The 142,610-nt window shown below is 44.3% G+C and overlaps 1 protein-coding gene and 3 long non-coding RNA genes across 10 annotated transcripts in view, besides 14 other annotated features; 2 read left to right on the top strand and 2 right to left on the bottom strand.

The window, feature by feature from the left end:
- Positions 12,622 to 16,193: an enhancer, noted in NCBI's record as "VISTA enhancer hs1858". NCBI's record gives its function as "enhancer in: heart[4/7] | liver[4/7]" and the evidence as "EXISTENCE:transgenic organism evidence [ECO:0001131][PMID:17130149]".
- Positions 13,674 to 14,297: a transcriptional cis regulatory region, noted in NCBI's record as "candidate enhancer chr11.1735 targeted for multiplex CRISPR interference". NCBI's record gives its function as "positively regulates APIP, CAT, LMO2 and NAT10 gene expression with high confidence in K562 cells {active_cell/tissue: K562}" and the evidence as "EXISTENCE:mutant phenotype evidence [ECO:0000015][PMID:30612741]".
- Positions 16,790 to 17,387: a transcriptional cis regulatory region, noted in NCBI's record as "candidate enhancer chr11.1734 targeted for multiplex CRISPR interference". NCBI's record gives its function as "positively regulates CAT and LMO2 gene expression with high confidence in K562 cells {active_cell/tissue: K562}" and the evidence as "EXISTENCE:mutant phenotype evidence [ECO:0000015][PMID:30612741]".
- Positions 21,214 to 21,961: a transcriptional cis regulatory region, noted in NCBI's record as "candidate enhancer chr11.1733 targeted for multiplex CRISPR interference". NCBI's record gives its function as "positively regulates LMO2 gene expression with high confidence in K562 cells {active_cell/tissue: K562}" and the evidence as "EXISTENCE:mutant phenotype evidence [ECO:0000015][PMID:30612741]".
- Positions 25,898 to 26,047: a transcriptional cis regulatory region, noted in NCBI's record as "candidate enhancer chr11.1732 targeted for multiplex CRISPR interference". NCBI's record gives its function as "positively regulates LMO2 gene expression with high confidence in K562 cells {active_cell/tissue: K562}" and the evidence as "EXISTENCE:mutant phenotype evidence [ECO:0000015][PMID:30612741]".
- Positions 31,496 to 31,790: a silencer, noted in NCBI's record as "tiled region #4704; K562 Repressive DNase matched - State 5:Enh". NCBI's record gives its function as "represses a minimal TATA promoter and a strong SV40 promoter by Sharpr-MPRA in K562 cells {active_cell/tissue: K562}" and the evidence as "EXISTENCE:reporter gene assay evidence [ECO:0000049][PMID:27701403]".
- On the bottom strand, positions 44,809 to 45,835 carry LOC124902659 (uncharacterized). Its single transcript, XR_007062648.1, has 2 exons — positions 45,797 to 45,835; positions 44,809 to 45,018 (listed from the first exon to the last, which is right to left on the bottom strand). It is a non-coding gene; the product is annotated as an uncharacterized LOC124902659 (long non-coding RNA).
- A 1,458-nt stretch (positions 45,836 to 47,293) lies between these two features.
- LOC105376621 (uncharacterized) lies at positions 47,294 to 64,986 on the bottom strand. Its single transcript, XR_931176.3, has 3 exons — positions 64,897 to 64,986; positions 52,097 to 52,323; positions 47,294 to 48,199 (listed from the first exon to the last, which is right to left on the bottom strand). It is a non-coding gene; the product is annotated as an uncharacterized LOC105376621 (long non-coding RNA).
- Positions 64,744 to 64,913: an enhancer, noted in NCBI's record as "active region_4587". NCBI's record gives its function as "activates an Ori minimal core promoter by ATAC-STARR-seq in GM12878 lymphoblastoid cells {active_cell/tissue: GM12878}" and the evidence as "EXISTENCE:reporter gene assay evidence [ECO:0000049][PMID:35858748]".
- On the top strand, positions 66,856 to 100,356 carry LMO2 (LIM domain only 2). Of its 7 annotated transcripts, XM_047426944.1 has the most exons (7): positions 66,856 to 67,137; positions 76,656 to 76,748; positions 77,045 to 77,113; positions 88,945 to 89,222; positions 89,346 to 89,586; positions 94,115 to 94,330; positions 99,357 to 100,356. In XM_047426944.1, the coding sequence occupies exons 4-7, from the start codon at positions 89,216 to 89,218 to the stop codon at positions 99,574 to 99,576; spliced, it is 684 nt and encodes a 227-aa protein (XP_047282900.1). In that variant the 5' UTR covers positions 66,856 to 67,137; positions 76,656 to 76,748; positions 77,045 to 77,113; positions 88,945 to 89,215; the 3' UTR covers positions 99,577 to 100,356. The 7 variants fall into 7 exon arrangements, with proteins under 7 accessions (XP_047282900.1, NP_005565.2, XP_016873222.1 ...); NM_005574.4 differs by lacking the exon at positions 76,656 to 76,748 and having other exon boundaries at positions 77,045 to 77,108; XM_017017733.2 differs by lacking the exons at positions 76,656 to 76,748; positions 88,945 to 89,222 and having other exon boundaries at positions 77,045 to 77,108.
- Positions 67,291 to 67,400: an enhancer, noted in NCBI's record as "active region_4586". NCBI's record gives its function as "activates an Ori minimal core promoter by ATAC-STARR-seq in GM12878 lymphoblastoid cells {active_cell/tissue: GM12878}" and the evidence as "EXISTENCE:reporter gene assay evidence [ECO:0000049][PMID:35858748]".
- Positions 88,310 to 88,549: a silencer, noted in NCBI's record as "silent region_3248". NCBI's record gives its function as "represses an Ori minimal core promoter by ATAC-STARR-seq in GM12878 lymphoblastoid cells {active_cell/tissue: GM12878}" and the evidence as "EXISTENCE:reporter gene assay evidence [ECO:0000049][PMID:35858748]".
- Positions 88,980 to 89,399: a silencer, noted in NCBI's record as "silent region_3247". NCBI's record gives its function as "represses an Ori minimal core promoter by ATAC-STARR-seq in GM12878 lymphoblastoid cells {active_cell/tissue: GM12878}" and the evidence as "EXISTENCE:reporter gene assay evidence [ECO:0000049][PMID:35858748]".
- Positions 89,420 to 89,499: a silencer, noted in NCBI's record as "silent region_3246". NCBI's record gives its function as "represses an Ori minimal core promoter by ATAC-STARR-seq in GM12878 lymphoblastoid cells {active_cell/tissue: GM12878}" and the evidence as "EXISTENCE:reporter gene assay evidence [ECO:0000049][PMID:35858748]".
- Positions 89,690 to 89,769: a silencer, noted in NCBI's record as "silent region_3245". NCBI's record gives its function as "represses an Ori minimal core promoter by ATAC-STARR-seq in GM12878 lymphoblastoid cells {active_cell/tissue: GM12878}" and the evidence as "EXISTENCE:reporter gene assay evidence [ECO:0000049][PMID:35858748]".
- Positions 100,780 to 100,953: a silencer, noted in NCBI's record as "fragment chr11:33879525-33879698 (GRCh37/hg19 assembly coordinates)". NCBI's record gives its function as "represses an EF-1alpha promoter that drives an FKBP-Casp9 reporter gene in an ReSE screen in K562 erythroleukemia cells {active_cell/tissue: K562}" and the evidence as "EXISTENCE:reporter gene assay evidence [ECO:0000049][PMID:32094911]".
- Positions 129,146 to 129,235: a silencer, noted in NCBI's record as "silent region_3244". NCBI's record gives its function as "represses an Ori minimal core promoter by ATAC-STARR-seq in GM12878 lymphoblastoid cells {active_cell/tissue: GM12878}" and the evidence as "EXISTENCE:reporter gene assay evidence [ECO:0000049][PMID:35858748]".
- The window catches only part of LINC02721 (long intergenic non-protein coding RNA 2721), an 8,234-nt gene continuing 2,181 nt past the window's right edge, over positions 136,558 to 142,610 (top strand). The window contains exons 1-2 of the long non-coding RNA NR_183773.1: positions 136,558 to 136,938; positions 139,028 to 139,142. This is a non-coding gene — a long non-coding RNA (long intergenic non-protein coding RNA 2721). The remainder of the gene's footprint in view (positions 136,939 to 139,027; positions 139,143 to 142,610) is intronic.

Genomic DNA, 142,610 nt, shown 5'->3' with positions numbered 1-142,610 from the left:
GTTGCTCAAGCTGGCCTTGAACTCCTGGACTCAAGTGATCCTCCCCTCTCAGCCTCCCAAGTTACTGGGATTACAGGCATGAGCCACCATGCCCAGCTCTGTGTCTTCATTTTTAACAAAAAAGTTTAAAAAGTAAAAAATTTAAAAATCGAAAAAAGCTTATAGAATAAGAACATAAAGAAAATATTTTTTATACCCATACAAATATTTTTGTAAGCTAAATGTTATTACACAAGAGCCAAAAAGCTTTAAAAATCTAAAAGTTTATAAAGTAAAAGAGGTATAGTAAGCTAAGGTTAATTTATTATTGAAGATAGAAAAGTATTATTATTTTTTATTTTTTTATTTTATTTCTTAGAGATGACATCTCACTATGTTGCCCAGGCTGTTTTCAAATTCCTGAGCTCAAGTGATCCTCCTGCCTTGGTCTCCCAAAATGCTGGGATTACAGGCATGAGCCACCATGACTGGCCTAGAGAACAATATTTTTAATAAATTTAGCCTAAGTGCACAGTGTTTATAAAGGCTGCAGTAGTGTACAGTGATGTCCTAGGCCTTCACATTCACTCACTAACTTACCCAGAGCAACTTCCAGTCCTGCAAGCTCCATTTATCGTCAGTGCCCTATACAGGTATACCATTTTTAATCTTTTTTTTTTTTTTTTTTTTGAGACAGTGTTTCAATCTTATTGCATGGGCCGAGTAACTGTAATCCTGAGTAACTGGGATTACAGGTGTCTGCCACCATGCCCGGCTAATTTTTTGTATTTTTTTTTTTTAAGTGGAGACAGGGTTTCACCGTGTTGGCCAGGCTGGTCTCAAACTCCTGACCTCAGGTGATAAACCCACCTTGGCCTCCTAAAGTGCTGAGATTACAGGCGTGAGCCACCACGCCTGGCCAGAAGGATATCTTAAGCCTGGGAGGCAGAGGTTGCAGTGAGCCAAGATGGCGCTCAGCCTTTAATCTTTTATACCACATTTCTACTGTACCTTTTCTATGTTTAAATGTGTTTAGATACACAAATGCTTACCATTGTGTTACAGTTGCCTACAGTATTCAGTGCAGTAACATGTTCTACAGGTGTGCAGCCTAGGAGCAATGGGCTACAGCATGTAGCCTAGGTGTGTAGTAGGCTATGCCATCTAGGTTTGTATGAGTACATTCTATGCTGTTTAAACAACGATAAAATCGCCTAATGATGCATTTCTTAGAACATATCTCTGTGGTTAAGTGAAGCATGAGTGTACAAGGAACCTCTCTTGACCTCTGAGAGACTCCAGGTATGACAATGAAGCAGCCAGGCTGTATGAGGAGAAGCTGGTTTGGGTGTCCGTTTACAGGAGGAATTATTCTTTGTGGTTGCTACATTTGACCATCTTTACAGTCCTGTAAAGTTGGTACTGTTATCAGCCCCATTGCACAGATGAGGAAACTGAGGTCTTCCTCAAGGTCACATAGCTAGAAAGTAGTGAAGCTGGGGTGCAAATCCAGGTTGTTCTCAGCATCTTTCCATCCTTCCATTATTGACAACACCGTCCATCATTTTACAGCTAACCGTACTTGTTGTGGTGCACTGGGTACCTCAGACCATCTTCCCAGGGGCCCCACCTCCTCCCTGGACCGCTCCCTGGGATGTAATTGCAGGAACTCTCAGGAGCTTAGGCTTATGTCTGAGTTAGGATCCTCTAAAATATGCTCCTGAGCGAGTCCAAGGCATCTGATGCCTTGATTGCCCCCAGTGACATCAAGTTTCAGTTAGTCTGACCAGCCTGAGCAAATTTCTTTGTTCTAGTCACCTCTGCTTCCATCAAAAATAACAGGTTGCTGAGAAGCTGGACTTCAGCCCTCCTGCTCAGATGAGTGAACACTGAATCTGCACTCAGAGCAGGCCCCTAAATTTAAAGAAGCCCTCGTGTTCTATATTTTGACAGGTCGAGAAATCTAATCCATTTATTTTGAAAACCCAGTAAGCCCAGCCAATATGGGATATTTAGAAAGGCCAGAATTTTGCTTTTGGTCAGAAGGTCAGTGCTGTCATAAAATAACGGCTAAAGGAAGTGAAACAAAACAGTTTATCATAGGGCTAGAATTCCCAAACATTCTTTAAAAATACATTTTCAGTTAAAATAAAACAAAACAAAAACACAGCATATTGAATTGGCGGAAATTGCCAGCACTCTACACTCTCTTTGTTCAGAGGACTTATTCAATTTTGTACCCCTACTTCTCAGAGCAGTGACAGGCACATAGTAAATGCTCAATAAATGTTTGATGAGTGAGACTCAAAATAGTTTACTTTGCTATTTAATATTTTTTCCCAGGTAATAGTTTCTCTTGTTCCCAATGGTGGTTAAATCGTCCTTAAGAAAATAACATCTGATTTTAGTGCTCTGGGGTTTTGGAAATGAGTGTCAGGATAAGTAAGTTTGATTCTTCTTGGCACCTTGAATTATGTTATTGATGATACAGATAACAGGGTCGTATGATAAGATTCTCTAAAGATAACGTATTTGACCATTTCAACCTTGTGAAAGGGGCATGGGAGATGTTATTATTCTTATGTCACCCCCAGGAAGGGTGCATAAGTACAGACCATTACTTAATAGAAAATAACACTCCTGATGTTCAGAAGATGGTGCAAGACCTTCTTTTGTTTTCCCTTTAAGTCACTTTTCAGTCTACATATAATGTCCCCTTCTGATGGGTATCCAGGTGTCTCTTTTTGGGTCTTCCCTCCCTCTTTTTTTTTTTTTTTTTTTTTTTTAAACAGAGTCTCACTCTGTCGCCCAGGCTGGAGTGCTGTGGTGCAATCTCAACTCACTGTAACCTCTGCCTCTCGGGTTTAAGTAATTCTCCTGGCTCAGCCTCCTGAGTAGCTGGGACTACAGGTGCCCGCCATCACACTGGGCTAATTTTTGTATTTTTTGTAGAGACACAGTTTCACCATTTCACTCAGGCTGGTCTTAAACTCTTGGACTCAAGAGATCTACCCACCTTGGCCTCCCAAAGTGCTGGGATTACAGGTGTAAGCCACCATGCCCGGCCTCCCCTCCCTCTTCTCCTACCTCCCACTATCTCCTCAATCCTTTCTACCCCCTCCCTCTGAGCTCCATCCTGGAGAATCACCAGAAGACCCTCAGGGTTCTAAGCATGGCTCCTGGCTTTACCATGGTGGGATGATGGCAGGCCCTAATCCTGCATCCAAAGATTTGATTCATATTCAGAGGGAGCAAGTTGATACCTGAGACAAGAGCTGACTCTTGGAGTCTTGAGGGATGCCCAGTTATTAGAGGTTCTTTTCTCTGCCTAAGTTGTGAACCAACTGATAAATAAGAGGAAGAGCCAGCTGATGGAGGCAGGGTTTCACCTTAGTGAGAAAGTGGATATTGGAGAATACAGCTTATAGCTATAGGCAAATAGGGCCCCTAACACAGAATACCAGAATTAGGCATTCTTACCCATGCTGAACTGTGGGAGGCTGCCTTTCATCAGGGCAGAACTTGTGCCCCAAAGAAAAAGGGAGGAAAAGGCACTCTCTTATGAATGCCCAGTTTCTCCCTCCAAACCCATCAGTCATAAGGTACTCTTCCCATCAAGGGAGGAATGAGTGAAGAGTAGGGAGAGGCCAGGAGTGTTACTCTTAGAGATGTCTCTTCCCGTGAGGAATCTTCAAGAAGGGGAGTGAGTATTTCCCTTTAACACATCATGTGACTTAGTAGGTAATGCTTAAAAATAAATAATTTTTTGCATAAAATCATCAGAATTTCTGGCTTTTTTTCACAAAGCCAGAAAGATCTGTCGGCACTGAGCCTGTGCTCCCACGTGGCACCACAATCCTGGAGCCGAGTTGCACCCATCCCTCTCAGCAGGTGTGTGTGATCTCGCTCATCAAGGCCCTATTGTATAGCTCTGGCTCTCTGATTGTGCTTATTTCTATTACCTGTCTGGTCCGTCTCGGCGTTTCAGTTTGCTGCCTCTGCTTTAAGTCTAGAGTGGAGTAGCTACAGGACCAACAGACCTGTCTCTTGCTACTGTTGCCCACTCCTACTGATCATTGTCTCATTTTGATGTGTTATGAGCTTAACAAAGTTTCAACGTTTTTATTCTGTCTTACTAGAGTTCTCTTCTATACCATAGACTTTGTGTTGGAGAAGATTAAGGAGGTGAAGGGAAAAGAAAATCCTGTTCTATTCGCCTATTAAATAAAGGAAGAAATGGGAGCCGGGAGATTAGGGAACTGATCAAGAAGTACTGCAGAAAGAAGACATCCATGCGGTCCTTTGCTGTCCTCTCTCCTACACTGCAGCGGTGGCCATTTTTGCTTCGCTGGGCTCCACGGATCTGGAGGAGCAACAGATCTGCACATCTGAATGTGAGTTTTGGAAGCATACTTTGCCTCCTTAGGGTGACAAATTCATCAGAAGCTCCGGGCTGATTGGACTCACAGCTGAAAAGGAGTGGTAATAACAAGAGGAGGTGTCAAGAACCTGTTTCTATAGCCTTCCTGCCACTCCTCTGTTTCTTCTAGATGGGCAAAGGGGTTAATTCAGGGAAGGAGCAGGGCAGTATGAAGCAAGCGAGACCTCCTTCACACATTTCCCCTGTCACCCCACCCACTATCTGTAGACATACTTGGACTGTCCTCAGAGACTTGGCATAAATCAGAGGGGAAGGTGGTTGCTAGGATAAATGGATGAATGGATAGACGTGTAGACCAATGGACTAATGGTTAATCCCAGAAAGTTTTGCAGCGATACTCTATGTGTTTGCAGCAGAAAACATTTTTTTTTCTTTTTTGAGGTGGAGTCTTGCTTTGTCACCCAGGCTGAAATTCAGCAGCACAATTTCGGCTCACTGCAACCTCCACCTCCCGTGTTCAAGAGATTCTCCTGCCTTAGCCTCCTAAGCAGCTGGGACTATAGGCATGCACCACAATGCCCAGCTAATTTTTGTATTTTTAGTAGAGGCAGGGTTCCATCATGTTGGCCAGGCTGGTCTCGAACTCCTGACCTCAGGTGATCCACCTGCCCAGCCTCCCAAAGTGCTGGGATTACAGGCGTGAGCCACTGCAGCCAGCCCAGAAAACATTTTAATTTGTTCTTAGAGTCCTACTTTTAACACCTGAGGTTCATATATCAAGGCTGGAAAAAACTTTCTGTCTTCAATAAGAAGGAAGTATTAATACAATGGAGATTAACAGTATGGGTTTAGGGAGCTACTTGCTTCTTTTTAAAAATATGTATAGAACAGCTGAAATGTATCATTTGCTTCTTTTTAACATCTCTGAGCTTCCATTTCTTCATGTATAAAATAATAATAGTAACTTTCTCAAAGACGGTTGCTATTAGAATTAACTAAAATACTTTTTGGAAAATACCAATAACTCTGTGCCTGGCAGACAGGAAGCACTCAGGAAATGATAAGTCTAATTCAATAGAAAGAATTTTGTTTTGGCTGGGCGTGGTGGCTCATGCCTGGAGGCCGAGGCGTGTGGATCACTTGAGCTCAGGAGTTTGAGACCAGCCTGGGCAACATGGCAAAACCCTGTCTCTACAAAAAATTAGCCAGGCATGGTGGCTCACATCCCAGCTTCTTAGGGGGCTGAGGCGGAAGGATCATCTGAGCCCCAGAGGTCAAGGCTGCAGTGAGCCGAGATCGCGCCACTGCACTCCAGCCTGAGTGACAGAGTGAGACCTTGTCTCGAAAAATATATAAAAAATAAAAATTAAAAAAATTCTGTTTTACATTAAGCACTCATTACATGCTTAGCTCTATCACGAGAATTAGTGTGTGGTGGTGGGTACTGACAAAATTTGGGGGGAATGGACATCTGCAGGGTATGGTGGTGAGATAAAATACAAGGACATACTGATGTAATCATAATTAAGCACGCTGACGTGCATTCTGGTGGGTGGTTGGAAGAGGAGAGCGCTCCTGTGGCAGGAGCTGTTGAGAAAGGGATTGAGTAGGAGGAAGGAAAGGGGGTGGGGGTGAGGGGATTCCAGGTAAGGAACAACACACCCAAAGGGAGGAAAGCAGGTATGACTGTGCGGTTTGCTGGCCACAGCAAGGGAGGAGATGGATAGAGTTATAGCTGCTTGTCCATTTAAAAAAAAATTTACATTTTTAGTTTTTGTGAGTATATAGTAGGTGTATTTATTTATGGGGCACATGAGATGTTTTGATTCAGGAATGCAGTACATAATAATCACATCATGGAGAATGGGGTATCCATCCCTTTAAGCATTTATCGTTTGTGATACAAACAGTTTAATTAGGTGTTTGTTTGTTTGTTTGTTTGAGATGGAGTCTCGCTAGGTCACCCAGGATGGAGTGTAGTGGTGCAATCTCTGCTCACTGCAAGCTCTGCCTCCCGGGCTCAAGCAATTCTCCTGTCTCAGCCTCCCGAGTAGCTGGGACTACAGGCACATGCCGCTATTCCCGGCTAATTTTTTTGTATTTTTAGTAGACGGGGTTTCACCATATTGGTCAGGCTGGTCTCGAACTCCTGACCTCAGGTGATCTACCCACCTCGGCCTCCCAAAGTGCTGGGATTACAGGCATGAGCCACCGGGCCTGGCCTAATTAGTTATTTTTAAATGTATAATCAAGTTATTATTGACTCTAGTCATCCTACTGTGCTATCAGATAGTAGTTCTTATTCATTCTTTCTAAATAATTTTTTTTTTGTACCCATTAACCATCCCCACCTCTCCCCACCCCCCCTACTATCCTTCTCAGGCTCTGGTAACCATCCTGCTGCCCTCTATGTCCATGAGTTCAATTGCTTTGATTTTTAGATCCCACAAATAAGTGAGAATATATGATGTTTGTTTTATTGTACCTGGGTTATTTCACTTAACTTGATGACCTCCAGTTTCATCCATGTTGTTGCAAATGACAAAATCTCATTCTTCTTTGTTTGTTTGTTTTTGAGACAGTCTCACTCTGTCGCCCAGGCTGGAGTGCAGTGGCACGATCTCGGCTCACTGCAACCTCCGCCTCCCGGGTTCAAGCAAGTCCCCTGCCTCAGCCTCCCGAGTAGCTGGGTTACAGGCATGCACCACTATGCCTGGCTAATTTCTTGTATTTTTAGTAGAGACAGAGTTTCGCCATGTTGCCCAGATTGGTCTCAAACTCCTGGCCTCAAGTGATCCACTCACCTTGGCCTCCCAAAGTTCTGGGATTATAGGTGTGAGCCACCGTGCCCGGCCTATAGTTTTCATTATAGAGATCTTTCACATCTTTGGTGAATTCCTAGATACTTAATTTTATATGTGGCTATTGTAAATGGGTTACTTTTAAAATTTCTTTTTCAGATTGTTCATTGTTGGCAGACAGAAATGTTACTGATTTTTGTATGTTGGTTTTGTATCCTGCAACTGTACTGAATTTGTTTATCAGTTCTAATTGATTTTTGGTGGAGTCTTTAGGCTTTCAGACTAAAGACTCCACCAAAAATCATATAGCATATCATTCTGTTGATATGATGTATCACTAATTGATTTGTGTATGATGAACCATCCTTGCATCCCAGGGATAAATCCCACTTGGTCATGATGAATGATGTTTCTAATGTATTGCTGAATTTAGTTTGCTAGTATTTTGTTGAGGATTTTTGCATGAATGTTCATCAGAGATATTGGGCTGTCATTTTCTTTTTTTGACATGTCTTTGTTTTGGTATCAGAGTAATACTGGCCTTGTAGAATGAGTTTGGAAGTAGTCCCTCCTCCTGTATTTTTCAGAATAGTTGGGTAGAACTGGTATTAGTTCTTCTTTAAATGGTAGAATTCAGCAGTGAAGTTATTGTAGGCTTTTTTATGGCTTTGATCTCGTTACTTGTTATTGGTCTGTTCAGGCTTTTTTTTTTTTTTTTTTTTTTTGAGGTGAAGTCACACTCTGTCATCCAGGCTGGTTGCAGTGGTCAATCTTGGCTCACTGCAACCTCTACCTCTCGGGTTCAAGTGATTCTCCCGCCTCAGCCTCCCAGGAAGCTGGTATTACAGGCTCACACCACCATGCCTGGCTAATTTTTGTATTTTTAGTAGAGATGGGGTTTCACTATGTTGGGCAGGCTGGTCTTGAACTCCTGAGCTCAAGTAATCTGCCCACCTTGGCCTCCCAAAGGGCTGGGATTACAGGCATGAGCCTCTGTGCCTGGTCTGTTCAGGCTTTTTATTTATTCCTGGTTTAAATCTTGGTAGGTTGTATATGTCTAGGAATTTGTCCATTTCTTCTAGATTTTTCTATTCATTTCTTTTTAACCCATATGCAGGAAACTTTTCCTAAGAAGCTGCCTCCTCACTAGGTGCTTCTGATTGAGTCCTGCCACCTGCTGACATTTTATCTGGCTTAATTACTTAAACCTCTCTGAGCCTCAGTTTCTGCTCTGTAAAATAGGAAGAATTCTATCCATTTCATTTGATATTGTGATGTTAATGTGATTGCAAACATGGAGGTCTGTGTAAATCGTAAAGCACTGTACAAATGCAGGTTCCAGTTGTTGATGGCTTCTCACCTAGCAGTGGCAGGGAATTGTTTAAAACATGAAGCAAATTATTCCCCTGCTGAAAATCCAGGCCTCTTACTATGGCTTACTAGACCTTATACAACCTGGCCCCAGGCGCCTACTCCAGCCTCATACTTCTCTCTCCTTTGTTCACCATCTTCCAGTCACACTGGCCTTTCTGTTCTACCAAGGGCTAAGCCATTCCTACTTCAATGCCTTTGCATTGTCTGTTACCTCTCCCGGGAGTCCATGGCTGGCTCCCTGTTTTAATTTAGGCCTCATCTGTGATGCCATCTTCTTAAAGAGCCAGTCCTGGGCCATCTGATCTAAGGTACTGTCTACCCCATCCCAGCCCCGGCTCAGCTTGTTTCATTTTCCGCATGGAGTTGATCACTGTCTGAATGTGCCTTGATCATTTGTCATTTACTTGCTCATTAGCCGTTTCCCTCTCCCCCCAACATAAGTTCCTTCTAAAGGATTTGGTGAGTCTTGGTCACTACTCTACCAGTATATCAAATAGTGCCTATCACCAAGAGGTGATCCAGAAATATTTTTTGGGCAAGTTTAACTACAGCCCCCGTCACCTCCCAACACTTTTCAACAAAAGCTAACAAAGTTTCATTCATGCAAAAAATGTTTACAAGTCACCACAGACTTCTAAAATGGGAGCGTTTTGAATTATGTCACACTCATTTAACTCCTGCTACATTTAAGAATCAGGAATCCTGAGTCAGAATATGACCAAGAAGGAGCCAACAGAATAAGTTGGCCTGTCCATGGTAGCACCAATCAAAGCAAAATGCCTCAAGCTTACCGATGCAGGGGCAGACAAGGATGGGGCCGTTGGCATTTAAGAGGAAAATGGTGGGCGGCAAGTGGGATTCTTAGGGCAACAAAGCCAAGGGGGTCCAAGGAGGCCTTTGCTGGAATTGGCAGGCAGTGACTGTTTAGTGAGGTAATTTGTGCCTGGCTGGCTCTGCCCACAGAGATGTCTGTCGGAGGGAGGTGTTGGCAGATCCACGATGTCCCATGGCTCAGCAAACTGCTGCCACTGCTTAATGAGCCAATCAGCCATTAAAGGGCCTCCCGTACAATGGCAGCATTTGCAAAGTGAGCAGCTGAAGGAACATTCTGGAGAGCAGAGGAGTTGAGTGTTGACCAAAACCCTCCATGTCCTGCCCACTCCCCCCAGCTCTTTGCCCTTAGCTCCTAATACTCTCCCCTTGTTCACTCTGGCTCCAGCAGGGCTGGCGTCCTTACCTTCCCTCCAACCCACTAAGCCCATACCTATCTCAGGGCCTCTGCACTGAACGTTTCCTCTGCCTGGAACTCTCTCCCTCAGATGCTTGCCCGGCTGACTTCTTGACTTAATTTATGTTTTTGCTTCAATCTGACCTCCACAGAGAGGCCTTTTTAGCCTGTTTAAAAAGAGCCTGTCTAAAAAGAGTAACTTCCCTCCAGCCACACTCAAGTTTCTTTCCCTCATTTATTTCTCTTCAAATAAACCTGACAGTTTATTGTAATCTATTTGCTTATTTGCTTATAGGTGATCTCCAATCCACCTGCCACTCTGCTACTTCCCACAGTCTAGTTAGTGTAAGTTTCTGGAGGGTGGGGACCAGGTTTGTTTGTCCTGCTTAGTGCTGTATGCCCTGAGAACCATGCCTAACTCAGAATATCAATCGCAAGTATCTGTTGAATTTGTTGAACAAATGAATGAATGAATGAATGAATGAATGAATGAGATAAAGTGCAGAGCACGATGGGCTGGGTAATGGGGGGCACTGAATACCATAAATGGGTACAAATGGGCAAGGGGTTTTAAGAATTTGTTAGGACCCAGGCACAGCCACATCCCACACTAAATATATATATATACACACACATATATGTATGTGTATATATATATATATGTATATACTTTCCCTTTAGAAAAAGTAGACAAGATTTTGATAATTGTCATCTTTAAAATTATTTATTACACAAATACTGCATGTTCTCACTTATAAGTGGCAGCTAAATAATGAGAACACATGGACACGAAGAGGGGAACAACAGACACTGGAGCCTACGTGAGGGTGGAAAGTGGGAGAAGAGAGAGATCAGAAAAAAAAAAATCTATTGGGTGTAGGTCTAGTACCTGGGTGATAAAATAATCTGTACAACAAACCCCCATGACATGAGCTTACCTATATAACAAACCTGCACATGTACCCCTGAACCTAAAATAAAGGTTAAAAAATTACTTGCTTACAAATACATTTATTTTACAATTGGCTGGAATGATGCAACAGTCACCATGCACATTCAGAAATTATTTCAAAGTGATTTAAAAAACCCTAAAATTGCCGGGTGCAGTGGCTCCCTCCTGTAATCCCACCACTTTGGGAGGCCGAGGTGGGCGGATCATGAGGTCAGGGGTTCGAGACCAGCCTGACCAACATGGTGAAACCCCGTCTCAATTAAAAATACAAAAATTAGCTGGGCATGATGGCATGTGCCTGTAATCCCAGCTACTCAGGAGGCTGAGGCAGGGCCTCCGGAGGCGGAGGTTGCAGTGAGCCGAGAACGTGCCACTGCACTCCAGCCTGGGCAACAGAGGGAGACTGTCTCAAAAAAAAAAAAAAAAAAACCCTAAAATTATTTTCTACTGAGATGAAATTACAAAGTTTAACAAATTAATTTTTTAAGGCATTGTTGGAATATTTATTAATTTCAATTCTTCTTTTCATATTTTGGTATCAGTTAAAACATATTTTTCAGGCCTAAACTTTATCCTGGGACTTAATCTGAAAGAGCCTGTAAGCCCTGAGCTTTGTGCCTAAAGCCTCTGGTGACTGAAGGGGCCTGGGGAGGGAGGACCTGTGTTTGGGGAAGATCCTGACTGGTGGTCAGGAGGGTCTGCAGCTATGGGAACCCCTCAGGTGATATCACCTCCACCCAGAGGGAGGAAGCTGGGGGTCTGGCAGTGGGTACTGGCAGCTGGAATGAAGGGAGGGAGGTGAATGCAGGAAAGAGTCCAAAGACAGGGACACTTCCAATCCAGGAGATAAAGGAACTCTAGGAGAACAAAAGGATGGTTGGTTTCAAATCCCAGGGGGGTGGGTTTGGGGGAAGAGGATAGGTGGGGTTTGGGATATATTAATCAGAAGGGCTGGGGTGTCATTTTCCTTATCTGTAAAGGGGACATATGAGGGCTCTCTGGAGAAACAGAACTAATAGAAGATCTATCTATCTATCTATCTATCTATCTATCTATCTATCTATCTATCTATCTATGTAATGAATGAGATAAAGGCCTGAAAAGAATAAATACAGGTATATATTGAGGCCTGAACAGAATATATATAGATATCTATGCATATTGAAGGCAGACAGGCAAGCGTTCCCTGTTGCTCTCAGGATGGTCCATCTTTTTGTTCTCTTCCGGCCTTCGACTGATTGGATGAGGCACACTCGCACTGGGGAGGGCAATTTGCTTTCCTCAGTCTACCAACTTAAATGTTAATCTCACCTAGAAACACCCTCACAGACACACTCGGAGTAATGTTAGACCAAATATCTGAGTACCCTGTGGCCCAGTCAAGTCGACACATAAAATTTACTCTCGGCCAGGCATGGTGGCTCACGCCTGTAACCCCAGCACTTTGGGAGGCCTAGGCGGGCAGATCATGAGGTCAGGAGATCAAGACCATCCTGGCTAACACGGTAAAACCCCATCTCTACTAAAAATACAAAAAATTAGCCGGGCGTAGTGGCGGGCGCCTGTAGTCCCAGCTACTTGGGAGGCTGAGGCAGGAGAATGGCGTGAACCCGGGAGGCGGAGCTTGCAGTGAGCCGAGATCCCGCCACTGCACTCCAGCCTGGGCGACAGAGCGAGACTCCGTCTCAAAAAAAAAAAAAAAAATTAAGTCTCATGGGTGTTGGGGGTGGGAGAGTAATACCACCTATCATGTAGCATTATGAGAATTAACTATGGGTATTAAATACTTAGCACAGCATCTGGTACATAATGAGGGCTCAACAGTTGGTCACCGTGGTTATTAATTTTATTAAAACAGAAATTTCTGGAAGGTGATTCCCCTACTAAGATATGAAAGCATATTTACAGCAGTGCAGTGCCTTTTCTGTGTAAACACAGAATAAATATTTGTTGGATTGTTGAGTTTACAGAAAGTCTTGTCAAAAGTTGAAAAGCTCACATATTCCTTCCTGGGATACTGACATTGCTCAGATTATTTATTTGTGTGGGCCACGAGCAAGCCCAGTTCTCACAAGGCCCTAAAAAAAGCACAAGATAATCATTACTTTGGGCCCTCTAGTGCAAACTTCAACTCAGGAAAGCACCAGGCCCAGGGAAAAATGTGGCAAAGTTGTTGAACTCCATGTTTGATTACAGGCCTCTCACAGCTGATAAGATGCAGAGCTTATTCCAGGACTATAGGACTCAAAGAGCAAGATTTTACCCACTATACTTCCTTCCTATGACATAAACTTAGTTTTGTCAGTTCTCTCACCCATCCAACTAGGAGAACAATATCCATCTTTTCCACTCCTTTGAGGGCATTCCCAGGACAAAAAAATTATGCACATGAAGCATTATATAAACTCTGGAGAGCTACATAGTTAAGAGATTCCATTCAGGGTATTATTCTAATCAAGGGCAACGTGGTCAACACATGCATACATTCCTGCATTCACATAACTTTATTAAGCACCTACTATGTGCTGAGGACCATGCTAGGCCCCTAGGCAGTGTGGGGTGGGGGCTGGGGAGTAAACGTGACACCCACTCTCTCCTTGGGTGCTTTCTCAGCAACGCCTTCCCTGCTTCCCACAGTCCTGGATGGGATTCTTAGCAAATCACTCCTTCAGAACTTTGCTCCCTTTCTTTGTAACATTTGATTTGGTTTGTTGTTCTGTACCTATTTTAGTAATTCTTTAATTAATGTATGTCTCTACCACTTAGATCTTAAGCTCAGCCAGGGCAGGAATCTGCAATCTGCCTGGTTTTGCTCACCGTGATAGCCCCATGCCTACCACAGTGCCTGGCACACAGTAGGAACTCAGACACAAGTTGTTGAATGAATATATGGATGGATGGATGGATGGATGGATGGATGGATGGATGGATGGATGAATGAATGAACGAACGAATGCTTTCTAAGTGCCCAGGATATAAAAAGCTAGACAAAGTAACTTAAGGCTCAAATATGCGTGATAGTCATGACTGTTCAATATGACTTCGGACCAAGGAATTTGGACTGAAATGCTCATTAGAGAGCAACTAAAAGCCAAAGTCAGCTATTCCCTTTGAACTAGGTATGACAAAGTTGGGACTGGATATTATCTTCTGAAGCAGCTAACTGTTACATGAAGACAAGGGAGTGGGAGGTCTCCTGGGCCCAAATCAAATGCATCAAAGACCATAGTGTCCCTTCCCCAGATCCCAGATGTTCACACAACATGGCCAGAGAGATTAGTACTGGTCTTCCTGTGGCTCCCTGATGCTGCTATCCAGCTGTTATCTGGCCCAACCTGCTGCCAGGCCTTGGGGAGGCTGAGCCACAGCCCTGCCTCAGAGGGGCCCTGTCATCTTTCCATTAAAGCTACCTCCATTACTTCTAGTGACGGAAATGTTCTACCAGCTACAGGGCATTGGGGTGTGCTTAGTCTCCAGAACCACCTCTCATTAATCAGCCACCTCCAACCATTTTGGTGCCATAGGGGCAGAGATTCACCTCCGTAACAAAATATATGAAACTTGGATGGTGTTTCCTGTTAAACGAATGAGTCTTCTGATTTCTTTGATCTCACCCTCCTACCAGACAGAAATTGATAAATGGGGACATGTTCCAATGAGAGTGACCAGCCTCATGGACTGGACTCACAAGCATTCTGGATGGAGACATCTCGGAAGGAATATACCAACTCTTTTGTAATATTTGATGAGTTTCCACACAGAAGCAGTGTTAGACCTAAATTTCCTATGGTTCTGGAGAGCACAGCAAAAACTAAATGATGGCTCCAGAGCAACAGCATTTAATTCAAATAAAAGAAGAAATCTCTATCAACCAGAATGATCTGAAAACGAAATGGACTACCTAGTTGAGTAGTGAGTCTCCTGTCCAAGCCTTACCTGGGTATGAGTTGTATATTTCATTCTATTACACATATAATAAGGGACGTTTCGTAGGTAGGCTATTCCTGAGGAAGGTCTGGACACTGAGAAGTAGGGAAAAGGGATACTCTAATACAAATAAAAATTAAACATCATTAGTAGCTCCCTATGTGGGTAATGAGCACTTCCATGTACCAGCACAACAATCCTGTGCAGTGAGTCCTATAATTACCACCATGATACAGGCAAGGAGACTGAGATGGAGACAGGTGTGTAACTTGTCCAAGGTTGCACAGCGAGGAGGTGCAGAGCTGGGACTCAAATCCTAGCAGCCAAACTACCACCCATTATGCCAGAGTACCCGCTCCATTCCTACTTCCTCTCTACCTCCCCAGTCCCTTCTATTATAGTATAAAACGACTAGAGCTTGAAAAAGAGATTTCTGGACAGGCACGGTGGCTCACGCCTGTAAATCCCAGCACTTTGGCATTTTGGGAGGCCAAGACAAGAGGATTGCTTGAGCCCAAGAGTTCGAGACCAGCTGGGCGACATAGTGAAAACTTGTGTCTACAAAATAATAATAATAATAAAAATGCCGGGCACGGTGGCTCACACCTGTAATCCCAGCTCTCTGGGAGGCCGAGGCAGGTGGATCACTTGAGGTCAGGAGTTCGAGACCAGGCTGGCCAACATGGTGAAACCTTGTCTTTACTGAAAATACAAAAATTAGCTGGGCGTAGTGGCGCACACCTGTCATCCCAGCTACTCAGGAGGCAGAGGCACAAGAATCGCTTGAACCCAGGAGGCGGAGGTTGCAGTGAGCCAAGATCCTGCCACTGCATTCCAGCCTGGGTAACAGAGCGAGAACTTGTCTCAAAAAAAAAAAAAATTCTACCAAGAAAATTCATCAGAATGGGCCCCAAACTCAGAATAGTAACTAACAATTAAAAAAGACCTAAATCAGGGGAAATGACCATGCTTGAGTACAATTTGCAAATCACCTTGAAAGAGAGAGTATGTCTTCCAGAAAATCGAGAGCCAATTTTAAAACACCCACATCCTCTGGGCCTCTCCCTCCTCCCCAAAGTTTCTTCTGGCCTTGCTCAGGCAAAAATCCCTTTGCCTTCATTTGCATTGTTCTTGGGAGGGGGAGAGTGAGCCAGCTCTGAAGTCACTCCTCTGAGAAGAGAGCCAGAATCACACCACAGTCAGTGTGACCAGCGTGACCTCCGTGGGAATTTGGCTGAAGCATCCAAAATGAGTCAAATGAATTAATCAACTCTTCCCCTAGAGAATGCGGACACTTGATCCTTCACAAGAAAATGAGGATGCCCCACCCAGTGGCAAGAAATGAGGGCACTGGTTACCAAAAGGAAAATAGAAAAATGGGAAGAACAGTGTTTTAAAGTGCATCTACCTTGTTTGACCCTGAGCTTGGGTGGCAGACCCAGGTGGGTCTGCCAGGCCACCATCATTTGTCAAACTACATTCACCCTGGACATTCAGGAAGGCCCTAAAACTGAAACAGCATCTCCCAACAGCATCTGGAGGACCACAAAGAATTTCTGTGGGGCTACATCATTTTCCCCAGTGTTTCTCTATGCCTTGCAAAGCAGTTGATTATGAGGATCCTAGGCTCTTTTTTTTTTTTTTTTTTTTTTTAAGGGATGGGGGTCTCACTCTGTCTCCAAGGCTGGAGTGCAGTAATGCAATCATAGCTCACTGCAGCCTCAAAATCCTGGGCTCAGGGGACCTTCCTGCCTCAGTCTTCCAAGTAGCTGGACTACAGGTATGTACCACCATGCCTAGCTATTTAAAAAAATTTTTGGAGAGATGGGGTCTCACTATATTGCCCAGGCTGATCTTGAACTCCTGGCCTTAAGGTATCCTCCCACCTCAGCCTCCCAAAATGCTGGGATTGCAGGTGTGAGCCACCGCCCTCTGCCAAGGATCTGAGGTTCGTGAATATCCCAGAGCCCTGATACAATCTAGAGGTCACATTGTATTAACTTTTTCTAACTCCTTCTTCCTTTGAGCCACCTCATGAAGTGCCTACTTACTTGGGGTTTCCATTCTAGGCTGCAGGGGTCCTACCCATTCCCACATCATCACCTTTCCACCAAGGAATCTGAGGGTGACCTGGATAGTCATGATTTTTATTTAGCAAGACAGTGAAAATAATTTTCATCTCAATGAAATTTTAAGACCAAGCAGATTGTGCATAGCCCTCCTTGGCCTCCTGGGACCCCAGGCCACTGTGGCCCCACTAGCAGGGAGGAGAGGATGACTTTGCAATGTAAGGGCTATTCGTCATTAGAACAACAAGGCCAGCAGCAGCATGGCTCTGGCCTTATCGGAGCAGGAGGCCTCGCTGGATTCTATTAATTGCCGAATGCTGTTGGGTTTGGCAGATACAGGAAGCAGTTTACATGGCTACACAGTGCCCTGGCTCACAGTGTCTCTGAAATGGTATTATTGTAGTGGGATAATTGTGATTAGGGACAGTTCCCCGAGGAAGACCAGGCCTTTGATGATTGAGTCACTTCCTCTCTACTCTACTTCAGTGTGATAGCGTGGCTCGCCCCACAGACACACACACCCTTTGCTGGCCAGAGAGCCCTGAGTCCCACAGCAGGGTTCCCAAACCAAGAGCCAAGAGCTGCATCAGAGCCAGGATCATTGGAGAAATGGAAGCAGGCTAGAGACCACCCCCCACCATTTTTTTTCTTTTTTAGGTCATGATGACAAGCAACCTGGTTAATGATTTCAGTTGTAAATGTGTCCCTAACTCCTACGACAGCATGTGCTTTGGAGCTGGAGGAACCAGGCTCTATGTTTACTGGCTGTGTGACTTTGAGAAGTCCATTCTTTGAGCCTCAGTTTCCCCATTTGTAAAGTGAGGATGATAAGAGAATCTACCTCAAATGATCATTGTGGGGGTTAAATGGGATTACTTTAACGTTTGTAAGCACCTGATAAATGGTAACTATATTATTATTATTGCCATTGTTGTTATTGCCACTAAGTACTGCCCCCAACCCCAAGCAATAATTTCCTGAAGGCTGGATCGGGGTGCCTCTGCTTGGTGGAAATGCAGCCACCTCAGAGATGAAGGCTGAGGAGGGATGAAGCTGGCCTGATGAGAAGGCCTGGAGTAGAGCCACATCCCAGTCTCAGCTGCCTTAGGGGCCATTCCCCAGGCCTGAGCTCCCCGGGAATCAGAACCCACGTCTCTCTCTGTGCACTTGGCAGGCAGTCTCTAATCCTGCTGGGTGCTGCCGTATCACCCACTCTGCCCAAGGGCTTTTTGTTTGTTTATTTGTTTGTTTGTTGAGACAGTTTCACTCTGTCACCCAGGCTGGAGTACAGTGGTGCGATCTTGGCTCACTGCAACCTCCACGTCCGGGGTTCAAGCGATTCTTGTGCCTCAGCCTCCCTAGTAGCTGGGATTACAGGTGTGTGCTACCATGCCCGGCTAATTTTTGTATTATTAGTAGAGACAGGGTTTCACCATGTTGGCTGGGCTGGTCTCCAACTCCTGATCTCAAGTGACCCGCCCACCTTGGCCTCTCAAAGTGCTGGGATTATAGGTGTTAGCCACTACACCCGGACTGCCCAAGGGTTTTTATCCAGGACAGCCCCTCATGAGCTTCACTGAATCATGCATATTTCAGCCTCAGTCAGGCTTCTGGGAGGAAAACACCCATCTGTGCTCCTGGGTGGGAATAGCATTTGCCTAGACAAAGGACTCTGCCCTATTACTGGAACCCTTGAGTGGGCCCTGCAACTGCCTTGAGGTGTGAATGGGGCTGGGCTGAAGCAGGGTGGGGTTGGCCTGCCTTGGACCCTGCCTTGCAGAGGTTGGAACCAAAGCAGTGTGGCTGGCAGCATGTGTGAGCTCAGAGTCAGAAGTCTTGGGCTCATACCTGCCACTTACTAGTTGTGTGCTCTTAGGAAAGTCACTTTTCCTCTCAGAGCCTCAGTTTCTTCATCTGGTAAATGGCGATAAAAATACCTCTCTCAGAGCACTGTGGTCAGGATGAAATTAGATCTGTATGCAAAACACTTAGTGTAGTCACTAGCACGTAGAAAATGCTCAATGCTCAATATATGGTAGCAAAAGGAGGTAAGTTTGCCAAAGAGAGCACGAAACCCCACTGACAGGCTCTCAGCCCCAGACAGGGCAGATCTCGCACTGCCCCAGAAATGCTTCTGGGACCCAATGTGTTTCAGGAACTGTCTGCCAGAACCAGAGTCCCCAGACATTGGGAATATTCAGCAAGCTCTGTAAGGGCAGAGACCATGTTGATTTTGTCCTACATCCAGTACCAGTGTATCAGTTTCTTATGGCTGCTATAACAAATCACCACAACCTTAGGAGCTTAAGACTGTGCAAGTTGGCTGGGCACAGTGGCTCACGCCTGTAATCCCAGCACTTTGGGAGGCCGAGGCAGGTGGATCACCTGAGGTCAGGAGTTCGAGACCAGCCTGACCAACATGGTGAAACTCTGTCTCTACAAAAAACACAAAAATTAGCTGGGCATGGTAGCGGGTGCCTGTAATCCCAGCTACTTGGGAGGCTGAGGCAAGAGAATCACTTGAACCCCAGAGGCAGAGGTTGCAGTGGGCAGAGATTGCGCCATTGCTCTCCAGCCTGGGCAACAAGAGTGAAACTAAGTCTCAAACAAACAAACAAACAAACAAACAAAAACCCAGTGCAAATGTATTATGTTAAGTTCTGCAGGTCAGAGCCTAAAATGGGTGTCATGGGGCTAAAATCAAGGTGTTGATGGGCTGCATTTATCTGGAGTCTCTGGGAGAGAATCTGGAGGTTATCTGAACTCCTTGGGTCCTTGCTATTGTATAACATAGCATATCCACAGGTTCTGCGGATTGGAATATGAACGTTTTGGGGGAGCCATTATTTTGCCCCTTCCTCCAGCTTCAAAGTCAGCAGTATATATCTTCCAACTGGACTCTGATTCTTGTTTATAAGGACGCTTGTGATTGTATTGGGCCCACCTGGATGATCCAGGATGCTCTCCCCATCTCAAGGCCAGCGGATTAGCAACCTGGTTCTATGTGTAAACTTACTTCTCCCTCACTGTTGTATAACATAACATATCCACAGGTTCTGGGGATTGGGATTGGAATTTTGAGGGAACCATTATTTTGCCTGCCACACCTAGTATGAAGGAAAGTAGAGAAAATGCCAGATCAGAACACCGACTGTGCACTTATTTCGGACTGAGCATCCTGCCAAGGAAGGCCAGTGGATCTCACAGTCTACGCCAGGACACAAAGCATTCACTTGTGAGGATAGTCATGAGCACATTACAAGCTGTTACGACTTAGAGAGTGCTGACAGTTACAAAAGTCCTTAGGATGCAAAGAATCTCTGGTCAGTGCTCAACAAATTATTATATTTATTCAGCAAATATTCTGAGCATCAGTTAGGTGCAAAGTGCCAAGGAGGCAGAGATGAGTAAGATTACTATCCCTGCTCTCGAGGAACTTGTAGGCTCAGGAAAACCTCCTGGAAGAGGTAAGGATGGAGCCAGGATTGAATACAGGAGAAGGTTCAGGTGAGGGGAGAGCATGATGGTTGTGTGAGGTAGTACACATGGTGGTTTCGAGGGGAGAATCTGCAGCCAGGACTGCCTGGGTCTGGAGTCTGGCTGTGCGGTACACTGTGTGACCTTTGGCGAGTTTCTTAACTCCCTTATGCCTCAGTTGTCTCATTGAAAAGTGGTAATAATAATAGTAGTATTGTCACAGGGTCATTTTGAGGATTACAGGATTTAATATACGTGAAGTGCTTAGAGCAGTGCCTGGCACATTGCAAGCACCATGTAAGTGTTAACTAATATGATTATCTCCCTTTTATCCTTTTCTTAGTCTTACAATAGCAAGGAAGGAGTGAGGGATATTTCAGCAGGTCCTGGAAAGGAGACAGTTATGACAACTCATGGTCTCTGGTAAGAATGTTGGGGGTAGAATTTTCTGTTTTGAAATCTCCCAGCCAGGTGCCGTGGCTCATGCCTGTAATCAAGCACTTTGGGAGACCGAGGTAGATGGATCACTTGAGCCCAGGAGTTCGAGAGCAGCTTGGGCAACATGGTGAAGCCCCATCTCTATTAAAAACACAAAAAATTAGCTGGGCATGGTGGCATGTACCTGTAGTCCCAGCTACCTGGGAGGCTGAGATGGGAAGAGAGCTTAAATCCAGGAGAGAGAGGTTGCAGTGAGACTTGATCACACAACTGCATTCTGGCCTGGGTGATGGAGTGAGACCCTGTATAAAACAACAAAAACAACAACAACAAAAACCTAAAGTGAGAAGAAAAAAAAAGTTTTAACTTTTGGCTGCTGGGTAACAAATTGTCTTCATGCAGATTTCCTTATGATCTTCTCATATAAATGGACCAAGAGACACCGAGTTTGATCTGAGCAGCTACAACTTGCCCCAAGTAGGCCAACCTTAGGGTTGTGATGTGTGGGGGTTGTTGTGGGTTGGGGAGAATCAGGAGAGCCAGGAGCTCCAAGCCCAGGCTGGAGCAGGGGGCCCAGATTCCCTGGGAATACATCCCCTTCGGCCACTGGAATCTTTTACCAAACAGATCTGGAAACATCATCCTGGTCCTAAGTACTCACTCTTCCTTAAGCTCAGGGCTAATGGTTGATGAGTGAGCAAACGTCTCCGTTATCACAGAGGGCTAAAACTGGATTTGTTTAAAGCGTTTTCTCTTTGGAGGTGCAGTAATTGCTCTCCGATCAGACAGGAAGTCCTATTGCTCGAAAGGAGCCAGTGTTATCAAGAGAAAACACATCAGCGCCCGTCCTCTCGGGAAGGGAATTGTGAGTAATCAACAAGGCTCCTCTCCAGCTGGCCGTGGGGCCTTTGTTCAGACGCGACAGGTCAGGGAAAGTTTGAGCAGGCAGTGCTTTTAAGGGGTGGTGGCAATTCCAGTTCTTTCTCTTCATATTTTCCTCCCCAGGGGACAGGCTTTCCCCAGGGAAAGGGACTAACCTGGTACATTGTTCTGAAGCCATCAGACAAATCTGATTACATCACTCTCCCACTTGAAACTCTTCAAGGGCACCCTCGTTGCCTTCAGGATCAAGTCCAATTCCTTAATCTGGTCTATGAGGCCCTTTATCACCGGGGCTTGAGGGCACACCTCTCCCTCCTGCTGTATCTATCATCACTCCCAACCAGCTCTCTTCCTGGCCCCCAGTCCGCTCAGTGCCTGGAATGTACTCTCATCATGCCTGGAGCACCATCTCTACATGCTGTGGTGTGCTGGGTCTAAGACACTGCCCATCCATTCAGAACACACATGCAGACATGAGAGGGAAGTCTTGTGAAAGTGGAAAAATGAATGAGACAGACCTGACTGTGACAAACTTCTGCAAACCAGCCTCCAAAACCCTAGTAGCTGATCTCAGCAAGGCTTTTTGTGTGTTATTATTCTAGTCTGTGTGCTTCTTGAGGATAGGAGAAACTTCCAAGACCTCCATGTCACTCACCAGAAGATACTACTGATGGTAATAATAAGACTGACAGTAGACGTTTTGTAAGTGCTACAACTAGTAAGTATCATTCACTGAGCATGTACCATAAGCCAAGCTATACTGAAGAACTGAAGACTTCATGTGTGTGCCTTATCTTATTTAATCCTCGCAATGACTCTATAAGGTAGGTTTTTTTTTTGTTGTTGTTTTTTTGTTGTTGTTGTTGTTGTTTTTTGACAGGGTCTTGCTCTGTCACCCAGGCTGGAGTGAAGTGGTGTGATCATGGCTCACTGCAGCCTCAATCTCTCTGACTCAAATGATCCTCCCACCTCAGCCTCCCGAGTTGCTGGGACCACAGGTGCATGCCACCACACACACTCAGCTAATTTTAACTTATTATTATTATATCTTTTAGGGATAAGGTTTCACTCTTTTGCCCATGCTGGTCTTGAACTCCTGGATTCAAGCAATGAGTTAGGCAAATATGCCCATTTTATAGATGAGGAAGTTAAGGCTTACCAAGGTGACCATTTGCTCAGGGTTATGCCGCTAACAGTGGTGGAACAGATACACATATCCAGGTTTGTCTAAGCCCAGACCCACCTAGAAGTTGAATTCCAGACCCATACTGCTTCCTACGTGTAGACACATGCATGGAGGGTCCAGGAGGCAGAGCTGCTGCAGGGCTGGGAGGCCCCAGGAAAGGCAGGACAGACATGATCAGGGTAGGGCGTCTTTTGTTTGGCTTTACTTCAAACAAAGACAACAGCAGGGAAACTGAAGCCCCCAGCTTCCCTTCTCTGAAGACCAAAGCAAGGCCAAAAATAGGAGAGACAGGAAACATTTGATCCCAACGTGTCAAACAAACATAAATATCCTGTCAATTTTGCCATCAGGGAATGTCTGAGAACAGCTGCCACGCAGGGGCTAGGTAAGAGGTCGGCCTGCCGAGCTGTGCCCAGCCAGGCCCTCTCAAGTTGCCATGGGTCTGGGGTCTGTTGTCACATTGGACAGCAGGGCATCCAGGATGCTTTGAGATTGCTGTTGCCAAAAGAATGCACCTTGCTGCCCTCCAACGACAGGAGGCCCCAGCTGCTGGCTCCACAATCCATCACTGTGTGCTCCAAGGCCCGGTCTCCCGCAAGCTGCTTCCAGATGACAGAATGCAGCAGAGAGGCTAAAGCAGGCCTGTTCCTGGAAGACACCGGACTCCTCTGATAGCCAACTTTGGCTCAAGGACTCCGTGATGGCCTTTCTGAGCCTTCCTTAGACTGCAGTACAGTCTAAGTTGCCTCCATTTCACCCTCCTTCTCGCTCTTCCTCACTCAGAGTCAGACCTGCCTCATGGGGCCTCCGAGGCTCTCTTAGCTTTTCCCAGCTCCCTCACCATTTTTCTCACAGGCATTTCTTCTTGTTAAGTCCTCACATGTTCAATCCTTTCCTGGGATCTGCTTCTTGGAGAGCTGCACTAACTCCGAGAACACCTAGTGGTTGCCTCATTTTATAGTTGAGAAAACAGAAGCTCAGAAAGGCAAAGGGGTCTTTGAGATGTCACACAGTAAACTCACGCAGGGCAGGAAATGGGTTTCCCAGCTTGCAGGCTAGACCCACTTCCTTTACATCACCTGTGTCTGGAAAGGGGTAAAGGGTGGGAGAGAAGTGATGAGCCATGTGTGAGCGTTTCTTCAAAGTAAGGCCCCTCACACATTCACTTGTAGCTTCCTCTAGATTGAGGGCCACGGAAGGCAAAGACAGTGTCTGTCTTATTCACCCATTTGTCCCAGACACTTTAGTCTCCAAAGCTTGGGCCCTTGCCCACACTGCTGCCTGACATAATCAATGCGACAGCACCATTCAAATGAGAGGGGTTTTTTATTGCTTTTGCAACTGGGGAAAGGCAAAGTAGATAGACAGACACCCACAAATGAGTGTGTGGAGAGCACATCAGAAGATGGCTAGGAAGGGGTAGGGATCTTCCCAATGGGAGAAAAGCCAGCATCAGCATTTGCCCAGGGACCTCTTCCTGTTGGGGCCTATGCTGACCTGTCAGGAGGCCTCCTACTAATTTCTTCTGCACCTGGCTAGGAGCGGGGGCTGTTTCATGGCTTCCATCATGCTAATTGCCACCATCTCCCCAGTGACACTGAGCTCAGTTCCTGATAAGGTGCTTCCTTAATAGTCTCCCATTTCCCTGCTGATACCAGAAAATAGGCCTGACTTGGCAGTACGTTAACAGCACTGAGCAAGGCAGAGCTGTCACACCCAGCCTCACAGCCTGAACCATTAGTGGACCTAGAATCAATAGTGTTCAGACAACCCTCGTTTCCCTGAAAGCATTCGCTTGGCACGTTTGCTGTTTATCAGGCAGTTCCTTTCTCAAATGTCCCACGGTCTGTGGCCCTGGCACCCAAGACTCTCCAACTTTCAGAAAGTGCTGAGGGGACTTCGCAAATTTCAGGCAGCATCAGCTTTCTCTCTTTGGAACAAAAGGAGAATAATAAGATTTGTGTTTGTCAGCACCAGCTTGTAAGTAATGACAGTTTTGGTTAAGTTTGTTGGTTGCAGGTAACAGAAATAAACTGTGATGGACTTAAGCAAAGTGAGACTTAAAGGAAAGTCTCTTCGGGACTCGGTGGGCTAGATCAGCACCAGCCAAGCTTCTTAAGATTCAAGTTCAAGGGAGTTCAATATCAAGTTCAAGTTCAAATTCAATATCAGTTGGGTCTAGTTTCAGTCATTTGCCTACCTTTTGGTCAAAGGAGGTTGGGGCAACTAGATGGTCTGTATCTAGCAAAGGTGAGTGATGATACCAGAAAGAGAAGAGAACAGATGAGGGTCTGGCCAAAATAATAGAAGCTCACTAGGTAGACAGCTGAGAATGTAGACTCAAAGGAGGTGCTGATGGCCTGGTGTATGAGGTAACTCAGGCCCCTTCTGGCCTTCAGACTTCTCTTCCAGACCTGTGTGAGGAGTAAATGATATACCCTGTGGAATGTGCCCGGCACTGGAAACATGCTCAGTAAGCAATAGCTAGTAGCCTTGGTGCCTGAATTACTGCTTTTGTAGCATAATTTTAAACACTAGACAAAGTTAAAGCACCTGGTGGAAAGCTGGAGGCATGACCTAATTATTGTCTTGAAATCCATGAAGAATTCTGATAAGTGTTGTGACCAGCACTTTAAAAATAAATAAATACATAAATAAAGATTGCTGCTAATATTAACAGGTAATAGGAACAACCTGAGATTTTTGAAGACTTGTGTGAAACACTAACGAAGAACTTGCAGCCTCTGAAAAGAACTATAGAAGAGCATTGTGGGCCCAGATTCTCAGCAGATATTGTTGAACAAAACAGAATTTTATCCACTTGGGATACCTTAGCCCTCTGGCAGCACCATCATACAGAATTTGGACTAACTGCTTGTTTAACAGCCTGGATCACCTTCTAGACGACCAGCTCCTTGAAGACGGAGGGTAGGGGCTGACATCTGCTCATTGCTATATTCTCGGGGTCCCACACAGGGTATGGGACACAGATGTGCTGAGAAAATATTTGCTGAATGAATAACAGAGGGTTGATAACCTTTCAAAATCACTGGTTTTTGCAAAGGGTTACTACAGCCACTGCAACCACATCTACCTGTAGAAACAAAATAAAATCAACATGGTGGCACTTTTGGGGCTGCGGAGCTGACCCCATAAGGTTTTCTTATCTTAAGCCTTGTACTGCTTATTGAAGTGGAGGGGAGAGAGAATGGAGGTGCTATCAGGGCAACTCATGACAGAGGTGGGGCCTGGAGGAGAGGAAATGGAGGGCAGAGGGCGGGGGTGTTAACAGGAAATTCCTGTGGGGACCCAGCGGGTGGGACTATTGCCAGGAACTTCATTTAGTTCTGACCTGGAACTGTGGACCAGGGTCCCTTCCTGACTCAAATGCCCATAGGCTGGAGGGAGGGAGGGAGTCTGACCCTATGCCACCCTCTCCCCCTGCCAAAAACATTCCATAGCAATGCAGGACATGTCAAAAGCCATTCTTGACTAAAGGCCACGCACACGATGAGGGAATAAATGCTATAGGCGTTCAGATGAACAGGAGATCACTGTGGCCGGAAGTGGTCAGAGATGGTAAGAAGTGGGATTCAGGTTGGCCTTATGTGATGGGAGAGATTTGCATATGTGGAGAAAAAGGAGCATAGGCAGGAGATAGAGCCCGAACAAAGCACGAAAGTAGAAAAGTACAGCATGTGCCTCTGAGGCCAGCGGTTCTTGGCAAACTCAGGAAAATGAGTAGTCAGAGAAAAGGTGAGACGGGGAGGCTGGGGTCAAGCCCAAGAGATCCATTAATGTCAAGTTAAATTGTTTTTGATTCATCCGTGTTGGATACAGTGAGTTCTAGATTTCTCTTCGAAGAATCAGTATGTCAGTATGTTCAGTTCTTTGTCCTCCATTTTAAAGTTTAACTTCCTCATAGTTTCAGTAAACAACCTTTTCCACCAGTTTTAATCAGTAGTTCACATCTGTTCCCCTGGTCACCTGCTCCGTCCTGACTCATCCCGGTCACCTGCTTTAACCTGAGTCACTCCTGGTCACCTGCTCTGACCTAAGTCACCTTTAGTTACCTGTTCCGTAACTGTCTTTCCCGCCAAACTGCTCACCCCACCACTCTGGCTCATACGCCTGCTCTCTTTAAAATAGTCAATCGGAATTAGCTTAGACTATGCGGTCCAACCCTAGCCAATAGGGGAGCAACACAGCTGTAGGGGCTACCTGCATCAGAAATAAGAACCCCTTCCCCTCCCTTGTTCAGGTGTGCTTTTGCCATTACTCCATCCGTGAGTCGCACCCTTCTATAGAAGTAAAAATTGCCTTGCTGAGAAAATTAAATTTATGTTCGAGTGCTATTTCTTTGTGGCACCGAGGAACAAGCATTTTGCCTCTAACAATCGTATATTTATAAGTACTACCTACATATGAAGTAATGAACAAATGAATAACTCATTATAAAAAAGAACAGAGGGTGAACAGGAAGGAAGGAGATGGCTCCTCTGCTGTTTGAATAATTCTGTCCAATCCAGCAAGGATAAAAGGCTTTAATAGCCTCCCAGGTGCTCCCCTCAATGCCTCTGGGCTGGCAAGCGCCTGTGAGCTGCCATCCACAACTCTGGCAGAGGAGGTGGCCAAGCTCAGACAAAATGTGCAGTAGCTTCTGGGGCATTGAGTGAAAATCTCTAGAAATCTTCTCTCTCCTATCAGCCAATAAAGGGGTTCAACCAAGTGGGTTATCTTGGTAACTTAAGTAAAATAGGCTTTTTATCTTGGGCTAATTTGGTGGGGGGGAGGCTGAGAAGATCCCTGCCTCCAAACTGCCCACACCATTCCTTGATCCAGTGGGGTAATGCCTGGAATTTCATAATCACAGCTTCATGTCTTAGCTAGAAGCTGTGATTGCTAGCATTGAAAGCTGTCATCAGACTATTCTATTCTACCCTACTGTAAATGAAGAATCTGAAAGCAGGTTTTGACAGGAAGGCTGGAGAGGGAAAGAAAGATGTAATCTGAGTACTTAAGGTGGAAGATTGTCAGGGTCACAGGGAGTGGGAGAGACAGCAATGAGAAGAGCTGGAATCGAGACAAACCTTGCCAAGGGCAATTTTGCTGAGTTCTAGCAAGGAAGGAATCCTAAGACCAGTCAGAGTGTCCAGTTATTAACAAAAATATTTCATATACTCAGTCCGATTATGGCATCAGCCAGATGATTTAAATGACTGCATTAGGCAGCTAAATCCATAATCGTTGGCCCCGCTAACACATAGGGAACTTGGCTAATCTTAACATTAGCAGGTTGCAGCGCCTCGTCAACAGCTGCCTGCTACAGAGTGTGACTGATGCTGTTCTCAAGATCCCAAGGAGGCCCAGGGAGTTCAGGAGGATGGAAGTGTTCATTCTTATTATAAAATCCCCTGAGAACAGCAGGCTGTTTAAAGGATCAGTGTGTGGGCCATTTTTCTTCTGAGGAACTTGCCTTACAGTCTCATGCTGCATATTTCCCGGTCATAATAGTTTGGAGAAAAATATTGCTAAATGGCTGCATAAACAATTTTAATTGGCCTGGGCTCCCAAAATGTGCTATTTTTGTTCTGCTGCCAAGCTTGCTTTTTTACTAGCTAATTATGCCCAGCATTTAACTTTCGGCAAAAAAACAGGAAATAGGGCATTCATTACTCGAGTGACAACTTTTCAACAAGCCCACATTTCAACATCCATTGTGTAATTTCCTCTCCCTAGCTTACAGTTAGTTGTTCCACCAGGCCTTTGGAAACAAACAGCTCCTTCAGTGGGGGCTGGTAGGGGCTTTATTCAAGTCTAAATGCTCTCCTATCTCCAACACAGGCAGAGGGACAGGCTTCCATGAGCCACCAGTGCCTATGGGGTGGGTCTCTTTCCTTGTTTGGGCTCCTCACAGAAATCCCCCAACTGGGGTTTCTGCTGGTCTCAATTTGCTGCCAGATTGGGCTCTATCGTCAGGAGCTGGGCTGTGCTTGTTGTTTATGTGGCACCCAAGGTGCCTGGGGAGTCAGGCAACACTCAGAGGGATGCTCTCTTGTCCCTTGAGGAATCCTAAGAGACAGTGAATCCCAGTTTGTTAGGCATTAACTCCTAGAAAGTGCTGTAAAGCCATGTCTTATTATATGATCCATTTTAAATGTATTATATGATCCATTTTAAATTTATTATATGAAAACATTGTATTGTAAAGTATACAACATACCTAGAAAGTACACAGCTTATTAAGTGTATAGCTCATGAATTTTCTTTCTTTTTTCTTTCTTTTTTTTTGAGAGGTCTCTGTTGCAGGCTGGAGTGCAGTGGCATGATCTCGGCTCACTGTACCTCTGCCTCGGGGGTTCAAATGATTTTCATGCCTTAGCCTCCTGCACAGCTGGGACTACAGGCGCCTGCCACCTTGTCTGGCCAATTTTTGTATTTTTAGTAGAGATGGGGTTTCACCATGCTGGCCAGGCTAGTCTCGAACTCCTGATCTCAAGTGATCCGCCCACCTCGGCCTCTCAAAGTGTTGGGATTACAGGCGTGAGCCACCGTGCCCGGCCTCATGAGTTTTCATAAAGCAAACACCATGCGACTACCATCCAGATCAAGAATAGGTTATTACCAGCACCCCAGAACCTCCAGCACTTCAAGAGTTCCACCTAATCACTGCTTCCTCTCTCCTCCCCAAAGTAACTGCTATCCTGACTTTTAATACTATAGTTTAGTTTTAGGTGTTTAAACTTTATATAAATGAAAGTATATAATACAGTTTATGAGAGGGTATATATTTTAATATTTGGCTTATTTTGTTCCACTTTGTTTTGTTGCTTATAGCTATACTTCATTCATTTTCATTATGACAGAGAATTCTCTGTATGCGTATAACACAAGTTATCAATTTTATTACAAATGGACATTAACGATTTTATTATAAATGGACATATGGATTGTTTCCAGTTTGTGGCTGTTCTGTTTTTTTGTTTTGTTTTGTTTTGTTTTTAAGAGAAAGAGTCTCGCTCTGTGGCCATAATGCAGTGGCAAAATTATAGCTCACTGCAGCCTCCAACTCTTGGGCTCAAGGGATCCTCCCACCTCAGCCTCCCAAGTACCTACCACTACAGGTGTATGCCACCATACCTAGCTAATTTTTTGTGTTTTGTAGAGATCAGGTCTCACTATGTTGCCCAGGCTGGTCTCAATCTCCTGGCCTCAAGCAATCCTTCTGCCTTGGTCTCCCAAAGTGCTGGGATTATAGGTGTGAGCTACCACACCTGGCCCGTGGCTGTTCTAAATAATGCTGCCATAAATATTCCTGTGTGTGTATTTTAGAGTACACGCACACACATTTCTGTCGAGCGTCAACTAAAAGTGGGCTTGTGGGTCATATACACAATGTATAAACACTCAATTTTTACAGCTTCAGCAAAACTAATTTCAAAAGGGTGTATGTGAGTTGCCATTGCTCCACTTCCTAACCAACACTTGGTATTGTCAGTCTTTTAAATTTTAGCCATTTAGGTGGGTGTGTAGTGGTATCTCAGAGTTGTTTTGATTTGCTTGTCCTTGACTATTAATGAGGATGAACACTTCATATGTTTATTAATGATTGGATTTAGAATGTGATAAAGATTGAAGAACCACATGGTTGAAGTCAGAAAAATGATACTTCAATGGAAGAGGAGATTGCCTAAACGTCCACCTTCCTGAAGTTCTGGTATTGACCAATAAGGAATTATAGAACCCTCATGCTGCACTTACAGCTGTGCTAGGCAATGTGGGAGAATCAAAAAAGCCCATTACCCTATGTGCAGTTCCTTGCTGTTCTCTCTAAGCAACATATCATCCGCATCTTTCTATGTAATTAAATATCCTACAACATCATATTTAATAGCTACATTGTATTCAATCATATAAGGTATTATTATTTAGCCAATCTTCTGTGGGTTCCAATTTTTCACCATTATTGGCAATGATATGCTGAAAATTCTTGTGGCTAAATCTTTGGCCACATCTGAGATTATCTGTGAATGCCAGCACACTTCAAAACTATGATACTCTGGGGGCAAACTGGAAAGCACATAGGGACATATACTTAATTAATTACTATAGAGACTGATGCTTTTTTTTTCCTTTTATGAGCCTACCTTTACCAAAACTTGGTGGCATTCCTGAGGGTGAGCTAAATGGATTGAAGGTGATGACAGTATCAGGGTGAATCCAGACACTCCAGTTCCTGCTTTGGCACCTTATTATGAAACTAATAATAATTATCATTGCTATTTATTGAGCACTTATTATGTGGGAAGCCATGTGTTAGGCACTTTATAACAGATATTACCATTTAATCTTCACAACCTTGTCATATAGATGCTATTATTTTTCTCACTTTTTAGGTGAAGAATCTTAGAAAGGTTGAGAACTTGCCCAAGGTCATCTAGGGGTGGTAGAGGAGGAATTGAAATGCAGATGTCTGACACTATAGTCCCAATTCTTAACCAGTATGCTAATGGTTCTCAACCTGTGTACTTTGGCATTCTGGAGTACTGCAAACCTTTTCTGGGCATGCTTCTAAATTTTATGTATCAAATGTATTTTGCTGCTGGGTGGGAAATGCTATGTGGTAGACTGATCTCCAAAGTGGCTCTCCTTCTTTCCTTTCCCCTATTCCCAGGTCTTTTGCAATTTCCTTTGCAGCTCCTCCCATTGAGAGGTGAAGACTATATCCCCACCCCTTGAACCTCATGATTTGTCTTGGCCGATAGAAAGCGGTGTAAATGACAATGGTGCTAGTTCCAAGCCCAGCTGACCTCGTGATTTGTCTTGGCCGATAGAAAGCGGTGTAAATGACAATGGTGCTAGCTCCAAGCCCAGCTGTCTCTTGCTTCTGTCGTGGAGGATGAGACATCAGGAGCAAAGCCAGGTCAAGGCCCCAGATATGTGAGACAGCCCAGAGCAGCCAAGGTCAGCCAAGCTCCCTAAGCAAACTGACAGTTGACTGTAGATGCATATGTGACCACTCTTAAGCCCAGTGAAACTGCCCCGCTGACCTGCAGACTCATGAGCAGAATGTTAACTGTTAGATGTTCCTGAAGTGCTGTGTTATTTGTTTCGCAGCACGATTGTGATGATAGATAATACATACTGCCGTGGCTATGTCCAATGCATGGACTACTAACCTGGTAGGTCATGAAATGCTGGATAGACTCGGGCACAACTTGGCTTCAGCACAGTGAAATGTCATGTTGCCACTTTGGAAAGTGTCTGTTTATGGAAGCACGTGAGACTTATGCTCCACGAGCATATGGGGACACAGTTTTATTCAACAGCCAGACTTGTGCTGTTGGGCCACTCAGGAATAGTGTGATGTCACCATCCCTTGCTAAATAAACTTTAAAGGGGCTGAGAGAAATAAAGTTTCATTTTGGTCACAAGTTACGTGTTGTGTTGTTCGCGTGCTGGTTACACTAGTTGAGTTGGATTTCTGTCCCCTGCAACCCAGAGTCCAGGTTCCACAGGTGGGAGCATTTGAAAGACTTCAGTGGCTCCCTTGCCACTTAATGCTTATGACTCTTCTGTGACTGACATGGGGCTGAGAAAGGACACTCCCAGGGCAGGCTGGTTGTTTCCTATGTCAGCCTCCTCATCTTATATGAGGGCCTCCTCCCGGAGCTGGCCCGAGTGTAGACCAAAAGAGGCAATGTTTCTCTGCAACAGGCCACCTTTGCCAACACCCCTAGGCTCCCAGCCTCTGGAACCTACAGACTGCACCGGCATTCCACTATCCCCCACTGTACACACCAGCTAAACAATGTTCCATACTCTTGGACTTTTTCTTATTCCTTTACACTCTTCTGTTTCAGTTATATGTTATTACCACGTAACAAATTGCCCCAAACTTAGTGACATGAAACAAGCACCATTTTTTTTTCTGTTCTGCAGGTCAGGAATTTGGAGAAGACATGGTGCGACGGCTTGTCGCTGCTCTCAGCTGTCTAGGGCTTCAACTGGGAAGACTTGAATAACAGGGACTGCAATCATCTGGAATCTTCTTCTTCCGCATGTGCCCTGTCCCTGGGCTGGCTTGGGCTCAGCTGGAACTGTTGGCAGGATGTCCACAGCATAGTGGCCTCAGGGTAGTCAGACTTTTTTTTTTTGAGACAGAGTCTTGCTCTGTTGCCCAGGCTGGAGTACGGTGGCATGATCTTGGCTCACTGCAACCTCTGCCTCCTGGGTTCAAGCAATTCTCCTGCCTCCTTAGTAGCTGGGATTACAGGCGCCTGCCATCACGCCCAGCTAATTTTTATATTTTTAGTAGAGACGGGGTTTCACCATGTTGGTCAGGCTGGTCTCAAACTCCTGACCTCAAGTGATCTGCCCACCTTGGCCTCCCAAAGTGTTGGGATTATAGGCCTGTGCCACCGCAGCTGGCCAGACTTGTTATATGGTGTCAAGATGCTCCAAGAATGAGTGTTCTAGCAGTGCAAGGTGAATGCTATGTGGCCTTTTATGTCCTATCCTTGGAACTCATATATTCCTTCACATCTCTTTTACTCTATTCTTTAAGACAGTCACAAACCTGCCCAGTTTCAAGGGGGAGGGATGTAGACCTCATTTCTTGAGCAGACAATTATTAAAGAATTTGCAGCCATGTTTTAAGGCTGCCATATCTTAAATGTATCTATCCATTTTTCCCAGTTGCTAAGATCCTTTATTTTGTGTAAGAATCTTTTCATGGCAAATTAAAAAAACAACTCATGCTAGCCTGGGGGAAAAAAGGCATGGATAATTTATTATAAGGATGCAGTGTTATCTCACAGAACACTCCCAAAAATGTCACTTAAGTCCTAATGTGTGCTCAGCGCCAGTGGGTGCTGAGGGGTTAGTGAGGCCAGGTCTTCCCTGCTGATGCATCAGCACACCTGGGCAGTGATGCTATTGCTCCAGAGGCCCTTAGGTGATGCCACTAATGGGAGGGACTGGAGAACTGTGGCAGGCCTGTCACAGAGCAACTGAAGAGGCCACAGTATGGAGCTGCTTGTGCCGCTCCCAGGTGGGGACTGGAAAGCTGGAGATCTAGGGAGGGCTGTTTGGAGCAGTGTTCTTCCATCCCTACACATTCCATCCCCACAGAAGGAATTCCCATTTCTTTCTAGAGGGTAAGCTTCTCAGATCTTTCTTCCTCTTCTGTCAGGCTGCCTCTGGCCATCCCAGCCTAGTAGATTTAGTCATCCATTGGTTTCTTGAGTGTGCCTTGCATTGTGACAGTGAACAAGACATTCAAGATCCCGAGAAGATGGAAAAATGCTCTGACCTGGGATCCAGCAGCCCTGACCCTGTCTGTTACTCTCCAAGTGACTTTGGACATATAGTCAATCCTCTCCCTCTGGGCCTCAGTTTCCCCATATGTCAAATCAGGGCCTTGACCTTGAAGGATCTCTAAGATCCCTTCAGAACTCCCAGAAGAAAGATGATTCTGGCATATTGAGAACTCCTAAAATTTCAATCCTCGACCTCAAGTTTATTTTCTGTCTTCTGCCTTACTGCTGGCTGGCTTACTCTTGCTGTAATTTATTTAACTGAGCCGTGCTGAGCAGTTTAGAACTGAGTTTGCATGAATCACTGTCCATAAAATCGAGTTAAGTGGATTTCATTCCACACGGCGCACCTGTGTATATACACAGGGAGAAGAAGCTGGATTTTCTTGGCTCTTCCAGCCCACTGTTAGAATTGCTTCTTTACAGATACAGCATTCACCCAGTATTTATAGTCCATTGTTATAACAGCCTCCTTTGGAGAGCTGAAAGTAAAGTGTTGGATGCAATTTTTCCTACAGATCATTTTATATAGCTGTCCTGTTTCTCTTTCTAGCTGGAAAAGCTGACATTGATTTTCTCTATTTTATCGCAGTTGGCAAATATCAGATTCAACTTCATTCAACAAATTTTCAACAAATTTTTATTGAGTGTTTTGTGAAGTCATACTGAGCTAGGTATAGGGGTGGAGGTTAAGGGAAAGTATCATACTCTTCAAAGACCCTACAAGCGGTGTGAAGTGTTAAGTAACAACTCAAATATTAAATAAACAACACAAGAGAATGTAGCTAGGCAGAAAATGGGAAATTTAGTGTGTTTGGTGGAAGGAGAAACCAACCAAAGTGTGTGATCTGGGGAGGATTATGGAGAGTCTGGGAGTGATGTTGAGCTTGTGAGGCTGATTTCTGTTTGCACCACTGCCCACATCTCGCCTCTCCCCATCCCCATCTGATATAACCTGCACAAGAATCATTTCAGTTCACTATTTTGTAAAAGGATATGATCAGAAAAAAAGAGTTGGAGTAAAGATGAGCATTTCTAGGAAGAAATGCCCAAAGGGTCTGCTCTGATGCTTGTGAAAATATATTTTGGAGCCAGAGTGAGGGATTATAAAGGGATTTATTTCATTTTGTAGCCCAGCCAAAAGCTCAGGCAGACTATGACTAAAATGGTGGTTTGAGGGACTGGCTGTATGGATCTTTGTTTTTATTTTCTATCCTGTTAAAAAATGCGCAATCTTTACTCTGCCACAGAAGAAACATTGCATGGTTTTTCTGGCTGTTTTCAAGTGTTTTGAAAATTCTATTCCATTTACCCTTTCTGGGACTCTGGGAGACATACTAGGGGGTCAGGGAGGGGCATGGTGGGGACTCACCCCTCCACTGACGCTATTTTTATGGACATAGGGTCTTTTTGAGAAAATTGAGTTGCTTTAAAAGACTTTAAGTTTTGGATTCAACTGTGTTTGTATCCAGGACACAAGCAAAATTTGATTTGCTTAATAGATTCTGTGGGTTGTGCTGTGTTGGGACAAGATATGCCCACATTTTCCCAGCTACCATTTGGGAAGCTTTAATACCCACATGGTGCTTTAGGCTGGGTGGTCTCTGCCTCTAAAGCCCCTGGATAGCACCACCTCTGCCCTGGAGGAGCAATGATTCAGTAAGCAATGCTGTCCAACAGAAATATAATGTGAGTTACACATGCAATATAAAAACTTCTAGTAGCCAAGTAAAAAAGTAAAAAGAAACAGGCAGGATTAGTTTTAACCATATATTTATTTGACTCGATACATCTAAAATATTATTTCAGTACACAATCAATATAAAATGGTAAATGAGCTATTTTGCATTCTTTTTTTCATATTCGGTCTCCAAAGTCTGATGTGTATTTTACACTATAGCATATCTCAATTCAGACTAGCCACATCTTAAGTGCTTCATGGCTACATGTGGCTAGTGACCACCGTATTAGACAGCACAGGTCTAGAGTTCTCAACCGGTCCTTCCCTATCCCTTGGATCCCTGGATGGTGTCTTGTTTTAACCTTTGTTGGCAACAAAGAGCCCAACCCTTTGGATTTGACTAGAAATAGCTCACAACTTAATCCTCCAGCGATATAATTGTCTTCGTTACTCCCAGTGATGGAGTCTGGTGAATTTCCAGGGCCTTCCATTATGGCACCATCAGTACCCACCCCTGTTTATGCCACATTTACACCTTGTCTGTTCATTCCTCTAGCTCTTGCTAACCATTAATCTGCTTTCTGTCTCTGTGGATTTGCCTGTTCTAGATATTTCATATAAATGGAATCATGCGGTATGTGACATTTTGTCTCTGGCTTGTGAGACTTAGCATAATGTTTTCAAGGTTCATCCATGCCGTGGCACCTATCAGTACTTTATTCCTTTTTATTGAGGAATAATATTTCATTTTACGGACATACCACATTTTGTTTATTCATCTGTGGATGGACATTCAGATTGTTTCTACCTTTGGGCTATTGTGAATAGTGATGCTATGAACACTGGTGTACAAGTTTTGTTTGAATACCTGTTTTAACTTCTTTGGGGCATATACCTGCTAGTAGACTGAGTGGGTCATATGTTAATTCTATGTTTAACTGTTTGAGGACTGGCCAGGCCAATCTGTTTTCCTGAGTGACTGAACCATTTTACATTTCCACCAGCAATGCATGGGGGGTTCAACCAATTTCATCACATCTTTGCTAACTCTTTGGTTTCTATTTCTTGTTTTGTTTTTTTAAGTGTTAATTATAGCTACCCTAGTGAGTATGAATTGGTATCTTATTGTGTGTTTTTTTAATGCTTTTTTAAGTTTTTTATTTTATTTTATTTTATACTTTAAGTTCTGGGATACATTGCAGAACGTGCAGGTTTGTTACATAGGTATACACGTGCCATGGTGGTTTGCTGCACCCATCAACCCATCATCTACATTAGGTATTTCTCCTAATGCTCTCCCTTCCCTTGCCCCCCACGCCCCGCCAGGCCCCCGTGTGTGATGTTCCCCTCCCTGTGTCCATGTGTTCTCATTGTTCAACACCCACTTATGAGTGAGAGAACATATTGTGCTTTTTTTAATTGGTAAACTTAATTTTTTTAGAGCAGTTTTAGTTTTACATAAAAATTGTGTGGAAAGTACAGAGAGTTCCCAAATACCCCGTCCCCACACATGCACAACCTCTCCACTGTTGACATATGCACCAAAAGTGGTACATTTGTTGCACTTGATGAACCTACATTGACACAGCATAATCAACCAAAGCCTATAGTTTACATTCAGGTTCAGTCTTGGTGTGGGATATTCTGTGAGTTTTGACAAATATACAATAACTTGTATCCATCATTGTAGTATCATACAGAATAGTTTCACTGCCTTAAAAATCGTCTGTGCTCTGCATCATTGTGGTTTTGATTTGCATTTCCCTAATGACTAATGGCCTTCAGCATATGTCTAGCGGTTTTTAAATAGTGCCTTGAGAAGCCCCCTGAGGGGCCACTGTGGAAAGGAAGAGACAGCTGAGCGGCAGCAATGGTGTTCAAGACTCCCACCCACTCCCCTACCACAGTCACGCCACTTGCATCCATTTGACATGTTTGACTTCTCATGAAATATTCCATTTGAGCAAACGGTTCTGAGGCTTTCATAAGTTTGGCAGTCACTTCCTTGGGCTTGTGTTTTCCACATCTTCACTTGGCTAGTGAGATTGGAAACTTCCAGCACCAAGAGTGGAACCCTATTTTTCTGACTTCTGGTTCCATTCTCTTCCAACTATACCACCCTGTCAGTAAAAACAACAACAATAATGACAATTACCATGTATTAAATGCTTATCTTATGGCAGGCACTGTGGTAAGCACTGTCATGTAACCCTCTCATAACATTGTGAGGGCCATGCATTTTGAGACACAAATCACATTTAGAAATCTTCACCATAGGCTGAGCACGGTAGCTCACGCCTGTCATCCCAGCACTTTGGGAGGCCGAGGCAGGCAGATTGCTTGAGCTCAGGAGTTCAAGACCACCCTGGGCAACATGGTGAAACCCCATCTCTACAAGAAATACAAAAATTAGCTGGGAATATTGGTATGTGCCTATAGTCCCAGCTACTCTGGAGGCTGAGGTGGGAGGATCACTTAAGCTTGGAAGGTTGAGGCTGCAGTGAGCCAAGATCACACCACTGCACTCCAGCCTGGGTGATAGAGTGAGACCCTGTTTCAAAAAGAAAAATCTTCACCATCACCTGCAAGACCCCTCTCCAACCTCATGCTGCTCCTCTTCCACTCAATGACTCTACCCCAGCTCCACGACATTCCTGCTGTCCCTTGTGAAGACCCGCGTGTTCCCAATCTCGAGACCTTCTCATCACTCGGCTCTCCTGTCCTCCTTCACGATAAACCTTTATTTTGTATAGTTTTCATGGATCTTTCAATAACAGGTTACTGAGTTTTCTCAAAAGCACCTGTAGTAGGAATTTGTACCTTCTTTTGAAATTAAGAATGCCGAGTCTTGGCTAAGTAAAATCAATTGCTCAAGGTCACACATTCCCACATTTATGTGCTCATTCATTTTTTTAAAAAAATGTTTTTAAACCTATATTTTGTGCCAGGAACTTAGATAGGTGTTATGTGGGATAAGAAGATAAAATATTAAACAAACAAACAAACAAAAATACCCTGTCCTCAAGGAACTTACAGATCAATAAGACGGGTGAGATAGGAACATAAATATCTATAATACAAGGTAATAATTTGAAGTGCTACATACAATAATCATGCACATGTGCAAAGATTCCATTAGAAGTAGATTCAGTTGCATACCAAGGAAAATTCCGGTAACAGAGGCTTAAGTAAGAGAGACATCTATTGATCTATTGCTTTGTCACATAAAGGAGGTCCAGGGGTAAACATCCTGACTCTGGGGACATCAGAGATCCAAGCTCTTTCTTTCCTTTGCTCAATCACCTTGAGCAGAAGAAAGTGGAATGTGCAGAATGGAAGTGTGGTTTCCATTTGAATGGTTCAAGATGGCACTGGACCCCTAGCCACTCTGCGTGCATTCCCAGCAGTAGAAAGAGGAAGGGGAGGGCAAAAACAGAGCACTTCCTGGCTGAGTCAGTTATCTCTGAACAGCCTTTCTTGAGGTCCCACTTACATTTCTACTTAGTTTTCACTGGCTGATGTATTCACCTGGCCTCAGTACATTGCAAAAGAAGCTGGGAAATGAAATTTTTTTAGCTTATCTTTTGTCACACCAAGTAAAATTGGGGTCTCATTCCAAAGAATAAGAGGAGAATGGATATTTGAAGACACTGAGCTGTCTATCACAGACATTTATTTGAAGCACTTTTTAATGTTAAAAATGTGGAAATAACATAAATATCTAAAATAATGATCGGCTCCATAAATTAATTGATTTATTAATATCATGCATGCTTAAATATTACATTTTAGAAGAACATTTAATGACATAGGAAATGTTTATGATACTATGTTAAGTGAAAATAATAATTACTACTATTCTAGGAAAACAATTAAGATATTATGTAAGAACCATAAAAAAGGAGCAGCTACATCTTGATATAAAAAATTTATAGTACTGTGGTTATCTTTTTTTTCTTTTTTTTTTCAGACAGAGTCTCACTCTGTTTCCCAGGCTGCAGTGCAGTGGCATGATTTCAGCTCACTGCAACCTCTGCCTCCCAGGCTCAAGTGATTCTCTTGCCTTAGCCTCCCAAGTAGCTGGGATTACAGGCACCTGTCACCACACCCAGCTAATTTTTGTATTTTTAGTAGAGATGGGGTTTCGTCATGTTGGCCAGGCTGGTCTCCAACTCCTGACCTCACGTGATCCACCTGCCTCGGCCTTTCAAAGTGCTGGGATTACAGGCGTGAGCCACTGTGCCCAGCCAGTTGTGGTTATCTTTAAAAAAAGAGTTCTTGGCCGGGCACGGTGGCTCACTCCTGTAATCTCAGAACTTTGGGAGGGAGAGGTGGGCGGATCACCAGGTCAGGAGTTCAAGACCAGCCTGGCCAACATAGTGAAACCCCATCTCTACTAAAAATACCAAAAATTAGCTTGGCATGGTGGCAGGTGCCTGTAATCCTAGCTACTTGGGAGGCTGAGGCAGGAGAATCGCTTGAACTGGGAGGCGGAGGTTGCAGTGAGCTGAGATTGTGCTGCTACACACCAGCACCTGCGACAGTGCGAGACTCCGTCTCAAAAAAAAAAAGAGAGTTTTTATCATTTACAGACATATTTATGGATGAAGTCATATGATGTCTGGAATTTGCTCTATAGTGGAAGAGAAAGAGTGAGGGAGGGGAGTATAGGTGAAACCAGAATGGCCATCTGTAAATAATTATTGAAGCTGTGAATGGATAAATGGAAATTTATGGTCTTATTTTCTTTTCTTTTATACATGTCTGAAAATTTTCATAAGAAAAGATTTTTTAAAAAATGGATTAAGTACCAATCACTCATCCTCTGTCTCATTTTTAAATGGACTAATAACACCTATCACACAGGAAGAGTGAAGATTAAGCAAAAAGATAGGGTATATGAAAATACTTTGAGCTGAATAAAGGTGGTCAGAAATGCCTGTTACTCCCATCAGGAGGAGGCTGGCATAAAGCAAGATTAGGGTGAGAAGCCAGGATCTCTGACTCTTTACTCTGGGGTCTTGCACTCCCCACCTGGCCTTCCCTCCTCATTCCCCCAAGGGTGGCAGGGAGTGCCAGGGTGGCTGGATGCAATGCACAGCCAATGGTGAGGCAGGTTCCATTATCAGGCCTCTCAGGCCTCTGACGCCACCCCTACAGGTACTGACTAGGCTACTGTATGCACACAGGCTGCCTTCACTGCAGCAGGCTGGATCACAGTCAAGATGCTCCATTAACTGGCTATGTGGTCTCAGGCAAGTGAGAGCTTCAGTGCCCCTTCTATTCAAGGAAAGGATTAGATCCATTGGTTTCCAAAGAATCTTTCAACACTGATCTTCTCAAGGAACCCAGTTCTTTGGTTCTAGGACACTCTGCCCTGGATGTTTTTAGAAGATAAATATTAATAATATTAGTAAGAACATCTAGCATTTATTGAGTGCTAACTATTAATAAGGCATAAGACTAAGTACTTTGTAAGCTTTAATTTATTTAATTCTTACAACATTTATGAGGTAGGCTGTATTAGTCTGTTTTCATGCTGCTGATAAAGACATACCTGAGACTGGGCAATTTATAAAAGAAAGAGGTTTAATGGATTCACAGTTCCACGTGGCTGGGGAGGTTTCACAATCATGGAGGAAGGTGAAAGGCAGGTCTCACATGGCAGCAGACAAGAGAAGAGAGCTTGTGCAGGGAAACTCCCCTTTATAAAACAATCAGATCTGATGAGACTTATTCACTATCACAAGAATAGCATGGGAAAGACCCACCCCCATGATTCAATTACTCCCACTGGGTCCCTCCCACAACACATGGGAATTGTGGGAGCTACAATTCAAGACGAGATTTGGTGGGGACACAGCCAAACCATATCACAGGTCTACTATTAGCTCCCATTTACACATGAAAGATAGGCTCAGAAAGGGTAAACTGATCAAGGTCACAGAGCTGGGTTTCAAACTCAAGCAGTCTGGCTCCAGAGTCCAACAGGCAGGAGAAAGTAGTAGACTGCATGGCATAACTGCAGCCCTGTTCAGAAGGCTAGATCCATCCGACTGTTCCCACACTAAATTCTGAAGTCACTGACAAAGCTCTGAGTCTGTGAAACTCAGGAAAGAAGACCCCAGTACTTCTCCCAAGGAAAGAGAAGCCATTCTAGACATTCATTGTGCAGATTAGAAGGAATGGGCTTTCAATGCCCTACTTGAGTTCAGGAGACACTAGACTGATGATCAGTGGCATGGACCAGTTTGGTCTTCTGTGCTCTTTACAGCTGTTCTTTTGATTAGTCCATGCCTGTGGCATGCCAGTCATCAAATATTTCTAATGTCACCCTGGAAAGAAAGAAGAATGCCTTGTTTGTAAGGAGTTAGAAGTGGACAATCTTCTCAGAGGAGGCTGGGGATATTCTTAGAAAACAATAGCTCCCTGGCTTGGGCACATAAACAGGCTATGTGCTTGATGGTCCTTCAAAGTCCTGCATGGACCCCAGGATCTCATAAATACTCATATATTCTGACAAATTGGCTGCTCTCGTTTGGAAAAAAAATAACTCTTAACATCAGAAGTGTTCCTTAGTAGAAACATGTGTTTGCCAGTCCTGCTTCACCACTCCCTTCCTCAGTAACTCCTCACCTTGCTGTTCTTCTCTTCCCACTTACATTCTTGGTGAGACTTTCCATCAGGCACCTTTCCCCTCGGGCCAAGGGAAGGCCATGACTGGAACCCAGTGAGGCTGCTCAGATGTTTACTTGGAATACGAATCTTGAATCAAAAGACACAGAGAAAGCAGCGCAGATACATCCCTAAACAGCACCTATGAGAAAGCAGCCCTGGTTGCTAATATAAGACCCAGCTATTTGCTTTTTTCTTCAATTACACCCTATAGAGTGGAATTATTTTTATTTTCTAAAGTTATCCAGAGTCTATTTCTGTTTTCTGCAATCCAAAACCCCCCAACTCACACAGGGTTCGATATCTAATGTCAGTGTTTTTTTCTTAGAAGCTTTTAATCCTAAAAGACAGATCTTTCCTTCCTGGCCCAGCCTCCTCCAACCCCAGGACCTAAGTCCTTTCTCTTCCATTTCCTTCCAGAGCTTCCTGAGCCAGGGCGGAAAAGGGCTCTTGTCAATGTGCTAAGCTTTACCTTGAGGGATGAGTGAAGACACCCTTTAAATTACCTATAAAACTCTTTGATTCACTCAGCATAGGTTGCCATGGGCAATTTGCTAAGCTTATTGATCATTTTCTGTTTAAATTAAAGTTTGATGTCCCGGAACAGGCTGTGCAGTGCATGGAGTTAATGGAAAAGGTTGAGATCCAGGGGAGAGACACTCACTGTGGAAATGGAGGGTATTCAAGGGGAAAACAGGGAGTCTATGAAGAGGAGATTGTCAGCACCAAGTTGTGGTAAATATGATGGCGATAAAAAAGATAGAGAATGGGATTCTTTTATGGAGAAGGGCAGCTTCCCAGACATTTAAAGCCTCAGGGAGACAGTGGAAAAAAATGTATTCATTCCACAAATATTTGTTGAATGCCTATTATATGTCAGACACTGTGCTGGGCGCTGGGGAACAATAATGAAGGCACCATCGTTGAGTCTCAGCTCTAAATCAGTGGTTCTCAAAGTGTAGTCCCTGGTGCCGCTGAATCCCCATTGCCTGGGGCGGATGTTCAGGCCCCACCCCAGACCTACTGAATCAAACTCTGGAAGAGAGGCTCAGTCCCTTCCAGAGGAACCTGGTGCATGCTATAGTTTGAGAACCACTGCTCTAGATCTTAAGCCTCTGAGGAGTAAACCCAGGCTCCTGAGAACCAGGAGCTCAGCTTGAGTCAGTGTCATTATCACAAACATCTGTTGAGCATTTATCATTGCCAGGTATTATGCTAAGCATGACATGGGTTCTTTCTTTCTTTCTTTTTTTTTTTTTTTTGGTGACAGAGTCTTACTCTGTTGCCCAGGCTGGAGTGCAGTGGCATGATCTCGGCTCACTGCAACCTCCACTTCCCACGTTCAAGTGATTCTCCTGCCTCAGCCTCCCAGGTGGCTAGGATTACAAGCGCCCACCATGACGCCCAGCTAATTTTTTGTATTTTTGGTAGAGACAGGGGTTTCACCATGTTGGCCAGGCTGGTCTCAAATTCCAGACCTCAGGTGATCTGCCCGCCTCAGCCTCCCAAAGTGCTGGGATTACAGGCGAGAGTCACCGCACCCGGCCCAACATGGGTTATTTCATTGCATCCTTACAACAAGCTTTCAGATGGAGGATGAAATGGAGGCACGCTGGAAGCAGGCAGGGTAGGTAGAATTCAAACACAAGAGTTTAAATGTTCTGTCTACCGTCTCCCAAACACCAACCTCCCACAAGTTCTGTGACTCTTTCTGCCCTGGTTAAAGCTGACCTTCAGATTGACACAGAAACATGGTTTCCCCCAGATGAGCTATATTGTGAGGCTGGATTTATTTATTTATTTATTGAGACAGGGTCTCATTCCTGTTGCCCAGGCTGGAGTGCAGTGGCGCAATCACAGCTTACTGTAACCTTGACTTCCCCAGGTTCAGGTGATCCTCCCACCTGAGCCTCCTGAGTGGCTGGGACTTGACAGGTATTTGCCACCCCACCTGGCTTATTTTTTATATTTTTTGTAGAGACAGGGTTTTGCCAAGTTGCCTAGGCTGGTCTTGAACTCCTGGGCTCAGGTGATCCACCCATATTGGCCTCCCAAAGTGCTAGGATAACAGATGTGAGCCACTGTGCCTGGCAAGGTTGGGCTTTAGGTGCTTGAGGAAGAAGAGGAAGTAAAAGGGCAGGAAGTGTAGAATAGACTAGGAAGGAGACAGAGGAAATGTTGGCAGTGAGAAGGCAGGCCAACAGTTCCACCTGCCCAGTTATCTTCATCTTTATGGGAAGCTAGAATTCAAAATCACCATACACTGATTAGGTATGGAAAAATCTCATCAATTCAGTGAAAAAGGGTTTTCACATCCTAATGCCTAAATGTCAAGCCCTTTAAATCTTCCACTTGCAGTGTGTATCAGTTTTGTATTGCTGCAGTAACAAAATCAGTATTCATTTGCCATGGCTGTTGTAACAAATTACCGTAAACTTAGTGGCTTAAAACGTTAAGTTTTATTCTCTTATAGTTCTGGAGGTCAGAAGTCTAAAATTAAGGTGTTGGCAGCACTGCATTTCTTCTGAAGACTTCAGGGGAAAATCTATCTCCTTCTGTTTTCCAGCTTGCATTTTCCAGAGGCTTCTTGCATTCCTTGGCTTGTGGCCCATTCTTCCATCTTTAAAGCCAGCAGCTTCTTCTCTCCTATCTGACATATGCTTCTGTTCTTACAGCTTTCTCTACTCATAGACTTCCGTCTCCCTCTTATAGGGACCCTTGTGATTACATTGGACCCAACTAAATGCTCCAGGAGAAACTTCCCATCTCCAGATCTTAATTTAATCACACCACCAAGGTTGTTTTGCATCTAAGGTAACAAATGTATAGCTTCTGGGGATTAGCAGGTAAACTTTTTTTTTTTTTTTTTGAGACGGAGTCTTGCTCTGTCGCCCAGGCTGGAGTGCAGTGGCACGATCTCGGCTCACTGCAAGCTCCGCCTCCCGGGTTCACACAATTCTTCTGCCTCAGCCTCCCGAGTAGCTGGGACTACAGGTGCCTGCCACCTCGCCCAGCTAATTTTTTTGAATTTTTTAGTAGAGACAGGGTTTCACCGTGTTAGCCAGGATGGTCTCGATCTCCTGACCTCGTGATCCACCCGCCTTGGCCTCCCAAAGTGCTGGGATTACAGGCGTGAGCCACCGCACCCAGCCACAGGTAAACATCTTTGGGAAGGGTAGCACTATTCTGTTTGTCATACTCTTCTGTCCTTAGGAAAGTCATTTTTCTTTTGGAAAGCTTCCATTTCTCAAAAAAAAAAAAAAAAAAGGTTGGGGGGATTAGAATACTTCTTGGTCCTAATCTTATAGGAATATGTACATCATTTCAATTACAGATGTAAACATTATTGTTGCCTCAGTGTCCTCATCTGACAAATGGGATAAGAATGGTGTTTCTTCCTCATTCGGTTAAAAATCTGTATTGCTTACCTACTCTGTGCAATGTTGTGTTCATGTTCCATTGGAAAGGCCCCGACACAGTGCTACAGAAAAAAAAAAAACACTCAGCAAAAGGTAGCTGTATAAGTTAGATGTTATAGTCTTAACTATGTGTCAGCAACAGACAGAGATGAGGCCAATTCTCTTGAGTAACCAACCATCTGATGACTCATATCATCATGCAATGTTTGGAAGAGCAGCAATAAGCTCAGGTTTCAAGATGCTTCGGTGATCATGAACTTGAGGGCCTGTCCACTGAGCTGAGGTGTCAAAATGAGCCTCAGTATTTCCCGTGGTAGGTGACAGGCTGAGGGCTGTTACCACCAGAGGCTGTTGCTGCCATTCGCCTGGAACCACGTTTGTTGATGATCAGGGGAACAAAAAGCAGCAGCCGTGTCCACCAGAAGAGAGACATTAAGGTTGATTAAGTGAGTGGGCCAATTAGCGTCTGGCTTCATGCAGTGTGGAGTTAATTAGCCTCTACAAAACAACAACAGCTGCCTTGATGGTAGGGCAGGAGGCCCAGCAGAGAGGAGCCAGGGGAAGAGAAGTGAGAGACCTAGTGCTTAATAACTTGGCTGCAGTGGGCCCTGCCCCACTAAAATGTAGAACAAAGCCCAGGGCAAACTTGCTTGCCTGCTTCCGGACCGTGCATGGGGTGGAGAGCCACAGTCTCCGCCCGTTAGGGAGAGGCCAAACTCAGACCTCAGACTTACATTTCTTTTTGAGACTAAGTCTAGCACAGCTTAGTTTGCATTCTAACAAAAATCGCTGCTCTACACGTCATCTTGATCCTTAACTCCCTAATTCACAGTTTCCTAATGTTGATATTTTTTCCTTATTACAAAAGTAATACATACTTATTGGGCGGCATTTGGAAAGTACAGAAAAATACCTAGAAAAAATAATCCCTTGATCTTGAAATAGATTCTTTCATTCATTAATCATTTATTGTTTACCTACTAAATACCACTGCTGTTCAAGGTGTTCAGAAAAAGCATATATCAGTTTAGTTTTTTCTCCATGCAAATATATATGCTGTTTTACAAATTGAACTCACTGTGCATGATCTTTAATTATCCCCTTTTTAGCAATGCGTCACCATTTTTCCTATCCTGTTTTAAAATGTTTTTTTAACTACTTAGCCTCTGTGGTTCCGCTAATTACACATCATTGTATTGCGCATTTACTTATGCCTTCTGCCTCCTCTTCTAACAAAGTTCTTCAGGGTAGAGACAATACCTTTTTACCACTATATCCCCCATAGCTCAGAGCCTAGATCAAAGCCGAGCATGTGGTGGGCACTCATTAAAAATGCGATAAATGAGTAAGTAAATGAGTGAACGAATTTAGCCAGTCCTTTCTTGTGGGCCACTAAGGTTGTTTCCACTTCTTTACCATTGACAAAAGCTGTTGTACCAATTAAGACTGGGTTCAAATACAAGTGACAGAAACTCCTCCAAAGCAGTGGCTTAGACAAGATAGAAGTTTCTTTTCTTTTCTTTTCTTTTTTTTTAACAAAAGCCAGGAAATTAAGGCCAGGTGCCATGGTTCATGCATATAATCCCAGCCCTTTGGGAGGCTGAGGCAGGAGGATTGCTTGCGTCCAGCCTGGGCAACATAGTGAGACCTTGTCTCTACAAAAAAAAATTATTTGGGCATGGTGGTGCACGCCTGTAGTCCCAGCTCCTTGGGAGGCTGAGGTTGGAGGATTGCTTGAAGCTGGGAAGTTGAAGCTGCAGTGAGCTGAGATCGCGCCACTGCACTCAGACCTTGGTGACAGAGTGAGACCCTGTCTTGAAAAAAAAAAAAAGGCAGAAAATTAGTCCAGAACTTGTATGATGCTTTGCTATTCATTGGTATGGAAGCTAAAGCTTCCAAGCAACACAGAAGGGAAAGGAGAAGGACATGGACCTTTCCTAGAAGTTCCAGATACCACTTCTGCTTGCATTCTTATTAATGAGGATTTAGTCACATGACTGTATTAACTGCAAGGGAGTCTGGGAAATGTGGTCTTAATTATGCAGCTAATACCCAGAGCTACTGTAAATTAGGAAGAAGGGGAAGAAAACTGGGGGATCATAGCTGGCATGGCTCTTTGACCCCTGGGTTGACCCCAACCTCTAGCTAGTCCTTCTGTAATGCAACCCTTAGTTTCTCTAGATGTGGGGGTCTGGATATCTGTCAGGTCAGCCTGGCTTATTGGCTTCAGGCCTGGGACCAGTGTACTGGAAGGGTTTTAGTGCCTTCATCTCCCTGATGTAAACTTCATCTTGCCAGTTGACTTAGTCATCACCAAAGATTGACTCAATAAAGATGCCGCATTTCCCAGAGGATGGTTTTCTAATTAGTGTGAAGAGAAAGTTCCAGCTGTGAGGACAGGAATCCGAGTTTCTGAAATGCAATGATTATTAGTAACAATCAATCAACCAGCTTCACAGGACAATGGAGAAAAAGCCAGCTCTCAAGGATGCTATGTGGAGCAAGGATGATGGCTGCCTGGAACAGGAGGCAGTGTGGCTCAATTGCAATGTGGCCAAGCCCCTGAGACAGAGAGAGACTTTGTAACAAGGTTTTACTGCCTGCAGGAAAAATCCTGCCAAAATGCATTCGGGAACGTGCTGGGAGACATGTATTCATTATTATGCCCCTAGCAGCTATCGCAGGAAACCATCTGGGCTCAGTTGGCCTATAAATTTGCAACTTGCAGTTGGGTGGGCTACAGGGAATTGGCCAAGCAGGAAGTCAAGGTGTGAAGTGGATCTGGCAGGTTCTATACACAGGGCTAGCTCAGAAAGTTGCCACTACTCGCAGTTATTTTTCCTTTTAATTTTTTATTGTGAAAAAATCACACATAGAGAAAAGTGCATAAAACATAAATGTACACTTTAACAAATTATCATAAAGTGAATACAGATGCTATAATCACCCGGGTCAAGAAATAGGACATTGTCAGCTCACTAGAAGCGTCCTATGTGCCCATTTAAACACAACACCCCTTTTCCTCCCAAAGATCACAATCCTGATTTTAAGTATAACTTCCTTGCCTCATTTGACCGTTTTGCCATTTAAGTGCTCACTCCAAAACAATAGTGTCTATTTTTGAACTTTATATTGTTGTACAGAATCATAGAGTTCATATTCTTTTGTGTCTGGATGTATTTGTTTATTGATTTATTGATTTTTTTAAGAGACAGGGTCTTGCTCTATTGCCCAGGCTGGAGTGCAGTAGTGTGACCATAGCTCCCTGCAACCTTGAAATCCTGGGCTCAAGTGATCTTCCTACCTCAGTCTCCTGAGGAGCTGGGACTCCAGGTGTGTGCCACCACATCTGGCTATTTTTAAATTTTTTTTGTAGAGATAGGGTCTTGCTGTGTTGCCCTAGGCTGGACTTGGACTTCTGGCCTCAAGTGATCCTCCTGCCTCAGCCTCCTGATGGATTTTCCTTTGTGCTCAACATTCTTTAAAAGGTTTATCCATATTGCATAATATGAGCATAAAGCCTACTTTGTGTATTTTCATTACTGAATATTATTTGGTTTACCTATTTTACTGCTTTTAGACATTTTACTGTTCCTGGACATTTGGGTTGTTTTCAGTCCGGGTTTATCACAAATAATGCTGCTAGGAACATTGTTGTACATACAGGCTTTTGCACATATGTGTGTTTGAGAACCACATCTGTAATTCTCAAACTTCAGTGTGCATAAAAATAGCTGGTGAGCTTGCAAAGATAGAGATTCCTATTTTTTTTTTTTTCCCTAGTAATCCTGATTGAGTAAGTCTAGGGTGGGGCCCCTAAGTTTTCATTTCCAACAAATTGTTACTGAGCTACTGAACCCTGGACCACGCCTTGAGTAACGTTACAGAGCAGGGGTTGGCAAACTACCTCCCATAACCCAGAATGGGCCCACTACCTCTTTTGTACAGTCCATGCACTAAACATGATTTTTACATTTTTTAATGGTTGGAAAAATCCAAAGAAGGTACATTATATGAAATTAATTATATAAAATTCAGGGCTGGGCACAGTGGTTCACACCTGTAATCCCAGCACTTTGGGAGGCTGAGAGGGGAGGATCACTTTAGTCCAAGAGTTCAAAACTAGCCTGGGCAACATAATAAGACACCCATCTCTACAAAAAGATGTTTTTAAAAAGTAGCTGGGTGTGGTGGTGTGTGCCTGTAGTGCCAGCTACTCAGGAGGCTGAGGTGGGAGGATCACTTGAGGCCAGGAGGTCAAGGCTACAGTGAGCCGTGCTTGCGCCACTGCACCCCAGCCTGGATGACAGAGTGAGACCCTGTCTCAAAATAACAATAAAAATTTAAAAAATCTCAAATTTTGGTGTCCATAAATAAAGTTCTAGTGCACACAGCCACGCCAGTTTCTTTCTGCATTGTCTGTGGCCACTTTCCTGCTCAGCAGAGCTGAGTAGTTGCAACAGAGACCACATAGCCTGCAAAGCCTAAAATATTGACTTTTTAATCTTTTACAGAAAAAGTTTTCTAATGCTTGATTTAGAATATATGCTTTTGAGTTGGGATTACTGTATAATAGGATAGGCATTTCTAACGGTTTTAGTAGATAACATCAGTTCTTCAAAGTGGCTGTGCCACTCTGCATTCCCATTGGCAGTGAATGAAAGTTCCTATTGCTTCATGTTCTTACCAACACTTGGTTTTGTCAGATTTTAGACCGGGTGTGGTGGCTTATGCCTGTAATCCCAGCACTTTATTTATTTTTATTTTATTATTATTATTAATGTTATTTATTTATTTATTTATTTATTTTGAGATGGAGTTATGCTCTTGTTGCCCAGGCTGGAGTGCAATGGCATGATCTTGGCTCACTGCAACCTCCACCTCCCAGATTCAAGTGATTCTCCTGCCTCAGCCTCCCGAGTAGCTAGGATTACAGGCACGTGCCACCGTGCCCAGCTAATTTTGTATTTTTAGTACAGATAGGGTTTCACCATGTTGGCCAGGCTGGTCTCAAACTCCTGACCTCAGGTGATCCATCTGCCTCAGCCTCCCAAAGTGCTGGGATTACAGGCTTGAGCCAGCATTATTTATAATAAGGGACATTGAAAACAAATGTCAGGCAATAGAGGAATGGATAAGAAAATTATGGTTATGTTCGGATGATAAGATACAGTACAGTTATGAAAAGAAAAATTACAGCAATATGAATCAATGATTTTAATACAATTTTAAGTGAAAAAGAATGGAGTGCAATGCTACAGAAAAAAATTATATATGTGGGAAAAAATAGATTCATTGGAAAAAAGTACCGGAAGGAATATATTGTAATGGTAACAGTTGTTACGAATATAGGTGATTTTTTCTTTTCTTCGGTTTTCCAAACTTTCAGTTCTGTGTTTATGTAAGTTTATAGTAAAGACATAAGTAAGAAACCACTTCCTATTGCTGACTGGCTTCTGTTTTTCAAAGTACTTGCCATGCGCCGGTCAATATGCTAAATGCTTTACAAGTGTGATCTCATTTAATCCTCAGAACCCTTATGGGGTAGTGTTTTAGGTTATTATCTTCTTACGAATAAGAGGAGGAGAAGGAAGCTTAGAGAGGGGAAAGAACTTGCCTCAAGGCACACGGTGGGAGGCAGAGTTGGGGCGTGGATGTGAATCCGTCAGGCACCACAGCCTGTGATCTTAACCCCTGTCCCAGCCCGCTACCACTTGCTACAGAACCGTGGGGTCTTTCCGGGGAAAGTGGGTTCAAGGATGGCTAAAGTGCTATTCTGCCTAGAAGAAAGCAGGTCATTTAGTCTCTAGACCCCTCCAGTTTTCTGACTCTGATTCTCAGCCCCATCCGACACTAACTAGCTGGGTGATCTTAGATAGCAAACCTATTCCTGCAGAACCTCGGCTTCTTCTTCTGTCAAATGCAATAAACAGACCTCTCCTCATAGGTTGTTGCATTGATCAATGAGAGGATATACAAACCCACATCCTACAAAAAGGAGACACTTTGTGAATTTATTTTTCTCTACTCAAGGACACAGGAAACTTTAAAAAAGCCCCAGGCTTTTTCTGTCACTTGGCCTCTGGTTATTGTCCTGGGTGTAATGGAGTGGAAAACTCTATACACGGCTCCCTCTGACAGTGAATTTCTAATCTCGGAAAACTTAATGGTTTTTGTCAACCTGATTGTCCAGTGAGAGTGGATTAGGAGAATGACTTCCCTTGTCACTAGAAAGTTGACTTGCTTCACAGCATTTTTCCTGATGCCGGTGGGAGGCATGATCGATACAACACAGACCTCAATACTTACCTGTGGTTTCGGAAGCTGAGGACAAAGGTTGGGAGTTCCATTTAAGTGCCTTCAGCCATTTCCAACTAAACCCAGGCGTGATGTGCATTAAGCGGTTCAGGCTGGTGACCCGGAGCTCCACGGTCTGAGGGGCAAACCAGAAATCTAGCAGTTGCTTTTTCCTGACCAGCGATGCAGAGGCCTCTTGGCTCAGGCTGGATTTGTCTTCTCTGCTCCAGTTTTCCCGTCTGCAGAAGAAAGGCCCATTAGTTACTGTCTGTGCTGCAAGGGAAGGATGGCCTTGCTGGTTTCTATATCAGGACTTACCAGAAACAGTGCATGGGAGCAAAAATGGACAGGGACTACTAATGGAAACTTGGTTCCAAATCCCCTTACACACGGTCAGCCCAAGGCCCAGAGGCCACACGTTGCCTAGGGCAGCTCTTGCACCAGGCTACACTCTGCGGCAGATGGAACTGAGAGACAGACTTCAGTGTCCACCAGAATTAACTCCTGCCACATCCAGGGCAGCCCCCTCTGTCCTGGATGGCAAAACAAAGCCCTATTTTACTTGAAGCACTTAAAATCATGTTGCTTCCTTGGGGAGGTCTTCCCAGGCTTTTTAGGCTAGGTCAGGTCCCCCGCTAGCACTTTCTCTTCACTACAGTCATTATGATTAGAAACAAATGATGATCTATATCCATTAGACCACAAGCTCCATGAAGGCAAGGGTCTTTGCTTGCCTCATTTGCTGCTGATCCAAAGCATATAAACGTATTCAGGACCATAGTATGTGCTCCAAAAATATTTGTTGTATGCTTGGTATTAGTCTGTCCTCACATTGTTATAAAGAAATCCTGGAGACTGGGTAATTTATAAAGAAAAGAGGCTTAAATTGGCCCACAGTTCCACAGGCTGTACAGGAAGCATGATGCTGGCCTCTGCTTGGCTTCTGGAGAGGCCTCAGGAAACTTACAATCATAGTGGAAGGCGAAGGGGAAGCAGGCTTGTCTTACGTGGCCAGAGCAGGAGCAAGAGAGGGTGGAGTTCTCACAAGAACTCACTATCGCCACGATAGCACCAAGGTAGACGGTGTTAAGCCATGAGAAACCACCCCCATGATCCAATCACCTCCCACCAGGCCCTACCTCCAGCATTGGGGATTATAATTTGACATGAGATTTGGGTGGGGACACAGATCCAAACCATATCACATATTAATTAATAAACCAATCTAATTACTTGTTTATGTTCGTCTCCCTTATTTGAGTAGAAGCCCTATGGGGGAAGGAACTGTGTCTTATTCATCCTGTATCCCTAGGACCCAGACAATGCCTGGCATGTAGTAGATACATCATAAACATTGGAGGAATAGTAAAGTACTTAGAATTTTTATGTTGAATTAATGTAAAATTGATAGTATGAATTTTAGTTATTTAAGTACTAACACTACAATAGTTATTATAGAAAAAGAGAGTAACAGACCCGTCTTCCACTAACGTCACCACTCTTAGACAACTACTTTAGTTATTTTGATGCTTTCTTTTTCAAAGTTTTTCATTTGTGTATTTTACACACAATTTTAATCCGGTTATTTTAAGTACACATGTGCACACACATGCACACACACACACAGAAACACACATCAACAACTGCCCAGGTGGCAGGGAGTTTTGTGGATTTAATGGCAGGAAGGGAGGCCTAGTTGAATAATGTCTTTCTTATTGTTATAATTAATTATTGGCCCTACAATGGAATTGATAGCATCATGGGAACCGCGACTGAGAAGTATTGCTCTCTAAATGTTCACCCCTGGGGTCAAGGCAAATCTGGCTATGGAAAAAAATGTGCAGGTTAGAAATAATCCACAGGAAAATGCTCAGAAATCAGGGAAATTTGCTATGGCCGCGTCTCAACATAAACCACTTACGTAAACTGCAGTGGGCTTCGTGGTTCAGGATTCATTCCTCAGCCTTTTTTGTTTGGATCATTATGTGGAAATCAACCCAGTTTCTGTCTTTAAGCCCCTAGTGACATGTTGCCAACAGTGACTTCTAGGTGATTATAAAAGTGAGGGAACCACCGTATAATTGAAAAAACAAATCTAATCAAAATTCTGGTCTGCTATATTCAAAACACAATTCTAAAGGCTAGGAGGGAAAGGGTCTACTTCCCGTAAGGGGCAGCCTGTAATAGTAGAAAGCCTCTTAGCTGACAAAGAGAACTTGTGCAAACTTCTTGTTGATAAATAAGGTAGGCAGAAAGTTGAGTGGACAAAAGACTCATGTATTGGTGGGGGACCACTTCTGGGGTTGGATAGAGGCTCTGTGTTAGTTAGAGGTAAAGAGGTATACTTTGATCTTGCTCTTTTGTGTTTTTTTTTGCCTTTTTCCGACCTGGAATAGAAAACAGGAGTAAGGGGTGAGGAAGGAGCCGATCTGAGGTCATTAACACAGCACTCCTCCAGGAGATGGTTTACATGGCAGGCAGAGGGACCAGGTGTTAGTTCTAGCTCTGCGCTCACTTTCATGTGTGAACCCTTCTCGGTCCTAGGGGTGATGATGACCTCATGCCACCTTCACAGACTTGTAAGGACTGAATCAGACCCTGGCTATAAAAGCACTTTGAAAAGCACATAAGCAAATGTTTTTAAATGAAAAGTGAGGTGCCAATGTTGCAAGAGGAAGCCATACTATTGAAAAGCCCTCATGAGGACTTTTAACATCCAAGCTCCAGCAGCCTTATAGGAGATTCGTAAGTTGAGAGCTCAGGGATTTTTGCATTCTGGAGGCACCAAGAGATAAGGGAGTAGGGTTTTTTTTTAAACATACAAAGGAATGCAAAAGTTAACAGGCACTTGATAATAGCTGAGTTTAGTGGGAAAAAACATCAGTATATGTTTCTACTTCCTGAAATTTTCCTTTCTATGATATTTATGTATTTATAAAACAAAAATGGTAAAAGAAGATGGCTAGTCATACAAACATTCTAAGAAAGTCTTCTAAGGCTAAAGAGTGATCTAATAAACAACATATTTTAACAGGCTCCATTTGTTTTTACCTTATGAATTGACTTATCCATTTAATAAATATGTATTGAGTATCCACCTAAAGATATAAGAAGGAAATAATTCACTTCTGTAGGGTGGGGATTATACTATCAAATCTATTGGGCATTGCAAAGACGCACAGAACAGACTAAAATGAAATTGCAGGCTCAAAGTGCCATTCAAATTCAGAAAGGAAACACTGCATGGTGTAGCAGGGACTAATAGTTGCTCACCAAATCCATATTTTCCTCTCCTTCCTGGGCACAAAGATAAACTATATTTCTCAGACTCCGTTCCTTTTTTTTTTTTTTTTTTTTTTTGATAGATGAGGTCTTGCTCTGTTGCCTAGGCTGGAGTGCAGTGGTGCAATCATAGCTCACTGCTGCCTCAAGTCATCCTCCTTCCTCAGCCTCCAGGGTCACTGGGATTACAGGTGTGAGCCACCACAGCTGGCTCCGACTCTCTTGCATTTAGCTACAGCTGCGTGACGGAATTCTATCCAATTGCACGAGATTGGAAGTTTCGTTCATCACTTTCAAGTCTGGCCCATAAAGGTTTCCCACACACTGCTCCTTCATGCTCCTTCCCCATCCAACTGGCTGGAATTGAGAGGACCTCACACGTTGAAGACAGCAGAGCCTCCCTCTCCCTGGATCTTTAAACAGTTACACGGGAGAAGCCTGCCCTGCCAACTGTTCACCAATCCAGTACTATTAGGGGAAAAGAAGTGAACTTCAAGGATGTGGAGTCATTATATATTTTGAGATCCCTTGTTTAAGCAGCTATTCTAATTTAACTAAGACAGCAACTAATTCTTCAACTTTTACATCTGTAAGATGGAAGGAATGAGTAGTAGTAACAGATATTTAACAGCAATGGATGCTTTTGCTATTTGTCATAGACAAAAAAGTTCAAAGGGTTTGGGATTCTTTTTATGATTGTTCCAGGGGCTGTCTTCTGGGACAATTGGTAGGATCATCTTTACACTTTTCTTTGCCTTGGTTCTTCCATGGCAAGATAGATAGATAGATAGATAGATAGATAGATAGATAGATAGATAGATAGATAGAAAATAGATTTTTTTGAAGGTAAAGTATAACCATTATGCTCTCTAAAATGGCGGCAACCAATTGAACTCCTTCATTGGCAGGTGGAGATATTAAAGCAGGATATAAGGCATCAGGAAAAACCTGGTTTTCTGTATCCCTGGTCATTGCTCTGCCAACTCACCCCTGCCCAGGTATTTATAGTAATGTCAGGCATCTTTAGCCTGAGCCTTATCCAGACACAAGGCCAATGGTATCATGGCTTCATGGTACCACAGGAACTTGCTCTTTATTAATGAGCACATGCGGTCTGGAAATAGGCTATTTTCAGCTGCTTTAGCCTTTGATTAGGATGCTGTTGGTTAATAGTGATAGAAAACTCAAATCAAGGTGATTTAAGCTAATAGAGAATTTATTGATCCATGTAACTGAAAACTCCAGGGTTAGGGGCTGGCTCTAGGCACAGCTGGATTCGAAGGCTCCAACGATGTCATTAGGACTTGGTCTTCCTGGGCCTCTCTTCCTTGCCCTGCTCTATTTCATCTTTCAGTCTTGGCTCCATACGGTGGCAAGATAGCTGCAGCAACATCAGCTACCCAAGGTGACCCTTCTCTGAACCAATCCCAGTGGCCTGGGAGGCACCATGCTTTGATTAGCCAGGCATGCTCACGTGGCCTACTCTGGAAGTTGGATGTGGGAACTCCACCAAGAACACAGGGACTAAGAGTAAGGAAGGAATGGCTTTCCAAGGGACTATCAAGGGGGAGAGATGGGTGCCAAGGAGCCAACCATGCCAAGTACCAAGAGATGAGGGGGTGCTATGTTCAGATTGTAGCTTTGTGCTGCACCTTTACACCTCCCTGCTCTGGTGGTGCTAACCCACCTCCCTGGCCCTTCTAAATCCTGGGAAGGGGGACTCAAGTCCTTATTCAGAACTCCAGCAGCAGGCTATAAATCCTGTCCCACTTGCCTGAGCCCTTTCAGCCCCTTCACTCAAGGCTAGTTTCCAGATTACCCTAACCTGGAGCTGGCGCCATGTCCTGCAGGAGACGGGAGAGGGCAGAGGGCAGCTTCGGGCTCTTAGGTAGAATTTCTTCTTTTTAAATTTTAATTATTATTTTTTTGAGACAGAGTCTTTCTCTGTCTCCCAGGCTGGAGTGCAATGGTGTGATCTTGGCTTACTGCAACCTCTGCCTCCTGGGTTCAAGTGATTCTCCTGCCTCAGCCTCCTGAGTAGCTAGGAGTACAGTCGCACACCACCAAGCCTGGCTAATTTTTGTATTTTTAGTAGAGATGGGGTTTCACCATGTTGGCCAGGTTGGTCTTGAACTCCTGACCTACATTGATCCTCCCGCCTCGGCCTCCCAAAGTGCTGGGATTACTGGTGTGAGCCAAAGAGCCTGGCCTTACATAGAATTTCTGCCTATGGATCTCACTTTTCTCTGCATTAATACTTACCGCTCTGTTTTCTGACTCTGTTGCCATCAATTCCCCATACAACTTCCTGCCTATTCCATCAGGTTGGGCTCTGTGGTTATTGTCACCTGCCTAAATTGCACTTGGGTTTTACTCACACTCCTTTGGACCTAACTGTCAAGTTCTCAAGAGAGAAGGTCCCATCTCTTTGGTCTTATCGCAGTGAATCCTTACACCACCACCATGAAATGGGCATTATAATTCCTACCTTTTACAGGTAACAGAATAGAATAGAATAGAGGCATGGCAAGCTAAAATAACGAGTCCATGGTTACACATCTGGCAAGGGACAGAACTAGGATTCAAACACAGCCGGTCCGACACTAGGGGCTGTGCTCCTAACTTCTACATGATAGTGCTCAGTTTTAGGGGGAGAGGCTCAGGTGTTACAAAGGGCTTACCCAGAGTTGGGGAACAGTCCCAGGTAGACTATGCCAAACCAAAACAGAACCATCACCAGGAGTTGGCAATGAGTTGTCAGGCTGTCCTAACCTAGAGATTGGGCTCAGCCAATGTCACCAACAGGGAGGAACTCAGACCAGGAACACAAGGGCTCAGAATCCAGTTGCTAAGGTCCGAATAACAAGTGCAGGTGCCCAAATCTGGGGAGGGCAGGGCCGGGGAGAAAGGTGATCTGCCAGGAGGCAATTGACCTGCCCCCTTAAATGCAGATGTTTCCTTCCTCAAGTGCATATCTTGGCTCATGATTCAACCCCTTTATACTCATAGAATCTGGACCTCAAAACATTAAACAGAGATGTTTACTGTGGGTTGGGAAGGGGGACAGAGGTGGAGAGCTAGAGTTCAAAAACCGTATGAAGATGTTTTCTGAGCTGAATACCCCCAGTAGGGCCACACGATGCCCAGGGGACTCACTAGGAGATTTAAGGCATGTACAGAGGTAAGAGAAAATGAGAAACAAGAACATGAAAACTAGAAGAGGAAGGAAGACAAGGCCAAAAAAAGAGAAAACCGAGGCCACTCTAGCGGGAGGTCAGAGACTTGTGCTTTGGCAATTACTGGAGTTGTCCCACAGCGCTGCCCCTCAGAAACCTACACCAGGGTTGGAGGGAGCCATGGGTGGACAGGCTGTACCTGATAACTTGTGCTTCCTTCCCCCAGTTTTCCCACTCTCGTTAATGAGTTTTGAGACAAAATGTCTCTCCCCAGGCTAGAAGAGCTTCAGTAACAAGATGTCCAGAGTTAGTTGACACTCAGGTGAAAAGCCTCTTGCAGAAAGGAATTTTTTTTTAATGCCATCATAAAACTTCCCAGCTCACCTAGGCCTGCCGTGGAAATGGTGCCTCCAAGGACAGAGAGGAGATCAGAGCATCTGATCTGAAGCCGAGGCATAAGGGAAAGTTGGGAATACACAATCCTCTCCCAGACAGAATCAAACTTGCCTTTCTGCAACATCTGATTTTGCAAGAAGTGACGGACTGAGAGTAGGAGAGGAAAAGGAGAGTTCAAACAAGGTCACTTGACCCACCTAACCCTGTCCAGAGGAATGAAGCCTGAGAAAGCCTCCCAGAGACCCGTCCTCAATTTCGCCTTGACCTTTTCTGGGTTTATCCATGTGCAGCAGGGGCAGCTGTCCCGAACTAATCCTCTGCCTAATTCGAGCTCTTCACCCTCCATTCTGTCTCAATTAAACAAACGCGGGTCTGCCAGGCCGTTTCCATAGACCACTCCCTCACATGAGAGGCATTCCAGCATCTGGGCTCTGGAGTCAGGAAGAGCTCTGTCCAAATGTCACTCTGCCATTTCCTAGCTGAGTCACCCTGGATGACTGCCCATCCCTACGCCTCTGTTCTCTCAGCAGTGAGTTGGGGAAAATTGTACTCATCTAGAAGGGCTCAGAGAAACAACAGGGAGAGAGTGCTGAAGGCATTGTGATGAAAAATATTGCTGAATTATTAAACATTAAATTATCAAAATTATTAATCGCATTAAAATATCATTACACACTTACCTGACCCAAAGTCTTAATGATAGGGTTCAAGAGGCTTTTCCTCCCAGAGGTGCAGCTTTGAGGGGCTTTTGTACACTGGCCCTAGAGACACAGGGGTGAATAAGACAGGTACCAGCTCTCAAAGGCACACAGTGAGCAGGGGCCACAAGACAGCCTAACGCTCAACTAGAATCAATGCTAAACATACTATGACAGATAAATGTACAGTGTGCTCTCAAGAGATAACAGTGCCCACCTAGGAAACTTAGGGAGTTGTCATTTGATCTGGGCCTGGAAGAGCGAGCTGGATTTGATTGGATGGATTGTTCTTGGCAGAGGAATGACATTTCAGGAAGAGGGAACAGCAGGAGCAAAAAGTATGATGTTTGGATTCCACTCGGGATATTGGGAACACATGAGAAGGACTAGAGAATGCAGTCTGTTATGTGGGATGGCAGGCTAGGAGATGAGAAAGGTAAGCTAGTCAAGACTCGGAAGTGGCTAATACAACTGAAAGTGGTCCCATAGGACAATGGGAGAACTTTCAGTGATGATGGAAATGTTCTACATCTGCCCGTCCAATATGGTAGCCACTGGCCCCATGTGGCTATTGAGCACTTTATTTATTTATTTATTTTTATTTTTTGAGACAGAGTCTTACTCTGTCACCCAGACTGGAGTGCAGTGGTGCAATCTCGGCTCACTGCAACCTCTGCCTTCCGGGTTCAAGAGATTCTCCTGACTCAGCCTCCTGAGTAGCTGGGATTACAGGCGCACGCCACCATGCCCAGCTAATTTTTGTATTTTTAGTAAAGGCGGGGTTTCAACATGTTGGCCAGGCTCGTCTCAAACTCCTGACCTCAAGTGATCTGCCTGCCTCCGCGTCCCAAAGTGTTGGGATTATAGGCGTGAGCCTTCGTGCCCGGCCTATTGAGGACTTTACAGGAAGCTAGTAAGACTGAGCTGTGAAATTTTTAGTTTTATTTAATTTTAATTAGTTTGAATGTAAATTTCAATAGCCACATGCAGCTAGTGGCTACTATTCTGGACAGTATAGCCACAGAACTTATGACAATGACTCAAGGCCCTCATCTTGCAGTCCCATCCTCAGCCCATAAAATGGGAGCCCCGCCCAAGCTGCTGCTGTGATTATGCAGCAGGGTAGATGAGTTTGGGGCTGAAATATAATTTATTTCCTGCTTGCTAAGCCACGCACTCTGATGTGGCAGTGTCTGCCCAGAGGAAGAGGCAGCTTTTTCTAATTCTTACAGAGGCATCATGTGGGCTAGCAGTAGCCCTGCTTCCTCTGAAGTTTGTTGCTCAGTGATCTGTCTGCATGTAGAGTCAGGTTTCTTTTCATCTCCTGCTTCCTGGAGTCACTGGGCCAGGTACGCACACCTGGAACATGGCCCAGGTGGGATGTGCTGGGCACTGACTGTTAGTGATGCTCCCACAGTGTGAGAAGGCCGGGTCCTCAGTATGGCTGTCAGTGTAAAGTTCTATTCTGCATCCCAAATTCTGCCCACAGGCAGATCCTTTGGCCTAAACTTGAGGAGGAGGTAATGATCTCTACTTTGACCACAGGTTGAAAGGGCAGTCACTATTCCACTTTGCCAGCAAGAGAGCACATATTATAGTTTAATTCTCACTTGGCTTCCTGGTCTATTTCTCAGTTGTTTCTAATACAAAGAGGAAAGGTAAAGTCATGATACTTTTTTGGAGCCTCCTACCTCCCAGCAAAAAGGACATGCACATACTTTCCAATCTTGAATGCAAAAGCGGTGACATATTCACGAGCCAACAAGTACACACATGACATTACTGCTCTAAAACACAGGCACAGACTGTCAAGAGTTGGAAGGAATATTGAATTCTAAAATCTCATCATAAGATGAGGAAACTTGAGTCTCAGAGAAGTTTGATGATCCGCTCAAGCCAGGTAGGAGCCAGATATGGCTAGATCCCATTTCTCCTGAATCAACCCATACCTAATTATTAAAATTAAAGGTTGCGAACTGGTAGCCATTAGTTAAAGTCAGCCTGCTGATTTTTAATTTTTTGTCCTCAGTGTTGGCTCATGCACAACTTAAAAAATATTTTTGCCAGCCTGGCCAATAAAGCAAGCCCCATCTCTACAAAAGAAAAAAAAAGATTTTTAAAAAACTTAGCCAGGCATGATGACTTGCATCTGTAGTCTCAGCTAATAAGGAGGATGAGGCAGAGGACTGCTTGAGCCAGGAGTTGTAGTCTGTGGTGAGCTATGATCACACCACTGCACTCCAGCTTGGGTGACAGGGCAAGACCCTGTTTTGAAAACAAAATTAAAAAAATATATATATTTGGCTTTATTTAAAAGACGAAAGAATTCACTTTGAAATCCAAATTAACGAACATTTCTGGGCCTGTAAATCTACATGGTAGAAGGGGCTGAAGCAATGTCGTGCCTGATCCTACCATAGAGAGGATAAAGGGGAGGAATGAGGGATGGGGATCATTTCAGACACTGATAATTCAAGCAGTTAAGCTGGATCACAAAGTAATATATGCTGCTTTCAAAATGTCTAGTTCATGATTCATTATTGCTTATTATGAGGACTTAGAGTTTCAATCTGTAGAAGTTTCAATAAAATACAGATCTTAGAGATCATGCAGTCAAGCCAATTCATTTTACAGATGAGCATCACAGGTCCCAGACCACACACGCCTTCAGATAAAAACAGGGTCGCAGAGGTGGTGACCAGGCCGGAGTTGGTGGATTCCCCTGGCTCCTGCACTATGGGGGCGCTAGATCTGTCACATTCCTTGCCCCTTTACAAATAGTTTTGGGAGCAAATCCCCAGGAATGTTTCTTGTGGATTCACATGTATCAAGGATACTCATTTCCACACCAAAGGCATTGATGCCCCACCTGGCACATAACAGCCACTCAATAAATGTGTTAGATGAATGAATGAATGAATGTGTAAGTGTGAATGACCTCAAAGGTGAGTGATGCTGCCTAAACCAAGGTCATCGAAACTGGCCCTTAGGGCACCATTCCCTGAAGCCACCCGTGCCATCATCTTTATTCACAGCCAAGCAGCTGGCCCCAGAGCTTTGTGTCTTGCTCTTCCCCAGATATCTCAGTGAAAAGCCTTTGATTCAATTTTCACTCCCTCTCTTATAGCTCTCTTGCTCTAGGACTCCACTGGGGGTCCGAGAGCTGTTCTTCCTCTGCTATTTCCTGTTGTTCTTGAATAAAACAAATGCCCCTTCAACTTTGCTTCTCCATGGGACATGTTGTTCTCTGAGAGGCTCCTTGATCCTGCAAGTAATTAGGTCTGGAAGGGAGGGTGTCCTATTGGCCCTCCAGACTGGTTCAGACATGTCTAGACCCAGCTTAAATTACCTTGTCTGTTACACAAGGATGGTAACATGTTGGAAAGAAAATGAGACAAGCACTTTGCTGCTGTCTGGTAGAGCAGGTGGGGCTCCTGTTTAACATTTGCTGATCTCCACTTAAGAGCAGAACATCATCAGCCTTAGTCGCCATGCTGAAATGGGCTCTGTCACTTGGATAGCGTTTGTCAGTTGAAAGCTTTCTCTCCATAAACATCAACAGACTGGAAACCCAGTGAAAACTTTGTTTTTAATATTTAAAAATTAAGTCTCCACATGCACTCTGGGACAGAGGGGCAATAAATTACAACTTGCTATGTGCCAGAGATTATACTAATTGTATATCTGATTAAATTCTCACAACAGCCTTAAGAGGGTTTTGTAATCCTCATCTGCAGATGAAAAGTGGAGGAGGAGAGAGTAAGTGGCTTGCCTGAGTAAGGGCCAAGACGGAATTCAAACCCAGATTTTTGATGTCACAAAGCTAGTATCCTGGCGGGGCGTGGTGGCTCATGCCTGTAATCCCAGCACTTTGGGAGGCCGAGGCAGGTGGATCACTTGAGGTCAGGAATTTGAGACCCACCTGGCCAATGTGGATAAACCCTGTCTCTACTAAAAATACAAAAATTAGCCGGGCGTGGAGGCAGGCGCCTGTTATCCCAGCTACGAGGGAGGCTGAGGCAGTAGACTTGCTTGAACCCAGGAGGCTGAGGTTGCAGCGAGCTGAGATCACGCCCTGCTGCACTCCAGCCTGGGTGACAGGAACAAGACTCTGTCAAAACAAAACAAAAAAAAAAGCTAGTATCCTTCTCTTAGTGTTGCCCCCTGCAGAGGAACTGTTTTTTTTTTTTTTTCTTTTAAAGCACCCTACATCACATAATGTCAGCTGGACTTTTCTGTGATATTAACACTGGGATCCTGTAAAACACTATATTCTGACCATAGTCTGACACTCTGCATAATGAACAATTAGCCGGGAAAACATAGTATTTGAACCTCCTTTGCAGAGAGGAAATTCTCACAACTCCAAAGCAATAGTCAGCCCACAGTCAATGCCATCTCATCACCCAGCCCAAGGCTCGGCCTAAAACCTTCTAGAGGGTCTCACTCTAAAGATAACCCAAAGGTCTCACAGCTTCCTGGTTGCAAAAACGACAACAGGAGCAGGAATTGAGACCTAAAGATCATTTGGGTAGAAATGAGGAAAGAAATGACATGTTAAATGATGATTTTTCCCTAACTTGCCTTGTTCTTTCTAGATGTGGCTCAAGAACTTGCAGAGTTATGGTGGGATAATTCGACTGATCAAATGCTGAAAGTTTTCCTATCGACTTCAAGGCTGTTCAAATCTCTATGTACTTTGAAGTCTGAGGCACAAGATAATTTCCCAGAGATTCATGTTTCTATCGATGCTAGGCTGGGCTGACACAGATAACCCCTCAAGAGGCCTTTCCGAACTGCTGTATAAACTGTCCTGGGTCCAGCAATAAAGCAACTGTGTCATTATAGTTCTCTGCCCTTCAGAAGATCTGATCTTAATACCCTTCTCTTCTTTTTGTCCCTCTGATTTCATCAAATTTGTTGCCATTCTGGGTGTTTCTCCTTCTCTCCCCGACTTTTTCTACTTCAGATCAAAGAACTTCCCCTTTTTCCCACTTTTGGATTTGCGCCCTGGAGGACAACGCAAGGTTAACTTCCCTCCCACCTCCTCTTGTAGGCACACAGGGTGCCCCTTAGCCAGCGAAATCTCCGCGCCCGAGATCCTCTCACAATTTCAGGCTGGTGAATTGTAGTAGGAGACATGGTTTAGTTTGATGTGGTTAAGTCAGTCATCATGGCATCTTCGTACCCTCAGCCCCAAACCGCTCTCCTACTCATCACCCTCACTTTCATTTCTTTGGATTATCTTTCATCGGCTTACCACCAGCCTTCACAGCCTCACCCAAGGCTGAAGCAGGGCTAGCAGGGTGGTGCGTTTCCTTCCCTGGTTGAGCTGGTGACTGCTGTGGGTAAGCAGGTCCAATGTGAACTCAATTTTACATTGAGAAAGAGAAAGCAAGAGTGAGTGGGCTGCTAAGACTGTTGCTTCATGGTTTCCCCTAAGCCCCAGAAATAGAAAGGCAGACTTCCGACTGGCAGAGCCCGTATGCTAACCACCAGACCACACTGCCAGATAAGAAAAATGTTCGATTGTGTCATACTTCCCTCATTGGCTCCAGTGTCTGAAAATGGCCCTGAATTTCAGAGAGTCTTACCATGACCCAGGGATTTAGAGAGGATCGAAGAGGGAGGACAAAGGAATCAGGCACCTTCTCTCTCTCTTTTCTGGGGTAAATTTATTTTCAACCACAAAAGTAAAGGAAAGAAAAAGTCACAACAGATGAGTTATGAGCTAACTTTCTGATTTGCACATGTAAGAGAAAGAAATGAACTGGATATCATTAGACATTGAGAAAGGGAGTCTGCAAGCTAGCAATGTATCTTCGGCCTTTTTGATTTACACGTGTTTATTTATGAGTACCTACTGTGTGCCAGGCATGATGCTTGGTGCTGCCAATTCAAAGAGAAATAAGACACCTCCTTGCAAAGTGAGAAGGCAGAACTAGATTCAGATTCACCTAGATTTCAACTCTTGTGCTCAGGCCACCACCACCACCATGGAAACAATTTTGCTTGACTCTCCCGGCGCAGCCGCGGCAGGCGTGTGTGTTGTCAGACACTGCAGGAAGAGTGATGGCCTGGGTGTTGACAGGCTCCTAATTGGAAGGTAGGAGGTGCCACCAGAGATCAGCTATAAAAGATATCTTTGGACTGGGGTGGGCTGCTAATGCTTGGAAGAGACTTGTGGGTGAGGCCCGGTGAGCTGTCACCTCGGAATTGGGCCTTGCCCAGCAGACAGACATGCATGCGGGGGAGGTAGCTGACAGACAGGGGCGCATGGGGAAGCAGCCATTCCAGAGAACTGCAACAGCAGATTGCAAACCAGGACTTCAGGACTCAGAGGGGGACAAGGAAAGGAGAGCCTATAGTGGCCCCAAAGCCCAGGGTCAGAGGCAGGGCCAGGAGAGCAGCTGACAAGAGCTTTATGGTAAGGACAAAAGAGAAGACAGCCGGAGTCTCCTTTTATTCAGCTCATAAAGACCCAACTTCTGTGCACTTATAACTGTTCAGACCCTGAGGGGTTCAAAAAAAGAACCGTGTTAGGAGAATTCAATATTTAATTAAGAGATGATCAGATCCGTGCACCGAAATTATTGCTGGGTAAGACAATACTGTGTGTGTTACATAGCATTGGAACTTAGGAAAGCTCTTTCCTTGTGTTGTTTAATTTAATCCACTCAACAACCCTGCAAAGTGGGTACCATTGTCCCTGTTTTTTATGAATGAGGGGGTGAGGTGCTGAGAAGCTGTGTACGTTATTTGAGTTTGTCTGGCTAGTCAGTGGCTGAGCCAAGTTCCAATCCAGGTCATGTGAGCCTCTGAACTTTCTGATAAAACCTGCAGACCCCCTTAACTGGGATAATATAGTCATGCATTAAGCAAGAAGGAGAAGTAAATACAGGCTGATGGTGTAGGGGAGAAATTCAAAGGGAGAAGGCCTAGGAGGGAGAGGGAGCTATGTGTGAACAGAACCAAAGATGGCCTCTGGGAATTGGAAGGTCTCTTGGAATTCGTCCAAACTGAGGATCACAAGTCTCCACATTCTGAGTAGGAGGATGAGGGTCTGAGTTAGGATTTGGGTCCTGCAGGGCTTGCTAAGGAATCCCCTGATGGCCTAGGATTCCACGCAGAGCACATCTGGTGTGAGAGAGCTCGCTGCAAGGGTGAAGGCTCCGCCCTATCAGATAGACAACCAGGCCACCAAGAGGCCCAGCCCTCCAAACCCTGGATTTGCAACATCCTCAAAGAACAGCAACGGGCCTTGAGCAGAATTGAGAAGGAAATACCCCCACCTGCCCTCAGCCGTTAAGTGGGCTTTGCTATTCACAAGGGCCTCTGGGTGTCCTGGCAGAGAGGGGAGATGGCACAGGCACCAGGTGCTAGGGTGCCAGGGCCTCCCGAGAAGGAACAGGTGCAAAGCAGGCAATTAGCCCAGAAGGTATCCGTGGGGCAGGCAGCCTAGATCTGATGGGGGAAGCCACCAGGATTACATCATCTGCTGGTGAGTAGGCTTCATTAATTCTCTGATGAATGGACGATTGCAAGGGAACTTTTTTCATCTTCAAGGAGCCAGAAGAAGTGGTGATTAAATTGGTCTTTTAAAATAAAAAGACTCCAAAGGGGTACAAGTCTTCAAGCTTCCCCTGTGGTGTTCCGGGCACTCTGGCTTCTCTTTCGGAGGGAGGAAGAGCATCTATTCATAGGCTGTGACTTGGAGAGGCCCCACGGTGAGTCAGGCGCTTGCTGTGTGAGCCGCTGGTTGCTAATGTCTTCGGGAACTGCTAATTTACCCATCTAATTTGTTCCTGTACACTGGCCACAAAGGGAGACCACTCAATTATTCTGATCCAAAAGAGAGGCTTGTGTTTACCATGATCTCCCCAGCAACTGTGTGAGTGTGTGTGCATGTGTGTGTGTGTGTGTGTGTGTGTGTGTGTGTGTGTGTGTGTTTGCCTAACAACCTTAGGCAATGACGAAGAGGTGGGGCTGCTGCCCTTGTTAGCATTTTCAAACACATTCCAGTTCTGAGTTGAGGGCAAAGATTGTAATGGGGTGCTTCAGAGAAGCCTTGGCTCCCAAGGAGGTTATAACTTCAAAGGGTGTTTTTGAAAAACCAAGGCGGATGAGGAAAGTGGCTACAAGTTCCTTCCATCACAGAGGATCAATGAAGGGGAACAAAGATTTGGGAGCATCTACTTTGTGCCAGGTACTGTGCTTGGGTTTTACACGTCTTCTCTTGTTGACTTTGCATAACTCCCCTTTGAAGCAGATATTACTCCAGGTTCTTGCCGTAATGTTTCAGCTTAAAGAAAACCAACCCATACTTCTTTAGGTTGCCCTGAAAAGGTGAATCTTCTGTGAAGCCTTTTCTGTCTTTATCTGTTAAAATTAATTAAGCTCTTGTTTGTGCTCCCAGAAAATCACTTTAGACCTTAGAAAGATGGCAGCCTCAGTTTTCTCATTTGTAATATAGGGGTACCCATAGGGTCATTGTGAGAAATAATAGAAATAAATCATGGAAGTGCTTGGATAGTAGCTGGTACTTAGCCCTCATCAGTCATCATTGTCATTGTTGTTAAGAGTAATAATAATAATAATATCACTTATTATAATTACTCACCTCTAGGTTTTTAAAAAACTTACAGGCCGGGCACATTGGCTAACGCCTGTAATCTTAGCACTTTGGGAGGCCAAGGCAGGCAGATCGCCTGAGGTCAGCAGTTCAAGACCAGCTTGGGCAACATGGTGAAACCCTGTCTCTACTAAAAATATGAAAATTAGCCACGCGTGGTGGCTCATCCCTGTAATCCCAGCTACTCGGGAGGCTGAGAGAGGAGAATTGCTTGAACCCGGGAGGCGGAGGTTGCAGTGAGCCAAGATGGCACTATTGCACTCCAGCCTGGGTGACGAGAAACTCCATCTCATAAAAACAAAAACAAAAACAAAAAAACTTACATAAATTTATGGGGAACAAGTACAATTTTGTGACAAGCGTAAATTGCATAGTCTTGAAGTCAGGGCTTCTAAGGTATCTATCACCAGATTGATATCTATTGGTATCTATCACCAGATTGATATCTATTGATATCTATCACCAGATTGATATCACCACATTGTACCTATTAATTAATTTCTCATCATCCTCCCCCCACCCTTCTGAGTCTCCAGTGTATATTATTCCATACCCTAATGCCATGTGTTCACATTATTTAGCTCCCACTTATGAGTGAACAGTGTGATATTTGTCTTTCAGTGTCTGACTTTTTTAACTTAAGATAACAGCTTCCAGTTCTACCCATGTGGCTGCGAGAGACATGATTTCATTCTTTTTTATGGCTGAATAATATTCCATTGCATATATATACACCACAGTTTTAAATCCAATCATCCATTGATGGACACTTAGGTTGATTCCACATCTTTGCTATTGTGACTAGTGCTACGATAAACATACAAGTGCAGGTATCTAATTATTTCTTTTCCTTTGGATGGATACCCAGTAGTGGGATTGCTGGATTGAATGGTAGTTCTAATTTTAGTTCTCTGACAAATCTCCATACTGTTCTTCCTAGAGATTGTACTAATTTACATTCCCACCAACAGCGTATAAGAGTTTCCTTTTCTCCACATCGCCACTAGGTTGTAAGTTCCTTGAATGTAGGGATCATGTCTCTTTTCTTCATTGTTTTATAACAAGAGCCTAGGAGTGTTTGGCACATGGCAAGTACTTGTTTTCTAGCTGACAGATGAATGAACAAATGAGTGAAGGATGCTTCCTCCTCACTGCTGTGAGCTTCTGAGAATGGACCCTTGTCTGACCTGCTTCTGTATCTCTAGTGTGACTGCTTTGTCTGGCACAACAGAACTGCTCAGCGATTCTGTTGAACGGATGCTGCTGCCTGGCCCGTATCTGGCCTGGAGAGTCTGGCTGCGAGCTCATCTGTGCTCTGGTCTGGCTAAGGTTAGCTGCAGCCCTAGGAACTCAGAGAGTGTGTCCTGGACATTTCACCCCTAGTTGGTGAGCTCCTCAAGGGTAGGGACGGTGTCTTGTTTATTTTTAAATTCTTGGTGCCCAGTACAGTGCCTGGTACACAGGAGATGCTCAAATGGCTACCCCTAGCCTCTGAGGTCCCACTGCACTCAAAGAAGAGCAGAGCTCCAAATGACCTTGTCATCTTTCCCCTATTACCCAAACCTGTTCAATTTCCCCATTTCTGTTTATTAAAGATCCATTTTCTCAGTTACAAAGATCCAAGACTCCTCGAGGGTATTCTACCCTAACGGAAATAGGACAGGCTTTGTAGTCAGACTTGAACCCTGGCTTTGGCGACTACTAGCTGTCCTGCCTGGAGAAGTTGCGTACCCTTCCTGAGCCTCAGTTTTCCCTTTCATTGAATCAGGATGATAATACACACTTCATTCATCCACTCAGCAAGTGTTTACTGGGCGCCTCATACACAGCAGGAACTGTTCTAGGCACTGCGGATACGTAGACGTCAACAAAACAAACATTGCTCTTGCCTGAAAGGGGCTTACAAACTTGAGAGGGGGAGACAGACACCAATCAAATAAGCAAGTACACATATAGTATGCCAGATGGCAATATGTGCTAGGGAGAAAAATAACACAGAGTGAGGGAAAATGGAATGCGCTGGCCCGGGTTATTAGTGTCTTACTCAGGTGATGAAGGAAGACCTTTCTAATAAGAAGAACTCACATCTGGGGAAGAATGTTCCCGGAAGAAGGAGAAGAGCAAAGGCCCTAAAGCAAGAGTTTGAAGAATGACAAGGGGTCCTGTGTGGATGAAGCAGAGGGAGGGAAGGAGGAAGGGAGTGTAAGAGAAGGGGACACAGAGATGGCTAGAGCCAGATATGCAGGGCCTTATAGGACTTTGGCTTTTTACTCTGGGCAAGAAGGAAACCTTGGGAGAGCTTCAAGCAGAGGAGCGAAATGATCTGATGCAGGTTATGAAAGGATCCCCCTGGCAGTGGCACAGAGTATGGCCCCTGACCTGTGTGGATGGGGCAGAAGCATAAGGCTGGCCATTTGCATCCCACAAATGACCTCAGTGTGAGGGATGAGCGAGATCATATACGAATGCGCTTGCGTGAGTATGCATAGAGCAAGTGCTCAAGCCATGGCAGCTTCTATCAATGGCCCTGCAGCTGCCTGGCTATAGCTCCCTGGTCTCCTGCAGACAAGTCTTGGCCAGTCACGTGAGTGCCTCTGTCATTGCCCACTCAGTCATTCCCCCTGCCCCCACCTCCTTTCTTCAACCCTTCACTGGTGGTTAAGCTCCTAGCACAGCAGCCTCACCTCCAGCCTCTCCCCACCCCAACCCAACCCAAATGCAACTCCACTCACATCCTTCCCCTGTTCAAGAGTCTTCCATGGACTAGTGGCTCATTAAATCCACATTCTTGGCTAGGTGCAGTGGCTCACACCTGTAATCCCATCACTTTGGGAGGCCAAGGCGGGCAGATGGCTTGAGCCCAGGAGTTTGAGATCAGCCTGAGCAACATGGCAAAACCCCATCTCTACAAAAAGCAAACAAACAAACAAACAAAAAACAAAACAAAAGAACAAAACAAAAATTAGCCAAGCGTGGTGGCACACACAGCTGCTTGGGAGGTTGAGGTGGGAGGATCACCTGAACTCAGAAGGTCAAGGCTGCAGTGAACCACAGTATCACCACTGCACTCCAGCCTGAGCAACAGAGCAAGACCCTGTCTCAAAAAAAAAAAAAAAAAAAAAATCCACATTCCTGGAGACTTGCAGCTAAGGCCTTCCACAATAAGATGCTGCATTTACGTTTCCCACCCATAATCAACTGCTATCCCAAACATATTGAATATCTGTGGAGAAGTATGGGTGGGTGCAATATGTCACTCCTAGCAGAATCACTGAGGAAACTGACCACACTCATGATGGAAAATTGACGGTAATGAGTCCTTCCCTCAGGTTCCCCAACCCCACAATATGCCCTAACCATGGTGGACATGTATTCCTGTCTGTCACTGGCTCACTTCTCCCACCAGGCTACCGCAAACTCCACAATGATGTATATTCTCTTAAAGCTACAAAATGGCTTGTGGTTTCCAAATCAGTTTTCCTTACTGCTCTTATCTCCCTTGATACTTGCCCCTATGGGCCCCTCATCCATAATAAAATGCCCTCATTTTACACTTACTAGTTCTGACAAGAGTCCCAGGTTCCAAGTCATGGATTCCCATGTGGGATTGCTCCTCTGATCCTTCATTCCTATATCTTTTTTCAATCTATCCACAATTCACAAGGCATCGGTGTCAGACCAATGGCAAATAATAAGTGGGACCTGCTGGCTATGGATGGAAGAGCGAAGTCCCTGACAACATGTTTCTACCAGCCTGGAAATGAGGCTCTCCCATCCCCTAACACATCTACCAGTTGTGATGGATTTAAAGGCTGGCTAATGTTAAGCTTGTTCCACAGGGGATAGAATATTGGCCCCTGGACTGACACCTACCACCATGTGGATCTTGGAGCAAGACAAAGGAGCCCCCCAACATTCGTGTTCTGAAATAACAATGCCTGAGGCTGTCTATTCCCCACCACGGATGCCAAAGCACAGACAGCCACTCACAGCTGTGGGATACAGATGCCCCTGTCATTATAAAAGGCCAGCCCTAAATGCTATTACAGAGTCTAAAAACTGAAAATGTTATTGTGAAACCTTTAGGTTTTTTATAGCTGGCTATGCCTGATATAGCTGGTGGCCTGGGACACAGTTTCCCTACTCAGCGCTGGGACACCTCGGCAATACTGCACCCACAGTGTCATCCCTATCTGTTTGGAATGTACAATTCTTCTACAACACCATGGGCCAGGAATATCACATCATCCTGAGAAGCCATCAGGACAAACAAAAAGGAATGTGGTCCTGTATGTTTAGTCCCACCTCCCCTACAAACTACTTTTATCATAGAAATGATGCCCAATTGTCAGCCCAGCGCATGTGGTGTCCTCCAGCACCCCTTCTAAATGTGCCCTCAAGCACCCCTTCTGCTTTGTGCATCTTTGTGACACCCTTCCAGATGTCAGCCTATATCTCCATGACCCAAATCTGACTTAAGAGTTGTGGCCGGGCATGGTGGCTCATGCCTGTAATCCCAGCACTTTGGGAGGCCAAGGCAGGTGGATCACCTGAAGTCAGGAGTTTGAGACGAGCCTGGCCAACATGGTGAAACCCCGTCTCTACTAAAAATACAAAAAAATTAGCCAAGCTTGGTGGTGGGCACCTGCAATCCCAGCTACTTGGGAGGCTGAGGCAGGAGAATTGCTTGAACCTGGGAGGCAGAGGCTGCAATGAGCCAAGATTGTGCCATTGCACTCCAGCCTAGGTGACAAGAGCGAAACTCTGGCTCAAAAAAAAAAAAGGTGTACCAGCCCAGGGAGACAATGGCCACATTGCAGGTGATGACCACAGCCCAGCCAACCACTGCATCCTGGAGGCTGCCCACCAGTTACCCACATCATCTACCAAGGGACCCCCTTGCTGGAGCACAAACAGCTTCCCTTGGGGGATCCCTCAATCAGCATTTGTCACATACCTGAAAAGGGTGGCCACCACACAGGCCACCAAAGTTATAACTCTCTCCTCTCACTTCCTCCCCATTGGGCACAATAAACCTCATTGCCATTGTGGCTGGAACTTCCCTTCCTGGGCCTCCCAAAGCAATTCTACTGCCTAAGGCTATCTCCGGGCTAACTTGTATGTACACAGAGATAAAGCCACATCCCAGTGGCTGGACCTCATGCAATGTTGGGCCTCCTATCTGCCCCCATGAGCAGGCCACTCCCTTATTTGCACCACAAAACCACCAACACCAAACACTTCTGGTCTAGGCTCCTAGGTCTTGCCCTGTCCTATGTTGGCTCAGATGTTATCCAGTCTGGTCCCCGGCTCATGAGTCCAGATCATACATCTATCCAAATGTATAAATACATGCCTATGCTTGTATCTTCCTAGGCCCACACAGCACAACTAGTGTCATGGCCCACCCCAGATATTAAAGGAACACAAGAGATTGGAAGCCCCAGAGGGAACCTGCTTCACCTGTTCCACTCCTAGATAACTTCTTCCTGACGTCCCAAATACCTAAACTCACCTGCACACTGCTAAGTCTGACAACCCCCTTCACATTTTTCTGACTGTTCTGCAATTTAACCCTGCTGGTCACAGTCCCCAGTCAGAGGTGATGGGCAGTCTTCCTACCCATTGTCCTGGGTATAAGCATGACTTGGGGCCAGAAGAGTGGGACTAAGGTCTTACAATATGATCACACCAGGAAAACTAGCAGATACTTCAGAGAAAGATCCGAGGTCCTATCAGCCCACGTAACACAAAAAACAGCAGCACTGGAAGCTTTCACTGAAGGGCAAAAACCCCTAACTGCCAGGGTGGCAGATAAGAGACTAGCTCCAGATGATATGCCAGCTTCCCAGAAGGAGTATATGCTCTCAGAGGGCATAGTGTATCCTGCTGGACGTGGATAAATATTGCAAGGCAAAGTAATCCAAATAGCCCAATGGATGTACCACCAAACAGAAACCAAATTCTACATGTGGTACTCTGAACTCCCTAGGACTTGGATGTCCCCTGTAGCCTGGGGTGACCTTGTTTTAGGAGCCCTCCTGCCCACAAGTAGACTTACATACTGCACTGGCTATGTAAAATTGGTACAGCCTATATACAAGTATATTAGCTCTTTGGATGGTGAACCAAATGTTAGGGAGTGAATTTTGAAGAAATTGAGTTGAGTGCAAAAAGTTGCTCCCAGCAAAATGTCATTTGTCCAAATAGTTAACACCCACTGGGGCAGAAACCATCAGGGCACCCCACCCCTCACCACCCACTCAGCCCCACTCACCTCTGCAGCACCTAGTAATCATATGCAAGAAAACTCACCCTTACTCTTTTTGATTGACCACCCCCAGCCTGACCCCCAATGGAGCAGATCACTCAAAATTAATCTTCCCCCACTACCTCCTCTCGGCATTATTCAACAGGTGGGCCCCTGTCCTATATCTACGTAGGTCCCCAGCACCAGGCTCTTTCTCCTCCCCAGAAGTCAGGGAGTCCTCTTCTCAGTGGGGCCCTCAACCAGTGGCTTCCCTCGCTGCCTATGCCTGCATAAGTAATACACCTTTGAATTGCCTGTGATCACCGGGTCAGGTGTGGTGCGTTTTGGCATCCAAGGCTTTTAAATGGGAGAGAACAGCAGATCTGGTTCCTTTCACTGGAATATTGTTATGGTCCAATTCTGCAACCAGCTGACTTCATTACTACCTGTGAACTGCACCTCCAGCTCCTCCAACTGACCCCATACCCAGACCCTTACTTGGGCTGTTTCCTACCAGACACACCTGCTCTGTTAAGAAAACCATTATTGAAATCACCGGCTGTTAATTCCTACTCAGTCCTTAGTAGCCCTGTGAGCTGGAGCAAGTTCTGTAGGCTTTCTGTGACTCAGTTTCATCACCCATAAAATTATGATTACAATACTTACTTCATTAGGGTGTTGCAAGGGCCTAAAAAACACTCTATGTATAGCTCAAAGTACAAGCCTGACAACAAAGGAAGTTTCCAGATAATCGCTCATCAAGGGGCAACTCGATTTTCTGCTTCCTCCAGAAAGCCTTCCATGCTGATGTCCATCCACTCTGATCTCTCCCTAATCCAATCTGATTGCAGTTTTGATCAGCACCTCACTGTTGACCATGGATTTCTTCTCCATTACAAATGTGTTCATTTTGACTTCCAAGTAAGAGATAAAGGTCTTGGAAAGAAGTGATTGCATTTTACCTGGCTCTCCTACTGACTTTCTGTGTCATCTTCCTCTTAATTTTGGGGAGACTGAGTTTCTTTCTCTGGGATGGCAAATACATGGCCTATGTGCCAACACTTTCCCATCCTGAAACCTCAGGACACACACCAGTGTTCTCATCTTCTCTCCAGAACCTGGGTCCAGACTCACAATTCTTCTTAACACAATACTTTGGACAGTGTCTACTAACTTATCTAATAAATATGTTTTGAGTACTTCGTAGGTACCATCCCCCTTGGTCAGTTTCTAGAAGTTAAAACGTTGGACATCTTGTATCTGCACTTATGGAACTCATCCCTTAGTGGAGAAGAAAGACAATATGCAAATACACAAATAAGAAAATATCAAGTAGTGACAAATATAATGATGAAAATTAAATAACGGTGTGTTAGTGCCTGGGGAGGAGGCTATTTTTTAGATCAGGTATCCAGGGAAAGGCCTTCTGAGGTTTCTCCCTTGATCTGGGAGATTGGGTGTGGGCCTAAGAATATGTATTCCTAACATGCAAACGTAGGAAATTTGGGAAACACTGGCATAGTGAATGAGGTGAGGGCATAGTCAGAAGACCTAGGTCTAAATTCCGTCTCCTACATTTATGCAGCTGTATGACCCTGGGAAAGTTATTGAAATTTCTCTCTCACTTTCCTCCTCTGTAAAATTGGAATAATATTACTGATCTCAGGAGGTTTCTTATCAGGATTGAATAAGATCAAGTATTTAAAATGCCTGGCACATAATAAGTGCTCAATAAAAGGTAGGCATTGTTTGCCACAATTAGGTCTATCTATTTATAACCGTAATCTTTTGTTTGAATCACTCAAGAGACAAATCCAATAAATGCCGCTAGGTAATACGGTGTCTGCGTGTTGGCTTTTGCCTCATGAAGCTCTTCCTCTTGAAAAATAAATTTTCAAAAGACATTCCTGTGAGCAAGAATGCCCGAGTCTAAGGAACAAGGGTCATCCAGTTCTCTAGTTTAGGCATGTTTGAGATTTGAAAGGGCTTTGGCCTAATTTCCTCTCCTATCAAATGGGCACCAGGCTACCTGCCCTTTTTCACTCATGGGGGATTTCTGAGACTCAGAGGGATAAGAGATTTGCAAAGCGTGAGACACAAACAGTTGCAGATACAGACAGAACACTTGCTTTCTCAGACCGGCAGGTGCATACAATGGCAAGGCCACCTGATACACCAGTCCTGTTCATTTGGAAAAGGGACAACTCCTTCACATTCACAAGCTGGGCTGGTAAGTGAAGAATAAGAAGAAAAAAAAAAGAAGTCGGCAGGAAGCAGCCTCTTCAACCAGCAAAGAAACCGTTAGAATCCATCCCTGCGCCCTGATGCCAAAGTTCCGCCTGCCCCACCCGTCACGCTATCAAGGACACCCGCCTGCTATCAGAAAGCCCTGGGGGTCTTTTTCCCTAGTTTATCAAGGACCTGTGGAAACATTTCTCTAACTGAAGATAAGAATTTTTTTTCTCTCTCTTTCTCCTTTCTACTTCTAGCTGTCTAAACCAGAGGGTTCCTCTCATTTTCTTTCAGTAACAACTGCTCTGAAAAGAAGATATTTTTCAACCTGAACTTGCAGTAGCTAGTGGAGAGGCAGGTAAGGTGGGTTTCATTAATTCATTTGTTCATTCATTCATTTCTTCCATTATTGTATGCTTCCTGCATGCCAGAAACTGGGCTAAGAAGGCTCTTGGATTTAATCCTGGGCAGAATGAGCTTGAGGTCTTTGGGGAAGCCAGACTGCACTTAACAATTACAAAATGCGGAATTGTAAATTGTGATCTGAACTTGGAGTGAGAGCATACATATTTGAGCTGAGAGACAGTGTGTATAATAATTTTTTAGATTTGGCTCTTGCCCTCCAAGTGGACGTTTTCAGGGTTAAAAAGATGCCTCAGAGCCTAGATGACTTGCTACCATTCCGTGCCAGCCCCGTCTCCCAACCCAAGTCACAATTGCTTGACCCTTGTGAAGGCGAGGATGGAAATGACTTGTTGGAGTGATAGAGAGGCTAGCATAAACCTGCCAAGACCTCCTTCAAGATTTGGTTCATTTTGCAAAAGTTGCCAGATAAAAGATATTTCCAGATGGAGGGCCACGCAGGAAATACAAATGGAATATTTGTTAATAGCTCTTCCTTTGCGAGATATGACCCAAGGCGGCCTTCTGCAATGTGATGGGAAGCACTGTAGCTTGAAAGCGTGAGAGGAGTCAGCAGGCCCACGGCAGTCTCGAAGTCTTTGGAAAGGGGCTCTGGCCTGAGCAGGCATTAAAGATGCTCTGCTCATCAGAGACGCCCCCTTTTCCACCACCACCATCCCAAATGGAGATGGGACCTGCTATACTCTAAGTATGGGATTCTCAGACAGGAGGGCAGATATCTAGAAGAATATTGAGCTCCTTAATGCTGTGGCTTTGCATAATAACAACCTGCACTCTTTTTTTCTGTCCTTGGAGTCAAATGGGCTTCTGCAAAGAAGTTTATCCAGAAGTCAGGGATGAGCACTATTCGAAAAGTCCTAAGTGGGCAGGGATTGCCACTGATTGCACTGAAGAATGTGTTGGAGCTCATGAGACTGGCTTCCCCATAACATTTGGTTGTCGAATGGTTCCACAGATGAACCTGAGAAGACCGTGAGCTCCCTGGAACAATATGTAAAATTTTGCATGTAGGAACAGAGCTACACCTAGGGAATGGTCTTTAACTTTTGTCAGATTTGTTTGGGGCGTGTGGGGGTTAAATACGTACATCGTAAAATTTAACATTTAACCACTCCCAAGGGTACAGTTCAGTGGCATTAAGCACATAAATATTGTTGGGTGACCATCACCACTATATAGCTCTAGAACTTTTTAATGTTTTCCAACTGAAATGTTTTGTCCATTAAACAATAACTATCCCCTCCCCCTAGCTCCTGGCAACCACCATTCGACTTTCTGTCTCTATGTATTTGTTTAAGTACTTCACAAAAGTAGAATCATATATAGTCTTTGTCCTCTCAGGACTGGCTTATATCACTCAATGTCTTCAAATTTCTTTCATGTTGTAGCTTATGTCAGAATTTCCTTTCTCTTTAAGGTGGAATCATATGTGTTTGCATGTATATATATGATATGTATATATATGATATATATGATATATATCATGTGTATGTATGATATATATATCATGTGTATATATGATATATATATCATGTGTATATATGATATATATATCATGTGTATATATGATATATATATCATGTGTATATATCATATGTATATATATGTACACATAAAATAGTATGCGTATATCACTTTAAAAAATCCATCTGTTGATAGACACTTGGTTGCTTCCACTTTCTGGCTATTGTGAATAGTACTGCTGTGAACATGGGTGTACAAATATTTGTTTGAGTTGCTGTTTTCAATTCTTTTGGGTTTATGTCCAGAATGGAATTGCTAGATCATATGGTAATTCTGTTTTTAATTTTTTGAGGAACCGGCATACCGTTTTCAATAATGCCTGCACCATTTTACATTCCCACCAGCAATACACAAGTACTCCAAACCCTCCAGATCCTCACCAGTACTTGTTAACACTTGTGCATTAGCCATCCTAATGGGTATGCAGTAGTATCTCATTGTAGTTTTGATTTGCATCTCTAATAATTAGTGATGTAGAACATCTTTTCATGTGCTTATTGGCCATTTGTATGTCTTTTTTGGAGAAATGGAGATTCAAGTTCTTTGCCCATTTTGAAACTGGATTGTTTAAATCCAGACAGAGCTTGTCTTGCTCTGTCGCCCAGGTTGGAAGCGTGATCTTGGCTCTGTCGCCCAGGCAGTGGCACGATCTCAGCTCACTGCAACCTCTGTCTCCCTTCCTGGGCTCAAGTGATTCTCCTGCCTCAGGCTCCTGAGTAACTGCGATTACAGGCACACACCATCACGCCCGGCTATTTTTTTTTTTTTTTTTTTTAAGTAGAGACAGGAGTTTCACTATGTTGGCCAGGCTGGTCTCGAACTCCTGACCGCAGGTGATCCACCCACCTCAGCCTCCCAAAGTGCTGGGATTACAGGTGTGAGCCACAGTGCCCGGCCTATATGTTCTAGATCTTAATCTCTTATCAGATATATGATTTGTAAATATATTATTCCATTCTGTGGGTTGCCCTTTCACTCTGTTGATGGTGTCTTTTGATGCACCAAAGTTTTAAATTTTGATGTAGTCCAATTTATCTATTTCTAATTTTGTTGCCTGTGCCTTTAGAGTCATATCCAAGAAATCTTGCTAAATCCAATGTCATGAAGCTGTTCCCCTGTGTTTTCTTTAAGAATGTTATAGTTACCAGGTTTTTAAAAGGTTTGTGACAATGCATGGGCTATCTTCAATAATGATTCTGGAGTGGCCTTCCTCACCAAAGCAAAGACACTCAGGGCTTTGTAAATATCAGTGTGAATCTAGGAACTGGGCAATTGATAACATGGATGTGATATTTGAAGGCTTCAATTCAAAAGGAATGATTAAGTATCTCCATATCTATATCAGTACCCTGGGAGCTAGTGAAGATGAAAACCATGGTCTCTCTTCTCCAAGGACTTAAGGCAAGATGTTGCAGGCACACACGTGAAATTATTGCATTGCAAGGCAGAATCTAATGAGGCACCTAGCTAGGCACTAGGACCAAGGGCTATAAGAACTCAGAAAGGGATCACCACCATGAGCTTCAGGGGACAGAGAAACCTTCAGGGTAAAGATGTAGCTTGATCTGGGTCCACATTGGACAAGATTTGGAGAAGCAGAGAAGACTGGAGAGGAATTTGTACTAACTGCAATAATCATTGCCATTTACTGAGCACCTACTATGTTCCAAGCACTGTGCTCTGCCCACTGCATACATTATCTCAATGACTACTCCTAACCCTACATTTATCATTGTCTGTATTTTATCATTCAAAGCACTGAAGCTCAGAGATTTTCCTAAGATGACCCAGATAGTAAGTTGTAAAGCAGAGACTTGAAGCCAGGTTTATTTATCTCAAAGCCTCTACTCTTAATCACTCTACTATTCTAGTACCAAAGCTTTAGAACAGGGAGAAAGCAGACATCCCCGATAGAGAGAAAAGAGTAACACAGTGCACAGAAATGGCACAAGCAGGATATTTAAGATCAGAGAGGAGAACAGGCTGGATGGGAAGGTTCAGGGTCCAGGACTGTGGGATGTAAAGTTGGATCAATGGAGTGAGCAGGATTACAGGGTGCCTTTAATGGGAAATTTGGTCTCGACCTGCTAGAATGACAGAATCACACATAGAATTTCAGCTCTAACCTTCCAGTCTGCCTCTTTTCTCTATAAAATGAGAAAATTGAGGTCTCAAGAGGTTAAGCAACTTGTGGATGGTCATGGACGATAGGGAACTATTGCAAATTCTTGAGCATGGTGTTGACAGGGAAGAAAACAGTATTCCAGATCAGTTAGTGTGGCAGTAAAACACATGAGGGGTGACTGAAGGGAAGCAGCAAAAACTGGCAGAAAAAACAAGCAGCTCTTTCTCTGTTTTTTTTTGCCAAAGGATACCTCCCTCAACAATGGGCATTCCTAGGGAGCATCATTAACAAGATTCCAGCTCTACTCCTTCCTGCTGAGGTTTGTCGCTTAAGAATCTGGAGACAGGTAGGGTGCAGTGGCTTACACCTGTAATCCTAGCACTTTGGGAGGCCAAGGCGTGTAGATCACCTGAGGTCAGGAGTTCAACACCAGCCTGACCAATATGGTGAAACCCTGACTCTACTACAAATACAAAAATTAGCCAGGCGTGGTAGTGTGCACCTATAGTCCCAGCTACTCAGGAGGCTGAGACAGGAGAATCACTTGAAACCGGGAGGCAGAGGTTGCAGTGAGCTGAGATCACGCCACCGCACTCCAGCCTGGGTAACAGAGTGAGACACTGTCTCAAAAAAAAAAAAAAAAAAAAAGAATCTGGAGACAGCTTGTAGGGGCAAGTGCTATCAGAAAGGTCAGAATCACCTTCCCCTGCCAGGCTCAGTGCCCTTTGATGGCCCAGATGCCAGAAAACACAGCTGCCCCAGCAGCGACCTGTCCTCATCCTCCCCACTTCCTCCAATAGAAAGCCTGTCTAGGGTGCAATGGCTTAGATCAGAGACACGTGACTCTGAAGAGCCAATGGCCAGGAATGGCTTCTGGCACCTTCTTTATGTTGCCTTCCTGAATGTGAGCCTGGGCCAGGCCTCTGTGAACCTAACTCACCTGTCCCATGGAGGCCACCATACCAGGAGAGGTAAGACAAGACACTCCGTTCCCCAGGCAAGAATGTTGACCCCACCTTACTTGAACTAAGCCCTTGTAGGGCAGAACTCCACTTATCCATCTATGTCCAGCAAAGAAAGCCCTGCCCTGGTTGACTATTGTCCTCTGAGGTTCTCTTTGCTTAGTTAATTCTAATAATAGCTGCCATCCATTGAGCACTTATTCTATGTTGATCACTGGGCTCAGCATTTGGCATGCATGATTTCATTTTATTCCTACAACCCCATAATGAAGATATTGTTATCCCTGTTTTGCACATGATGAAACTGAGGTTCAGGGCTGTTAAATAATTTGCCTAAAACCATGTACTTAAAGGAGCCAAGACTCAAACACAAGCCTTTCTCTCTCCAAAGCCTTTGCTTTTACTCATATGATTGACTGCATTCTACACTTTAGTCCTTGTAGAGGGTAGAGGTTCTGCAGTGGAGAGTCAGGCTTCAAAGAGTGGCCTTGTTAATTCCAGACACCACCTGTTTCTCTGTTCCTGGGAGCCAAGAGCCTGATCTCTTTCCCAAACCAAACTCTTGGTTCCAAATATAAATGGTATCTGGACCATTATTCTTCTCCCAGTAATGATGCTCAAGAAAAACAAAGGACCTTGAAGTTCCTTCTACACTTTCACCCAGAGGGCATCATGCAGGCATGCTTTGGCCAAGGGGAATGGTGCTGCCATTTGTACAGTCATTCTTTTAATGAATATTTATTGAGGGCCAGCCACACGTTAGGCACGTTCTAGGTGCTGAAGACACAACTGGGAACAGGTCAGAAAGAGTTTCCACCCTCACAGAGTTTACATTCTAGCTGGGAGGAAAGGCCAAAACAAAACACACACCAAAACCCTGCACATACATCTGTAGTAAAGAGAAAATAGTGATGATGCTAGGAAGAAAAACAAAGAAGGATAACGGGGATGGAGAGTGAGGAGAAGAAGGATTTTATAAAGCCCTCTGAGGATGAAATATTTGAACAGAGACCTGAATGAAGTACATGGGAGCCATGGGGTGATCCAGGGGGAAAGCATTGCAAGCAGAGAAAAGGGCAAGTGCAAAAGCCTTCCAGTAGGAGTCAGCTTGGTTTGTTTTAAGAACCAGAAAGAAGGCCAGTGTGGTTCAGGCAGACAGAGTGAAGGGGCATGCTGGAGAAAAGGACAGGGGGGCAGCAGAGGCCAGATAATAGGGCCTTCCAGGCCACAGTGAATTTGGATCTCAAATATACTGTGCCGGGGTCCCAGGCACTGTGGTGTGTCACTCAGGTGTGGCACCTCTGCATAGCTACAGAGAGGAGACAGGCTGCCTAAACAAAGAGCACAAAGACAGCTCAGTGAGTCAGCTCACCTGGCTCTGACTCCCACCTTGAACTTGAAGCAGCAAATAAAGCTCAGGGTTTGGTACCCAAAGGAGAAGGTGGGGGAAGGTTTGACAATGGCCTGAGGTGGAAGAAGGAGCTGTTGACCCTGTATGTCTCATTTGCTTTGTCCATCAAAGGGTCTGAATTATCAATGGGTGCTCAAACTTTTTTTTTTTTTTTTTTTGAGAAGGAGTTTTGCTCTTATCGCCCAGGCTTGAGTGCAACGGCACGGTCTCAGTTCACTGCAACCTCTGCCTCCCAGGTTCAAGCAATTCTCCTGCCTCAGCCTCCCGGGTAGCTGGGATTACAGGCGTCAGCCACCTCGCTTGGCTAGTTTTTGTATTTTTAGTAGAGATAGGGTTTCATCACGTTGGCCAGGCTGGTCTCGAACTCCTGACATCAGGTGATCCACCCACCTCAGCCTCCGAAAGTGTCAGGATTATAGGCGTGAGCCACCTCGCCCGGCCGCCCAAACATTTTAAAGTTAGAATCTCTTTTTATAAGCAAAATTTTCCATAGAAGGTGACTATGTGCCACTTTCCTCTCCAAGCACCTGATCTGCTTCATTTCACAGAATCCTTAGAACAGCTCCACGAGTAGGTACTCTGAATACTCCCGCTTTACAGATGTGGAAGCTCAAATGCAGAGAGGTTGGGCAACATGCCCAAGGTCAATGAATGCAGAACTGCTGCAGTGGGAGCAGGGGTGGGTGACACCCACTAGGGAGGTGCTTTCAAACTCCTACTGCTCCAAGGAGCAAGCTAGAAAATCCCACTTCTCAGGCCCCTTCCACTAGGACACACTATGAGCTTAACACTGCTAAGAACTCACTGAGGAATGGTGACATTTGGGGGCGGCTCCTTCAGTGCTTTGTTTGGCTTCTTTTTTAAATTATAAATGGTGGTTTGAAAGTTGTTGGAGGGGAAAATCAGATGAAATCAGGGATGTGGCTGAAGCAGTCAGTGTAGCAGTGTAGCAGAGAAGCAGAGAAGCTGTCAGCAGCCTACCCAGGCCCCGAAATGGGCACAGCCCTGCATTTCTGGCCTGAGGCTTGCCGAGGTCTTAGGTGAACTTCAGCTCTTTCTACAGCACCCCAGTCTCAGCACTCTTTGGTGGATGTCCTGATTGGCTGGGAGATTGTTGCTTCCTGATACAGTGGTGATTACTTCTGAAAGATGGGGTAATACCAACAGCTATCGTTTCTGACCATTTACTGTGCAGCATCACTGTGCAAAGTATTTTTATACATATCCTATTGACTCCTCTCAAAACTCCTGTGAGGCAAGCAGGCACCCCAGTGGCCTCATCCTAGTTCTGGCCCTGGTGACATTATGATTGCCTCCATCCTCCATTTGATAGGTACAGAAACTGAGGTTCAGAGAAGTGAAGTAAATTCCCCCAGATCACGCAGCTAGCAAACAGCTGAGCTTCTATGCTCATCCTAAGGCTCGGTTGAAATGGATTTTTTAAAAGATGTATTTTGGGCTCTTTACTATATAGAAAACCGAATCTGTTTATCACTAAGGTTACTAATAGGCCTTACATCTGTGAAAACTTATCTGTCAGCTGGCCCTGAAATGTTCTGAAATGAGTCTGAGCACAGGATGCCTGTGACAACCGAATAGTTTAAAAAAATTCTCCATGGGAGCCGAAACCCTATTAAGACAGGTCTTTATTTTTGTTCCTGAATGCCACATTTAGAAACAAAATGTCATATTTTTGTATATGAATGTCACAAGTGACAAAGCATATGTTGCAACTTGGCTTCTAATGGTTGAAAAAAAAAGAGAGGTAAATTATCATAATGTTGGGATCTTCTCAATTATATTTGCATTTTCATTTCTATCAGAAGTCCATTTTAGCAAAGGAATGTAACCTTAGTCACTTGAAACTGCTGTTCCCTTAGAAAACAATTGTAAATGTAATAAGCAAAAAGGATAGAAAATGCCCACAGGGGAAAAAAATGATCCATCTGGGGTCAGAGCCATCGTGTAGATTGATTCATTCTTCTTCTAGCATTCTTATTCAGGAAGGAAAACTTGAACATTTTCTAGATTTTAGGATATTTAAGATTTGCAAGGAATTGGGGGAAAGGGAAAAGGAATGAAATTTCAGTCCCACTGGCAGGGATCAAATAGAGATTTTCTCAACTTTTAAAAGAACCGTTTTACATGTCCCAATCACCTCATAGTTCCTGAGTCTCTCTTCTGCATAAGGCATGTACTAGTTGTTAAGGGAGGATACAATAAGGTCATGATTGCTTTAAAATTATTCATAATAAAAACACATTTTGAGACTTGATTCTAAATGTTAAACTTAAATTTGAGCAATTTAATTGCCCGTTGAATAGGAATGAAATCCCACCGGTAGGCAGTTATTTCTTACAACCACTGTGTGTGAAATTGAAATCTTAAGATACCATTTCAAATATTCACCTTCTCTAAGGAAGTTCTCCCCAAAGAGTTGTGAAAGATAAGAAACTGACCCAAAGTCATATGCAGTAATCTCTTTTTCTTTACACACTCAGGTCAAAGTAGAAGCATATTATTAAAAAGAAACGTTATGCCCTGAATTTGGCTGTTCTGAGGTTACCTCTTGGAACCCAAGGATATATTTAATTTAAAAACTGACTTGAGCCCCATGCAAAACTGTGACAAGGAAAGTAATAATTTATCAGATTAAATAAAAACAAGCAGATGTGGCCAGGCGCGGTGGCTCATGCCTGCAATCCCAGCACTGTGGGAGGCTGAGGCAGATGGACCGCCTGAGGTCAGGAGTTTCAGACCAGCCTGGCCAACATGGTGAAACCCCGTCTCTACTAAAAATACAAAAAATTAGCTAGGCGTGGTGGCGAGCGCCTGTAATCCCAGCTACTCGGGAGGCTGAGGCAGGGAAAATCGCTTGAACCCAGGAGGCAGAGGTTGCAGTGAGCTGAGATCGCACCATTGCACTCCAGCCTGGGTATCAGAGCGAGACTCCATCTCAAAAAACAAACAAACAAACAAATAACACCCAAGCAGATGCAAACAGGTCATTTAGTCACCACGATAATGAACGTTAAAATGGAAAACACTTACATGTTTTATTTAGGAGAAGAAGGGGGTGAGGTGAAGGAATCCTGTTTCCTGCTTTTAAAAAACAGGAAATAGTTTCCAAATTTGGGTGGGCAATTCTTATTTTAAACCCCCATTTCACCTTTAAATTTAATTTCAAGCTCTTTTAAAATTATCTTAATGATGCCCTTTACTATAACATAGCAGCTGCCATTTATGAGTGCTTACTATATACCAGTTGCTTTTCATGCAAGCAACTTCATATCTGTTATTACCCCCATGCCATTACAAATCTATGTGCCACCCTTTTGTGCACTAACTCATATAATCCCCACAATAACTTAGGCAATAGGTTCTGTCGTCTCCATTTTACAGATGAGGATACTGGGAGTTTATTTGTTTGTTTGTTTATTTATTTTGAGACGGAGTCTCACTCTGTCACCCAGGCTGGAGTGCAATGGCGCGATCTCTGCTCACTGCAACCTCTGCCTCCTGGGTTCAAGTGATTCTCCTGCCTCAGCCTCCCGAGTAGCTGGGGTTACAGGCATGTGCCACCACACCTGGCTAATTTTTGTATTTTTAGTAGAGATGGGGTTTCACCATGTTGGGCAGGCTGGTCATGAACTCCTGACCTCAAGTGATCCACCCGCCTCGGCCTCTCAAAGTGCTGGGATCGCCTCGGCCTCTCAAAGTGCTGGGATTACAGGTGTGGGCCACCGAGCCCGGCCAGGATACTGGGAGTTTAAATTCCTGCTGTGAGCCCAGGTTGACACAGCTGGTCAAGGATGGGTTAGAATCCAGGTAGTCTGACTCCAGAGCTACTACCGCATACTGCCTCCTCAGATTAAATAATTTTCCTAGGACATGCTAACTGATAAGTAAGAGTCTAAATCAAACCCAGGCAGTTGGGTTCCAAAATTCCAGCGTTTAACCACCACATTGACTGGTTATAAGTAGGTAAACTGTTCATCACAACCTATATATTTATTTTCATTTCTGTTAGAAATGAAAGTAGTGTGGTAGGTTACATATTTATCACATAGTTTAGGCTTGCCTAAATTCTAAGTATTTTCTTTTTTAAATTAAAAACAAGGGTCTATCGGAAAAAAAAAAACCCAACTTTTTTTTTTTTTTTTTTTTTTGAGACAGGGTCTCACTCTGTTCCCCAGACTGGGGGGCAATGGTGCGATCATGGCTCACTGCAGCCTCAACCTCCTGGGCTCAAGCAATCCTCCCACCTCCGCCTCCCGAGTAGCTAGGATTTCAGGCAAGCACCACCACGCCCAGCTAATTATTTTTATTTTTTATTTTTTGTAGAAACGGGGTCTCACTGTGTTGCTCAGGCTAGCCTGGGTCTCCCAAAGTGCTGGGATCACAAGCATGAGCCACCGAGCACAGCCGAAAAAGTCTTTTTGTATACTGAAGTCTCCACTAGGACAAAAATTTGCTCTTAAGGCTTCCTTTGGGACACACACACACACACACACACACACACACACACACACACAGCTTTTGATTATACCCATTAGGGACCCAAGCCTTGGGACACAGGGACCAGAAAATGACAAGAGCATGCAGGCAGTAGTAAACTCTGGTTATCCTTAAAATGGGAACAGAAATGTATGCCTATGATCCAGACTGATCATATAAAACCATGGATCCTGAAAGTACGTTCCCTCTTTACAAGCCTTAATGACTGGCATCACGCACAAATAGGCCTTTCAGCTTCTGAACGCAGATATTTTCAAGGAACTCTGAGGCCCAGGAGAGCCTAAGTTTTTCTCCACGGAAGGGCAAACTACTAGCCTCCCCCGCTTCCCCTCTGCGTTCCTGCCTCTTTCTAGAAGGAGGCTGAGAGGGGGAAGCCTGAACCCCCAAATCAAGTCCGCCTTCTTTCTCTGTGCCTGACCCAGGGCAAAATAATCTCTCTGATCCTGTTCTTGACCATTGAAAAAGCACTTTCTCTGGTCGGGATACTACTGGCACTTTACATGGGGGGCAGTTTAACCGCAGGAGTCCGCTTTCTGAAAGGTGCAGAGGGAGGGGATTCCGCCACCAGCCGACTGAGAGGAGCCCCGGCCCCGCGTGGTCCCTCCCAGCCACCCTCCCTCTGGGATTAGCTGCCCTGGCTCTGCTCTAGGCGTCCCCAGCCCGTGCAGTCCCGGCTGGCGCACCACCATCGCCTCTGCAGAGCGCGGCCGCAGCCCGGAGCCCGCAGCCCGGAGCCCGCAGCCTGGGGCCCGCAGCCCGTAGCCCGCAGCCCGCAGAGCCGCGCTGTCCGGGGCATCCCAGTGCACGGCGTCCGTGGACCTGGGACCTCGAACCTGGGACGGGCGGAAAATCCACTGGGAACACTTGCATTTCTGTAGGTGCTTATTTCACATTCTTGTCTTTTCTTGCTTGCTCGAGCTGTTCGTGGGTTACTTTCTGCCTTAGTTAAACCAAAAGGGAAAGGCGGAAGAGGGGAAGCCCTGAAGAATGATTTAGTGGTTGCCCAGCCTCCTTTCCAAGGAGAGGTGTTCGCTGAGCGGCTCTCCCCGTCCCCGACACTGGCCCCTTTAAGAAGCCAAGTCAGTCCTGATGCTGCTGTTTGTATTGCTAATCCCCAGGAGCCCCGTTTAAAAAAAAAAAAAAAAAAAGGAAGAAAAAAGGGGAGGTGGGGGGACCGGGCAGCTGTCTCTTTAAATGTGATTTCCTTCTATTGTATTTGAATCGTGATCAGGAAAAAGGAAATGAAACCAGAGACAGAGGGAAGCTGAGCGAAAATAGACCTTCCCGAGAGAGGAGGAAGCCCGGAGAGAGACGCACGGTCCCCTCCCCGCCCCTAGGCCGCCGCCCCCTCTCTGCCCTCGGCGGCGAGCAGCGCGCCGCGACCCGGGCCGAAGGTGCGAGGGGCTCCGGGCGGCCGGGCGGGCGCACACCATCCCCGCGGGCGGCGCGGAGCCGGCGACAGCGCGCGAGAGGGACCGGGCGGTGGCGGCGGCGGGACCGGGATGGAAGGTTAAGTCCTGAGCAGCAGCAGCAGCTGCAGCCGCCTGGAGCCAGGCTGCGCGCCCCGGCCCCCGCCTCGGCCGCGGCGCGCCCGCAGCCCGGTGATTCGCTCTCTCTCTTTGGCGTTTGAAGGGAGCGCGGTGACTGTCCTTGAGCGCGGAGGGGCGAGCTCGCCGGCGGAGCGCCGGAGCAAGCGGAGGCGCAGGAGCGGCGGCGACGGCGGCGGCGGCGGCGGCGCCCGAGCACCCGAGGGGGTCCGAGCCCCGGCAGCCGGCCAGCCCCGCGCCACAAAGGGAGCGCCCCCGCCGCCCGGCACCCCGCCTCCCTCCCCAATGTCCTCGGCCATCGAAAGGAAGAGCCTGGACCCTTCAGAGTAAGTGCGGCCCCCCTGCCCCTGCCACCCCCGGTGTCCACGGCCTCGCGTCCCGGAGCGTCGGGGGGACCCGGGCGGCCCGCGAGGGGGCTCCAGGTGCGCGCTCGCGGCGTGCCCTTGGCCCCCTGTGCCGAGCGCTGGGCTCCTCCTTCCTCCCGGGTGATTCCGGGGGCTCTGGGAGAGGGACTGGGCGGCGGGCGGCAGGGACAGGGGTCGGCCCGGCGCCTCTGCGGGCCACTCCAGGCTACTGGGACGCTCCCCAAAGCCACCACGGGCCAGAAAGTTTGCACGGGAGCAGGCACGAGGAGAGCCTGGAGGCGCGCAGGTGCAGTCCGGAGAGCGTTCTGGGCTTGACTCTGCTCCCTTCTTCCCTCTCCTTCTCGGTCCTTTCTCTTTGTCCATTTGGTCTTGGAAAGGGGAACATTCCAAGTGGCGGCCTCCGGGGTCCCCAACGGCCGCCTTCCCGGTCCGCAGGTGGAGCCGCTGCCAGCCTTGCGGATAACGGGCGGGTGAGGGGTCCGACCGTCCACCTCGGAGCTGGCTCTGGGCCTCCAGGGATTTCTAGAGCAGCGAAATCCGGAGTAAATCTGAGTAGGTGTACCCCTCCTCGGGGTCCACCGATGGGGACATGTGAACCTCGAAAGTTAATGCACCATTTTGTGTATAGGTGAATTATTCTGGGGAGTAGAGTCTCGTAGTTTTTAGCAGAGTCTTAAAAGGGTTTGGGGTCAGGGAACCAGAGCTCTAATGAGCATTGGCCGCATCTGTTTTCTGAGCCGCGTACTGGTTTGGAATGTTTTTCTATCCCTCACCCATTCTTCAGCGTTAACATGGGGAGTAAGGGGTGTTTAAGATATCATTTTCCTGTCAACGCAAATGCCCTTTTAAGAGTCATTAGCTGTCTGGTTTTGAGAATTTTTATTCCTTTGAAGTCCCCCTCTAATCCTTTGAAGGGATTTGTTACACAAGACCAAAGGAGCTGGTTAATGACTTGTCCATTTGTGCTTTTAAGAGACATTTGTTTTGTTTTTTCTTTTCCTGCTTTAAAAGAATTGTGCTTTCCTGCTTGAAATACCGCACACACACACATACACCCTTCAATTTCGGCTTTCTATGGTGTTTATTTACCTGGGTTTTACCCTCAGTTACCAGCATAAAAGCTCAACATATTCTCATAAAACACAGGAAGTACCACCATCCAATGAGAATATAAACATCACTATTCAGTCTTGAAGGTTAAGACACCAGTTCTGTAATGAGCTAGGTTTGTTATAACAAAAACCCCCACTTCCTTCAACAAATTCTCAGGAGAAAAATAACATTCCTTTTTAAAAGTATGTTTATGCAAACAATGGGTTTAAAGGGTGGTTTGATCACTTTTTTAAAATAAACTTAAAACTGAGCTCTGAGTTTCAGAGACTGGGCAAGATCATAGTAACACAATAAGGGAGTGAATTGGATGAATTGGTGCCTCATGCCTTTTTGATCAGCAGAATTTAGTCACTAATCCTTTCAATAGAAGATTAATCTGAAGGTTTCATTTCCCTGAAGGAAGTTTGCTTCTTTCAAAGTTTGTGCTTTTTCACTGAGGTTAGAAACTGAAACATCCTAACTTCCTAATACAACAGATATCTACTGCTGGAGGCTCACCAGCTCCTTCCTTCACTTCACTATTTGCCCAACGAAGACAGATTCTGATCAAAGAGGGACAAGCCAGTTGAGAAATTGCTGCAGCACATTCTCCCCATGCCCTTAGAAATTGTTATGATTGTCCCAGAAATCCAGGCTTAAATGATACTCAGGTGTAATATTCAAGATAAGGGTCTGGGAGAATATAAAATATTAATTTGAGGGTGAATCAATCTAATTCAGTCATTGTCTTGGATTGTCCACTAAGTATAATGTGATATTATCATTAATTAAGTATAGAAAGACAGAGCCAATATCTTATACTTTACTTCTCCATCTCATCTCAGGCCATCACCGTAACTCTTTTACTTTACATTCCTCCTGTTGTCCAGTATCCTACTAGATGCTTCATTGTGTACTTCCTCAAATCCAGCTTGGGTCATTACAATCAGCATCTCCAAATTACAGATGGAGACTTGCCTAGCTATATGCAAATGAAACATTTGGACAGAAAGCCAGCCAGAATTCATGAACACAGATTCCCTTGCTGTGCTACTGGTGGCCCCCACTGCCTCCCCTGTGAGTAACAAGAGCAGTTCATTTGAATTCCAGGCAGTTTTGCACCAGCTAAGGGCAAATTCTCTTCTTTCACAGTCCTTTGGCAGCATCAACATCGGGACATCCAATGTGCGTCCAGGTTCCATGAGTGGTTTTGAAAGCCCAGAGTAAGACCATGGGCTGTGGAAAGAGAAGAGATGCAACTCTGAGTTGATACACATGAAAAAGCTAGGGTATTAGTTATTAGAAGGGGAAATGGCAGTCCTTATATACAATCTGTAGAAACAAAGGAAAGAAAGCAAGGCTTCAGTGAATGAAACCTCGTCTCTACTTAAAATAAAAAAAATTAGCTGGGCCTGGTGGTGGACACCTGTAATCCCAGCTATTCGGGAGGCTGAAGCGGGAGAATCACTTGAACCCAGGAGGTGGAGGTTGCAGTGAGCCGAGATTGTGCCATTGCACTCCAGCCTGGGCAATAAGAGTGAAACTGTGTCTCAAAACAAACAAACAAAAAACTATAGTTTTGAATTTTTTTGAGCTAGGGTCTCACTGTGTTGTCTAGTCTAGAGTGCAGTGCTCACTGCAGCCTCAACTTCCTGGGCTCAGATGATCCTCCCACCTCAGCCTCCTGGGTAGCTGGGACTACTGGCTCATGCCACCAAGCCTGGGCAATTTTTTATATGTTTTGTAGAAACAGGATTTTGCCACGTTGCCCAGGCTGGCCTCAAACTCCTGGGCTCAAGTGATCCTCCTGCCTTGGCCTCCCAAAGTGCTGGGATTACAAGCGTGAGCCACTGTACCTGGCCATTTTTTTTCCCCAGATAAACTAACTTGAGCTTCCCATTTTCTTGTTCCAAAGATGATAGTCTCATGAAGTGCTGTTACACTGTGTCTAGAAAGTGTGGGCATGGCTTTAGCACTCCTAAATATTCATAAGGAACACTTCATACTTCACATGACGGGATCACCTGAAGTTGTCAGAGTGTTATAGACATTGAGCCACCTAGCCTCCTGTCCCCAAGTATAATGGCTGCTGGGCTTTATGGGCACAGACCAATTAGGACACAAGGTCGCCTGGTAAGTTAGTACCAGTTAGAAATAGGAGACATGGATTTATACCTGCAGGGTACCCAGGAGGAAACTCCCTTTGGGAATTTTACAGATGGAAGAAGGTCTGTTTTTTGAAACATAATAGATTTTTAAGAAATAGATTTGTGTTTAAGTAAGGTTCCAGAGAACACTTGCTAATTATTATAAATCAACACGTATTAAGTGTTTGCTGTGTCCCATGTGGGGGACACTAGAATAATTCCTTCCACTCCTTTATTTTCTTTTAGCAAAGTTATTTATTTTTAAATGTAAAAATGTATTCAGATTCCAGTGAAGCAAAGTGAACAGGAGATGCTATGCATGGCGTATTAACGAAAGAACACGTGTCACAGCCTATTAACAATTGCTGGATTGAGATGTCAGTGTCTGTTTAATTGCCTTCCACTCTCTTTGAAATAATCATTGCCCCCACTTCATTTTCTTCCTCAAATCAACTTTATCCAAATCAATTTTACTCTTATAAAAATGTTCAGGTAAGGAAAGAAAGGCCTATTTGATGTCCTTCGTGTAACAATGGCCTTACGATATGGGATTTTCCTCCAAGTATTCCTTCAGTAGGAAGAATGGAAAATGGAATTTCTGTAAAAAAGTAAAATTAGGAGAATTCCTATTATGTCCTGATGGAATTTTGATTTTGGAAAGAGAAAGCAACCTAAAATAATTTTTGGTCTCATTCTTCTTTCTTCCTCACCTCTGCTTTTGTGCAGTTGGTTAGGGCTGGAGGGAGGATGGCACTGGGGATTTGCAGATTCTTAGCACTCTGGGTCATCTGCTGCCCTGGCAGTGAGCGACTCTTTTAGTCCAGAGTGCGTCCTTTGAGGTTAGGCAGTGCCCTTGGGTGTCCAGGTTATGGGAGGAGGAAAATGAGGGAGATCTGTGAAGATAGAGTCAGCGGGGAGAGTGGGAAAAAGCAGAAGGAGACCAGAGGTGCCCAGGTAGTGCTGGGCATGGGCAGGGGCACAGTGCCACCTGCAATTGCCTTTGATGCCTCTTGGTGCCCTGTGTTTACTTCTTAGACATCTAGGGAGTAAGGTCTGGCTCTTTCCCGTCTTAACCCAAGGTTGGTTGGGACTCTGCAGTCTGGCCAAGGGATGTGTTGTCCTGTCCCTTCTCCCTTAGGTCACTGAAAGGCAGTCAGGTGAGATGCCCTGTCTGGCCCAAAACGATCTCGGACCCTCGGTGCTGGTCTCACTCTGGTGAGGCTGTCCCTGATGCTTGGCCTTCTCTCCAGGGAACCAGTGGATGAGGTGCTGCAGATCCCCCCATCCCTGCTGACATGCGGCGGCTGCCAGCAGAACATTGGGGACCGCTACTTCCTGAAGGCCATCGACCAGTACTGGCACGAGGACTGCCTGAGCTGCGACCTCTGTGGCTGCCGGCTGGGTGAGGTGGGGCGGCGCCTCTACTACAAACTGGGCCGGAAGCTCTGCCGGAGAGACTATCTCAGGTACCCTCCCCGGCACTCCACTGGGCCCTCGGAAGGGAGGCTGGGTGGTCCATGGACATCTGCAGTCGGTGTGTGTTGCCCCTTACCCTGCTCCAGGCTCGGACACCACCTATAGAAAGAGGTCAGACTGCAGAGGCTGAGTCTCAGCTCCTGTGCTGAGAAGCAGAGGGCATTTCTTCCTGTTTGAGAAGCATGTTCTCAGGGTTACGTTCCTATGTGGTAAAATACTAATATCTTTAAAGGCAAGAGAATTGTATACCCAAAATTCAGAAAAGTGCTTCCCTTGGGGAGCGGGAGAAGCTAGGGGATGGGATTGAGGAGGAGTACACACGGAGGATCAGAGGGACTGGGAGTGTTTCTAAGTTTGGAGGTGGGCTCTGAGGACCTCATTTGAATGCTTCAGAACATATATGTATGTTATAAATTTTTTTTGTATGACTCCAGTATTATATGATGAGAAATTTAAAAATAGAAAGCATATGGAGCTCCAAGCATTGACTCATAGCAGGAAGGCAGTCTTCGAAGAGCAGAAAGGCAAAGGCCCTGTAGGCAGTTGGAGGTTTGAGTCCCAATACCATTGCTTCCCAGCTTGGTGGCCTTGGGCAAGTTATTTAACCTTCCTAAGCCTCGATTTCCTTATCTGTAAAATGGGGATGATAATAGCACCTACCTCTAAGGATGTGGGGAGGATTTGATGGAATAATGCAGATAAACTACTTGGCTTGGTATGGATCAAATAGATGTTAGCTGCTCTTACATAATCATTATTTTCCAATCTAATGAGCAAAGGGATGGAAGAATGGAAGAGTAAAATAGGAACTCGACAACACCAAGTAAGACAGGAGCTGAGGACATCTCCCATGCTCTGGGCCATCCTATTGGCCATCCGAATTTTCCAGCACTGTGTGAAAGCCTTTGCCTAGAATGTACTAGTGTTTCTAGTTTCCGATGAGCTGCTGTGGAGGTAACTGTCTCTGTGCCCTCTACTGTCAGATCTGCTCAACTGTGTAGCTGTCAGTATTTCTCCGTTTTCCTGGAGCAGAGGGTCTGTGAAGCATGCTTCCCTGATACACCAGGACCATCCAACCCATGGAAGCTTGTTGAGACCTCAGCGCCCTTGGCTGCTGGGCCAGCTTTTCCTCCCAAACCTGCCCTCAGAGCATTTTACATTATAGAAACAAAACAAAACCAAAAAAACTGCAGGCAGTTTCACAGTGAAGGAAGCTTTACCTAAAGACTGTTAGAAGAAGCTTTTTGTCCTTGAATTCCCAGATAAAGTTCTTGCAGTCCTTGCAGATATGGTGGTTCCGAGAAAATAAGTAGGATTTTGCAATGATCATGCTTATAATTTTGGTCAGTTTTCTTTTTTTTAAGTCACAGAAAATAGAACTTGGATAAATACAGACCTGGTTTTGCTCACTCCCAGTTTGCCAAGTCAGTGAGAGGGCAGACGGGTAAATGATTCCCATCGGACCCTTGACTCCATCCCTGTCAAATCATTTGAATCTTATTAACTGAAGTGCAGATAGAGTAAGGTCAGAAGAGCCCCAGCTTCTCCCTATCTCTACCGTTTTATATAACATTCAGGAATAAAACCAGTGCTGCCTGGGCTTGTTAATCCTTTCCATTTTCAAAAAGGAGAGGAAAAAAAAAACAGTCTGGGAGAACCCAATGTTAATTAACTTGTGTCTTGGTGACATGAAATAATTCTTCTCCCTGCCACATTCCTAGGCAACATGTTAATTAACTCTGCATTAGTGCAGGCATTTCCAGCCATTCTTTAATATTTATATTATTGTTATTAAAATGGGCAGCAGAGAGCTTAAGATGGGACATCTCTTGACAGAGGAGAAAAATTGTCTTTTGCGTCAGGGATGGTCCTTTAGCCAAGGTCTTGTTTACTGGCATTCTTAGTATATCTGGCAGGATCTTTTAACAAGGCAAGTTGGAGGAGTAACTGAACGGGCCCTCTAATGTGTTTGAGTTCTTCACCCCTAGGATAACTTGTCCCCGTGAGGATTTCCAATGGCTGAGTTGCCTGTTACAGTTCTTTTCCGACATTTAGCTTCAAACATTCATGAGACCCCCATGCAGAACCTCAACTCTGCTGCTGTGTTGTATTGTTGGGAACCCAAGAGCAGCTGTTCATGTCTGTGCTGAGCCAGATCTCCTTGGATCCCTTTTCACTAATTCTTGTGTGCTGGGAGTGGTGGGGTGGCGGTGATGGCAGTGGTTTTGCTTTTAACAGCCAGCACCTGAATCTGTTAGAGCCAGAAGTATGCCTGCCCCAACTAGACCCCCAACGGACCTTAACCAGTGACAGACATGGTGGGAGTACCAAGCCCCGCAGCCTTGCCTGGAGCCAGGCATAACTTATATTCCAGGGTCCCTCCCCTCTGAGGGACTTTGCCTGAGGATACAACTTGGCTTGGCTTCCTCCCCTTCCCTCCAGCCTCCCCTGCTGCCTTCCAGGTTTTTCCTGAGAATGCCTCATTCATAAATCACTGGCACATCAATCCTTGCCTCAGGGGCTGCTTCTGGGATATCCAGCCTAAGATACCAATTCTTGGTGCCAGAGGTTAATGCTCAAGTTAGGTGTCAAGTCCCGGCTTATTTTTTACTAATATTAGAATCTCCGAATCCCAGAGCTGGAAGGGGCTACAGAGACCTTCTTTTTCAGTTCCCTTGCTTTATGGCTTAAGTCACAGAAGCCTGTACAGGGGACTCCATTTGCTCAGGTCACCTGGCAAGTTAGAGGTCATGCTGGGACCTGAACTTGTCTCCCACATATTCGTCCTTTGTCCTTCCCTTCATAGCTGCCTGATGTGGGTTGTAATTTACCCCCTGACTTCCCTTTAATAAGCTCCCTCCTTCCTTAAGGATCGCACACCCCAGGCAGTTGGATTCATTCCATGCACACTGTTTTCTCAGTCGTTCATCCTTGCTCAGGCCCAAACTTAACTTACAGAGCAGTCAGGAAACCAGAACTGTCTTTCCACTCTGTGACCTCCAATGTGGCGGTTACCTGCAGCTCCACCATCTGCTACGTTGGGATAAAATGTTCTCCCCCCAGTAATGAGTTTGCTCCCAGGCGGTGCTTTGAAAACACTCAGAGATCTTCAAATGGAAAGCAGGATTCAGAGGCAAATTAGCTGGCCCTGGCCCGAACAATGAGCTCTCCACTCACAGACCACCTCTTGTCAATTCCATTAATCTCGCCCAAATATTGCAAAATGTGTCAACTGCCCTTAGGTCCCCTACAACCTCTCAGAATGTACCCACTGATTCTCTGATATCCTGAAATCAACCAGAACTTCCAATAAGAGCAAGCATTCACCTAAAACTGTCCTAAAGGTTTTATGTAGAAACCACCTGCTAACATGCTATGTTTTCAGCCACGAGTGAAAATTACTTCCTGCAGCAAGACTGGCACAGCTGGGAATACACCCAAGATGTGTTAAAACATAACCAGCGTTGGCTTAGCCCTTGACCATGGGTGCCCTGACATGCTTCGTTTGGTTGTTTTAACAGCTGAGTGAGGTGGAGCCTATGATGGCTGCCATTTCACTGAGGCTCAGAGAATCAGAGGTCTCTCCAGGGTCACTCAGGGCTGGTCCGGGACATTGAAGCTGGGTCTTCTCTGCTTCCGGTACTTGTGTTACTGCACTTTTGCTGTTGATTCTCAAATGTCAGCCTGCAACCAGTCCCCCGGAAGTGTTCATTAACGCACAGACTGCTGGGCCTTCTCCCCAGGGTGTCTCAGTTGGGTAGGGAAGGAGGAGGGCTGAGAATTTGTTTTTTTGTTTGTTTGTTTAGTTTTTGCTTTTCTTTTGAGTCAAGGTATGGCTCTGTGGCCCAGGCTGGAGTGCAGTGGCATGATCTCGGCTCACTGCAACCTCCACCTCCCGGGCTAAAGCCATCCTCCCACCTCAGCCTCCCAAGTATTAATAGCTGAGACTAGAGGCATGCACCACCGCACCCGGCTAATTTTTGTATTTTTTGTAAAGACACAGTTTCACCATGTTGCCCAGGGTGGTCTCGAACTTGTGAGCTCAAGTGATTTGCCTGCCTCAGCCTCCCAAAGTGTTGGGATTACAGGTGTGAGCCACTGCGCCCAGCCTGAGAATTTGTATTTCTGTCAGGTTCCCAGGCAGTGCTGATGTCGCTGGTCCCAGGACCAACACTTTGAGAACCACTGCACTGAGCCCTGCCATGTTCTGTCTCCCACCTTGACACTGAATACTGCCTGAAATAAGTGACTGATCAACTGAGGCTTGGGAGAGTCTTGATTTAAATGTCAGAAAAGAAGTTTCCCTTTTGATTCATGCCAGTGGGCAGCGAGGGCCATGAATTAAGATCCTCCCTTCATGGTGGAGAGATGCTGTTGGTCCTCCATATCTCAGAGGCACGATTAGCTGCACCGCGTGTTTTCTGTGGAACTCCCTGTCTCCCAGCAGCTGGGGCCCCAGCGAATAATCAGGGGGAGATGTGCTTTGCAGCTTATGGAGGTATTCAAGGCCAGCTCTCCCCATGGGTAGAATCAGTGGCTGTTGACATGATAGAGTTTGGGAGCCTCAGAAGAATGCCCGTTTTATTGCATTCCTGGTCAGTACCCTCTCAAAGGGGCCCCTAGGGTCTCTCTCCAGCTGCTCTTCTGAAATGAGGGTTCCCCTGGGAGGGGACAGGTAATACTTGCCTAACTCCTTATGATAGATCACATCAGCTGAGAGCCTTGCCCACAGAGGAGGAGCCAGGGGGCAGCCTAGGGGAATGATGAGCGGTTGCTGCAGACAAGGAGAGGGCTCAGAAAAGGGAGGAGTTATGCCAGATCCAAATGCCAGTTTCATCTGAGTTCCCTCTGCCTGCTGGTGAAGACTGCACTAGCCGGCCCTCCTTCTGGAGCCGACCTTCCCTGGCTTCCTGACATCCTGAAAGTTCGGCCTCCTTTCTAGGGCTCATCCCCGAGCCCTGTCTTCCAGGATTGTCCCTTTCACTGTCTTCTTAGCTTTTCTTTCTTTTGCCCCAGGCTTTTTGGGCAAGACGGTCTCTGCGCATCCTGTGACAAGCGGATTCGTGCCTATGAGATGACAATGCGGGTGAAAGACAAAGTGTATCACCTGGAATGTTTCAAATGCGCCGCCTGTCAGAAGCATTTCTGTGTAGGTGACAGATACCTCCTCATCAACTCTGACATAGTGTGCGAACAGGACATCTACGAGTGGACTAAGATCAATGGGATGATATAGGCCCGAGTCCCCGGGCATCTTTGGGGAGGTGTTCACTGAAGACGCCGTCTCCATGGCATCTTCGTCTTCACTCTTAGGCACTTTGGGGGTTTGAGGGTGGGGTAAGGGATTTCTTAGGGGATGGTAGACCTTTATTGGGTATCAAGACATAGCATCCAAGTGGCATAATTCAGGGGCTGACACTTCAAGGTGACAGAAGGACCAGCCCTTGAGGGAGAACTTATGGCCACAGCCCATCCATAGTAACTGACATGATTAGCAGAAGAAAGGAACATTTAGGGGCAAGCAGGCGCTGTGCTATCATGATGGAATTTCATATCTACAGATAGAGAGTTGTTGTGTACAGACTTGTTGTGACTTTGACGCTTGCGAACTAGAGATGTGCAATTGATTTCTTTTCTTCCTGGCTTTTTAACTCCCCTGTTTCAATCACTGTCCTCCACACAAGGGAAGGACAGAAAGGAGAGTGGCCATTCTTTTTTTCTTGGCCCCCTTCCCAAGGCCTTAAGCTTTGGACCCAAGGAAAACTGCATGGAGACGCATTTCGGTTGAGAATGGAAACCACAACTTTTAACCAAACAATTATTTAAAGCAATGCTGATGAATCACTGTTTTTAGACACCTTCATTTTGAGGGGAGGAGTTCCACAGATTGTTTCTATACAAATATAAATCTTAAAAAGTTGTTCAACTATTTTATTATCCTAGATTATATCAAAGTATTTGTCGTGTGTAGAAAAAAAAACAGCTCTGCAGGCTTAATAAAAATGACAGACTGAAATACAGTGTTGTTTATTTGATTACGACTTATAATTTGGGATGGCGGGGAAATGCTCTGCTTTTTCTTTTCTAAAGGAGAAGCAAATAAGCAATTTACTCTTAGGTCAAATAAAAACTTCTGTGTATTGCAAGGGTTTGTATGAGGCAGGCACATTTCTATATTACTGGCAATTATGTAACAGGTCATCATGTAGCTCAGAGGAATGTAGAATAATTAAATTGTTATTGTACAATATGCATTTCACTTCAGCATTGTATGGAGTGAGTGGAAGGCAAGATCATTGCCTTTGGGAAACTTGTAACCTAGAAAGGACACAAATACATAAAGCAGATTCCCTTTGGGAGAGAAGGTAATTACCTAGTTTGAAATGTGGCAAAGATGCTGAGCTTGACACTTCGATTTTCCAAGACGGGTGTCTCAGGGTGTTTTATGACAAGTGGTTAAGAGGACCTTTACTTTGCGGATTTAAAGCAGGCACCTTGGTTTGTGTGTTTGCCTTCCCCGGAGTCAGGCCGCCCCCATGAACTGATGCAGAGCGCCACCTTCTGGCCATCACCTTAAAGCGCGCTAGCCCAGGAGGGTCCCGACGTAGGACAAACCTAGATGAAGAAGAATATGCTTTTCAATGATTTCCTTAGAGTACTCGGAAATGCAAGAAGTCTAAATGTGTTCAGTTATTAAGACACAAGAAACATGCAGCTAAGGCTGCATGTTAACTATAAGATTCCTTTAAATCTTCCTAAGGTTTGTGATCTTTGTTATTTTTAATTTTTTTAAATCCCTGGACAGAGAGACAAATGATTTTTTTTCTTCTAGAGGAGAAATAATGAAGTGATGGCTCTCTTGGTCTGTAAAATGCTACAAGTAGTTGGGAAATTTGACTGCTTAAGGTGGCCTATTTAAAACAAATCCAGTTACATTGCATTCCAGCTCAGGTGATGGAAAGGCATTACCAGCGAGGGGATGTTTGTTCTAAGTCAGTGGTTCTCAAACTCTCTGGGGACCAGCAGAATCAACATCACCTGGTAACTTATTATAATAAAGAAACAGATTCATGGGCCCCACCCCAGATACCCTAAATCAGAAAATCTGGGGATGGGGTTCAGCAATTTGTGGGTTGTTTGTTTGTTTCTTTGTTTTGAGACAAGATCTCTCTCTGTCCCCCAGGCTGGAGTGCAGTGTTATGATCCTGGCTCGCTGCAGCCTTGACTTCTTGGGCTCAAGCAATCCTCCCACCTCAGCCTCTGTAGTAGCTGAGACTACAGGCTCACACCACCACGCCCAGCTAATTTTTATCTTTTTGGTAGAGATTGGGTTTCCCCATGTTGCTCAGGCTGGTCTTGAACTCCTGGACTCAAGTAATCCACCTGCATTGGCCTCCCAAAGTGTTGGGTTATAGACATGAGCCACCGTGCCCCACCTGTGTTTTAATATGCCTTAAAGATGATTCTGACGCATGCTCAAGTTTGAGAATGGCTATTCTAAAATATCTCCCAGTTAGGAAGATCAAGCATTCTAAGTTATTAATATTTGATGCAAAGGTTAATCACTGAAACTCTTCCACATGTAGATACTGTCTACCCTTGGTTCCTAAACTGAAAACTTTCACATACATTCATCACTCATTTGTTCTGCACATCATCTTCAAAATCAATCACAATTTAATTCACCATTTTAAACCATATTTACAGTAATAATAGTAATGGTAATAGATTTTATCTATGCAATTATCTTATAAGCAGTATTAAGTAAAAATACAAATGATCATTGCTTTGGAAATCTAAACTTTATTCTTAATCCCCATTGTAGCACAACACACATTAAGATTCAAGAAATCAGCCAATATTTTTGTCATGCTCAACAAAGCAATAATTAACCTTTTCCATTTGTCAATGGCACCATCTTGCAGAATTGTGGATGCGCAGGCAGTCTTTGTAGCACGTCACCCCAGGGGCCCAAATATCTAACCCACAACTGACTTAAGAGGAAAGACATGTAAAGGGACTCAGTGGGACCAGCTCCCAAGGTCTACCCTGGTGGTCCTTGCATGAATGTGTTACTGTGTGTGCTCTAGACCTAGGGTCAGGAGAACTGACATCTGCTCTCTTCCCTGGTCCGTGCCTTCATTAAAGCAGTTGGCTGGAACATTTTGCATCCTCTTATCTCTTGAATGTCTTTTGCCCCAAACCAGCTTCCTTTTATTGCTGCTTCTAAAATAACTACTACTTTTCAGGAAAACTTGGAGTCCTACAAAGTTAAAATAGAACAAGCATCTAGGAGATTTATCATCTGAAGACTTGGATTTGAATTCCAGTGGACATGACTTTAATTGCTTAATAACCATTTACATAGCACTTACCATTTGCCAGGCACTCTTCTAGTTTTACATACATTAACTCCTTGAGGCCACATAACCTGCCTCGGTGGCAGTTTCTACTTCTTATCACCTGCATTGTGCTGCCAAGGAAAATGAAGCACAGATGGTTAAGTAACTAACTTCCTAAGGTCCTGCAGCTGAGAAGTGACAGCAGTCGCTTTAACCAAGGCGCTTCACCCTGTGCCCTGCTGCTCTCTCGAAGTCTCACCTCACTGAACAGCAGGTTTCCCATCTGCAAAAGAGGGAGAATGAACACCTTCCGTCCCAGATTATTTGGGGATATTTGAGTTTAGGCAGAAATGTAAACAAAGCACAATGATATAGGATTAGCACCACAATAAAGCAATGTAAAAAGTGCTCTGGAAACGCAGATAAGGGAACAATTAAATTGGCCCAAGCATATCTGTCTGGAGTAAAGAGAAAGAGACATTTGAAATGGCCTTGGACCTGGAAGAGCAAAGACTTGGGGACCTTGACTTGCAGCATGAGTATTTCAGTGAGCCCAGTTTGTGTATGGGTGTTGGCTGGAGGCCAGCCAGTGAAGGGTTTAAATTTTGATGCTGTCACTTTCTGGTGGGGTGCCCTTAATTGCCAGTTTCTACAAGATCTGGGCCCTGTGGACATTGCTGACCTGTGACTTGACCTTGGACCCTCAGCTCAAGCCCCGCCTCTTCCAGGTAGCCCCCTCAATCTCTCCAATTTACAGCTGCTCATCCAATCATTCTCAAGTACTAGAAATCTTCTAATTAATAGGATAAACTATTAATATGCTGGCTCCTGGACCAAACTGCAAATCTACAGAATCAGGATCTCTTGGATGGGACCCAGGAATCTACACATTCATCAAGCAACTCCTCTTCCTTTGTTGTCCCCTGACTTCAATAGAACATTGCTGCTAAACCCTGAACCCTGAGTTCCACAAAATCAGGGACACTGTCTCTGGTTTACCCTTGCCAGACTGTAGCACCTGCCTGGCACATAGTGCCCAATATATTTCCTTCCTTCCTTTGTTCCTTCCTCCTTCCGTTCTTCCTCCTTCCTTCCCTTTTCTTCCTTTCCTTCTCTTCCTTCCCCCCCTTCCCTTCCCTCTCTCTTTCTCCCTTTCTTTCCTCCTCTTTTTTTTTTTTTTTTTAGAGACAGGGTCTTGCTCTGTCTCCCAGGCTGGTTTTGAACTCCTGGGCTCAAGCAATCCTCTTGCCTCAGTCTCCCAAAGTGTTGGGATTACAGGTTTGAGCCACCATGCCCAGCCTGATTGTTATATTTTCTTTGTTTTATTTAAAACTTTGTTCTCTGCTTTTTTCTTTCTTTCTTTCTTTCTTTTTTTTTTTTTGAGATGGAGTCTCAGTCTGTGGCCCAGCCTGGAGTGCAGTGGCATGATCTTGGCTCACTGCAACCTCCACCTCCTGGGTTCAAGAGATTCTTCTGCCTCAGCCTCCCGACTAGCTGGGATGACAGGCATGCACCACCACACTAGGTTAATTTTTGTAAAGACAGGGTTTCACCAGGCTGGTCTCGAACTTCTGACCTCAGGTGATCCGCCCACCTCGACCTCCCAAAGTGCTGGGATTACAGGCATGAGCCGCTGCGCCCCACCTATTCTCTACTTTAAAACTTGATTTGAGAAGAAGGCCTTTTCTGAAACTAGCCTTTAAGTTCTTTATCATCGCTCACAGCATTTAGGCCAATGTCATGCATGTGGAAAAGCAGGAACAAATATTTATGGCATGAGTAGCTAAGAGAGAGGGCCAGTAAGTAAATAAATAGGGGAGATGAGGTTTTCTATAATTTTAAGAATAAATGGTAAATCAACATCAAAGTAGGAAGTAAAACCCAGGAATTTGCAGGGAAGGGGCAAGGAAGATAGAAGATAAGTCTGCAACATCTTGTTATTCCAGAAAGTAAGGAAATAGTAAAAACTAAATAAATAAATGAAATGAAATGAAAAAAATGATGTAAACATGTCATAAAGACAAAGGAGCCAGCTTAAAGGGGCTCTCAATAGCCAAATCTAAGACAATTTGATTATCAAAACAATTAAGGACAGTAACGAATTAAGGATAGTAATGAGTTTTAAGCATGGCAGGGGGCAGAATTCATGAGTTTATTCCAGTGATAAATAAATGAGGGAGAAGGAAGGACTCGTGTTTACAGCAGAATCTTGGATGCCAACTGGTAAATGGGAAGACAGCATGAGAGCTGGAAAAATCATTTTGCAACTGTGACAGTTAAGATAGAATCAAGCAAGCATTATCAATAGATGCTAAATTTCAACAGAGAAACAAAGAACAAGATATGGATATTTGGATGGTCTTCAAGTACCTTCCCATATATTCCTCACTAGCTATGAGAAGGAAAAACGCTAATTACACAGTAGAGAAATTGGATAGCACCTTGACCAGGTGATCTATGTGGGGCAGATGAGCATCTCAGGCCTCCAGATGTGATATCTGAAAAGGACAGAGAGGATCACTCTTTTTAGTAGTTCTGCTGAGAATATATAACATGTCTAATTATGAGACAAATCATTAGACAAACCCAAAATGATGAACATTCTAGTTTTAAAAGTTGATGGGGGGGAGTGTGGACTGTATTCTTTGAAAATGTTCATGTCATGAATAATAAAGAAGGCTGTGGGAATGTTTCAGGTTAAAGAAGGCTAAGGAGACCTGACAGCTAAATCCAGCACCTGGCCCCTGTACTCAGTCCAGTGCTGGAGGGAACAAATTCTACAAAGGGCATCATTGGGTCAAGTGATAAAGTCAGAATATGAACGGATAGATTAGTTAAAAAGTATTAGGTGTTAATGTAAATGTTACTGAAATTGGTAATTGTACTGTGTTTATGTAAGAGAATGTCCCTATTATTAGGAAATGCACCCTGAAATATTTAGGAGTAAAGTGATAGAGGCAGGAAGAAGAGAAATTCTAGGCAGACAGGGGTGGGTCCCTGGCAAAACCCCACCTTCCAGCCAAAAACCCTGCAACCCTCTGCCCAAAGTGAGAACTTCTATCCCTGTTTGCCCACTCTCTCCCCATTGATTCTTTCTGATTAATGTCTTTTTACCAATCCAATGTTGCCTTCTCTAAAACTACCTATGGCCCACTCCACCCCCCGCCATCCTGTGCCTATATAGACCCCAGACTCAGTCGGTAGAGGAGAGAAGCAGCTTGACTGGAGAGAGGCGACTTGACTTCAGAGGGAGAGCTGGACTTCAGAGGAGAGATTAACTTCAGAGAAGAGCCGGCTGGAGAACGCCAGATCTCAGGGAAGATTATCTGCTTGTCCCGTCCCCTCTCCAGCTCCCCTCTCCACTGAGAGCCATCTCCATCAATAAATACAATTCTCCACCTCCACCATCCTTCAAGTATCTGTGCGACCTCATTCTTCTTGGATGCTGAACAAGAGCTCGGGACCCACTGAGTGATGGTACCCAAAAAAGGCTGTCACACTGGCCCTTTGCCCTCACTGGTGGAGGGCAGCCTCCCCATGCGATGAGGCGAGAGGCCCACTGAGCTGACAACACACCACTGTCCACAGACACCGGAGCTAAGAGAGCATTGTAACATGCCCTCTGGGGCTTTGGGGGTCACAGGCATTCCCACCTGGGCACTGCTGCAGGGCCTGCAGGGAGCCTACTCTTGCCGCTGCCCAAAGCAGCCGGCCAGATCCTGCACTTGTTCACCCACGCGTTCCTCGCAAGAAGAGCTTGAGCATGGCGGGCCGAGTGAACAGGGCACGCCTATCGCAAGTCTGATGAAGGGGTGGAGAAAAACTCCTGCATCAAAGAGCCATTATATATGTAACTTAAATAGTTGAGAAAAAAGTTGTCTCTGTGTGTGTGTGTGTGTATGTGTGTGTGTGTGTGTTTCAAGAGAGGGAGAGAGAGAGAGAGGAGAGAGGAGAAATGATAAAGCAAATGAGATGAACATATTAACAACAGGTGAGTCTAGGTAAAGGATGTACTGGTACACTATTTTTATTCTTGCAACTTTTCTGTAAGTTTGAAACTATTTCCAAATAAAAAGGTATTTTTTTTTAACTCACAAATCTCGGCTTTTTCTTGTTTTGGGCTTTTTGGTTTGATTAGGAGAAGAACAAGGCAGATAAAGAGAGGAAAAAATATAGTGTAGAATTCAGTAATGTACTACTGTTCATTTGTCACAACTTTAATGTACTTTTGACCTTACAAATGTACCTCAAGCAAGTAATTCCCCTCTCCACACCCACTCCCCATAATGGGAAGAATGTGTTTAGAAGGGTTCACTTAGTGCTTATTTCTGAAGCAGGTTATTTCTCAACCTTATAAAATGAGATTACCAGAAATTCTGCATTTCCTTTGTAATTAGGATCAAGATGTAATCATCTGGCCCTGAAATGTGTATATTATAGGGGTAGGAATCTAAGCTATAATGTTTTGTATGTACATCTAAGAATTGAGTTAAAAGATGTTTCAAAGCAATGAAGAAGTCACATCCATTCTCTACCAGTGGCCATGTATTAATTCTCCCGGAAAATCATTTCTCCGAGTTAATAGAATCTTTGAAGCTAAATCAAGTCAATTTCCATTGTCACATTGTGATGCTTTTGAACTGGGCTCACTGAATTATCCTATTTGATGACCACTTTAAAGATGGCTTTGTTGTGAGCCTCAGCAAACCCACAGCCGTATCTCTGTGTCAGCCTCCCCACCCCACCCCATTCATTCAAATCACTTAATGAGCAGCTCAAGGCAAATGCCCCCCGTAACTACATCCCAGGCAAAATAGATATATAGTAGGTAAAATAGCCTATGTGATGTGATTGAAAGAACACTGAAATCAGGAAACCTGATTTTGCCACTAATTAGTGGAGTGTCTTTAGGTAGGTCTCAGTTTCCTCATTTGCAAACTGAGGAGCTTACAGTAGATGATCTCTAGGAATTTGGTAGTCAGACTTTGGTTTACAGACAGGTAAGTATGGAATTTGGGAGGAAGCATTTGTGGTAGCCACTCCCCAAGGTGACCCTAGTGATTCTTGTTTCCTGGCTTCACCTCCTGTGTTGTCTCCATTCACATGGAATAGGGCTAACTTGTCTAACCAATAGGATATTGAAATGATGGAATGTGACTTCTGAGGCTAGATCCAGACTGTTGCTTCCACCTTGCTGTCTCTTGGATCACTTGTTCTGGAGAAAAAAAAACAAAAACAAAAACAAAAACAAAAAAACAGCTGTCATGCCTTGAAGCTGTTCAGACAGCTCTACATGGAGCTCCATGTGGTGAAGAGGAACTGAGGCCTCCTGCCACCAGCCAGCACTCATCTGCCCATCTTATAAATGAGCCACCTTGAAAGCAGAGCCTCTGGCCCAGTCAAAGCCTCAGACAACTGCAGTCCCAGCTTATATCTTGAATATAACCTCGTGAGAAACCCCCAAGCTGGAATCAGTCAACCAAGCTGTTCTTCAATTTCTGCCCTACAGAAGTGATACAAGATAAATAATTGTTGTTTTAAGCCACTGAGTTTTGGGGCAATTTGTTATACAATAAGCTTTTATTTTGTATGCATTTTTAAATTCTTATTTTCCCAGTCATCCACTTTTTATTATATTGTACAAAAGTGTCAATCCATGGTAGATTGAAAGTTAAAAACTCCAGAGTTCGAAAAGCGCTGATCAGAATAATACAATCTTAGATGAAGGCTGAAAAAGTTTTTGAAATTATCCAGCCCATCCTCTCACTGAGTGAATAACTTGTCTCTTACAGTTTTCTAGCAATAAAATTCTAATTCTTGGCAGCATTATCACCATTAATGTTATTAAACATGACTTTTATTGAGCATTTGCCAGGTAGATGCACTATCCTAAGTATTTTATGGTCTTTACACCAACTCTACACAGCAAATATTTCTATCTTAATTTTACAGAAGAGGAAACTGAAGCTTGGGATAAAGTCAAGACTTTAATTCATCGAGGTCATCTCATTCTAGACTATATTGCCTCTAGCTTCATTAATTTGTTTATCTCCCAAAACTTAATTTTATAGAACCAAATAACATATATATATTTTCAGACTGCTGGAAATTACTTTCTCACTTATTTTAAGGAAAAAGAGACAGAATTCAAATCCTAGGCCAGGTGCGCTGGCTCATGCCTGTAATTCCAGCACTTTGGGAGGCTGAGGTGGAGGGATTGCTTGAGCCCAAGAGTTCAAGATGAGCCTGGGAAACATAGCAAGAACCCTGTCTCTATAAAAAATAAAACAAGGGCTGGGTGCGGTGGCTCATGCCTATAATCCCAGCGCTTTGGGTGGCCGAGAGGGGTGGATCACGAGGTCAAGAGTCCAAGACCAGCCTGGCCAGGATGCTGAAACCCTGTCTCTACTAAAAATACAAAAATTAGCCAGGCATAGTGGCACATGCCTGTAATCCCAGTTACTCAGGAGGCTGAGGCAGGAGATTCGCTTGAACTCCGGCAGCAGAGGTTGCAGTGAGCTGAGATTGTGCCACTGAACTCCAGCCTGGGCAACAGAGAAAGACTCCGTCTCAAAAAAAAAAAAAAATAAATAAACAAAAAATAAAATAAAATAATTAGCCGGGCCTGGTGGCACACACCTGTGGTCCCAGCTACTTGAGGGACTGGGGGGAGGGGAGGCTGAGGTGGGAAGATAGCTTAAGCCTGAGAGGTCAAGGCTGCAGTGAGCCAAGATTGTGTCACTACATTACAGCCTGGATGACATAGTAAGACCCTGTGTAAAACAAAAATATTAATATAGCCAATGTAAACCAAGTGTTAAAAGCATTTGCCAACAATAAATGTTTTCATTGCATTTAATGTTACCTAACAAAATGGGAGGGAGTGTAAATGTATAAGAGTCATCTTTGGAGACAAATGGATGTGGTTCTAGTTAGTCTTCTCATTTGTAAATGAAGATAATATACTTACATTAGCATATCATTGTAAAAGTTATGGGTAGTCTACATGAAGCAATGAGAACAGTTGCTGGCATTCATGCATGCATGCATTCAATAAATATGTATTGAGCGTTTCCAAAAGGCCAGGCACTGTTCTTGGCAATGGAAATACAGTGGTGAGCAAGATAGCAAGGTCCCTGTTACCACAGCACTTACATTCTAGTGGGAGGAAACAAAATAAATAAATACACAAGTAAATGAACAAATTTATTTCAGAAAGTGATCAATGAATTAGGATAAAATAGAGCAATGCGATAGAATGTCAAGAGATGCAGAGAGATGTCGTTTTAGAGGAGGGAGGGCGTGGTCAGGGAAAGCCTTTGTGAGGCAGTGGCTTTGAGCTAGGACCGAATGTCAGGAAAGATTCAGTCATACATTCAGAAACAGAAGAAACAGGCAAGTGAAAGTCTTAAGTCAAGAACCCACTTGTCGAGCTTAAAGAACATCAAGAAGTCCAAAGTAGCTGGAGGAAAGGTGATACATGAGACCAAATCATGTAGGATCTTACAAGGCTGAAGATGAGCTCAGATTTTATTCTAACTGCAGTGGCAAGACTTTGGAATCTTTTAAGCAGGAGAGTGACATACATACTCTGATTAGTGTGTTGAAAGATCACTCTGTGTGTGCATGGAGGACCCTAGAGAGACGAGCTGGGAGGCTGTTGCATGATCCAGGTGAGAGATGATGGTGGCTTGGATTAAGGTGTTAAAATGGGGATAGAGAAAAGTAGGCAAGTGTATTCGGCCATTTTTGCATTGTTATAAGGAAATACTTGAGACTGAGTAACTTATAAAGAAAAGAGACTTAATTGGCTCACAGTTCAGCAGGATGTACAGGAAGTGTGGTGGCATCTGCTTCTGGGGAGGCCTCAGGGAGCTTTTACTCATGGCGGAAGGTGAAAGGGAAGCGAGGCATTTCACATGGCCAGAGCAGGAGGAAGGTGGCGGGGAGGTGCTATACACTTCTAAACAACCAGATCTTGTGAGAACTCTATCACGAGATCAACACCAAAGTGGTGGTGCCAAACCATTCATGAAGGAAGCGCCCCCATGATCCAATCACCTCCCACCAGGCGTGACCTCCGACAGTGGGGTTTGCAATTGAACAAGAGATTTGGGTGAGGAAACAGATCCAAACTATGTCAACAGGTTGCAGATATATTTCAAAGGTAGCTAAAATGACTTCGTTGGCACTAAAAAAAGTTTTTATTATTACTACTAATAATAGGGACTTTTTTAACCATCTTGTGCAGGATTTTTGTTGAAGCAATATTGTCTTAGTTGTTTATTGCAACACAATTTGCTGTGTTCTCTAATGTTTTACTTGCTTAGTGTAATCAGGGGAAATGAGTTACTGAGAAAAGAAAAAACTCATTTGAATATAGACAGAATCTTTCCTGTATTACCCAGTGATTAAAGAGAAAAGATGGCCGGGCACAGTGCCTCATGCCTGTAATCCCAGCAGTTTGGGAGGCCAAGACAGGTGGATCACTTGAGGTCAGGAGTTTGAGACAAGCCTGGCCAACATGGTAAAACACCGTCTCTATCAAAAATACAAAAACTAGCCGAGCAAGATGGTAGGTGCCTGTAATCCCAGCTACTCAGAGGCTAAGTCAGAAGAATTGTTTGAACCCAGGAAATGGAGGTTGCAGTGAGCCCAGATCATGCCATTGCATTCTAGCCTGGGTGACAGAGGAAGACTCTGTCTCAAAAATAGAGAGAGAGAAAAGATAGTTGGTCTTAACTGTTGGGCAACTGGGGTCATTAGAAAGGAATGTGAATCTTCTGATTCTACTTACCATGGCTTATAATGAAACCCAGGTGAACAGGAAGGCACAAACCCAGCATCACCCAACAGGGGAAGGTGAAATAAGTCAGATCCAGATGTGCACAAAGATGAAGTAAAACCTAAGCTGGAGAATGTTTAGTTTGGGCAAAATGGAAGCCTAAGATAACCACAACACCTATTAATGATGAATAAAACGTATCCAGATACCTAGACGCAAAATTGAGCTGCAGGAAAAACAAATATAGAAAACATCAGGTCCAGAAATAAATAGAGGTGAGAAACATTGCATAAAGCTGGCACTGAGATGCCCTGGGGAGTTACTGGCCACTACCATCTGGCTCCATGCAGGGAGAATACATTGAGGATTGTTGTGAATGGGTGGTTGGAAGTGAGAATCCTACATAAGGCAGAGCTAGCAAAGGGCTACATCCACAGTGAAGGGGTGGACTGGGAAAAAAAATCTATCCACAGGCACAGAGTGATGTCAAGGAAGTTTGCAACCTCTGTCTAGATTCTGGATGAGAGAAAACAAAAGTTTTCCCTGAGAATGCAAAACCTCAAGACACCATTTATACAGGTTCTGAATGTATAATAAATGCACAGCCTGGGAATCACCACGCCCAATCCAATAAATTATTTATAAAAATTTACATTAAGCCAGTGATTTCCTCTGTCTCAATAGGAAGAGGAAAACACAATTATGAACTTTACCAAAATTTTAAAATGTTGCTTTTGCAAAGATTCCATCAAGAAAAAGAAATGGCAAGGTATTCCTCATGGAACAAAAAAAGAGAAAATCATGTATAAAACAGAATAGTCACTCAAAAGAATTTTGAAATGGCAAGGTATAGACTGGGAGAAAATACTTGCAAAACACGTGTCTGAAAAAAGACTTGTACTTGTATCCTGAATATGTAAAGAGTGATTACATCTCAGTAATAGAAAACAAATCAATTAAAATGGGGAAATGATTTTAATAGATGCTTCACTAAAGAAGACACACAAATGGATGACTGTACCTGTTTTTTTCCTTTTTATGGCAAAATACAACATGAATTTTACTGACAAATACGACATGAATGGGTCTCAAAAGCATTGCACTAAGTGAGAGCAGCCAGTTAGGCACACTAAACTCTGCATTATTCCATTCATATGAAATTCCAGAAAAGGGGAAACTATAGTGACCAAAAACAAATCTGTGATTGTCAAGAGCTAGAGATAAGGGTTGGATGGGGCTGTTCTATATGGTGACTGTGGTTATGATTACATAACTGTAAATTTGTTAAAACTCATTGAATTGACTGCTTAAAATGGGTGGATTTTATCATATGTAAATTATACCTCAATAAAGCTTATTTTTACAAAACTCATGGTCTCTTACTGGACAGAGCTAGAAATATATAAACATACAGTCTTCTGTACCCTTTGACCATAAACAACGGCTGTGTGACACTGGACAATTTAACTTCTCTGGGTCTTGTCTCCTCAGGTGTAATGTGGGGATAATAACAGAGTATTACATATTGTTATGAGGACCAAATTAAATAACACAGTATATATAAAGCACTTTGCACTGTGCCTAGCAGGCCATCCAATCACCAACTCAGGGACACTTTCTTTTCTTTTATTCTTTTCTTTTTTTGTGTAATTTAAAAAATATTTTTATAAAAAAGTGGAAACAAGGTCTTGCTATGTTGTCCAGGTGGGTCTCGAACTCCTGAGCTCAAGCAATCCTCCCATCTCAGCCTCCCAAAGTGCTGGATTACAGGCATGAGCCACCCTGTGCCCCACCCTCAGGGACACTTTCTAGGCCTCTTCCCTTTGTTCAGATTCACTCAAGAGCCTTCTCAACAGCCTCAAAACTCATTCAATGACCTCCTGGTCTAGCTTGGCTTCTCTCCTAGTTTCCCTGCAGGAAGAGTTCCCTAGAAGTGTCCAGTTGCCTGGGTAATCATTTTGTTCATTTTGTTTTTGTTGTTTGTTTGTTTTGTGGGGCTTTTTTTTTCTTTTTCTTTTCCTTTTTTTTTTTTTTTTGAGACAGAGTCTCGCTCTGTCACCCAGGCTGCAGTGTGCAGTGGCGTGATCTCGGCTCACTGCAACCTCTGCCTCCCGGGTTCAAGCAATCTTCCCACATCAGTCTCCTGAGTAGCTACCAGTTGCCTGGATAATTTAATTTCAGAATGTTGACATCGCATTCTGGGCTATAATTTAACCTTGCCTGAGTTTGGTTTGTATGGGTTGCCCTCCCATAGCCTGTCTTCTCTGGGACACTGATAAGATCATACATCTAGACTTGCAAGGCTGGGAACCTGACTCCCTAGATTGTGTGGAACGAGAGAGGCCCAGCTGAGTAGATTCTCCCCTGGCACCATTTCTGGATCACTATGGTCGAGTGGTAATACAAGATGGTAGCAATAACTGCCAGAGGGCTGACCTACCCATTACTTTTGGTCTTTCAAAGTATTTTTGGGTACAAGAAGTACAGTTTACCTTGCTTGGGACACACACACACACACACACACACACACACACACACACACACACATGAAAAAAGAGAGAAAAAGAGAAACCCTAAGTAAATATGATTTCATTTTCTTGAAGAAACTCCTTAATATTGGAATAGGCATAACTCTGGATTCTTTTGAGTGGCTATTCTGTTTTATCCATGATTTTCTCTTTTTTTGTTCCATGAAGAATTCCTGACCTTGAAGTGAAATGGATATTTTGGTTGTATTCTCACTCTCAGTGACAGCAAATAGGAAAGAGAGAATACATTCTCTACTGGTGTTTCCCACTCATTCCTGTAACTTGGCACATACAGAATGGAATACAGCAGTACGGCGGGGAAGCTGCTGGGGCCCAACAGCCTTGCCAAGGGTGTCGATGATTTAGGCTCGCTGTAACCCCTTCTAGGCACACCAGTATTCCCCTGTGCACCAGTGGGTTGCTCTGGCTTGAGGAGCAACAGCTGCAAAGTAAGCAATTGCTAATTAGGAAGGAATCCTGTTCTCCATGCAGGCCGGTTGCAATCCTAACTCTGTAGCAAGAAAGACACCTTCATCCAGACAGGTCAGTGTGAACCTGTGACCACGTTCCTGGACAGTCTTCATGAAAGTGAACAGATACCACTGCTGAATTTATCTGTGCTCCTTGGACATTGGCTTTTTGTCCAAGGTTTTACCCTGAATTCATGAATTTAGGAGAAAATCTGGATCTAGGGGCATGCCGTTGATGATTTTTTATCTGCTACTTCCATAGCAGAGACAGGACATCTTATACGTTATTTCTTAGCAATTGTAAAGCTAGAAGAATAATTTTTATCTGTCTACATACCTCACAGTGTTGTTGTGAGAATAAATGAAACATTGGAACCATACCCGTTACACAGTAAATGCTATGTAATTGGTTGCCATTACTATTTACATGTTCACATTCTGAGAACTAAGTATTTATGAGGTTAAGAAAAAGTCAAAATGTTGTTTTCCAAATTCTTTTTAAAAGACTGATTTTTGTAGGAAAGGTGGAGTCAAAATACCTGGCAATTTTGCCAATGCTACCATTAGTAATAAATTATCAAATTAGATAACAGAATCAGGGAATTGGGGATCTGGAGAGGAAAGCCCAACACTTTTCCTTTTCTAGATGGAAAAAAGGAGATCCAGAGATAGCAAGCCACAACAGCAAATCTGAAATCATAACTAAGAGCTCACAGTTCTTGTCTAGAGCTCTTCTCCAGAATGCTATGGCCTAGACAAAAAAAAAAAAAAAAAAAAAAAGACTTAAAAAAATAAAGTGCTGGCAGGGGTCGGTGGCTTAAGCCTATAATCCCAGTACTTTATAGACTGGGGCAGGCAGATCACCTGAGGTCAGGAGTTCAAGACCAGCCTGGTTCCAACATGGCGAAACCCCATCTTTACTAAAAATACAAAAATTAGCCAGGCATGGTGGTGGGTGCCTGTAATCCCAGCTACTCAGGAGGCTGAGGCAGGATAATTGCTTGAACCCAGGAGGCGGAGGTTGCAGTGAACCAAGATTGTGCCATTGGACTCTGGCCTGGGAGACAGAGCGACACTCTGTCTCAAAAATAAATAAATAAATAAATAAAAAATAAAGTGCTTCAGAGAAGCTAAATGCTCTACCAACAAGAGCACTATATTTGGGCAAATGAAGTCAGAATCTGCTTATCAGTTCTTCTAATGGAAATGACAACCAGCACAAGCAAAATGCCTTATGATTTGGAAGATAAAAGAACCCAGTGCTCACCAGATCTCCTGTTATTCCTGATGGAACCCTCCCAGCTATTACACCTTGGAAAAATATTAACGTGTTCAGCCAACAAAGACAAATTTAAAAGCAAAGAAAGCAAGTGATGCTGTACGTTGCAATGCCACCCGATATTCAAATTGTACCCTCCTGAGCTGTGTCTAATGTCAGCATCATTTTTTTAAAGAGACATATCAGTTTCCGTCAAGGTTTTTATTTCACTTTACCCATTCTTCACTGCCTGAACTGGGGCAAAAGAAAGGAAGAATTATCAGCTACATTACTTTTTAATTTAATGCCCTTGAGTAAGGGCAGTAGCAGCGAGGCATAATAGAGATTTCAGGGGGACGGCAAAGGGAGAACAGTTGTTCGCGCAACCTCTTCCATGGATGCTGGTTGCAGCAGCTGTCTCTGCCATCATTCTCGCAAGGTAATGCCTTGCTTCCCATTGTCATTGTATCTCAGAATCAAATTATTTGAATTCCAGACACATCGACAGCACACTGAAGGGCCCCTGCCAATTTTTGCAGCTTGCTCGGAAAAGAGCATCATGAAGCATTACTCATTTATACGAAGCCCAGGCTCCTGTTGTAAATCCAGCATGCAGGACTGCCTCCAGGTGCATCCCTTCAGCTTAGCTCTCTAATCCTGTAACCCTTTACCACCAGCTCCTTCCTGGAAGCAGGTGCGCCACATCCCCGTGCCAGTCCTTCCCCCTCTTGGAGCCTGTGTTCAGTGGATGGAGTCCCGGCTGCCAGAGCTGACCTGGAGACAGAAACCAGCTATTTTTCCTGTCAGGTCTGGGGGTGAAAAACCCCAGGCACAATACAGTGAGTTGTCCCCACAGCTACCCCTCCAATATTGTCATACAGATGAAGTCTGGTTAAAATCCACATCTGCCTCACAATAGTGAAGTTGCTGATAATAGCGCATCTCTTGTCGGAAGATGAGGGATCTAGTTAGCAAAAGTGTTTATGAAGAATTTTTTTATCACTTAGAAAAAAATCTCACAAAATAAAGGAAAAAAGAATATGTGTAGTATAATCTCAAATGTTATATATGTTTTCAATATGCATGTAAGTACACACACAAACATATATATGTATATATATTATATTTAGAGAGATATAGATATTTTTTGACACAGGGTCTCGCTCTGTCACCCAGGTTGAAGTACAGTGGCACAATCATGGTTCATTGTACCTAGGTTGCTGCCCAGGCTCAAGTGATCCTCCCACTTCAGCCTCCCAAGTAGCTGGCACTACAGGCATGCACCACTACACCGAGCTAATTTTTTTTTTTTTTTTTTTTTTTTTTTTTTTGTAGAGATGGGGTTTCACCATGCTGTCCAGGCTGGTCTCGAACTCCTCGGCTCAAGCAATCTGCCTGCACTGGCCTCCCAAAGTGCTGGAATTGCAGGCATGAGCCACCATGCACCCAGCCACAAACATATTTAACTAGAAAATACAACAAAAATGGACAGTGATTATTTTATGTTTCTTCTTTACTTTTTTCTATATTTTTCTAAAACAAGCAGATACTGCTTTTATAGTCAGGAAAATGAATGTTGTTTATAAAGATAATTTCCGTCAAGAGTGTTTTTAAACAAACAACTGTTTTCAAAAGTTTCGCTACACAGTCAATTTTTATCCCCAGCCCTGTAAGTGAAGGGTCCCCATCCACTGTCCCCTGGTTAGAAGAGTTTTCCCAAGGGGTTCTTTTGACACAAGTCCGGGTTTAGGAGAGTTTTGTCCAGCAGGAACAAGAGTGACCTTATTAGTCCAGTCAGATTCTCTTACTAATTGAGCTACACAGAGATCAGTAGTAGAGGCAGAAAAAGAAGGAAAAGGGAAAGGAGGAGGGAGAAGGTGGGTTATTTGAATGGCTGGAGTGCAGACTACTGGGGAAGGGATAAAGAAACTCTTAATATAATAGCTGGAGCTGCCTTGGACCCTGGACAAGCTTCCAATTCCAGGGTTCTATGCCACGCAGGTCAATAGTTCCTATTTTTCCCATGAAGACTTGGTAATTGGTCTTCCTAAGTACCCAGAAGGCAGATCCATGGCCAAGAATCCTGTTTTCCTTGGTACCACAGGTATCCTTTTAACAATCTATCTGGTGGACCATTAAAATCCTCTCCTGGGTCAGACTATATATGGATTATTTGAACCACACGAGCAATTTCAGGATATCAAGAGCTTGAGACCAGGCAGATGAGTTCCACTGGTAATTTTATTCTTTATTTAGTAAACTATCCAAACCAAGGCTATCACTAGCCCATATGGCATTTCGTACAAATTTGAAAAAGCTAATCTTTCCTCAAGTTAAAAAGTTATATTATTTATTTCTCAATAATAACAAGGACTGGCAGTAATTCCATGTAAATTATGCAAGCAAATAATTCATTATAAAATATTGAAAAATTCAAATGATTAATTATAATATTAAGAACTCAAAGTCACTTGGATTTAATAATTTGTTGTAAAAAAGACATCTTGTCTTTGTGGAAGTAAAATTCTTTTTGACAGTTTTAATTCTTACTTGTTTTATTGCTTATATTTTATGGAAATGATCATCAGATTGGTGGACTTTTCTTCTTGATTGTAGGCCTTACATTGGTTGTTTTGTTTTGTTTTGTTTTTGAGACAGGGTCTTGCTCTGTCCCCAGGCTGGAGTGCAGTGGCGCGATCACAGCTCACTGCAGGCTTGACCTCCTGGTCTCAAGTGATCCTCCCCACTCTGCCTCCCCAGTAACTGGGACTACAGGCACACGCCACGGTACCCAGCTTAATGTATTTAATTTTGATAAGCCACATTCTCCATTGATATTGCTATTGGCAAAATTAGTTGTATCTTGAAAGGCATGAAGTTATTTGGAAGTGGATCTAGTAAGTTATTGTAACAAAGACTTTGCAATATTTTAGTGAAAGAACATTAGATTTTAAAAGACAACTTCAGGTTTTTAGGGCTTTGTACATTGATGAATGATCTATAAAAGCCTTTAATATGCTTGTCAGTCAATTTCAATTGTACATTTTTAACGCAGCCTTGGTACTTCATATTCACAGCAATTCTTCAAATCACATGCGATATCTGGAACCTTCCTACTCCACATATCCAGCATCAAAGCATCATCAGGGGCTTGTTAGGAATGCAGAATTTCAGGTCCCAACCCAGAGTTACTGAATCTGAATTTGCATTTTAATAAGATCCCCCGCATTCTATATGCACAGGAACATTTGAGAAATACTAATCTAAGACACAGAAAAGACCATATAGTCCTTCTGCAATATAAATCTTTCCTTTAAAGAAAATATGACTGTAACCTATAGAGAGAAAAATAGAAATAAATTTGGGATCACAGGTGGATTGACTGTAGAAATGACATTTGAAATTAATCTTCCTGGCCAGGCACGGTGGCTCACACCTGTAATCCCAGCACTTTGGGAGGCTGAGGCGAGCGGATCACCTGAAGTCAGGAGATCAAGACCAGCCTGGCCAACATGGTAAACACTGTCTCTACTAAAAATACAAAAATTAGGTGAATATGGTGGGGCACTCCTGTAATCCCAGCTACTCAGGAGGCTGAGGTGGGAGAATACCTTGAGCCCAGAGGCGGAAATTGCAGTGAGCAGAGATTGCGCCACTGCACTCCAGCCTGGGTGACAAAGTGAGACTTCATCTCAAAAAAAAAGAAAGAAAAAAAAGAAATTATTCTTCCTCTTCTTTCTGGTATTTTTATATTAGAAAAATTGGGCTTAATGTTGAGAAACTCTGCAATTTGTTTAGCAGCTTAATGTTGAGAAACTCTGCAATTTGTTTAGCAGCAATAATATCTTTGTGTGAATATCATAAGTTAATTTTTCCTAAAAAATTTTCTAAGCCCATAATGTTATGCTTTCAAGGGAATTATATATACTGACTTTGGGTTCCTGTCTAAGTTTGCATATAACATTAACTTTATCTTTACTCCTAATTTAGGCTGAACAATGCATTTTAAAGAAGATATTTTCAGTATACTTCTGACTTGCATTTTAGAATCTACATTTTTATTCATATCATCAACATGCATTGCATACTCTCTCTAATTAAGTTCTAGTAGCAAGATGGCATCTCCTCAAGTTTCCCATCCTATATTCAACAATGATTTAAAATTTTATGTTCCATAAATGCCTTTACAATATATTCCAACATTTGGTTGAAGCAAAAGAGTTAGTTATATCATATTTACAAGAAAAAAACAAACAATCCCATCAAAAAGTGGGCAAAGGATATGAACAGACACTTCCCAAAAAAAGACATCAATGCAGCCAACAAACATATGAAAAGCTCAACATCACTGATCATCAGAGAAACGCAAATCAAAACCAAAATGAGATACCATCTCATGCCAGTCAGAATGGCAATTATTAAAAAGTCAGGAAACAGGTGCTGGTGAGGCTGTGGAGAAATAGGAACGCTTTTACACTGTTGGTGGGAATGTAGATTAGTTCGACCATGGTGGAAGACAGTAGGGCGATTCCTCAAGGATCTAGAACCAGAAATACCATTTGACCCAGCAATCCTATTACTGGGTATATATCCAAAGGAATATAAATCATTCTGCTATAAAGACACATGCAGACGTATGTTTATTGAAACACTATTTACAATAGCAAAGACATGGAACCAACCCAAATGCCCATCAATGATAGACTGGATAAAGAAAATGGGGTACATATACAGCATGGGATACTATGCAGCCATGAAAAGGAATGAGATCATGTCCTTTGCAGGGATATGGATGAAGCTGGAAGCCATCATTCTCAGCAAACTAACACAGGAACAGAAAACCAAACACCGCATGTTCTCACTCATAAGTGGGAGTTGAACAATGAGAACACATGGACACAGAGAGGGGAACAACACACACCAGGGCCTGTTTGGGGGTTGGGGGTGAGGGGAGGGAACTTAGAGGACGGGTCAATAGGAGCAGCAAACCACCATGGCACACGTATACCTGTGTAACAAACCTACACGTTCTGCACATCTATCCCTTTTTTTTTTTTAGCAAAAAAAAAAGAGTAGTTATATAATTTCTTAGATGATATAAAAAAATTCAGTGCTGTAAAATAGATATTTGCTGCATCATTCAATATCAAATGTAAAGACACATAACAAAAAGTATAAAATACTCTAGACCTTTTTTAGGATCCTCTGTTGCAATCCATTATGATTTCTATGCATACTTGTGGCATTGCTGTATGTAACTTTTCTTTACATTTGCAAGTAGCCTTCTGAAAGTTTGTACATGCTTTCTTTTGTCATCTACTGGACAACCTCCCTCACCCAAATATCCACATATGAAATGTTTGTGTTCTAATAGTTTCATGTGTTCTTTATGTGTAGTTCTAATAGCTTTATGTGTTCTACCTGGCTTATACCAGAGACTGTATCTGAAATAATAAAGATAAATAATCTTTTTCAAAATTAGTTCATTCATTACTTCTGCTATCAGTTTAACTATTTGGTTTTTATATTTTATTCCTTAAAACTGTGTAACATTATTTGGTATCAATGTGCCATATTTTATTGAATTTTTGATAGTTTTTGCTAAGGAAGACAATTTTCCCTCCCTTCCTTCCTTGTTTCCTTCCTTCCTTCCTTCCTTCCTTCCTTCCTTCCTTCCTTCCTTTCTTTTTTTGAGACTGAGTCTCACTCTGTTGCCCAGGCTGGAGTGCTGTGGCACGATCTGGGCTCACTGCAACCTTTGTCTCCCGGGTTCAAGGCTGAGGGCCTGCCTCAGCCTTCCGAGTAGCTGGGACTACAGGCACGCACCACCACACCTGGCTAATTTTGTACTTTTAGTAGAGATGGGGTTTCGTCATGTTGGCCAGGCTGGACTTAAACTCCTGACCTCAAGTGATCCGCCCACCTTGGCCTCCCAAAGTGCTGGCATTACAGGCGGGAGCCATCATGCCCTGCCGGAAGACAATTTGCATCACTGCACTAGTAGTTTCCTGGATAATCTTCTCCCTAGATGTTGTCTTGTCAAAGCCGAGTCATGTATATTACGTGCACATGATATTGTTTCTCTTTATCATAGCATCTTTATCACTTTATATTATATATATTTCAAATCTTTGAATTCTTAACACCATTGAAGTGCATTTACCCTCTGTTTATTAGTATTATGTGATAAGTACTGCCAACCCATTCTAACATCTTTATTCTTCAGTTGACACTTTTTTTTCATCCCTGAAGAATTTGCAATATAGAGAAAACACAGAAACCATTAAGGTAGAATAATAAGGGGCGTGGTCGGTTTGACATTGGTAAGAATTTATGGGCCGGGCGCGGTGGCTCACGCCTGTAATCCCAGCACTTTGGGAGGCCGAGGCGGGTGGATCATGAGGTCAGGAGATCGAGACCATCCTGGCTAACAAGGTGAAACCCCGTCTCTACTAAAAATACAAAAAATTAGCCGGGCACGGTGGCGGGCGCCTGTAGTCCCAGCTACTCGGGAGGCTGAGGCAGGAGAATGGCGTGAACCCGGGAAGCGGAGCTTGCAGTGAGCCGAGATTGCGCCATTGCAGTCCGCAGTCCGGCCTGGGCGACAGAGCGAGACTCCGTCTCAAAAAAAAAAAAAAAAAAAAAAAAAATTTATGAATAAGTAATTTCTGAAAACTTCCTACCTGTACTGATAGTAGTTAAATACGATGGAAAGTTAAAATTCTTATGTATACATTTTGTAGACAAATTTCAAATAGAGTGTTCTATGGACAAAAATTCAAATTACATAGCCAAGTACCTCGATAGGGAAAAGAAAATCTAGTTTAATGTTTTCTTTTTCTCTTCCACTTTTTTCTCAAGTTATGTCTGACATAAATATTGAAATTAAATCCACATCCTAATTTAGCATTTTTTGCCTCCTGATTCTATCTTCTCCAAAAATATATTCAGTAGTCTAATTGATTGTCTTTGATTTCCTTCCATGTTTTCTGATTCTGAAATTAATTTTAAAAACTCCTTTGTAGTATCTGAGCAAAAAATCAATGGTATTTTATCTCGGAACTTACATGTACATAACATACAAAATATATAATTAACAGACTGCTAAATATTATCAAGCATTAATATTTTTATTAACAGGATATGCACAACAAGCAATTTCCATTATAGAACTAGCCAGATCACGAAGTGGTAATCTCTAATTTATGTGCATGTAATTCATTTTGTGGATTATCTGAGTGTATGTCATTTGATGGTGATTAATCTAATAATGAAAGTTCTTGTAGATTTAAACGAGGAATTCAGGAATAGCTTTTGGGTGCAGCGAACACAGCAGATAATGTGAAATGCAGTATGAAATATTAATTAGCCAGAGCTCTAACAACAATAGGGATTTAAAAAACATTTAAACACTCACCTACCAATAGATAAAGTGATTTCTTGTTTAGAAGTAAAAGTTATTTTCAGATGATGTTAGACATGTTGATTTCGAATACTGACTCATTTTTCCTTTGTAAATGGACTCTGAACAAAATATAGTAAACATCTTAAAACAAGACACTTTACTGCCATCTGCCGGGAAGTTGTAAGAAACATACAAATCGTCAATCTTTCCAATAAACAAAATAAAAATAAACATATAAAAATTATCACAATAATAAAGCATCTCTGATATGAACGGCACCTTGTTGAATGAGGAGTGCTTGTGCAGTGCCCAACATAGATCATCATGCCTAGATTTTACTATAGCTGCTTTCAAGTCTCTGTCAGAGAAGAGAAATTCCAGTTGGAGAAACATTCTTGAGGTCCAGTCTGGTGTTGCTCATTCATACTGTTGGTAGAAAACAGGGGAGGGGCCACAGTCTATAATTCAACTTCTGCAGAAGGCTGTCTACTCTCGTGAGTCAGACTGGGAGCTGGAGACTTTCATCACTTGCCCCAGGACAGAAGGCAGAATCTTCTCAAGGGTAAATCCATTGACTCTGCAGAAAGTGGGAGAAGGGGAGGAGTTAAACCCAGGAAAACTTTTTAAGGGAAAAAAGACTTGTCCCTTAAATTAGGGAGCTTGCAGATGAGCCAGAAGGATCCCTAAAGAACTTTAAGTGGAGGTAGGGGAGGGAGCTTTACGCATTTTGATTATAATTCTTCAGTGCAAACTCACAACTTCTTACTAGAAAGGGTGACATGAGCTCTGGCATGCTTTGCTTAGAAACAATGGTCAAGAATCCATTACTATTTTCTATTCCCAGAAGACAAATTCTCAGATGGAAAGGTGGTAAGACATCACCCTTATACACCCTCAGGTACTTGAGGTAAATCTTAAATGAGTCTGTATTTCTTGTGATGCAAATAGCAAAACTTAATATTAAACCAATAACTAATGCAGGGCTGAATGTCTTCCATTACCTCAGACAGTACCTGGCCCACAAGTGGCACTATCCCAAAGTGCTAAGTGAGCAATGATGATGTAGAATTAGGGAAACCAGAGAAGACTTCCAGGAGAAGGTGCTAGATCTTGACAAGGGGGCAGAATTGAGTTAGATCTCGACAAAGGGGCAGAACATTAGCAGGCAGAGACAGCAAGGAAAGGCCGCAGAGGTGTATATAGCCCTATGAAAAGCAAGACTCATAAAGTGGACAAAGAACTCGAACCATCGAGTGGACACTGGAGACAGGAGAATGTCAGGACAGCATGGTGACAGTGTATAGTGAGGAAGCTGAGATGTGGCAGGGGCCACAGTTTTGACACTGTGCATGGAAGCCAATTTGCAAGGGAGAATAATGATTGAATGGGAGAGGAGGGAAGGAAAACTAGAGAAGAGGAGGTTAGTTAAGCTACTCTCTCTCTTAATTTTTCAGTAAAGTAATATGTATATGTATATATTTCAAAGTGCACATAAATATATATAGCTTGATGAATAATTGATTTATTTACTTCTAACAACATAGATTAATTTTCAGATCTACTTTTTTGAAAAGGAGTTTTAAAAGATGGTAAAAGGAGAAAAATGGGATGGTAGCTTGAGTGGAAGCATCAATGGAAAGGAATTTTTAGGGCTGGTCTTGGTGGCTCACGCCTGTAATCCCAGCACTTTGGGAGGCTGAGTCGATTGCACTCTAGTCACCCAGGCTGGAGTGCAATGGCACGATCTTGGCTCACTGCAACCTCTGCCTCCCAGGTTCAAGCGATTATCCTGCCTCGGCCTCCCAAGTAGCTGGGATTACAGGTGCCCACCACCACACCCGGCTAATTTTTGTATTTTTTAGTAGAGACAGGGTTTCACCATGTTGGCCAGACTGGTCTCGAACTCCTGACCTTGTGATCCACCTGCTTCGGCCTCCCAAAGTGCTGAGATTGCAGGCATGAGCCACTGCGCCCAGCCCATAGACAGTTGTGAGCACGAACACTGAGCCAGACACACTCCCTAAGGTGTTATATGGTAATTCATTTGCTCCCCATAATAATGAGAAAGGCAATATTTATACGCCCATTTTACAGATAAAGAAATTAGCTGTGGGACTTATGGAAGTTAACTTTTTGATGTTTCAGTTTCCTTATCTATAAAATGCTAGCATTTAGAACATTGATAAGATTCATAGAGCCCATTCATTAGTTCAGCAAATTTTACCGAGCCCCTACTATGTGCCAGGCACTATTCTAGGCACTGGAGAAAGAGCAGGAAAAATGTTTTATTAGAAATACATTATATATATATATGGTTGGTGCAAAGGTAATTGCAATTTCAGACCATGAATTTGAAATCATTATAACTAGGCTCAAACACATCTTTATTCGTAAGAATAGGAACCATTACAATCAACACATTTTTACCAATGAGAAATGTTTGCTTATTGCTGTAGTGTAAAAATCCATACTTCAACATTTGAACTCTTGGAAAGCATTTTCTGCATCCTGCTGGTTGTGGAAGCGTTTTCCTTGCAAAAAGTTGTCGAGATGCTTGAAGAAGTGGTAGTCAGTCGACGAGAGGTCAGGTGAATATGGCGGATAAGGCAAAACTGTGTAGCCCAATTCCTTCAACTTTTGTTCAAAGTGTTGGTTGTGTGACATACGGCTGGGCATTGTCGTGGAGAGGAATTGGGCTCTTTCTGTTGACCAGTGCCGGCTGCAGGCATTGCAGTTTTTGGTGCAGCTCATCGATTTGCCGAGCATACTTCTCAGATGTAATGGTTTCTCTGGGATTCAGAAAGCTATAGTGGATCAGACCAGCAGCAGCCCACCAAACAGTGACCATGACCTTTTTTTTGGCGCAAATTTGGCTTTGGGAAGTGCTTTGGAGCTTCTTCTGGGTCCAGTCACTGAGGTGGTCATCGCCAGTTGTCGTATAAAATCGACTTTTCGGCGCACATCACAATCCGATTGAGAAATGGTTCGTTGCTGTTGCGTAGAATAAGAGAAGACGACACTTCACAACGATGTTTTTTCTTTAAACTTTCACTCCGCTCATGAGGCACCCACTTATCGAGCTTTTTCATCTTTCCAATTTGCTTTCAGTGCCGAACAACAGTAGGATGGTCGACGCTGAGTTTTTCGGCAACTTCTCATGTAGTTGTAAGAGGATGAGCTTCAGTGATGGCTCTCAATTAGTCATTGTCAGCTTCCGACGGCTGGCCACTACATTCCTCACCTTCAAGGCTCTTGTCTCCTTTGCAAAACTTCTTGCACCACCACCGCACTGTATGTTTGTTAGCAGTTCCTGGGCCAAACGCACTGCTGATGTTGCGAGCTGTCTCCGCTGCCTTACAACCCATTTTGAACTCAAATAAGAAAATCACTCGAATTTGCTTTTTGTCTAACATCATTTCCATAGTCTAAAATAAACATAAAATAAACTAGCAAAAAAACATAAAGCGAGAAATGCCCATTAAAATGATGTATACGGTAACCACATTTATTTACATTCTTAAATGTAAATAAGAATTATGTTCTTAATTTTATCTTTTCTTGCCTTATGTTTTATTCCAATATCAAACGGAAAATTCTAACAATGCAAAAACCGCAATTACTTTTGTACCAACCTAATATCTATATATATATATATACACACATGAATAATTTGTTATATAATTTGATTTTTTTTTTTTTGAGACAGAGTCTTGCCCTGTCACCCAGGCGGGAGTGCAGTGGTGCGATCTCTGCTCACTGCACCCTCTGCCTCCCAAGTTCAAGAGATTCTCCTGTCTCAGCCTCCTGAGTAGTTGGGATTACAGGTATGCACCACTATGCCTGGCTAATTTTTGTATTTTTAGTAAAGATGGGGTTTTTCCACGTTCGCCAGGCTGGTTTCAAACTCCTGACCTCAGGTGATCCACCTGCCTCGGCCTCCCAAAGGGCTGGGATTATAGGCGTGAGCCACAGCACCCAGCCTAATTTGATTTTTTAAAAACCCAAATATAAGCTTCATATTTATTTCTGCAAAATTCCGTCTACTGGATTACACAGTGTCAATTACAGCCTAACTTTCAGTTGAAAAGCTAGAATCTTCAGAGATTCCCCCAGGGGCCATGGAGGATGGGCTGTTGAGGGTCCCTGATTTCCTCTGCTCTTCCAGAGAAGAGCCACCTGCTAGTCTTCTCCCTCTGAGAGAGAGATTAGGCTTCCATGGCAGTGGAGAAGGTAGAGGGGGCACGAGAGATAACTTCCTGAACACCTCTGCCTCTAACTTCCTACATTGTCCTCTCTGATCCTCATACAGCCAGGAGTGGTGAGTCAAGCAGGTGCTATTGTGCCTGATTCACAAGTGAAGTTACTGAGTTATAACGAGGTGAAGGGTCAAGTTCTAGGCACTTCTCCAACTGTAATGTACATGAGGATCACCTGGGGATCTTGTTAAAATGCACATTCTGATTCAGTGGGTTGGGTGTGGGGCCTAAGATTCTGTATTACTAAGAAGCTCTTGGGTGATGCTGGAGACCACGAGCCTCTCGGTGAAACAGCAGGTGAGATGCTTTAGGGCCAGTTCTCTGGATAGAGGTGGGAGTCGCAATCACATTGCCCCTAGCTCCTCCTGCCACTAAATTTGGCCACTTCTATTTGGAAGTTGGGAGAGGATTATCCTATTGCAGTACTGTGTCTAGAGGGGAAGGTGACTCATGTCCCCTGCTCCTTCCCCAGGCAGAACTCAGAGTTCTTTGTGTCTTGTCTGCTCCTTGCCTGAGCTTTTTGGCTATTTCTTTTTCTAAACTTGAATAAAATACAACAGCAAGAAAATAGCAATGACTCCTGTTGGAGTCCAGTATAGCTGAGATCACCTGATTTTAAGTCGGGCTCAGGTGAGGCAACTTGTTATAATGGAAAGCTTTTAGCTTCCAGAGTTAGACACCTGGGTCCAAATCCTGGTTCTGCCCCTTACAAAATATAAATAGAAGGAAAATGTACTTAAATTTCTTGGCTGGGTGCGGTGGCTCATGCCTGTAAGCCCAGCACATTGGGAGGCTGAGGCTGGTGGATCATTTGAGGCCAGGAGTTCATGACCAGCCTGTCCAACATGGCAAAACACTGTCTCTACTAAAAATACAAAAATTAGCCAGGCGTGGTGGTGCATGCCTGTAGTCCCAGCCACTCGGGAGACTGAGGTATGAGAACACTTGAGCCTGGTGGGTGGAAGTTGCAGTGACCTGAGATCGCACCACTGCACTCCAGCCTGGGTGACAGAGCGAGAATTTGTCTCTAAATAAATAAATAAATGAATAATAAATTGGCCTCAGCTAAAGTGGCAGACTTCCATCCTGACCCTTACTCTGCCCAATAACCCCACTGGAGGGCAGCCCATTTCAGGTTACCCTGCAACATCACCAGAATTCTCAGAATGCTCAGTCTGCAATTCCAAGTTATTCCAAAGCTAAGTCAGTCTGATGTTCTGGGAAGAGAAGCTGAAAGCCCAGCACTTAGGGGAAGTTTGGCCTCCAGGGCATCCCTACAGGTTGTACTCACTGATGGGTGGCATGGTGTGGGGGATGATGGGAACTCAGTTGGGTCTGAGGACAGAACCTCCCTATCCCTTGATGTTAAGTTAGCCAGAGCACACCACCACCAGCCCACATATGATGCTAAACCTCCTTTCCCAGGCAGCCCACACCAACTTCTTCCAGGAGTCGATGTTTCCTATGGAAAATGGATTAAATAAGAATCTCCTTGAATTCATCAGACAGCCCTGAACTCTGATGTCCTGTTGGTCCTGATCTTGACTCCACCTCTCTCCTTGAGGGAACTGGTGTTCTATGGCTAGGACAGACTCGAATCTGAGACTGGGCACATCTGGGGCTCCAATCCACATGAAGTGAGAGAATAACCGGATAAAAAGTGAGTATAAATTGCCATGTCCAAAACAAAATCAAAGCCAGGCTTTCTGGAGTGGAAAGTGCAGAAGAAACTTGTAAAGGGGAGGCCAAACCTAGAGCTGACCCTCATATTCGTGGATTTGCCTTTGTGTTTTCTCATTGGTTTTCCTGCCACCACCATTTTGGCCACACAGGGGCACTGCTTACCCTTGCTATTCTCTTAACTCCTTCTAAGGAGTCTGCCTCAAGACTGAAAAGTTCGAATAGGACCTTAGCAAATGCCAAGATGACATGTAAACTCAAAGCAACATGGGTTATAAGCATGGCCATGAAGATGCCGAGATCATAGGGTCCAGAGCTCCCCAGTTAACCCAGTTGCGCCGCTGAAAGGGGCAGAACTCAATTCCTCTTGGTGGAACTCGGGAACAAGAAGGGAAATGAATGCGGAGAAAACCAGGATCCAGGTAATCTGATTTCCAAAGGGCCGTTCTATCGCTGCGGCTTGGGGTTCCGCCCAGGTGTCCGCGGGTCCAGGTGTGGGGGCCGCCCCCTCCCCCCGCCTTGGGAGGCGCTGGGACCTGGCTCCGGGACCGCCTGCCGCGCTGACAGGGACGGGCAGCTTTCGAAGCCTGGCTCTTTGGAGGCTCGGTGTGGGGAGTCCCTGGCTGCGGCCCTGGGCTGCAGGGTCACCGCGAGCCGAGCTGGGGCGCCGAGGGGGAGGCACCGACGCCCCGCTTTCGGGACATCGCCGGCCACTTCGTCCCGCGCGAAGGCGAGGAAAGGAGGAGGGACAGGAGGGCGCAGTGGAGGCAGTGACGAGGGGCCTGGCTTGATGCCTTTGTGGGGACCCGGGGAGAGGGGTGGTGATATTAGGTGATGCCCGGGGTACGGGGACCCAAGCCCGGGCCCAAAATTCTCCTCCGCCCCGCTGCGGGGCTCCAGGCTGGCTTTTGAGGCGCCTCCCGGGGACCTCGCGGGATCCCAGGGCCGGGTTTCGTCCAGCGGCTGCTCAGGAATGGGGTCCTCCAACTCGGAGAGGAGAACAAGATCCAGCCAGCCCCGCAGAACAGCAAGGGAGGCCCCTTCCCAAATGCAACGCAGAGAGGGCTTGTTCTCTGCACGGAGACTGATCATGGATTTGACGCTATCTTAAAATGAACATATTACCTACACTAATCAGAAGACCATGTTTTACTTGGCTACATTTACCCAGTAAGAGCCGTACAGTTTAGTTGAAAGATAGTAGCATATGTAGCTAATAGTCCAGGATTCGGGTTTTAGCACCTTTTCTTATAACATATGTGCAGTTTAAGTCTGCGAGCCTTGTTTTGACAATGATGATGAGGAGGATTAATAATAGTTATTAATAATAGTATATAGCAGCTCCTTTTATTGAGCACTTTCTGTGGACCAAGCTCTGTGTTAAGCATTTTACAAACACTAATTTTTTCACTGAACTCTTAAAATTTCCCTGTAAGATTTATTCAGGGACTTTTAGCTTTAAAAAAAAAAAAAGTCATCTTTTCATCATGCAATATATATCATACACCATTATATATGCATATATACATATATTTGGTTGGTATTTCATGATGATTGTGGAAACCCCACAACTTAGAGCTCAGCTTCCCATTGTCTCACTTGGGGAGGCAGCAAGTTGCAACAGAAAGAACTTTAGAGTCAGACAGACCCAGTCAGTCAGCCCCTCTGAGATTGTTTCAACACCTATAAAGCATGTTGAATGTGGCTCCAATGTGAATTGGGGAACTTTCAAAAAATTTTCTTCTTAACAGACTGGGGCCTGGCATCAAGGCTGCTTTGGTTAATATTCCTTCCCCTCCATCCTTTATGCTGGACATGGGTACAGTCTCCATCATCCTGAACCCCCTGTCTAAAGACCTTAGGAGGGATTGTTTTTCTTAAAATGGTCTGGAAGCCTGCAATGCAGGGTGTCAATTTCTTCTGGGGAAGCCTCTTGTCTTCAAGATAAAATGATATCTAGTCACTGAGGAACAGTTTAAAGATATTTTTAAATAAAGCGAAGAAGTTCTAATTATATTAGCAGTATGAAGATAAGTTAGAGCAATAAAGACCTTATTTGGAAGTACCAGCGTAGAAAACAAAGTCTCCGAGGAAGTGACTAGACATAAAGATGCAATCACAAGGCTTGAAGAATCAACCAAATGCAAGGAGAAAATCTGCAGATTAAAAACACAGGAAAAGAGAAAGAAGAAGACACTAGGAAAAAGAGATTGGAAATAGCTCAACATTGGACAAGGTCTTTTGTAAAACACTAAGAGGAGAAAGAGTCCTGAATGAAGCTAACCAGAGCTGGAGAAGCTTAAAGCTGGATTTTCTTTTGTTCAGAAAATATAAGCTTGACTTCAAAAAGACAGATGGTGGGTGTCTCTCAGAGACAATCTCTAACAGAGCTTGAATCTGATGAAGAATACCTGATGTGGAAAGTGAGCAATGAGGTTTTTGGTGGGCGTGAGTCAGAAGAGCAAATACAAAAGCAGGAACCTTGTCGGGTTCTCTTTCCCCACGCGAGGGCCCAAGCTTTGATTCAAATTAATCTTGGCATTTCAACAACACTTAGAGGTATTTTATGAGCCAGAGCAAAAAGTGAGGGATCTGAGAAAAAAGATGATTTGGGGAAGAAAAGAGCAGATGCTCATGACAAATGTTGGTGAGGATGTGAAGAAATTGGAACCCTTATACGTTACTGATCAGATTGTAAAATGGTGCAACCATTTGGAAAACAGATTCTTGGTGTCTTGGAAAGTTAAATATTGAGTTGCTATATGATCCAGCAATTTTACTCCTAGGTACATACCCAAGATAATTAAAAACATATGTCCACACAAAAACTTGCATAAATACATGCAAGTTTTTAATAATATTTATAGCAGCTCTGTTCCTAATAATCAAAAGGTAGAAACAACCTAAATGTCCATCAGTGAATGAGTGGATAAACAAAACTTGGTATATCTATACAATGAAATATTATTTGGCAATAAAAATGAATGAAGTACTGAATATGCTACAACAGGAATAAACCTTGAAAACATTATGCTAAGTAAAAGAAGTCAGACACAAAAGGCCACCTATTGTATGATTCCATTTATACGAAGAATCCAGAATAGGCAAATCTAGGGAGACAAAAAGTAGTAAAATATACTGCTAGGCCATGGCAGGGGCTGAAGCAAAACTTGTTTTCTTTGTAACTCAGATACTCTTTGGGAGAGGCTTTGGGTAAGATAAGGTCTGAAGACAAGAGCAGCCTCTGGGGACCGAGCTGTTCCCTGGGACATGGCAGTTAAAATTACTCCTCTCAAGATTTGATCCAATTCATCTTAGCCTTCAAAGGGAGGAATGGGTGTGTTGAACATTCGTAACATTTTTAGTTCGTGTTCTTTTTCATCAAAGCTTACTTCCAGAAGGAGAGAGAAGTCAGCACACAGGCAGGTCATCTCAGTTTTTGATAGTTTCTAGAACTCTGCCCACTCAGGGATGGACATGTCATCTGTGTACTCATTGTTCATGCTACTCCAGCACCCACACACATCATTTCCATGAGAGCTGGGACTTTGTCCATTTTGTTCACAGCTCTATACAGAACAGTGACTGGCATGTAGGAGGTACTCAACATTTATTTTTAAACTGAGAGGTTGATTATATAGGCCCATTTTGTTGTTCCCAAAAGACACACTTTATTTTGCATGCAGATTTATTTTTGTAATTGTATCTTCAAATATACAGTAAAGGTCTTAAATTGTGAAAGAGTCATGGGTACTACTGTGACTATCAAGATGTGAAGGGTTGAGGCCTGGGCTGGAATTTGGATCCTGTGGAATGAGAACATCCAGCTGTGGGAATCCATCTGAGGCCAGCAGCCCAGAGCCACAATTTCAAAATAAAGAAGGAACACAAGAAATACCCTCATATCTTTGTATAACCATTTGCTGCTACCAGTCAGATTAGAATTAGTGCTCAAAGGTAAAGATAAGCGAATCTAAACAAAATTGACAGTCCTTTAGCCAGCCTACAAAAAAAAAAAAAGAGAGACGATCCAAATAAATAAAATCAGAAATGAAAAAGGAGACATTACAACTGATACTGCAGAAATTCAAAGGATCATTAGTGGCTACTATGAGCAACTATATGCCTACAAATTGGAAAATCTAAAAGAAATGGACAAATTCCTAGACACATACAACCTACCAATATTGAACCAGAAAGAAATAAAAAACCTGAACTGACTAACAACAAGTAATGCGATCAAAGCTGTAATGAACTCTCCCAGTAAAGAAAAGCCCGGGACTCAGTGGCTTCACTGCTGAATTCTACCAAACATTTAAAGAAGAACTGATACCAGCCAGGTGTGGTGGTTCATGCCTGTAATCCCAGCACTTTGGAAGGCAGAGGAAGGTGGATCACTTAAAGTCAGGAGTTCAAGACCAGCCTGGCCAACATGGTGAAATTTCATCTCTACCAAAAAAAAATATAAAAATTAGCCAGGTGTGGTGGCAAAATACTGCAGTCCCACTACTGGGGAGCTGGAGGTGGGAGAACTGCTTGAACCCAGAAGGTGGAGGCGGAGGTTGCAGTGAGCCAAGATCACGGCACTGCACACCAGCCTAATTGACAGAGTGAGACCCTGTCTCAAAAAAAAAAAAAAAAAAAAAGAGAGAAGAAAAAAGAAAGAAAAAAGAACTAATACTAATCCTACTCAAACTTTTCCAAAAAATAGAGGAGAAAGGAATACTTCTAAACTTGTTCTATGAGGCCAGTATTAACCTGATACTAAAACCAGAAAAAGACATATCCAAAAGAGAAAATTATGGGCCAATATCTGATGAATATCGATGTAAAAAATCCTCAAGAAAATACTAGCAAACCAACTTAAAAAATACATTAGAAAGATAATTCATCATGGCCAAATGGGGTTTATCCTTGGGATGCAAGGATCGTTCAACATATGCAAATCAATCAATGTGATACATCGTATCAAGAGAATAAAGGATAAAAACCATATGATCACTCCACTGATGCTGAAAAAGCTTTTGATAACATTTAGCATCCCTTCGTGATAAAAACCCTCAAAAAACTGGGTATAGAAGGAACATACCTCAACATAATAAATGCCATATATGACAAACCCACTGCTAATATCATACTGAATGGGGAAAAACTGAAAGTCTTTAAGATCAAGAACATGATAAGGGTGCCTACTTTCACCACTGCTATTTGACATAGTACTGGAAGTCCTAGCTAGAGCAATCGGACGAGAGAAATAAATAAAGGACATCCAAATTGGAATGTAAGATGTCAAATTATCCTTCTTTGCAGATGATATGATCTTACATTTGGAAAAACCTAAAGACTCCACAAAAAACTATTAGAACTGATAAACAAATTCAGTAAAGTTGCAGGACTATAAAATCAACATACAAAAATCAGTAGCATGCCTATATGTCAACAGTGAACAATCTGAAAAAGAAATTTAAAAAGTAATCCCATTACAATAGCCACACATAAAACTAAATACCTAGGAATTAACCAAACAAGTGAAAGATCTCTGTAATGAAAACCATGAAGCATTGATGAAAGAAATTGAAGAATACCCCAAAAATGGAAAGATATTCCATGTTCATGTATTGGAAGAATCAATATCATTAAAATGTCCATGCTATCAAAAGCAATCTATAGATTCAATGCAATCCCTATTAAAATACCCAATAATGTCTATTTCAAGACATTCTTCACTGAAATAGAAAAAAAAAAAAAAACATCCTAAAGTTTATATGGAACCACAAAATACCCAGAATGCCAAAGCTGTTCTGAGATAAAGAACAAAACTGGAGGAATCACATTACCTGACTTCATATTATACTGCAGAGCTATAGTAACCAAAACAACATGGCACTGGCATAAAAACAGACACATAGACCAGTCGAATAGAATAGAGAGCCCAGAAACAAATCCACACACCTACATTGAACTCATTTTTGACAAAGGCCCCAAGAACATACACTGGGGAAAAGACACTCTTTTCAGTGAATGATGCTGGGAAAGCTGGATATCCATAGGCAGAAGGCTGAAACTAGACCCATTTCTCCTTCCATATACAAAAATCAAATCAAAATGGATTAAAGACTTAAATCTAAGACCTGAAACTATGAAACTACTATAAGAAAACATTGGGGAAAATCTCCAGGACATTGGTCTGGGCAAAAATTTCTGGAGCAATACTCCACAAGCACAGACAACCAAAGCAAAAATGGACAAATGGGATCACGTCAAGTTAAAAACCTTCTGCACAGCAAATGAAACAATCAACAAAGTGAAGAGATAACCCACAGAATGGGAGAAAATATTTGCAAACTACCCATCTGACAAGGGATTAATAACCAGAATATATAAGAAGCTCAAACAACTCTGGAGAAAAAAAAATCTAATAATCTGATCAAAAATGGGCAAAAGATGTGAATAGACATTTCTCGAAAAAAGACATACAAATGGCAAACAGGCATATGAAAACGTGCTCAACATCATTAATCATCAGAGAAATGCAAATCAAGACTACAATGAGATGTTATCTCACCCCAGTTAAAATGGCTTTTATACAAAAGACAGACAATAACAAATGCTGGTGAGGATGTGGAGAAAAGGGAACCCCCGTATACTGTTGGTGGGAATGTACATTAGTACAATCACTATGGAGAACAGTTTGAAGCTTCCTCAAAAAACTAAAAATAGAGCTACCATATGATTCATCAATCCCACTGCTAGGTATATACCCCAAAGAAAGGAAATCAGTATATTAAAGAGATATCTGCACTGTCATGTTTGTTGTTGCACTGTTCACAGTAGCCAAGATTTGGAAGCAACCTAAGTGTCCATCAACAGATGAACGGATAAAGAAAATGTGGTACATATACACAATTGAGTACTATTCAGCCATAAAAAAGAATGAGATCCAGTCATTTGCAACAACATGGATGGAACTGGAGATCATTATGTTAAATGAAATAAACAAGGCACAGAAAAACAAACATCACATGTTCTCACTTATTTGTGAGATCTAAAAATAAAAAAAAAATTGAATTCATGGAGATAGAAAGTAGAAGGATAATTACCAGAGGCTAGGAAGGATACTGAGGGTGTGAAGGGTAGGTAGGGATGGTTAATGGGTACATAAAATAGTTTAAAAGAATGAATAAGACCTAGTATTTGATAGCACAACAGGGTGACTAGAGTCAATAATAATTTAATTGTACATTTAAAAATAACTGAAAGAGCATAAATAGACTGTTTGGAACACAAAGGATAAGTGCTTGTGGGGATGGATACCCCATTCTCCATGATGTGATCGTAACTCACTGCATGCCTGTATCAAAACATCTCCTGACCTTGTAAATACATATATGGGGGGACACCTATAATGTACCCACAAAAATTAAAAAATAAAAATAAGGGGAAGGTAGGGTGGCCATCATGATGGTCAAGCAGTGACAGGCTGGGGCCAGGGTGACAGTTGGCAGTTGGAATGGGGGAACTGTGAGGAATCTGAGAAGGTTGGAAGTCAGCCCTGACCAGAGGGGATGGGATGTGAGAGACGGATGTCAGGTGGCATGAGGCAAGGGAAGAATTTCAGAGGCAGGAAGAAAGTACACATAATAGCTCCCTGAGCAGAAACAGAAATGGGAAGGGAATATGATCTGAGAGAGAGTTTCATCTGCCTTTACAATGCCGGAGGCAGAGATTGGCACACAAGGACAGGGTCTTGTCTTCTGGTAGCTTGTCTAATACAGGACACAGGCAAGCTCACAAGAAACTGCCTCGTAGGGCTGAGTGAAATTTGCTGATAGAGCTGCAGAATCACATTCCTCAAAGACAGGAAGGAGCTTAACGTAAGTTTGGGTTCTCTGGACCTGAGATGAAGGCAGGGCGTCAGGAGGAGGTGGCCAGCCAGTCTGGGGGGTTTAGGGCAAACTGAGAAGGGCGAAGTGAGTCGGGCACTGAGATTTATGAAATAAACGCACCAAGTTGTGTGAATAAATGATCAGGGAAAGAGAGAGTTGCTTGAGGAGGAAAGAGAAGCCAAAGACCCTGGATCACTCAGAGAACTGGAGACAGCATGGGGGCTTGAGCCAAACTGCCGGGATTTGTTCTGTCCCTTGTTGCTTGTGTGTTCCTGGGTCATTATCACCTTCCCTGTGCCTTAATACCTCCATCTGTTAAGTGGGTACTATTATAGTATCTATAGCAAAAGCTACATAAATTGATAAAGTAAAATGGCGGGATGTTGCTTGGTTCATAGGAAGGGTTCCATCAATGTTAGCCGGCCTCAGTGCGTTAAGAGGGACAAAAGAGAGGCTGTAAGCCACACTGAGCTAGTGCAGCGTCACTGAAGTTCTAGTACGGAGAGGGCTTTAAGAAGTAGAACGGGGTCAGGATGACCATGGGGAACACATAGTGTGCACATGAATGCATTATTTCATTAATTCTATGCAACTCTGTGCGAGGAACTACTATCTGCCCAAGTTTACGGATGAGGAAACCGAGGCTCATAAACAGAAAGTGACCAGCACCAGGTGGCTTAGCCAGACACATGCACAGCTGGAATTTGAATCTACGACTGTACAGTCCTACAACCCATGCACCCACACTGCCCTTTAGGAGCCACCCAGCAGCATGAGGGGAAGGAACAGGCTGGCCCTGGCAGTGTGGGGCTGTAGCCAGCTGTGCAGATCAAGTGGGCAAAGAAGAAACGATGTGGCAGATGTAGGTCACTCATCTTGAGACCTCTGGTCAAGAATGAGGGGCCGGGCATGGTGGCTCAAGCCTGTAATCCCAGCACTTTGGGAAGCTGAGGTGGGTGGATTACCTGAGGTCGGGAGTTCAAGACCAGCCTGACCAACATGGAGAAAAATCCATCTCTACTAAAAATACAAAATTAGCCAGGCGTGGTGGTGCATGACTGTAATCCCAGCTACTGGGGAGGCTGAGGCAGGAGAATCACTTGAACCTGAGAGGCAGAGGTTGCCGTCAGCCGAGATCACGCCATTGCACTCCAGCCTGGGCAACAAGAGCCAGACTCCATCTCAAAAAAAAAAAAAAAAAAGTAAGGAATAAGGCAACAACTTGGGGGCATGAAAGGGTCACCTAGGAGTTTTTTCAGAGGGGCATGCAGGACATGTTTTCAAGCAGGGTGGAAATGGAGAAGGAGAAGAGGCTGGGGGTATAACTGATGGAAAAAGGGCCTTGGGGGAGTGAGAAGTGCTGAAATTGGGCCACATCAGAAGGAAATTTGTTTTGGACAAAAGGAAGAGAATGGCTACAATGGGAGGGAGTCCATTACTGTATCAAAGTAAGTAAAGGGTGGCCACATGCCCCTGCTCACTCTGTGGGAAGAAAAGCTGAACTCCACCTTGGCACAGGTGTCTGGTGAGCTGGAAGGGCACATTCGACTGGAAACCAGAACATTTGTGCAAGGGCTGCGGGGTGTCTTAGAGAAAGCAAGTTGGGTCCCTGCTGGGGATCAGACCAGCCTGAGCTCCAGCCATCCACACACCCACGCAGGCACTCCACAAATTGTTGGGACTAACCAGAGAGTCAAAATTACACAAAACAAGAGATGCCGTCTTCGCCGATGTGGCTCACAGGCTGTGGGAGAGACTGGCAGGTGAACTGGCAGTTAAGGCGGGAATGATGCTGTAACTGGTGATGTGAATGAGGCCGTGGAAGTCCTGAGGAGGAGTCCCAGTGCAAAAGTGAGATCTAAGTTCAGGGCTGCAGGAAGGGGCAGAGGGAGGAGCGGAGGTGAGAGTGTTAGGCAGGGCAAGCGGCTTCTGCAAGCGACTGGAGGAGCAGGGCACAATACCTTCCAGGAGCTGAATGGTGTTCTCAGCCCCTGGAGCACAGACTGCGGGTGTGGAGAGGTGGCAGCTTGCACTTTATCCTTATGTGGCTGAAGGGCCATCGATGTCTTTTGAGCAGGGAGAGGCCTGATGGGATTTGGAGAGCTGCCTGTTTCCTCTGCACTGCAGGATGGGATTGAGCGTGCCCCTGGCTGAGGAAGGAGGGCACAAGGACGCTGCGGCCGACAGGCCAGGTGAGAGGGGACCTCGGCAGCAATCACAGAGTGGGATGGCAGGCTCACGAAATAATCCAGAGAAGGGCTTGGGGGTCTTGGCAATGGTGAGGACGATGGTGTACACCAGCGAGAGGGTCATGCTGGGGAAAGTATGATGGGGTGCTTTTATGTGAGGAAAGGGGAGAAACCTGGTTTTGAAACCAGGTTTTGATGTGCGTGCAAGATGTCTGTGCAGTCACATCCAGCAGGCAACCAGCCTGTAGGATGGTGGTTTGGAAGAGATGTGGGAAGGAGTCAATGACTTGGGAGGTGTCAGCATAAATTGAAGTCCCAACTCCGGGTGCTGCGTGGGTGAGTCTGTCTCATCGCCCCAGGAACAGGAAGACTGCTCTGCTGGGTGAAATGAAAAGGTCGAGGTTTGGTTTTGATTTTTAAGGTGGACAAGACTTGAGCTTATTACGTGAGCTTGAGACACTGATGGAATTGTCTGGAGCTTATTGAGACACTGTGGGAAGGCACCCACAGAGAGGGGTGCAACCCTGAAAGAGGGAGGGGATAGTTAGTGGACACACGTCTCTGAGAAGTCCGGATTCATGTGCAGTGATCCACCTTGGGCAGGGGAAGGGGGAAAGGCGCTGGGGTGGAGGTCTGAGGTAATAAATAGCTGCTGTACAGGTGGGAAGAGCCGGGGGGGACCTAGGTGAGAGCACCAGGAGGTGCAGGGGGTGGGCTTGGAGCCTGTCACTCCACAGGGGCAGAAGAGGGTCATTTTTGATGGTTTTTGTCCATAGGACTCTGCACCTTAGGTGCAGGAGAGGAGGTGACAGGAAGCTGAGGCTTGGCTGGCCACATGCAAAGGCATGACTCCTGCCCTGCAATTCAAAGGCACGTACAGACAGAGAAGTAGGCCTGGAGGACGGTGGGGTAGCCCTGCAGGTGTCTCTGCACAGAGCCTGAGGGGTTTGGGCAGACCTTTCTGAACCTGTTGATGGAAGTCTGAGGAGGTGCCTGGGAGGAACTCCATCCCCACTTCATCCTGAGGGGCCATAAGGCCAGGCTCTGATCGCTGGCCTTTTGACTAGAAGAGCAGAAAAGTACCTGGGGGGTCCATTGCAGCAGCAGCCAAGCTGAGCAAGAGCAGATGTGTTTGTGAGAACATCTGAGATGCCCATGAGGGCCTCCCAGGGAGGGGGTAGCTCCAGGTGGCTTTGCAGGAGGAGAGGAGCCAGGGAAAGCGGAGTGACCACAGGAGCTCAGACCCCAGCTCAGTGCTGCCTGGGGATGCTCCAGTCAACATTCGTGCACACGAACCGCCTGTAATGCCACACTCACACCCCCAAGCCATACCCACCATTTCCAGGGCACCTTACAGACTGGAAGCACTTGCCCCCAGACTTCATCCTTTATGCTCATAACGACCCCATGGAAGCGGGTGCTTTGATGCCTCGCAGATGAGGAAAGAGAGTTGGAGAACTTAGGGAATTTTTCTAACATCACACAACTCACAGGTCGGGAATCCAACCTGAATTTATCTTCACATCTTTTCATATTGCATGCTGTTTAAGTTCCATGGCCCTTTGTTATAATCAATCTTTGCCATACACTCACAGCTCCCTTCTTTGGGCTTACTCAGTAAACGGCAAGCCCAGCCAAGATCAACTCTTTGCCTACTACTCCCACCTTCAGAAGCATGGCTGACCATGGCTGGAAAAAAAACAAAAAAAAACAAAAAAACCCTCCACTTTGATGGCCAAATTCATGGCCTTTAACCTCAAGTCAGTCCAGTGAGGCTCTGGTGCTGTCTGGCCCATTCACTCTCCCACTACTGCGGATAACTATTTCATACCTTCTCCTCTGCTTCACATTCCTGGAAGGATCCAGGACCCCAGCGTGCAGCAAAGTTATGGTAGGAAAGCTCCATCTCTGATCATCAGAGAAGGTGCCTGAGGTCTGGATATCGGTACCAACCACCTCTGCCCAGTTCCCAGGGATCAGCTAAATATGCAAATTCCCTAGGGTTTGACAATGAATGACTCCCCTGATACTAATTCACATATTTAACATGCTCTTTGGGAGTGATGGCATTTTGAAGAAGGGTTCATTAGCGCCTTGTTATTCTGAGTGGGCAGTGTTAGGGGACCCACAATGACTGTGCTCTATGCTGCTCTTCCCTGTCCTGTCTCCCTGTCTGCATCAGAAAGAAGATATGCAACTAACATAAGGCTAGGAATGTGTCACCTGGCTGCTTCTCACCTGGGAGGGGTGAGGGGACTTTGGGTGAAACTTGGGGAGATTCACTGCAGCTCCCACTTCTCCTGGGATGCACCAGGCCAGCAGAGCTGCCATCTGTTTTACTCTGGTTCCATGCACCACCTCTACACAATGAGCACCAAGCAGAGATGTCATTTGAGTGAAAGTGATGTCAGTTGACAAACGGTAACTCTTTTAAACTTCACTGCTCCTTCCATCCTGTCGAGGGCCACAGAGCAGAGAGGTCAACGGGGCCCCAGTCTCTCCCTACCTCATGACCGTGGTCCTGTGGTTTGCAGGCTTCTTTGTGAACCAGTAATTCTTTAGGGAGCTTAAAAATATTAGAAAATTTTTATTTAAAAGCATTAGATTTTTGTAACGTTCTAGCTCCATAACTATCTAAATGGCTCCTAGAAACAAGCAGACATTTCTTTCTTAGGCTCTAAGTTGAGGTGACCTTCCTTAGTGGTGAATACTGTTTGTCAAAACCACAAATCTCAGAGTTGACTCTGGCAGGTTGAGTGTCCATGCAGACACCAGGGAATGCAGATGGTACATATCTGAGTCCAGGTAAGACCCAAGTAAGAGTCCCTTAAGGGTGAGACACAACAGGAATCAAAGTTGAAGAAGTGACAGATGTCTATAAAGTCCCCTTGGTGGAAGAGCTGGTCCCAATGGCTGAGGCTGGAGCTGGCATCCTTCTGACAGGGAGACCAGGCTGGGTATTCTGCTCAAGTCAGCCTGTTGGATGCCCTGGCTACACATACACTTGATAGCTCTGGGGAAACCCAAGTCCACAGGCTGAGCCACAGGAAGATTCTAGTCCAGGAACTGCTGGACTGGGGTGGGGGACAGGGGCAGGTAGAAGCAGAGATTCAGGGCATAGGAGAACTAAGTCCTGAGTGCTTTTAAGAGCTAGGAAGCAGTGCTCGCATCAAAGCTGACTTCTCTGCAGAGCCACTGTTGAAGACCCAGAGGAGCAGAGCAAGAACCGCATCTGAGCACCAAGACTTCTCTCTGGTCTCAGGCCCCAGGCAGTGTGGCCTTCTGTCCCGTCCCCATGCCTGCCAGGCCAATTCCCTCCTCTTAGTTCTGGTCATGAGGGGCCCTTGCACTTCCAGGCCCCCCATCACCCTCATCATTCCACTTATGGAAATCTCTCTCATGAACTTCCCAAGCCCCCACCTGCTTGCTAGACCCCTCAATATCAGGCTGCTTTCTGGGAGCCCATTGCTT

Source organism: Homo sapiens, chromosome 11, assembly GCF_000001405.40.
Source record: "Homo sapiens chromosome 11, GRCh38.p14 Primary Assembly".
Taxonomy (NCBI): Eukaryota; Metazoa; Chordata; class Mammalia; order Primates; family Hominidae; genus Homo; species Homo sapiens.
Note: the sequence above shows the minus strand (reverse complement) of the source record. Positions and strands in the feature narration are given on the sequence as shown.

Excerpts from the sequence above, each read along its gene's own strand:
- LMO2 (NM_005574.4), top strand. Across the intron at positions 89,587-94,114 it reads AAGAGCCTGGACCCTTCAGA|GGAACCAGTGGATGAGGTGC; the intron begins GTAAGTGCGGCC and ends CCTTCTCTCCAG. Across the intron at positions 94,331-99,356 it reads TGCCGGAGAGACTATCTCAG|GCTTTTTGGGCAAGACGGTC; the intron begins GTACCCTCCCCG and ends CTTTTGCCCCAG.